This window comes from Phodopus roborovskii, unplaced genomic scaffold (assembly GCF_943737965.1).
Source record: "Phodopus roborovskii unplaced genomic scaffold, PHOROB, whole genome shotgun sequence".
In the NCBI taxonomy this organism is placed as follows: Eukaryota; Metazoa; Chordata; class Mammalia; order Rodentia; family Cricetidae; genus Phodopus; species Phodopus roborovskii.
This window is the reverse complement of record NW_026126470.1, coordinates 29812730-29956009: the sequence shown is the minus strand read 5'-3', so window position 1 is coordinate 29956009 and position 143280 is coordinate 29812730. Positions and strand designations below refer to the sequence as shown.

Genomic DNA, 143280 nt, shown 5'->3' with positions numbered 1-143280 from the left:
CCTCCATGAACACCCTTGACCATGGTTTGGACAAAGAGAACAGTACAGAATCGACTGGTAGCGAGCCTTGGCGCCGTCACATGGGCTCTGGGTTGCAAAATGTGCAGGATGGGTGAGTGGTTATATGTTAAAACATGTTAATTGTGGTGCCCTCCATACTTCTAGCTGTGATGGCTGTTTCTATGGCGTACTGCAGGATTAGTGTGAAGGGACCTGGCTACACAGAGTTCTGTTCACTGAGCATCTCCACCGCCCCAATTCGAACTGTTTCTAACCTGCGTCAATAATACTGCTACTCAAAAACAGACAACAAACAAAAAAATAACTTAAAGAATGTGCAGCTTTCCATACAGCGCTGTTGGGATATTGGTGGTGGGAGGGGAGGAAGAAAAGGCAGATGTCTCCCTTAGAAGTTTTTGCTTATTTGCTTCCAGCCTTCCCAATTTTATTTTACATTGTAGAGAAGCCTACAAGAACCAAGGAGATATGAACACCCACGCACCAAATGTCCAGGTTTAACAACTGCTCACATTTTTCTGCTTGTGTCTATGATTTTTGTTATCCCAGGGCAGGAGAAATGGCTCAGTGAAATGTCTGCCCTGAAAGTATGTTGACCCAAGTTCAATTCCCCAGTACCTCTGCAAAAAGAAGAAACAGACATAGCAGCCCAAGTCTAATAGCAATGTTGGAGAAGCAAAGCAGGGAGGCTTACTGGTCGGCCAGTCAAAGGCAGAGAGAGACCCTGTCCTTGTGGGAGGCACTGCCTCCAAAAGTCATGTAGGGGATGATGGAGGAAGTCGCCAAAGTTTGACCTCTGACCTCCATACCTATGTGTACATATAGGTGCATGAGCATTTGAAAAAATACAAAGTAATTTCTAGATACTGCTGTGGTAATGCCGGGAAAGCATCACCACAAACCACGAGAAAGCTTGTTCCTTCCTGGGCACGAATCACATTGGCCATCTTCAACCAGTGGCCATTGTCTGGTTTCTGGCATTCCCATGCATGTGTATGATGCTCTCTCTTGAGCCCCTCTCCCCTGGTCTTCTTCAGTTTTCCAAAGTCACCCTGTTGGCTAAATCTTGAGTAATAGTTAATCCTAGGCTAATTGTTTTTCCTAAGAAGCCTCTCGAACCTACGTTGTGTGCATCGTATCATACAGCAGGGCGCCATAAAAAGCAAGTTGCAGTGACCTAAAGATTAATGTCTGAGTAGTCTTATCTTACTGGAGAGAGGGTCCAGACCTCTCTGCTCACGTCCCTACATCTTGACTCTCCTCTCCTACATCTCCCAGAATCCTCCTTGTCTCCTAGCCCTGCCTATCTTGCCTTCCTATTTGCCAACAGTGCTTTATTCACTAACCAATAAGAGAAACATATTTACAGAATGACATCTCCCATGAGAGGGTGTCTGTTAAAAGGTCATCTTTCCACCCCATGCTCATCAAGCCATCAAAACGCAGGATCTTGGCTGTGTCGTCTGCCTTCCATCAACCATCTCTGAATACTTGCCATATCTGCAGAAGATACTCAACCCAGCCAACCCTTCCGTTCACAGTTACAAGGTAGCAACCCTTCCCTCACAGTTACAAAGTAGCAACCCTTCCTTCACAGTTACAAAGTAGCAACCCTTCCTTCACAGTTACAAGGTAGCAACCCTTCCTTCACAGTTACAAAGTAGCAACCCTTCCTTCACAGTTACAAAGTAGCAACCCTTCCTTCACAGTTACAAAGTAGCAACCCTTCCTTCACAGTTACAAAGTAGCAGCCCTTCCTTCACAGTTACAAAGTAGCAACCCTTCCCTCACAGTTACAAAGTAGCAGCCCTTCCTTCACAATTACAAAATAGCAACCCTTCCTTCACAGTTACAAAGTAGCAACCCTTCCATTCACAGTTACAAAGTGGCAACCCTTCCTTCACAGTTACAAAGTAGCAACCCTTCCTTCACAGTTACAAAGTAGCAGCCCTTCCTTCACAATTACAAAATAGCAACCCTTCCTTCACAGTTACAAAGTAGCAACCCTTCCATTCACAGTTACAAAGTGGCGGCTGCTCCACTGTTTTCCTGGCTGCTCTGACACAATACCTGATAAGGGAAACTGGCTAGGGGGATTAGGGTTTCTTTTGGCTCAGGGTTCAGAGGTCCATCATGGTGGTGAATGAGGAGCTCTGTCTAGGGTGATAAATGCTGGTCCCTGGCTTGTGATAGTCTTAGGAAAGACTAGGAAACAGAGAGCCAGACCCAAAGTGGGTGGAGCTTTCTCCTGCAAGGCTACCCTAAGCTGTGGTGAGCGGAACTACTCAATTCAGTAATCACAAAAGCATCAGCCAAATTGGTTAATGGAGTAAGTTGGCTGTTGAGGCCTGGGGGTGTAGCTCAGAGATAGAATACTTGCCTGGCAAATCCTGACCACCATATTTGATCTTCAGTAGCTGCCTGCCCCCACTATTGATTGTTGGATTTAAATGACAGCAATGCCATAATGGTGACTGTCCAGCAGCAGCACACTGCCATGGTGTACCTGAGATTTGAAAGAAATGACAGTGGTGGCCAAGATGGCTTAGTGGGTAAAGCTTTGCAGCCGAGCCTGAATGACCTGAGTTCAATCCCCAAGGTCCAGATGACGGAAGGAGAGAATGGGTTCCAGTAAGTTGTTCTCTGGCCTCCACATGTACACACACACACACACCATACACACACACACACACACACACACACCGTACACACACACACACACACACACACCGTACACACACACACACACACCGTACACACACACACACACACACACCGCACACACACACACACACACACACACACACCACACACACACCACACACCATACACAATCACACACACCACACAACACACCATACACACCCCCCACACACACTGTACACACACACACACCGTACACACACACACACACACACACCGTACACACACACACACACACCACACACACACCACACACCATACACAATCACACACACCACACAACACACCATACACACCCCACACACACACTGTACACACACACACACACACCGTACACACACACACACACCACACACACACACACCACACACCATACACAATCACACACACCACACAACACACCATACACCCCCCCACACACACACCACACACACACACTCACACACACCATACACACACACACACACACACACATTACCCCCCCCCACACACACACACTAAAATTACAGGGAGAGTGTTTGAAAAGAGGATCAGAGGTCGAGAGTAATGGGTTTTGGTCTCGCTCATATTTGCATTTTAAGATTTGTAGAGCCACCCAGACAAAAGCACCCAGGTGGCCCCTGTGTTTAAGTTAACCGACCACCTCCCTCTAGCATCACATGCTGGGGTCCCAGGGAAGCACAGACAAACGTTTTACATCAAGATCTGTTCTCGCACCTATGAGGGGCATTGCTGAGTCATAGAGCCTCCTCCTTCTTAGCCATTCCATGGAGTGTCCCAAGGACAGCATGGCTTCAGTTCAAAAGCTAAGTGCCTGTCAGACAAGTACGACAGCCTTTCTTGAGGGGGGGGTCTGAGATGTGTACGGCAGCCTTTCTTGAGGGGGGGTCTGAGATGTGTTGCGCGCTGTCTGTGTAGGCTGGAAGTTCGCTTGTGCTTTCTCCCTACTCCCGTTCCTAGTGTTCCTCTTTTGTGTTCACACTCTTGCCCGTCTCTCCACCGCTCCCGAGACAGCGGCAAGGATAGATTTCCAAATCTCTCTCATCTAACCTCGAGCTGCCATGTAGCACTTCCTTTTCCTGAAGAGAAAGAAAGGAGGAGGGGGAGATGGAGGAGGATGAAGAGGAGGAGGGGGATGGGATGGCTCTGCTTTATCTATGAGTGCCTCCCCACCCCTCCCCACCCCTTCTGTAAACTACATGGTGAGCCTGGCTTCGCTCTGAGTAAGTAGCCCCTGGGACCTGAGGTGAATGGAGCCTGGACAATTTCAGACTCAAAGGAAGAACACATTTTAGGTTTAAAAGAGCCAAGAAGGATGTTTGGGAGCCACAGACGAGAGACGGTGGACAAAGTGGGAACTGCCCTCAGTTTCAGAAGCATTTCGAGCAAGAATATTACGATAGAGGGCAGGTGCATATGGTTCAGCCACACCCGCAGGCCCTTCTGTGGATGCCTTCCTAAATGAAGGGGCTGTGTGGTTGCCTCCCAATGAAGGACTGAGTGCCTGTGAGCCACAAACCAGCCAGCTACTCCCTCCCAAGGCAACTGTGTTCAGCATCGGTTAATCGGCCGTTCTTGACATTCTTGGGCCTCTGTAGGCTTCTCAGCCTCATAACTGAAGTTGTGTGGTGGGAAGAATTACTCCTTGTCTGCATCAGCTGTCCCTTCCCTGGGCGTATTGTGAAACAAGCAAATGGAGGAGAAACTGAATCCAGTTTCCAGGCAGGAAGTTCTGAATGTGGATGCACCCCACGATCAGGCTTGAGGTGGGGTTGGCTTCTCCCATCAGGCGGACGTACTGCCAGGGAATCCTGGCATGTCAGGCTGTCTTTCTTTGAGACTTTGACGTATGATGTGGCTGATGAGAACCAGAGCTGGCGATCAACCCACAGTGAGCTGAGGGTTCATTCTGGGAAATGCACCTCTGGCGTCGTCAGTATTCACTCTTATCTTCTGTATCAACGTTCACATTCCCAGGAGCTTCTCAATTTATTGTTGGCCCAGAGACTGCAAGAGATTCCTCCCTTCTGAGGCTGTTCACCATCACTGTGAGGCCCCCCAGATTATGGTCCTGAGCCCCAAAGCTTAAGCAAGGTCCACTGGGCTGGAGTGGAGTGCCACCTGGCCTTGAGAGTTAATTTGGAAGGAGGGAGGGGGGACTGGAGTGAAGGGGCCACGCACACTCCTGCATGCTTGTGCCAGTACACTCACTTCTAATGTTTACATAGAGGCAAGAGGTCAGTTTTCATTATCCTCCTCCATCTCTCTCCCATTTATTTTTTATGACACTGAACCTACGCTCACACCTCAAGACATGGGTCTTTCACTGAACCTGCTGTTCACCATCTCAGCTAGACTGGCTGGCTAGCAAGCTTCCTGGAGTCCTTTGTCCTTGTCCCCAACCCCTCCGCCAGCATTGGGGTTACAGGAACATGCTACCATGTCCAGCTTTTAGTTGGATTCTGGGGATCTGAACTCAGATCCTCACACTGTAGAGCACTTTCTCACCGAGTCCTTCCCCCAGTACGCATTGCTGTCTTTATATCGGTCATAGCAACTCTACCAAAGCTCTTGCCTTCTTTATATCTGTTATATCAACTCTCCCAATGCTCTTACTTTGTGCCCGAGGACTTTCCAAACACTAGTTCAATCTTTCTAACAATCCTACGGTATGGCTTCCACTGCAATCACTCGTCTATACTTAGTGGCAAATCAACACAGTTGTGTTTTCCAGTGTATGCCCCATCTTTTAGGCCTGTGCACATTTGGGGCTCAGTGGTTAAAGTATTTGCTGTGTGTGAGGACTGGAATTCAGATCCAAAAAACCCACATAAAAGCTGGATGGGCATGGTGAACCATCACAGCTCTCACAAGCCAAAGCAAGCTGCCTAGCCAGCTTGTCAGAACTGGTGCACTCCAGGTTATATGAGAGACCCTGCCTCAAAAAATAAGATGAGGAACAATGCAGGAATACATCCAGCATCAACCTCTCACACATGTGCATGTTTGCCCATGTGCACATTCACAACACACACTCACATTCACACTCATGCACCGCACGCACACGCGCGTGGGCACACACGCACACAAGCAGAATCTCACTTTCCTTTGGAGAGATCTGGAGTGACTCAACATCAGCTCCCTTTAGTATGGCCTCAGGCTGTCACACAGGATCTGAAGCTGATCCTCTAAATGCTGGAATAGGTTTTTCTGGTGCTTCTGACCCTACTGACTCAATCAGGCGCTGGAATTCCTCCCAGTGGTTGCTCCATCCAAACGCCTTTAAGTTAGGTCCTTGGTTTGTGGGTTTTCCTTGGCTTAGGTATAGTCAGTGGTTCTCAGGAGCTTGTATCCTCAAACACAAGTCTAAGCACAGTGCACGCCGATTACACCCAGCCTGGGAAAACATGCATCTTTCTTGACACAAACCAGATTTCTGTGGTGGAAAACTTGTTATGTGGCCAGCACTCTGCATCTATGCTTTGTGTACCACAGACTCAACCAACCGCGTCAAAAATATTCAAAACAGAATTTCATCCATGCCAGGCACATGCTGACTTACCTTGTCACCATCTGCAAACAACCAGTCTGACAACAACTTACACGGCATCTGTATCCTGTTAGGTATCATAAGTTGTCTAGAAATGATTTAAAGTACATTGGAGGGCGTGGGGTGCAAATTATATCATTTTCTGCTACAGAGACCTGAGATTTTTGAGGTTTGGGGGCATTTGCAAGGGGATCCAGAACCTTCTCTAGCCTGAGAGCCACTGGTGTCGGCTGAGTGTCCTGCCTTTGGTGTCGGGCTTAGCTGTCACAGGGGCAGTCTCCCAACCTAGTTTATTTTCACCAAATCCCACAGAACTGAGATGGAGCCAGCTGGGACGAAAGAGGCCAGAAGAACGAGCTGTAGGTCAACAACCGGACTCGTCTGTCTCTTAAGGGCTTGGGGGATCAGAGTGGAACCCATACTCTTGATAATGTAATTCAAATGTGGCATAATGGCTCCTGGGAGAGAGGTGTGAACCTGGCAGCTGCTTATTCCTTTTGCTGCTTGGAACAGACCATCATATGGCGGCCTTGCCCAGAAAATTGCTACACTCCTTTTGGCTGAGCCCTGTCTGAGGGGCTCTGTGTGTCACCACATCCACCAGTCTGAGGCCTCTTCCCAAAGCCACAGAACCCCTAAGCGAGCCAACATTTCCCTTGTAATCATTTCCTACATAAAATCAACAAGGGGGAAATGCCTCTTTAAGCACATGTCGGGATGATTACATCTCTCCTTGACAGGGAATTATCAACGACGGCCCTGGGGTTGCAAAGGCTGGAGCGATCACAAAGCTCTGATTAATGGGGTAAGACAGATTGTTGATATTCCTGGAATTCAATATTCTAACCTCAGACCCGTGTTTATAGCACATGGACTCGCAGCTTCAGAAAAGAAAGGTCTGTTTTGTGTGTTCGGTTATTAGGAGATGGCTCCAGAGCAAGGAAACCGACCGACAGGCTTAGCGGGGTAGCCTAAACCAGGGCATGCATTGTACACATCAATTTAGGATATAAAGGCCCAGCGATGCATGGGAATATTGAATATTCTACCTCCAGTACCTGCCTCTGGGCCTAGATGGGACCCTTCAGAGGTCTCTGTGGTTCACTTTGTAAACCATGGTGGGGCTTCCCTCCCTCCATCAACCACAGAGACTGCAACCTGCCCACCCCGACTGCCACAGCTTATTTCTTTCTTCATTTCACGTGCATACATATGCATACACTATGCATACATTTTCCCCTAAATGAGTCACTAAAACACAGGGTTCTTTATGAAACACGACTCCCCTGAAGAATGATAACATTTCGTTCTGCATTCTTTGGCGGCACCAAGTCCCGTGGTCAGATAGAGGTGACCGATTTCATCTCCATCATTGTGTTACGGCTGCAAAACCACAGTGTATTATAACGTCCTCCTCGCTCTACAGAAAAGCTACATGAAGAATAGGAACAAATAACTCACCCCTACATTGCCCACCAATCCAGGGTTATTAGGATTCCCAGGCCAGTGGGCTCACCACAAAACTACACTCCTTGACAAACAGACTGTGTGGAGACAAGCCTAGTCCCCATGCCAAATGCTCAGTGTCCGCCGCCCAGGTGGAGAGAGGCCAGGTGTAACTTGTTCATGGGAGAGAGCGCAGTCTGGGTAGGGGTTGGGGATATTTTAGAGATAAGGGCAAAAGCATTCTTTAGAGACCGTCCGCCATCACTTCTGATAAAATTGATGGGGTAGCAGTAAATCCAAACTGACACATAGGCTGGAAGCCATCCATGGTGGATGGCGTCCTCAGTGGGGGCTGGCTGTCCTCTTCTTTGGCAGGAAGAGGCCTAACCTAGAATTGGCTGAAGAGCATGCTGGGAACAGAATCACGGGGATGAATGTTCAGTCCTGGCTTCCTGTGGGCCCGCCTCTGTCTTTCGGACAACTTCCTGCCTTATGTCCCTACTAGTGATTCAGATGGTTGGGGGTGGGGGACACTAAGTAGTTCACCCCCCCTCCTGCCCTGGTGAAGCCCTCATCGCCCAGCTCTCCCTCTTTCCTCTAGCAACCCGCTCTAGTCCTGTCTCCTGGGAGGCTCTGTTTCCCTGTAGGAGAATGGATGCAATGGTTCGTGCAGAGAAATCGTCCCTGCTCCAGGGATCCTGAGAGTATAGTCATTCCTTAAAAGTCAGCCGACTCCAGGGACTGTGAGACATGGATGCGAGCTCCTTCCCTGTCACTATGACAAAATATCCCAACAAAAGCGACTCAGAGGGGGGACACATGTGGCCACAGTGCCACAGGGCCACAGTCCATCATTTCAGGGAAGTCAACGCAGGAACTTCACCAGATTGTCATGGTACAGTGGAGAGCAGGGAGAGGACAAATACAGGCGTGTGCACTGTGCACAGGCAGAGGACAAATACGGGTGTGTGCACTGTGCACAGGGAGAGGACAAATACAGGCGTGTGCACTGTGCACAGGGAGAGGACAAATACAGGCGTGTGCACTGTGCACAGGGAGAGGACAAATACGGGCGTGTGCACTGTGCACAGGACCGCCTCTCCACCTACAGGGTCAAGGACCCTGCTAGGGAATGGTGCCGCACACTAGGCTGGGCCATCTCCCATCAATTAATGTAATCAAGACAGCCCCTTACAGACACACCCACAGCTGACCTAGTCCAGATGAGTGCTCGCTGAGAGTCTCTTCCTAAGCAAGTCTATATTGTGTCATGTTGACAATTGAGACGGACCTGGAATAAAACGCAGTATCTGCACAGAACCTACACATGTTCTGCCAAATATGTGAGTCACCTCTAGATTATGTATGATACAATGTAAGCATATGTAAATTGCTCAGGAAATATTAAAACAAGAGAAAAGTCCTTTCCACCTGTGGTTCACTGAATCAACCAGAACAGACACTGTAACTAAAGGGCCAGCATGCTGTCGCCAGAATATAAGGACCGTGGGAGATGCCATTCAGCTTCTGAGTTGACAAATAGGACTTTGCAGCCAAATGATGAACTCAGAAAGGGCTAACCCATAAAGGCGATCCCTGAAGAGAGGAAGGAGTTGGACACCTAGCCCTTTCCAGCCCTGGAGGATTGTGGGACACAGGCAGTCCAGAGGAAGAGGCATTAACAGTGCAGTATGGGCCTCACTGTGCCTCTCTGGGCTGAGATTGGAGCGGGAAAGGTGTGTGCGGAGGGGAAGAGAATCAGAAGGGGCAGAATTCACATTGTGCTCTCTACCAGGGCAATACCACTGTGCTGGCGGCTTCTCGCCCACACGCGGGCCCCGGAGAAACACAGAGGGCAAAGAGTATGCTGTGGCAGAATGCGGCTCTCCACTGAGGCCATCAGCTGAAGCGCAGGGTGGCACCATGGAAGGGGTCACGTGGTCTGCATCAGATGGCGTGCAGAAACACATATGGAAGCCATGGCAGCATCCCGAAGCCGCCCATCCCAGACTGACCAAGTGCCACTAGCCGGTTAACCGTGCTTCGGAGGGGAGCATCCAACACTGTTCTTTGTTCTTGTCCTTGTCTGTGGTTGCCTTCCCCAGTGACTGGAGAAGATCAGCTCCCCCAGCCTCCACCTTGGAGGGGAAAGTGGGCATCGCCATCCAAAGGGTAGCTGCGCCATGTTTAGGGACACATCGTAAAGTGTGATGGGAGGGCTGCCTAAGTAGACAAGACCAATACAGCACAGAAGTCTGTTACAAGAGGCTTTCCTGCCAACCTGGTCCCACAGCCGCGTCAGCCCCCAAATAACACACAGAGACGCCGTATTAGATATAAAGCTGATGGCCTGTTATTATTGGCTAGCTCTGTCTTAAATATTAACCCATTTCTATTAATCTAAGTGTTTCCACGTGGTCTTATCTTACCAGGAAGAGGGTCTGGACCTCTTCTCTCTCAAGTCTCTACATCTTGAATCTCCTCTACTACATCTCCCAGAATCCTCCTTGTCTCCTAATCCCGCCTATCTTTCTTTCCTATTGGCCAACAGTGCTTTATTCATTAGCCAATGAGAGAAGAATATTCACAGAGTGACATCTCCCATCACCTCACACAGGAGAAGACGACGACAATCAAAACCCAAGAGTGCTTGGTGAGGATGCAGAAAATCTAGAGCCCATGTTGATTGGAGTTGTGTCCTGGGTGCTTCCTGTTGCTGTGATAAAACACCGACCAAAATCAGCTTGGAGAGGAGAGAGTTCCTTTGGCTTACACGTCTTCATGGCAGTCAGTCATGGAGGGAGGTCAGGGCAGAGAGACTCAAGCAGGAGCAGAGGCAGGAAACATGGAGCAACTCCTGACTGCCCTGCTCCTCTCCGCTTCTCAGTCTGCTTTCTTACAGAACGCAGGACCCCACCCAGGAGTGACACCACCCACAGTGGGCTTCACCCCACCCCCACCAATCATCAATCAATAAGATGCCCACAGACCAGTCTGATGAGCAATTCCTCAGTTCCCTCACCCCAACTTTGTATCAAGTTGACAAAAACTGACCAGCTCGCCAGGAGAGGACGAGATGACACCAGAGACCTGGAAAATGCGGAGTTCCGCGGATACAGAAAACACTGCGGAGTTCTGCGGATACGGAAAATGCTGCGGAGTTTCCGCTTAAAGATGAAGGCAGAAGCACATGGCCCAGCCATTCTACCTCGGGGTGTTTATCCAAAAGAAATGAAACCAGGAAGCTAAAGGAACGTTAGGGCTCCCGTGCTCATTACAACTGCCGCTTCTGACACAACTGCACGGTTTTCTGAGTCTGAGTTACATCAGTGTTTCTAGAATGTGCTAGAGCTCACAGCTGATCAACTGGAGACCCCATCGAGGTGACTGGCATGACCCCGTAAGATGGAAGGTCCCTGAGGTGACCAGCAGTACCAACAATAACTGCCAGCTGGCCAGCCAGCCACCTCAGCTTTCTGTGGTGAAGTCATGAAATGAACCATGACTCGCCAGCCAGCCTAGGCCCACGTGAGGGATCTTTGGTAGGAGGCCGCAATTTAGAGCTAATGTTCGTAGACTGGCTTCTTTGGGGATAAAACTGCATGGAAAATGGCCAAAGGGATAGTTTCATTTAATAATTCTTTATCCCCAAATACAGACTGTATCAGATTTATCTGTGCACAGTGTGTCTGGGAAGGGGCAGGCGTGCACGTGCACGCACACACACATACACACACGCACACACGCACACACGCACACACACAAGCGCTCACACACAAACACACACGCACGCACGCACACAGAGACGCATGTACACACACGCACACATATATGCACATGCACACACACACTGGCATGCAGAACGCCCAGGATCGCTGTCTGTCTGTCCCCACTCTCAGTCCCAGAAGCTTCCGGTAAACTCAGAGTGGTAGGTGGGGCCCGGCTGTCTGTGGAAATTGTCCTTCACACCCACTGGCCAGCCATCCCACGGGAAGGAGAGCAGCTGCCTGGAGGCTTAATGAGCTGGCTTTCCAGACGGGTTGGAAAAGTTCCCCCACAAACTGCACATCCATCCGTCAGTGAGGCAGGCCCCTGCAGACTCCTGCACTCTTTGGTTTTACAGAACATCGGCAGTAAGCGGACTCTGCAGAAACTTACAGCCGTGGCCCGTCCTGCCTGTTTCCTTACAACTTAATGAGACTAAATCGCTGATACGTTCTGTTTTGAAGCGTGTAACGGTGCACTCTGTTTGGGGCTGGGACAAGACCAGCGGCGGGAGGAAAACCCTTACAGTCTGGGTCTCCCCAGGGCTGATTCCAGTCCTGGCATAGCCTTCCACCTAGGGCCTGTGTGTTCTTTGTTTTCCAGCAACTGTGAGAGTCAATGTGGGGTTAGCCTGGGGCACGGCAACCCCCTCCAAGCCATTCCCAACACATGCCACGCACTGGGAAAGCAGTGTCCAGAGCCTGCGAGAGTTACAGCTCAGGACAAACCACCTACTGAAAGCTCTCCCAGTTGGACAGAATTGTAGGTGTCTAGCTTTTCTTCCACAGGTACCCAGGGAAATTTAGAAACAGGCACGCCCAGCAACTGGAGAAATCGTTCCATGAGCACTGGGCTTGGGGAGGCGTGACATAGGAGACTGGTTTGGGAGCGTCTTTAACATTGTCAAGGGACCGTGGGCAAAGGCATCAAATATGCTGGGCCTCTGGGTGCTGTGGACAGGGGCAGAAGGCTGTGTGCAGCAATCACCTGTTCCACGATGACATACCCTGCTCAGGAAAACTACAGAATGTCTTTGCCCCCAAGGAACTGAAAATTTAGTTAGAAGACATCTAGAGACTGGTGCTGCTCGCCCGCCACAGTGTGATGTTGGGCTAGGATGGAGCTCGGTTGACAGAGTACTTGCCTAGCATGTCCAGTGCTCTGGGTTCTTCCCACAGCACCATGAAGCACCAGGCATGCCCATGCTTGGGATCCCAGCACTGGGAGATGGAGGCAGAAGGATCGGAAGTTCATTGTCATCTTCAGCTACATAAAGGGCTGGAGGTCAGCCTGGGATGCAGAAAACCCTGTCTCAAAAAAAAAAAATAATAATAATAATAAACAAACAACAACAGCAATAAAAAAGCCCTCTGACCTCAGAGTCTCTGCTGTGTAACTTTGAGAAACTTTGTTAACTTCTCTGAGCCTCACTTAGCCCACCTGTGAAGGGAGCATTTGCTTGTGAGCATCTTAAGCTGTTAAGGGAACGGACCTTTCGTAACTAAGTTCTGATTCCTCCTGAGTACTCTGTGTGGCTGTTTAGACCATGGCTGTTACGTTTGGATGTAAAATGCTCCACGGGCTCGTGTGTTTGAAGGGTTGGTTCCTGGCTGGGTGCTTTCTGGGGGCTATGGAATCACTGGGAGATGGGGCTTAGCAGGCAGAAGTCGGTCACTGGGGGAGGGGTGCAGTTAACAGCCCAGTTCTGCTTCCTACTAAACAGCTCTGCTCCAAATAAACAGGTGAGAGCCACTGACAGGCACCTGCCTGGGGCCACCAGGGGGACCCCCATGTTTATCCCCATGTGGGAGGTGACAGCTAAGCTATCTAGAGAAGAGAATGACAACACGGCCTGAGCATCCACAGTCCCCAAGCATTTTAAGCACTGTGCACAGGGAAACCCAACTGCAAAGGCGTGCTAGCTCAGGGTCAGAAAGTGGCCTGGGCAGAGACGGCTCAGAGAGAGTGCTTTGTCTTAGGGAGGGCTTGGCATGGAGACCCCCTTCATTTCAGAAACCACAAGGGTCCTTCCCGCTTTCTTTTGAAGGATTCACATTCTACTTCCTTCTGGTTAGTCAAAAACAAAGTTGATTTTTCGGGATTCGGGTACAAGTCTTGTTGCAACCCAACCACGGTCATCTTTAGGTCAGAGATGGTAACCACCCAGGCAGACTTCTACAAACACTTTAGGGCCCTTTCAGGGTTTCAAGTCCACAGAGGCTTAGCTATGAGTGGAACCCAGATGCCAACTACCCCCATGTTGGCCCCCTGAAGGCAGCCTCAGGGCCTCTGTGTCATGGGACACCTTAGAGTGCAGACAGGGACTGGAAAGGGCCACCCCCCCCCCTGCTTAGCCGGTCAGCTTTGGAAAGACCAGAACCCCCCTCCTTTTATTCCCTTAGTTTTAAAGCCGAGCTGGATGTTCTGCTTCAGATAGAAGCAGCGGCCAGTCTGCGCAGCTTTTTTATTACGCAGGAGCATTTTTCTCCTGACCTAGGTTTAGAGCTACCTCATGCCTCCATGCTCAATGGAGAGTGTAAATCAGATGCAAATGTTCAGGGGTGGATGACTGATGGATGAGGGAACTTTATCACCACCACCCCCCCGTTTTTTTACTGTTTGAAAACTATAGAAAATTTCACGTGAGACGGCCTCCTGCCCTACTCCTTCCGGCCCTCAACAGTCCTTTAAAATGATTACAACAGCAGCCACACTCAACCGACTCGCTCTGTCTCATCTCCAACAACGTGGAGATCTCTGCCTTCCTTTCTTTTGTTTGCTTATCCGTTTGTTTTCTTTGCGGTGCTGGGGATGGAACCCAGGACCTCACGCATGGTAGGCAGATGTTCTGCTACTGAGCTGTGTCTCCAGTCCTATTTGGCTCCCCCCCATGTCAAAAGTGTGTCCCTAATTATGGCCCTTGGGCAGCTGGGGTCCTCCAGGTAACTAGCCTTCTGCCTACCTTGCTAAGATGTTTCATAGTGAGCTCAGAAAACCTGCCACCAGGACCCTTCTCTCTAACCATCGCTCTCACTCTCCGATGCCATTTGTGGTATACCTGGTCGATCTGGTACCCGGCACCAACAACAAATCAGTGTTTGAGCCTGAAGGGCACACACAGGTGACACCAGCAGCCAGAGGCTGCCACTGAGGGCAGGACTGGGCTCAGGATGAAGTCTGTGGAGTTTGGGCTCACAGGTCCTCTTTCCACCCAACAGAGTCATCTAGGTGAGTTCAGGTCCTCTTCCCACCCAACAAAGACTCCCAGGTGAGTTCAGGTCCTCTTCCCACCCAACAGAGACTCCCAGGTGAGTTCAGGTCCTCTTCCCACCCAACAGAGACTCCCAGGTGAGTTCAGGTCCTCTTCCCACCCAACAGAGACTCCCAGGTGAGTTCAGGTCCTCTTTCCACCCAACAGAGACTCCCAGGTGAGTTCAGGTCCTCTTCCCACCCAACAGAGACTCCCAGGTGAGTTCAGGTCCTCTTCCCACCCAACAGGGACTCCCAGGTGAGTTCAGGTCCTCTTCCCACCCAACAGGGACTCCCAGGTGAGTTCAGGTCCTCTTCCCACCCAACAGGGACTCCCAGGTGAGTTCAACCAGGCCATGCAGTCTCTGCGTTCACAGACACAGGTCCACCATAGCAAACTCTGGGCTCTCTGTGGTGGGAACAGAAATGAGAGATCCAAAGAGTCTACTAACAGAGAGTTGGGGTCCTGGGTCAGCAAGGTCGTTCCTCGGGGACTCTATGGGTGACAGTCTTGTGTGAGGCTGAGCAAGCAGAAGAAGCTGCCCTCCCTGACCCATTGTGCTTCCTCTGGAAGAGAAGACTTGGTGTCTGTGGAAAGCAAGCAAAGGAGAAATGTCCCACGGGACCCCATGTGTTTGTTGTCTTGTATGCTGTCTTGAAATGGCTGTGTGTCTGTCCTGGTCTAAGGCCCAGCATGGCCTCTGCACCCCCAGGGTAGCTTGTCTTCCCTCATAAATTTTCAACACCACCAATGGATTTTACCAACTTACTGCCCTTTCTCACGCACCTGCCACTTTTGGCTTCCATAAGGGTCCTCAGTAGTTGAGATGTGTGTGCACCCACTCAAGTGTCTGGTGTAAGGGATACCTGAAGGAGTGTTCCATTCCGCTTGAAGCAAGTACCCTTCTACTTAAGTTTCCATGTGTGCTCTTGCTGACAGAAATCACAGCAAGACAGACAAGTGGGGAAAACAATAAACAAACAAACCATAGAAATTATCCCTGTGCACTGAGGACCAGTGACCAGCACCGAGGATGAATGACCAGCACCGAGGATGAGTGACCATCACCAAGGATGAGTGACCATCACCAAGGATGAGTGACCAGCACTGAGGATGAGTGACCAGCACCGAGGATGAGTGACCAGCACCGAGGATGAGTGACCAGCACTGAGGATGAGTGACCAGCACTGAGGATGAGGACCAGCACCGGATGAGTGACCAGCACCGAGGACCAGCAGGAGCCTGCTCTGTGCATATTTGTTGAGTGTCTTATGCTCCAGGCATTGTGCTGAGTTTGGAAACTAACGGGAGGGGAGGAAAACCACAGTCGTCCCTCTCAAGTTGCTCACAGCCTATCTGGACACCAGACATAGAGAAAAGACAACATCTTGAACTGTTTAGTAACTGGAACAAACCCAGGTGTTGTGGGAGCATCGAGAAAGAACAGCTGGGCGGGCTTCGGTCAGTGTGGTCAAGGAGGCCTTGCCTCTGCAGACGAGCAGCTCTGGCACCGCTTGTGCTCGGCCCAGTGTCCTCCAAGCAAGGGGAGGAAAGAGTGGGGGACACTGAGTTTGGCTAGGCTGCCCCCCAAATACACACTCTGGCTACTACAGAGCTGGCTACACACTGGACCTCACACCTACAAAAGCAAGGTGTCCAGGGCCAGGCCTCACATCTGAAAGACTGCTTTGCTTTCCCGGAGAACAGCTCTGGACAGACCTGCTCTGCTCCTCACTGGGCCCCTGAGTGGGCTTCCACTGCCAGGGATGCTCCCTGATGGGATGAGGTGGGGTGGGGTGGGCGGGGCAGGCTGAGGTTGAGAGAGGAAGAAAAGTCCATGCAGCAGGAAGAACTGCTCTTGCAGAGCAGAGAGAAGAAGCCTAGCAAAGGCAAGGGGACTAGAGACACCAGGTGGGAAGGCAGAGTGTCTGGGAGGCACAGATTCAGCCCTGGTGAGCTGTGAGCTCATGCAGGGGCTGCAGTTTCTCCTCCCTAGGCCTGCGGCTGCCCTGGAGACTCGGGAGATGGAGGTGACTGGTCAGGGGCTCTCCCCACTTCCGCTGCCATTCATAACTCGTTAAAGCCGTGATCAGGTGGAGGCTAAGTGCATGGCCACAGGCAGACAGATGCAGAACTCCAGCTAGGGTCTGGTGGCCAGCCTTCCTTTGCCTGGGCCCCTCCCAACTGTCCTTGATCTACTGCCTAACCACCACGTCAGCACCTGGCCTAAGGGACCCACTCTCTGGAGTTAGGGCTTATTAGTGTCAGAGGCTTGGCCTGGGGACCATCACATTTAATATCCCTCTCCCACAATCCATCCATCATGTGGCGTCAGCTGTACCCCCCCCCCCCGTGTTTCTGATTCCCTTAATAGCCAGGTCTCAGCTGAACACGCCTGCCCCTGTGTCTGCTGGGCTCTGGCACTCAGAAGAACTTGTTGAGATGGTGTTCCTGGCCTCCCGAAGCGACCTTCGAGAAAATATTTTTGTTTTTGTTCTTGTTTCTAAATAAGAGATTTGTTTTCTGATCGTTGGCATTCACGTTGCACGGTTCAAATGTGCTTTAAGTAGGTAAGATCTGCATGCAGTATAAGCCCTGGGCTGGCATGTAGCTCAGTTGGTAGAGTGTTTATCTAGCGTGCCTGAAGCCCTGCTTCCATCCCGAGCACCACATACATGAAGCATGGTGGTGCAGGTCTGGAATCCCAGCGCTTGAGAGGCAAAGCCAAAAGGGTCAGAAGTTCTAGGTTATCCCCGGCTACACAGTAAGCTTGGGCCAGCCTGGGCTACTTGATGCTTTGTCTCAAAAGCAAAAAACAAGTGTTTCTCCCAGACAGGTCCTATCCTGCCTAGAATAGGTGCCTGGGGGGGCACTAAACCTTCATGTCTATGATACTCTGAAGAGTCTTGGCCTTGAAAATGGGTTTTTCTTTAAAGCAGTGGTTCTCAACGTCCCAATGCCGAGACCCTTTGATACAATCCCTCACCATAAGATTACTTTGTTGCTACTTCATAGCAGTCATTTTGCTACTGTTATGCATTGCATCAGAGTAAGTTAGGGACTAGAGCGAAAGCTCCCAGGGTTAAGAGTACTTCTTGTTCTTGCAGGGAACCAGAGTTCAATCCCAAACACCCACATGGAGGCTCACAACAGTCTGAAACTACAGTCACAGGCGATCTGACGCCCTCTTCTGGCACCCACAGGCACAGCATGCACATGGCATACAGACACACCTGCAGGCAAAACACCCATAAGCACAAAATAATGAAATACTTTAAATAAGTCATGAGCCCCAGAGGAAATATCATGGGCAATTGCCCCCATGCCCAGAACCTGGATGAGCAAAATTGGACTCTGGAATGGGATTCAAGAATTGATTTAATTGGCTCTGCTGGGTGAGCAAGAGAAGATGAACATGCAATTTAGGGGAAATAGCTCAGCAAAGAGCAGAGGTAAAGTACCACCCCATACAGGTCCGCAAAGATCCTCTTCAATCCCAAGATGAACCAGAGCTGCCTGAGGGTCTCAGACCTCAGAAGTATTACATGTTTAATCTGTTTCCTGGAGGCAGCTGTCCATCCTCAGGACCCTGCATGGGATGGGACAGTGCACCAACTCTCATGGTTACTGAGGGCCTGGAGGCCACGTGGGAAGACAGTCCTTCCTTGATGAGGTCCATGTTCCAAAGGACAAGTGCTCCTCACACCCTCCTCTGCCCAGCCTCAGAGGGCCTCCTGGGGTGTTTCAGCACAAGCAAACTTGGCCTTTAATACTCCAGATTCCATGTCATGAGAGCATTTTTACTAGGTGTGTGTGGCGGGGTGCTGGGGGTGGGATAAGGGGTTCCATCAGCTTACTACTCTTGAAAAATACCCCGGGGTCCCTGGCTTTAGAGATGCAACTTCTTGTTGATATGTAAGAAGTCACAGAGAGGGACTGTAGAAAGAGATGCATTTCAAAACAAATCATTTGACATGCCCACTCCCACCTCCCCTCCCCCTCCCCCTCCCCCCAAATATTTCAAGAAGGAAGAAATGTCTACATCCTCATAACTCAGGCTAAGGAAGCGGAGTGGATGCACAAGGGGCCATCCAGCTAGAGGGAGTGTCTTCTGCAGAGCACGGGATGCTGTCAGGGTTCCTTTGATGGTTGCCTTTGATCTTCTGGAGGGATAAGGGGAGCCCTTGCTTTCAAAACTGCTGCAGGAACAGACTCCCTGTGTCCGGATGCAAGGCTAGGCGTCTGTAACTAGCAACCCCCCAAAAGACTTTCTGGGAGCCAGAGCCTGAAGTGTCTAGACCAAACCAAAGTCCCTGCAACTCATCCTCGCTGCTACCCACTCACACCCCAGATCCCAAGGCTCTTTAAAAGCACTCTGCCCTCGGACTCTGCTAGAACTCAATTGTTAGGCCGCCAGAATGAAGCCAGTCCTGCCTACAGACCCAGATGTAAATGGAGAAAGTGCAAAGGAGGGGGTGGGGGTGAGTTGGCAAGAGTGTCCAGTCCCCTCCCCTCCCCCCTCTACCTCCAACTCTTCCCCCTCTCCTCTCCCAGCCTTCCTCTTCCCTCCCTCTTCTCTCTCTGCGAGTTTCTGTCTATAACACCTCACCCCCACCCCATCCCGAGACCTCTGCTCCAGTACCGGCGCCCTGCAAGTGTTTCTGTGTCTACCCACAAACACCATGGCGCCGACCTGCTATTTACAATCCGTCAAACGCGTGAAAGCAACTGGCACCCACCGAAGCGGCCAGGGAGTTGTGGTTTTGTGATTAAGTCCCTTTCAGCTATTAGTAATTTATTGTCCTAATCGCTATCGCATGGCTGCTCCTCCGACGTCCTTACAGTTGGACTCCTGTCATCGTATTTCAGTCAGATCTCTTCCTGCTGTCTCCCCCAACTGCCCCATGCCATCGTAAGGAAGGAGTGAAGGTGTGAGAGCAGTGATGCTCAGTAAGGAGATGTCTCATGTGAGGACACGCTCCCCTCAAGGGAGGCCCTGCCTGCCTGTGGCCAGAGCAGGCAGTCTGCATTCTCCACAGTCTCAAATTCACTCTTCAGTACAAGAATAATCTCCCTCCGAAGGCCATCAGGGGTGTGTGTGATGCAGGGTGGGGGGACCTCAGAGGAACACCCAGAATCCAGCCTGTGGGTGAGTTGGAGATGCCCCTTTCGTCAGGGCTCAGGCTTTGACCTCTGGTGCAGAGACTGTCCCCTGAAATGTCCAGCTTAGGGAGCTGATAGCCAGGAGCTATCCCATTGAAGGTGCAGTGTGAACCTGCTGTCTCCCTGATTCCTGGATGGCGTCCCTACCAGCACTTTGGGCTTGGGGGAGCCAAGAACCTATAGGACTCCAGAGTTCTCAGGATCACTCCCCGGGCTCCCCAAAGGAAAACCTGAGCTGCTAGCAGCTGATGCAGGCCCCTGGCTGCAGGTGTGGGACTCTGGGGTGACTCAGTTTCCTCACCTAGTGGACAGTGAACCGTCGCCGCCATCACACACTGTTTCCGATCTTAGGAATTGACCCAAACTTAGACAAAATCACGGAAGAAGGTTAGAGAATTGGGTGCCCTCTGCTCTTCAAGGTGCACTTTATATATAGCTCATCTGCACCGCATCATGCACCAGAGGAGGGGGAGGGACAGGTTGGGTAGCCTTGGGAACCACTGCCTCTGCTTACTTCTTCCTGAAGTGCCCTGGTAAGAATTCAGTATGATGGAGCCGGTGTGGTTATTACGAGAAGTTCTCAACCACCTGGGCTGTCCTATTGTCAAATAACAACATAGCAACACACCGATCAGGTTATAACAACAACGCACCGATCAGGTTATAACAACAACGCACTGATCAGGTTATAAGACCAGGTGCACAGAGAAGTCCCCCTGAGCATCCTGAATTCCTTAGGCATCCCTTTTATCCTGCTCCATCCCTGTTCCCAGTGCCACACATAATGCCCTGTATAATTTCTCTGGGAATTTTGTTTGGCTGTTGGCTTGTTTAGTATCTCCACACCTCCAGACCTCCTCCCCCGCCTTAATGGAGCTCTGTGAGACGTTTGTTCACTGAGGACATTGGGGTGTCCTCAGCCTCCAGATGTAGGGCAGCTTCTGTCTCAGAAACTGGGCCTCTTTGCCCCCTCTAGAGTTGGGGGGAAGAGAGCTTCTGGGACTTTCTCAGCCCTGCTGCAAGAGAAGTCTCCCTCCCCGCCTCCAGCTCCACACACACAGACTTGTCCAGGTCGTGTCAATTAATCCTGTCTGTGTGAATGCATTTGAACCTGATACTGAGTATGCAAAGTGTGCATCGCAATAAGGCAATACTGTGCAAGCTGGCATGGCTGTCCTTTCTGAGAACAGTATTCTCCAGGACAGGTGCAGCTGTGGGAGGGACCAGAACCCACAGCCGTAATTCCACTCCGTGTATCAATTATTCATCCCTTGCTGCACATCGGCTTTGCATGGCCGCCCAAGGGCCAGCCTGGCCCCAGAAATCTTCTTAGGGGGCTTGCTGGTCAAGCTGGGGACTCTGAGGAGGAGACAGAGGAGACCACAGACACCATTGGGCCCTGACCACGGCATATGAGCAGCCATGAGGAGGTTCGAAGCCGCACAGGAGGGGTGAGTGCCCGGCCAGAGGGAGTTGCTTCTACTCCTAGCCTGGGGTCTAGGAGCTTGGGGTGAGGGTCAGACTAGCCCCAGGAGCTAAGCACACTAAGATTCTCTGCAAGCAGGTTATGGTGCAATGGTGACCCTGGCTGTGAGTCACAGGGGAGTGCCCTGATCAGAGGGCAGAAACAAATGCTTTGTACGCCTTCCTGTGCCAAAGAGAGCACTGTGATTCTAGCTTGCTGCTTTTCCTGTGGACGCTGGCCCTGAGCTGCACACTCCTGAAATCCCATCTCCCTGAGACCTGTCCTGCAGGTGGTGGCCATGGCAACATGGTGGTGCAGACTGCCCTTCCTTTCTCTGAGAGTTTTATGATTCCTCCTTGGAACTCATAAACGCTGACCAGATGCGTCCACCATTTGTGGTACACCTGGGCTCCAGAAAGAGGTGTGCCCAGGACTGGGGAGGTGACTTGGTTGGTACAGTGCTTGCTTTGGGAGCACAAGGACCTGAGTCCCATCCCCAGGCACGTTAACATGCAGTTATATCAGCACACCCTTATAGCCCCAAAGAAGGAGGTGGAGACACTGGATTGTGGGGCTCACTGGCTAGCTAGCCTACCCGGTTGGTGCATTCCAGATCAGTGAAAGACCCTGTCTTAAAAATAAGTAAATAGAAGTGGACAGTGTCAGAGGAACGACACCTAAAATTGTCCTATGACCGCCATACACACATACGTGCACAGATGAACATACATGCACACGTGTGCATATGTAATCTCACACGTACATGCAACTGTTCACACATGTACACACACACCTCAAATCTTGTTGGTTTTTTAAGTGTCGTACTTTCCTCCACCTCCACCTGACCTACATGACAGTATTCGAGCAGACAGCAAAAAATCAAAGAGTCTTATGGTGAGCAATCATGGGCTGTCTGCCTGGGCCTGACACTTGTGTATTCTTTGTCTATTCTGCCGTGCTTGTTCTTTCCCTTTCTCTCCTCCGCCGCTTCCGTACCGGGCAGGCACAGACACCTTTCCATTCTGATTTATGCTGCAAAAAAGTTGTGAGCCATCGCACACTTGGCTGCCGTGTTTGGTGAGCACCTACCTGCCCTCTACGGCCATCCCTCTTAAAGATCCACAAGAGCGACTTAATACGGCAGCAGTTATTAACTCTCACCAAAGTTTCCTAGTTTCAAAACCAGGGGTGGGGTGGTGGTGTTGGCTTTTTATGACTTTTAAAGAAACATTTAGCCACACGGAGGTATTCGCGTGTTTAGGTGAGTAGTCATAATTCATATATCATTTGGTATAATACTTTCCCCCTTGATTTTGCATTTCATGCCTTTTTCCCCCAGTAGCGTGTGTGAAGTATGTGTGTGAAGTATGTGTGTGAAGTATGTGTGAAGAAGCCTATGTGAAGTAATGTATTTACTTACTATTCTTGAGATGGAGTCTTATGTATCCCAAGCTGACCTCCAACTTACTGTGCAGTGGGAGATGACTTTGAACTTCTGATCCTTGTGCCCCTGCTTCCCAAGTGCTGGGGTTTCGGGTTTTTGCCACCACCAGTGGTGCTGGGGACAGAGGGGACTTAGGCAGGACAAGCGCCCTGCCAACTGCGCTGTATCCTCAGCCCTAGAGTCCGTCTTCAAAAAGCTGAGCGATTTCCCATTGACTCAACACAACGCCATGCAATTCATCATTGTCCCAGTTTTGGTCAGAGTCTACCATTTCCACCTGTCCTTGTTTGTTTTTTGAGACAGGGTTTCTCTGTGAAGCTTTGGAGGCTGTCCTGGAACTCACTCTGTAGTCCAGGCTGGCCTCGAACCTCAGAGATCCACCTGCCTCTGCCTCCCGAGCGCTGGGATCAAAGGCGTGTGCCGCCTCCGCCCACCTCCTTCCGTCCTTTTATCCTACATAAATCACGCTTCTGCAGCTGTCTCACACTGAGATCCGTGGCTCCCTGCTGTCCTCCTTGGCATATAATGGTTAAGTGATGACATCATAGGAAGGAAGGTGGCTTCTCCGGCCGGGAAGGGTGAATTAGCTCATCGGAAAGTCAAGCTATCATGATACTGAACTAAGGGGCCGAAACAAGATCCCTTCGTTCAGCCAGAGACCAGTGCCTTTCCCAGGTGTGTGTGTGAGGTAGCATCGTGAAGAGGGGAGGAGAAACTGGCCATTGTGGGAGAATGAGGGACAGTTTGCTGCTGTGAGATGTGGGAGGGATCAGAACAGGCCTGAACCGTGCCGAGGACCGTGTGCTACTACAGTGCATGGCAGTGTGGTGTGGCCTGCTAGCTTCTCTCCAGGGCTCAGGGTATCTGAGCACACTGACTGCTATTACCATGCAAAAGGAACTGCTGGATGTGCTGCGCCCCCCCCCCCCCCCCCCCCGCCGTGCTCAAGATATCGCTGGCAGCAGTAAAGACCCAGATGCTTTTAGCATCTTTTGAGTCCAGGCTGGCTTCCAACTCACTGTGTAGCTGAGGGTGACCTTGGGCTTCTGAGCCTCCTACCTCCCCCCACTGAGATGACCGAGCCATGCCCACTTATGTGGCATTGGGGATAGAACACAGTACCTCAGGAATGCTGGACCAGCAAGCACTCCACCAACTGAGGTGAATGTGCAGCTCTGAGGGGGGAGCACTTTTTGAATTCACACTGCTCCCCAGCACGCGAAGCTGCTGCTGCTTTTCTTTATTACTGAAGTAAAACTGGGGCCTGAGGCCTGCTTGCCATTGTCACTGTTTCCTGGGTTGGAACAAGGTCTATATAACCATCCAGTTGGGTTTTGTGTTTTTCTGAGCCAAAGACAGGGGGGACTCACTCCCAGGAGGCAAGTGCTCTTCATTAAGCACCACGTGCTGTTACCTTTCAGACTCTGCCACTCACTACGTGAGTTGGTCACACTAGACACCCAAACTTCAGTCACGTCAGCTGGAGCACCCCCAAGCATGGCAGTATTTGGCCGCCAGAGGGGCCAGGGATGGGTGAGTAGGTTACAGAGGGAGCCACCCAGCAGGTCACCCCCTTGGTACCTGCTGTAGTGAGTTTAACAGTTACTGGCACGGCCAAGAGTCACCCGAGATGGGAGCTTCAGCTGAGAGATTGCCAAAATCAGATCTGCGGAGGGTAGGTCTTTGGGGATTGTTAATTGATGAAGGGCCCGCACTACCGTGGCCAGCACCACTGAGCTGTGTAAGAAAGCTAGTATGCATGAGCCTGAGAAGGATCCAGCAACCAGCACCCTCCACGGTCTCCGCTTCAGGTTCTGCCCTGAGTTCCCTCAACGAAGGAGGGTACCTGGAAGTGTCAGGCAAACCCGTTGCTCTCCTAATTTTATGATGCAATAGAGGAAAACCAGGACAGCAGCCAAGGAGCACAGCTCAGGCAGCGCCTTCCCAGCGAACAGCCTGAGCTTGGCCCATGCTGTGACTGTTCTGCTGTCTGTGAGGCTGGACCCTGACCCCAGCTGCTGCCCCCTCCACGCTCCCCCAGGGGAGATGCACCCGGATGTGCCTACCTGCTGAGCAGAGCCTACTGCCTCGCCACTGACTACTCAGTAGACTGCATGCTGCCCTCTGGGATCACAGAGCATGCTGGACTTGTTATAGCGCTCAGCTCTCATCTCAGAGGCAGCTCCATAGATGTTAAGTGTCAAGACTCTTGGAGCTTGTAAAATAAACCCTGACCAAACAGGGTGCGGAGACTGCAGGAGGCAGATACATGATGTCAATCTTCCATACAGATTGGGCAAGCTGAGTCATTTGGTAACATAGTAACTTTATATGGCTGGAGCGCCAGCTGCAGATACTTAAAGAGGGGGAAACGTTTCTTATATCTGGACAAATGTATCTCTGATCATAAGTTAAATATTTTCTTTAGTGGAAATGTTCCTTTCTCATCATATTTTCTAAAGAAACCCTGGCTTGCTTTCTATTATTTCATCAGGCTTCCTATTTGAAGACCGTGTGTGGGGGTGTGGGTGTATGCCTGCATGTGTGTGTACATGTGTGAGTGCAAGTTCAAGCGTATATGAGTGTGTGTGTGTGTGTGTGTGTGTGTGTGTGTGTGTAAAACTGGACATTAGCCCTCTAGCTACACACATGCTGGGTAAGTGTTCTACCCGTGAGTTATATATTCAGCCCAATTTTTACCTGCTATTTTGAGGTAGGGTTTTATACCATAGTCCTGACTAGCCTTGAATTCATTCTGTAGCCCAGGCTAGCCTTGAGCTTGCCTTTCTCCTGCCTCAGGCTTCTGGAGAGCTGGTGTTCTTAGCCTGGGCTGCCTGACCCTGCTAAGGAGTATATTTTTTAAGCTAAGCGTTCTTTCCTCACATGCCAGTTTGCTTCCTCTGTGGTAGGTAGCAGTGTTTCCCGCCCGGGGCTTCGTGCAGCAGACTTACTAATGCCAAGGTCATGCGGAGGCTGGGGGCGGGGGAAGATAAATATTTTGCCTGCCAGCCCTCTGCTTTTTGTAGCATGTCACACTCCACTGGTGTTTATAGCAGGGCAGACCCTTTTCAGAGGTGATGTTCTGAGACTGATGGTTTTGAGAAAGGGAGTGAGGCTGAGGCTTGTGCTTGGTCTCACCACATTGCCCACCAGCCTCCAACACCTGGGTTCCAAGGCCCCTCTCCGCTTCAGCCCTCCCCAGTAAGTGGGACTCAGCCACCACCTGGGGAAAGTTGTATTATCATATTTTTTCTAGTTGGCTAGGGAACAAGGGCCACACGACTGTCCCATGAACTACTGAACACGGTTGCTCCTGTGTTTACCAACAAAAGATCATGAGAAGCTGTGTTCAACAGGTGACATCGTCTTCTGTGGCTCGGTCATTCTGCTTCTTCTGAAAACCCTGTCTTTGAAATGCCAGCCCCAACACACACAGAGACAGCATGTAATATGCTTAAGCACCGCGTGTTAAAATGAGAAGTACATTAGGTTTTTAATTGTTTAGATAACACGGAATAGATGCTCCCTAACTTTACATTAGTTTCGAAAGTAAATGTTGCAGGGCCTGAGAGTGTAATAATCCAATGGCAAAGCACGGGCTTACATGTAAGAGGCCCTTGGGTCAATCCTGGGCTCTAAAAAATGCATGCATACATATACATACATGGGCATATGTACAAACATTACAAAAGTAAACAATACAGAAAATCTTTGTGTTTCCATCCTAATCCTCTCCTGCCTATCCTAGGGACAGTACTGGTCCAGTTGCATACATAGAGGCCTTTCAAGGAAAGTTTACAGAACGAGACAGATGGCTTCGTGGTAGAATGCTTACCCAGCATGTACGAGGCCCTGAGTTCAAATGCTCGCACCACTAAGACCACAGAGTGAAGCGCTCACAGACACAATCACGTGTGCATTTGAGACCACACTACCTTAAAGTACCTGCCAGTTTTTCAGGGCTGTTTCCTGGAAACAAATTCTTCTTGCCAACTTCCTTTTAATGAAACCTATTTTGTGACTCATTTCCCCCTGGACAGCCTGTCTTGGAGGTCGTACCGTGTGGGTTTATCGATGCCTGCCCTTCTTCCTCTGAGCCGTCCGTCATCCACACCCAGACAGCCCCTCCCCCGCCACATCTGGAATGCCAGCACCTCCCCCTTTCTCTATCACCTGTTCACTCCCAAGACCCATTTTGCCCTTGACCTTGGTCATACCGGACATTTCCTCGCCCGCCTCTTAGATTCTTCTTGGTTACTCTTTCAGCGTCACGTGACCTTTTCCGCCTCTGCTTGCTCCTGCGCGCCTGTCTCTTCTAGCTCTTACATTTTCTGGTCTGCCCTGCACTGTGTCCTCATGCCCAGCATGCAGTAGATGCTTAGTGACGTCAGGGAGTCCCCAAGGAGGCCCACAGTCGCTTGTCTAAGGAAATTGCTACACGATGGACATACAGAGTGAAGGCAGAGCTGTGGTGGGCTGCAAAGGCTGTGGGGGGGGGGGCGTTGTCTGTCAGGGTGCCCCACCTTCACACCAACATGCCCCTTCAGTTCTGGAGACTCAAGGACCCAATGCTTCTGCGTCTGTGGAGTGTCCCCTGCCTGAAATGCAGCTGGGCAACCGGCTTCCCACTGTGCTACTTACTGCTCCTGTTAAAATTAAACCAAGCTCAACGGGGTTTGCTTTGTTAAAATTAACGCAAATATTCCACACCGCTTTGAAACTTGCCTTTGAGCTAAAAACCTGATATAGATATTTAATCTTTAACTGAAATGCAGAGGGACACACGTACAGATCTAGGGGTGGAGGTAAGCCTTGCTAATTGCTCACACAAAACCCACCAGCCAGACCTCACCTGCTCAGAGGCCATGAGCACGATGCAGAGATATTAGCATCATCTAAAATCCCACACAGGGGTAGCTGCTATGCACCCGCTATCTTCCTTTGCTACAATTATTTCCTATGTCAGCTGCGGTTGATTGTAGTAGACTAGCAAATACAAGACAGGGAAACAATGACGGTGATTTTTAAAAGATATTTATTTTTATAGTGTGTGTGTGTGTGTGTGTGTGTGTGTGTGTGTGTGTGCACGCACACACACCTTATGGGGCCAGAAGCCTCAGGTGCCCTGGAGCTGGAGTTAACAGCTGCCTGATTATGAGTTGCCATAGAGTTGCTCGAAACCAAACTCAGGTCCTCCTCAGAGCAGCACGGTCCTAACCATTGAGCTCGCCAGCCTGGCCACACTGTGGCTTTTTGTTTGTTAGTTAGTTTGTTTTTTAACTAGGAAATACAAATCTGAGTTAAAGGACAATAGTGTAGACAGTTTTCTGTATGGTTCTTGTCTCAGGTGTGACCTGGGTGGCTGAGGAATAAGGTTGTCATCTAAAGAGCACTGGCCTGGGGTGAGGGTTTGACGTTTTCACCTGAGGGAGGAAACTCAGCCATCTCTGAATTTTCTGGTGTCCCGGAGCGCTATCACACTGAGTGTCCACGAGGGAAGAAAACCTTTTGTATGAAGAGATACCTCCTTTCAAACGGATTAATATGCCTTGCCTGTATAGTTCTGTTCAAATTATTTGTGATTCGACGGAGGAAGACACATTTCCTTGTAGCCACAGCAGTCATCTGGGAGAATACAAACGAGCGTATGAAAGGCTTGAGTAACTAGCAGGGTACACTCTGGGGCAGGCCACACTGGGTGCTGTCTGTCATCGTGTGTGAAGGACAGGGGCCATGCATGGTTGCAGTTCACTCTGTCTGTGGTGGCGATGGAGGATATGAGAAGAAAAGCCATTTCTAGAACCCTAGAAGCAATTTCTAGAACCTTCCTGTCCACTTTGATAACTTCCCACAACTTCTAGAATGTCCTGCTACCTTGTAACAAATGCATTCTTTCAGTGAACCAAAGTTATTTATCAGTAGGTAGTATGGGACCTAAGGTGAACTGCTTGTCTCCAAGTCAAGGGCAGGTGTGCCTGTGTGGAGGGAACCCTTGAGAGACCGGCAGCCTGAGGAAGGGACCTGGTCCAGCGCCTTAGCGTTGTCGTCCTGTGAGAGCAGAGTAAGCAGAGACTGCACACCCACATCTGGTGAAACACAAGCACTACCTTTGTCTGAGAAGGGCTGGGAGGGAACTTTCCAGAAAGAAGGTTTTCCTTGCTCCTCCCAGTGCACAGAGGTTAACAGCTTGAACTCATGGTGAGAGTTCAAACCCTGCCAGGTGGTAGAACATGGACTCCTCATTCTGTTACATGGAGCCTGATGATCAGAACAACGCTGACCCCACACACTAGCAGTGACTGTTGGGGCCACCCTGGGCATGGTAAAGGGATGGCTGGGTGTCAGTTTCAAGGGTTTGTCTTGATAGTATCATTATTAATCACAATAAGTAAAGTAAATTGGACAACCCAAACTAGTCACCTCCAAGTCTCTGGCCAAAAGGGAAATGGAGAAACACAGTGTTATTGCGGTTAAATAAGGATAAACAAATAGGCCAAACAGATGCTTATTTAGGGAGAAATAACTTGCAACCTAGACAGATGAACACCAGCAAGTTCCACTGGATGCTCCCACCAGCAAGAGAGAAGAGAGCTTTCCCCAGCTCCTCCTCAGACCTCCTTCCACAGGTCACTTCCGCCCCTGGCCCCACCCCCCAATGGGCGTGGTCAGTGCCACAGAAGGAGACAAAGTGAATATCCCACTACAATTCCCCTTTTAGTCTAAAGGAAAGATTTAGGCTTGATACAAAACTATATACAAAACAGTGAATAACAAGTGTGCTCTAAGAAAAGGAAAATCGAGACCAAAACGACAAACCTTACTCCTTACACAGTGTCAAATGTGTGAGGGTATTAACCATCACTTTTGAAGTGCAGCTTCTTAGGACTGAGAGATGGCTCAGCAGTTAAGACCACACACCGCTTTTGCAGAGGGACCTGGATTTGGCCCCCAGGTACCCATCCCTGGCAGGTGACCTTCAACTGCCTGCAACCCCAGCTCCAGGGGGCTCTGGTGGCCTTTTCTGATCTGTGTAGGCCCTACACCCACGCACAAATATCCTGACAAAGACACGATTTTTTTTTTATTTTATTTTTAAAATTCTAAAGTAAAAGCTCTAAAAGAACTAGACAGTTGAGTCCATGTGGAAAAGAAAATCAGATCTTTAAAGGCAAAACAAAATCAATGCCCACCACCTCTCTACTGCATTAGGACAGCAGGAAAAGGACCTTCCAGGTGGCATGATCGTAACTACCATGTCCCAAGACAATTGTTCTTAAAACCAGAGCTCAAATGTCTTAAGGCAATGGAAGAATACAGACAAACAAAGAAATTAGGAAATTAAATGTACACGTTGTGGTGCATGCCTTATCAGTGATGATTCCCCTTTCCAGCCGAACTCTGTTTTCTCCCCAGGGAGTTAAGACATGACTGCATGACAATCCATTTATCTTTAGTGCAGGAACCGAAAGGCTAGAGCCACATATTATTCAAAATGGGGAATTCACGTCACATTATTTCCCACTGGTGAACAATGGACGGGAACTGGGGGATGTCACTACAAGGCGGGCTGGCCATCTGGTAGGAGCTTTTCTGTGACTGTGACCGCAAGACCAAGGCAGTGGATCTCAAGCTGTTTGGCTTCTCCAGGGAGCCAGGGTTCATGCATGGGAGGCAGGCAATAAAGTCCGATTATTCTGTATGTGGCTGCACGAGGCATATGAAAATTATCTCACGTAGAGCAATGCTGCAGCTAAGTATGTTTTAAAATAGCCATCAATCATTCCAGGTAACGAAATCAAACAAACCAACCAATCTCCACGGGATGACTCATTAATCACAAGATGGTGGTGAGATGCTGGCGATTTTTCATTGTTCCATGCGCAATATTTTAAATCTGAGGTGCTGACAGGGTGGTTGGTGTATAGGAAATTATCACACCCAAGAAGGAGAGCCAAACTTCACGGCGTTGGAGCACTCGTGCGTTACCTATTTATCACGGGTCCCTCTGTTTGCCCCGTTGAGATGTTTGTGTCTTACACAGGAGATGTGGTTCCTGTACTGGAAAAATGGCAATGGCATGAGATTTTTAGCGGAGTTAACTGAAACTTTGGGGAACCGCGATGTTCCCGGTGCCCTCGTCGCTCCCGAGGTCAGCATGTTGGTCCTGATGTTCACATCCGTGGCAGGTCTATGATGCTGCGATTTCTTATAACCCCTCCGAGTGGCAGCTTCAGGAGTGAGGTAGGCTCTGCTACTTAGCTCGGTAAAGCCTGTGGAAAAGATTAATTACGTTACAGCAGAAAGGAACTTTCCTCAGGTAGAATGGGACCATCGTCATGAGTGTCAAGCTCAGTAGTTGCCTTCGGGACTTAAAGTTTATTTAAATGAACCTGCTTTTTAAAAATAGTAATAATTAAGTCTCTTCGTCTGTTTTTATTTTTCTATACCTCAGTGAAGACACAAACATCCCATAGTCCTGCTGGACGCAGTGGTCTGGTGAGTTAATAAATCCCACAGGCTTTTCTGGGGCGTAGCTTTGCCTGGAGAGAGGAGCTATGTGAGGAAGAAAATAAAAAGGGCTGGGAGGTCTCTCAGCCAGTAAGGTTCTTGCTGCACAACGTGAGGGCTGAGTTCAGTCCTTAGCACCCATGTAAACACCCAGCACCACAGCACAGAACATGTCCATAGTATCAACCGTAAGTGTGGGCTGCCGTAGAGCCCTGAAGCTCACTGTCCCCCCAAAATCAGCAAGCTCCAAATACATAGTGAGATCCTGTCTGAAAAAAATAAGATGGGGAGTGACCGTGAAAGACATCTAATGTCGCCCTCTGGCCTCTGGAACACAGACATGAACGTATACACACACACATTAGTAACTGCAGCAATAGAGAGCTATGGGGATTGACCAGGCCTATCTGAGGGATGTGGATGTGGATGGGTCACTCTGTTGGAAAGCCATACTGATTTGGCAGTTTGTTATGCTACTACATGTAGATAAATGAAGGTTTTGGCATTTGTTCCAGGTAGATACTGTCTTAATTTTCCAGCTAAAATTATTAAAAGGGTATCATTTTTCTCTTTTGAAAAAAATGATTTTATTTATTTTATTGTTATATGTGTGCAAGAATCTATGAGTGCGTGTGTACACGTGTGTGCAGAGTGCTTGGATCTGGAGTTGCAGACGTCCAACAGGGGTGCTAGGATTTGAACTCTGGTCTCACGATTGAGCATTCAGTGTTCCTAACCACTGAGCTATTTCCTCAGCCTAAGAGCCATCATTAACTCCTGACAGTCATGTCTCTCTTTGGTAAGGGTATCTTGATGTTGGGTGGTTGAAATACACCCTGTTTCTACAAAGGTCAGTTTTGAGCTTTAATTATGCTCCAGACCGGGTATTTGTAGGCCGCTAAACTCTGAGCTGCAATCAGAACTTAGGTGAATGTGATCTTTGAACAAAGAAGCCTACATGGCTAGAACAACCACCAATGGATGGATGTCTTACCGTCACCTCTGTCCCCTAGTTGAACACTCATATGCATGTGCATGAACCTGTACACACATGTACACACACACACACACACACACACACGGAGAGAGCCCACCTGTCAATCATAAGGGTTCTTTCTTTCTCTTATGATTGACAGGTGGGCTCTGGGGTTCTGGCCTGCTTCTATTCACCAAGCAGTGCTGATGCAATCAGTCCACCTCTCTGGGTTCTGCCTGACCTGTAAAGTGGACTCGAGTGCCCAACACCAGGTCAGTGACAGTCCGCCAAACCTGGCCCACAGCTTGTTTAATAATTAAAGTTTTGCTGGGACACCACCATGCATTTTATACTATAAAAGAGACCAGAGACCCAACAACGTTGAAAGTATCTCTGTCGCCCTCTAGGTTAGATGACACCTTTCCTGAGGTTTTTCCAACAATTGTGTGCAGGAATAAAGACTGGGGGCACCAGAGTGAGGTCAGCTCTGAGATGGGAACAGACAGAAAGGCGGGCTGGACAGGCTGGGATGAACAGGCTTTCCCTTCTTCCCAGGCGGTGGCTCTCTGCAGCCCGGGACAATGCTTGGGGGACTCACTACAATGGGCACAGTGGGGATGGACCATGCCTCATAGATTCCATGGCCCAGGCTAGGGTGTAGCTCAGCTGGTAGAGCGCTCACCCAACATGCACAGAGCCCTGAGTTCCATCCTCAGTACAACATAAGCCAGGTGCAGCGTGCACATCTGTAACCCCAGCCCGAGTGCAGGGGTGCACATCTGTAATCCATGCATATTCAAGGTCATCCTCAGCTACCTAGGAAGTTCGAGGCAAGCCTGGGTTACAGGAGACTCTGTTTCAAAAGCAAATAGCAAACAAATGAAAGAAGATGCCAGAGTGAGCCAGCAGCAGGCGTGAGAAGCTGGGATCCCGAGGAATTCCTTGTTACTGTTCCCCACGGGCCCTCAGTGTGGAGGGCAGGGGTGTGGCTGGTGAAGGCAGACAGCACTGGGCTCTCTCTTCGCTCCCAGGGCATCTGCTGCTGGATCCCCACACATGCGGTTGCATGCCCTGCCCTCTGCAGCCTGTGGTTTGCAAGCAGTGGAAGCCACCATTTGAAGCCTCTGCCAAGTTTCCAGAAAGTTCTACCTGGCCCCTTTCACCTCCCCAGCCTGTGCCTCACTCTGTCACCAGGTCCTCTGTCATCACCAGATTCCCTCGGTGTTTTCTGAAGAGTCTCTCCAGCCTTCCCTTTGCTGACCCAGCGACCCTCTTCCGTCCCTGTCACCCTTCACCACCCAGCCTGACATCAGGTGCGATGGGAAACATCTGTAATCCTCACACTCACTCGAGGGGCTGAGACAGGAGGGTGGCAAGTTCCAAGCCCACCTGGGCCACATAGTAAAGAGCTTGTGTGGTGGCTGTTGTTGTTTTGACACAACCTGTAACCCGAGAGTCTCAGTAAAGGGTTGTCTACATCAGGTGGGCATGCCTGTGTCTGTGGAGGACTTTCCCTAATTGCTGTGTGGAGACCCGGCTTGAAAGTGCGCAGTACCCCGGCCCAAGAGTGTAGCAGAAGGCATGCCTGTGCACTTCCCTGATGGGGGATCTCCTTCTGTACAATGTGTCTCCTATTGGTTGATGAATAAAGCCAATAGCCAATAGAGGTGGAAAAATAGGCGGGACTAGGAGATGAGGAGAATTCTGGGAAAGGTAGGCAGAGTGAAACCTCCAGGAATATTTTCAACTATTTATTATTATACATATGTGTTCTGCCTGCATGGATGTCTGTGCACCATATGCATGTCTGGTGCCCACAGAGGTCAGCGATCTCCTGAGACTAAAGTTACAGACAGGTGTGAGCTGCCATGTGGATGCTGAGAACTGAGCTCTTGTCCTCTGGAAGAGCAGCCAGAGCTCTTTACTACTGAGCCATCTCCAGCCCCTCAGTGTGCCTCAAGAATTCTCTCTCTCTCTCTCTCTCTCTCTCTCTCTCACACACACACACACAATCACAAACATACATACATGGTCATACACACACAGTCACATACATACACACTCATGAACACACAAACACACGAGCACACTCACAAACACATGCACGCACACACAGAGTCACACACACCATTTTTTCTGGTTCACATGGAAATTTCTAAGGAAAAAAAAAACCAATGAATCGGGGCTTTGTAAAACCTAGAATAGATGTTCTAGAAATGATGTATTATTTGAAGCTTGTCCACTTGCTGTGGAAAAAAACAGAGGAAAATGTGCAAGATGGTGTGGGAATTCCCGGTGCAGACTGGCCGCTTCCCTTGCTCCCTGGAGCTGTAAGGCAGAGACATCAGGGCATCTCGTGATACAGGACAGAGGTGGCGAGGAGGCCCTCCGCATTGCCCTGCCCACCTCTGTGCTGTCTCTCTTTCCCCTTGCCAAGTCCCTCTGCTCATGACCGCAGTGAACACTCACATTAGGCTATCTGGTGCCAGGGCGTTGGAGACAAGCGTTCTTACTGCTCCTGACAGCATCTGTAAACCAGGCATGCTGATATGCTGGTTGCTAGGTACCAGGTGGGTGATTAAGATGGAATAAGGGAAAGTCATTCCAAGGGAGAAAAAAACCTGCGCTGCTCTTAAACTTGAGGGGGAAGAAAGCCAGAGTTAGGAGGGAAACGGGAGCTGTCAATATTCCCTTCATATTTGAATTTGTGGTTCTTAATTTATGTGTTGAACTCCGGGGGCAGACAGACATATCTTCTTGCACGGCTCTCCGGTTACTCTCCCCCGCGCATCTGCATCCTGGTCTCTGGAAGGTGCCATAAATCAGAGGGTCCTGAGATGCGAGCATGGGGTTGCAGGAACTTGACTGTGCTGGTACTCAGCAGTCCTTGCTGAGCCCTCAGCCTATGTTGGGGACCCCTCAGATAGTGTCCCCCAAAGATAGTGAGGATGAGGAAAAAATAGCATCAAGGCAGGAAACATAATTTACACTACAGTTATACTCTATTGTTGTCAGTATTTTTAGATTTTGTTGAGTTTTTAATTTTTATGTCATGTTTATGTGTATTTTGCACATGTACACATGTGTGTGCGTGCGCGCGCGCACCTGGTGTCCAGAGAGGTCAGAAGAGGTGTTGGGTCCCTCAGAACTGGAGTTATAGGACGGCTGTGAGCTGCCTCTTTGATGCTGGGATTTGAACCCAGGTCTCTGGAAGAGCAGAAAGTGCTCTCCAAGCCCTTGACCCACCGCTATTTTATTTTAAGGCAGACATCAAGTCTACCAGCGTGTGAACATGTATTATTAAAAAAATATGTATTATCACATAAAGTAGAATTGTAGGTCCCAGGAAGGAAAGGCCAGCCTGGTCATACACAGAGTGCCTGACTCAATAATATTGGATGTGAAAGAGAAATTTTTATCATAGCAGTGGTGCCAGGAAGCTATTGTCATCCAGCTTGGAAACTGATTTAATATGCAGTGAGAAATCCGATGAGTTTTGTGTTGTTGTCTTTTGCTCTTTGACTCTTTGGGGGGCCCTCCTCCCAGCTCCCAAGTAAATACACAGAGGCTTATTCTTCCTTATAAATGTCTGGCCTTAGCTTGGCTTGTTTCTAGCTAGCTTTCCTTGTCTACCCGTTGCCTCTGGGCTTTCATCACTCTATTTCTGTATACCTTTCTCTTTACTTTTTTCTCCATGACTGTAGTTGGATGGATGGCCTCCACAGTCCTTCTCTTTTTCTCCTTCTCTTTACCCTCTCTGCCTGCCAGCCCTGCCTAGCCTTTCCCCTGTCTCGTTATTGGCCATTCAGCTCTTGATTAGAGCAGTCAGGTGTTTTAAACAGGCAAAGCAACACAGCTCCACAGAGTTAAACAAATTCAACATAAGAGAATGCAACACACCTTTGCGTCATTAAACAAATGTTCCACGGCACAAGCACATGTAACACATCTTAAAATAATATTCCACAACAGTTCTGTGTGGGGATGCAGGCCTTAATGTTTAAACTTTGGGAGGGGGACATGGTTTGGTGGGTAGAATGCTTGCCTAGCACGCAAAAAGCCCCGGGTTTGAGCCCATATAACATAAAACTATGCATGTGGTGGCACATGTCTGTGATCCTAGCACTTGGGATGTGGAGGCAGATCAGGAGCTCAAGGGCAGCATTGGCTACAAAGCACATTTGAGACTAGCCTGGGCTGTTTGAGATCCTATCTTTAAAACAACAATGGTGAATGAATGAATGAATGAATGAATGAATGAAGTCAGGTTAGCGAAGCTGCTGAAGATAACTCAGTGGGGTTGTCTGGTGACGTCACACTGCTAAAGCCACCACTTCTCCGTCTTTTGGCTAAAATCAAGTTTTAAAACTTCTAGATCCCGGGAGCATCCTATCAGCCCCATTATTCTGCCCCGAGACTTCCGAGTAGGAAATCACAATGCTGACATTTTCCTTGGGTGTTATCTTTGAGTCGGAAAACTAGGAAATGGGATAAGAGCCACATTCCAGGGCCTTCTTGCTCCAGATCCCCACACATGGCTGGCGTGGGCCTCCCTCATGGCTCCTGAGACGTCTGCCCACACAGACAGATGTACCTCTGGTGTGTGGAATATCACGTCCTTGGGTTGTGGGGAGGGGTATGCAATCTATCTACGGGACTCTATTTCAGGGTTTTCTTGGAATGAGTTGAAAATGTGTGCTTCTGCCACGGAATGTTCAGCAGAAGTCTGTGTGGCCACAGTTACGGGATGGTACGTGTTTTGCAGGTGGATATTTGATGGGCTACTCAACTCCCCAGCACACATGCGCCCAGGAAAGGGGACAGACAGCCTTCATCAAACCCCTTCCCTCCAACCCCCTCCCAGGGTAACCTCTTGCCTACCCCATGGAGAACAGGCCACTTGTTCAAGAAACAAAGCAGGTCTCTCTACCAAGCAGCCTCCAAGTCTAGAAATGTTTGTGGCCACTACCAAATTTTACAGTCTTTGATACCGAGTACCTTTTACTTCCTTTTTTGAAGTGACAGCTTTTTGAGAAAGTCTGGATTTCCCAGAAGCCACTACCACTGGGCTGTCTGCTCTGCGCAGCTCACGCTGAAGTCAAAAGCTGCTCAGGTAGGAGCATGGCCCCATGGGAAGGGCTCTGACTTCAGGGAGCCCACATCCATGGGAGCTGAGAGAAAGGTGACCTCTCCCAGCTCATTATGACCACTGCAGAGCTGGTTCCTGCCAGGCCCTCAGAGGTGCCTCTGTGAGCATGCTCAATGGGGCGGGGCCAGCCTTGGAAAGAGACTCCTTTACTTGGGTCCCAACGTTGTAGTTCCGGTGGGTTGTTTGGAAGCACAGGGTCTCTCCATTCAATGCAGGCTGAATTGTACGCCCACACAGGGACCTGTCGCTCTTACCTCCTTCCTTGTTAATGGGACTTCAGCCTGGAACACACTCTTTGCAGATTAAGTTGCATTAGAGGCAGCAAGGTCGCAGCTGGGGTGGGTACCACTGCAATGAGCAAGTGCATGGTGGAGAGATGGGCGAGACAGAGAGTTTGTGCACTGTGAGGAGAGGAGGAACTGGAGGCAAAAAGGCCATGAGGAGCAGCCTGATGTGAGAGCTTTGCACTGCCACCCGAGGCCACGGTCCTATCTGGACCTGTGCTACTACCAAAGGCCATATCTGGGTCCTTGGCCCCTCTGCAGCAGGCTCTGTGTGGATGTCTGTGGCCCTTGTCACCCCCAAAGACCATGTGGTCGGGTCTAGGGTGGTGAGGCCATGTTGATGTCTGAGTACCGTGCTAGGCTGAACCATCCCCTCATCTGCCACCACAGGAGAAGGCCAGTGGTCACAGGAGACATGTCCCAGTGCCTCACCGGATGCAGCCCTGCAGAGAGCTGGCCCTGCCCCTCACTGGAGCAGTGTGGGAGAGCTGGTCCCACCCCTCCCCTGGGCCCCTGGTGGTGTGGCTGTGGGAGAGTTGGCCCCTATGACATGGGTGCAGGAGAGCTTGTCCCCTCTCTCCTGGGCAGTGCTGAGAGCTGGCCCACCCCTTATCTGGACCACTGGTGGTGTGCCTGTGGGAGAGCTGGGTGGCTGACCAACTTAGCGACCAGATCCAGGGCTTTGAGTTGCCCCGCTCCAATAACTACCCCATCTATGAGCTGCTAGAGCACACGAAGGGGCCAGTCACGCAGAACCAAAGCCTGCAGAATCCCCATGCCTCGAGACAGCAGCAGGATTCAAGAGGAGTCTCAGTGAGGGTCCAATATCCGTGATGTAGCAGAAGCCAGAGGCCTTAGAGCAGACCAATGACTCACTGCAATGAGAACTGTAGCTTCCATGGCAAGACTTTATTTTTATTTTCTACTTTCTTTTGTGGAGAGGTTACAAGGGTGGAGGGTGGATATGGAAGGACTTGGAAATGGGTAGGATTCGGAAACATGATGCTAAATTCACAAAGAATCAATACAATTATGATGTGGGGGAGCGCATGAGTCTTACCACAACACGATTGTCTTTGACTTTCTATTGCTGTGGAGAGACACCATGACCGCGGCAACCCTTTTTTGGTTTGTTTTTGTTTTTTGAGACAGGGTTTCTCTGTGTAGCCCTGGCTGTCCTGTAGACCAGACTGGCCCCCAGCTCAGAGATCTGGCTTCCTCTGCCTCCCAAGGGCTGAGATTAAAGGTATGCGCCACCACCTCCCAGATGACCTTGGCAACTCTTATAAAGAAAAACATTTAATTAAGGTGGCAGCTTACAGTTTCAGGGTTAGTCCATTGTCATCATGGCTAGGAGCATGATGGCTAGGAGTATGGCAGTGTGCATGCAGGCATGTTGCTGGAGAGGTAGCTGAGAATTCTACATCACACAGACATACAGGAAGTGAACTGTCTCACTGGCCATGGCTTAAGCATATATGAGACCTCAAAGCCACAATGACACACTTCCTCCAATTAAACCACACCTACTCCAACAAAGCCACACCTCCTAATAGCGCTGCTCCCTTTGGAGGCCATTTTCTTTCAAACCACCACAGTGATTTATCCGCGTTTTCCAATGTTCTTTTCACAATAGAAGGATATGGAATTGATCTAGATGTCTATCAATAGATGACTAATTAATTAAAATGTGGCACATGGTGGGATTTTATTAAACTGTAAAGGAAACATAATAATAAAATTTCCAGGAAAGTGGATGGGATTGGAAATATATTAAATGAGCTAGCCCAGACTCAGAAAAACAAACTCCATATGTGTTCTCCCATACATGGACCCTAGATTCTACCTGTTATATACGTGTGCTATGTGGGAATGGGGGTGGGGCCGGAAGCTAGAAAGGAGAGAATGACGGACTTGCAGTGTGGCATAGAAGGGGGACCCTGGGGGTTGGCTGGTACAAGTGTCATGAAAAGCAAGAAGACTGGGAAGAGAAGCACCTGAGTGGAACATCATCCAAAACAAGTGTTATGAGCGTGCCACCAGGAAGCCTGTTATTTTGTATGCTAAGAGAAAGAGACAGTTATGCAGGGGGAGCATGGGCCCCATCTCACGGAGATAACACTGGAGCAGAGCCCTAATCCATAACCAGAGGGTGGACGATGCAGCTGCTGCCAACGAATGCCAAGGGCTGCAGCAGCTGCCAAAACCAGACAGAGGTGAGGAGGAACCCTGCCTCCCTCTTCAGAGGGAGTGTGGCCCTGCTCACATCTTAATAGTGCAGTTTTCAGCCTCAAGAACTGTGAGACAGTAAGATTCTGGTTTTAAACTAGTTCACTGTCCTGTTACAATGATTCTATGTGAGAAAGTAAGTTTCTGGTTTTAAACTAGTCTTCTGTCCTGTTACAATGATTCTATGTGAGACAGTAAGTTTGTGGTTTTAAACTAGTCTGCCTTCCTGTTACAATGTTTCTATGTGAGACAGTAAGTTTCTGGTTTTAAAGTAGTCCACCGCATGTTACAATGTTTCTAGGGCTGCTAGCTCTTGAGATAGGATTCTGTACTGTGGAAGGATTCTGCACACAGTGGATGATAAACACACATGAGTGTTAAGCTAGGTGCTGTCCAGCCAACAGCAGCTCCCCTTTCCTGGTAGCAAAAAAGAAGGCTTGAGCCTATGAGAAGGTCCCTGCTCATGTAAATGACCCTTCATGGCCAAATAAACAACCGTAATTAAATTCATTAGGACACACACAGACAGAAAAGACAAAAAAGCAGAAGGAGACAGGTTGGGGAGAGAACAGGCTAAGCTGGAGTAGGTGGGGGGGACAATAGAGAAATATATATATATACACACATATATATATATATGCACAAAGATACCATCATGAAACCCATTATTTTTATGTATAATTATTATACATTAATAAAAATGTTAAAAACTGTCAGACATAATTTTGCATGCCTGTAATCCCAGCACTTAAAGGACAGGGTCTTAAGTTCTAGGCTAAATTATAAGGCCCTGCCTCCCCCCAACCAAAAAAAAAAAAATTTAAGTTTTTCTCAAGGCACGGTCAGTTAGAATGAACACCCTCTGACCCATCCCCATGAGCTCTATGTGTGTCAAGATATAATGTCAGCAATGTATTGAAGTCGTTGCTGAATTGAATGGAAGGGGAATTGAACAGATACAGGGGCCTTTTCAAAAGTTTGTTTGCCCAGGAGAAACTTCCTGCAACTCAAATCTGCTAGCAACCATAATGTTTGCAACAGACATAGCTCTTTATTGGTAACGTTTTGTTTTACAAGTTCAAATTTATCACACTTGTGTATTTGGATGAATGTGAACGCCAAGGGGAAGGTCCAGATAGCCCGCCAAGGTGTTCTTTAGCTAAAAGGATCCAGATGTTTGACGTGGGAAGGAGAGAGGAGCTTCTGTACTGAAGTGGAGCCACAGACGGCATCCAGCAGTGGTTTATACTCCTACCCACAAATACGGAAGTCAGACGTGAACCACCTAAAGGTTCAGTAAGAAACGTCTGCCTGTAAAACGGTGAATCGATGTGTCACAAGCTGTTTCCACACAGCTGGCTCTACTCTCCTGCCAAAGCTTTGCTCACAGGGTTTTATATGAATGGATAAAAGTGAGTTCAAACCTTTAAAAGATTAATGCAAGACACACAGCATCCTGAACGTGGGTGTATTTGCCACTAAGTGGCAACCCCCTTGCAGAAATGGTAGTAGAGGTTTTAGTGCACTGTGGGCACGAGCACAGAGTGAGACAGGACCCAAGCCTAGCGCGATGATGATAGTAAAGGTGCAGAGTGTGGCAGCTGTAATTCCAGCACAGAAGAAGCTGAGGCAGGGAAATTACCATAAGTTTGCGGCCAGTCTGGGCTACTGAGAGAGACTGTGATTTAAACAAACAAACAACCAACCATGAAACTAGCCAACAGAATATGACTAGAGAAATGACTATCTGCTCCTGCTGGGCACACCACCCTCAGTTCTGGGGGATCTGACACCGTCTTCTGGTATGTACACAGTGCACTTGTATGTAGGCAAAACACTTGCACACGTAAAAATAAGTAAATCTAAACAGCACAACAATTTTCTAAAAATAGCACATTTTAGTATCTCAGTATTTGTGTTGCTAATACTGCAGGGTTTTTTGTAGTTAGAAAAAATAAGATTTTAGCCAGGTGGAGGTGCTTTGACCAACACTACCTGATCAAATACAGTTGATTCTGCTGAAATAAGAAGTATAGTGTCAGCTGGGCAGTGGTGGTACACACCTTTAATCCCAGCACTGGGGAGATGGAAACAGCTGGATCTCTGTGAGTTTGAGGCCAGCCTGGTCTACTAAGTGAGTTCCAGGACAGCCTCCAAAGCTACGGAGAAGCCCTGTCTCAAAAAAAAGGAAAAGAAAAAAAGAAAAAGAAGAGTTTTAAGTTTACTATTTTAATCATTTAAGGCATATGATTCCCAGTTGCATTAAATACACATCTATGTTGTTATATAACCATTATTATCTGCTGTCAAAACTTTATCATGAAGCTACACCCTGGAAGTTGTGTCCTTCCTGCCTCAGCCTCCCAAGTGCTGGGATTAAAGGCATGCCATACTGTCCCTGTCGATTTTGAACATTTATTTTTATTAGCACATATTAATTGAACATAATAATAATAATACCTCATGGAATTGGCAGCATGGAAGTCTGGCTTATTTCCCTTAACACAGTGTCATCAGAGAGCTCAAACATTCCCAAAAGCAACTCACGGGAAGAAAGGGTTTCTTTACCATGAAGGTGACAGGCCACCATCGAGAGAGAAGTCAAGGGAAGAACCTAGAAGAAGGAATTGAAGCCTAGGATCACTGCTTACTGACTTTTTTTCTCAGCTACCCTTCTCAAACAGCCCATGCCCACCTGCCTGGCGATGGCACTGCCCACTGTGTGCTTGGTTTCTCTACTTCAGTTAGCAAGCAAGAAAATGCCCCATGGGATGTCCACGGGCCAGTCTGACGGAGCTGATTCTTCAGCTGAGGTCTCCTCTTCACTAGTGTGTAAAGCTGACAACCGAGATTAGCGGTCATCACCATGTTCATCCCCCTTGTGAGGTGTATCTGAACTCTAAGATCCCGTCATTTACCCATTGTTGGGCTGAGCTGCCTCCACTTGTAGCTACTAAGAATATTGTCATGAGCACTGGTGTGCAAGTCTGAGCTCTTGCTTTAGATTGCATCTAGGAGTGAACTGGTGGATCCTGTGCCTGGGTTTTGTGGTTTTTATTGTATGTGTGTATTTACTTATAGTAATCTCTACCTGATTTCCACAATGGCTGTGCCATTTGACTTTCCCACCCATGGTGTCAAAGGGTTCTACTTTCCCCACATCCTCCCTTACCCACGCTTGTTTGCTGGGAACGCGTATGTCTCTTTGGTTTTGATAAGGGGTGTGAGGATGAGATTTGGGTTGAGGATTTGAGGCCCCTGAAGCACCTTCACAGCCAACTGCCCTTGAGTTGTGCAGATCGCACTCTGAAAGCCCAGCCTGGCCTTTATCTATGGTGCTGGCGTTGGCATTGGAGCAGCGCCGACTCGACACCATTCTGAGAAGCAAGCAGGGTGATCATTTTCAAACTGGAGGCCAGAGCAGCGGGGGGTGGGGGGGGTGGGGGGGTGAGGGGGGGAATGCCTCTGTGCGGTGGCAGAGGCGGTGGAAACCATCTTCCTCTCCCCAGGACAGCGCCACCTGAGGACCCTCCTCCCTCTGCCCGCTCCACCCTGCTCTCCACCCCATGTCCCTCTCCCCTTCTCCCTCTCTCTACTCCTCTGCCTCCTTCCTTCTCACAAACAGACTACTCCAATAATATATCAGCTCCCTGTTCTCTCTTCAAGCCCCCAAATCCAATATACTGGTAGAAGCCATCTTAGTTCTAAACCTTCTAAATCCATAGATGTTTCTGATCTGCTGAGTTCCTCTCACTTTTAAAAGCAATTGGTGGTCAGGGTTTGTTATGCTGGCACATGCCTGCTTTTTAGTCCCAGCTCTGTGGAGGCAGAGGCAGGTGGATTTCTGTGAGTTCCAGGCACAGCCTGATCTGTACAGAGAGCTCCAGGCCAGCCAGGACTACACAACCAGATCCTGCCAGGGCTCCTGGTGCATTCTGGGAACTCCCTCAGGGACAGAGCCTCACAGCTTGACCTGGGCTCTCTGCTCTATTGAAACCCACAGCTCTGCTCAGGGTGGTGCCCGCCACCTCCAGCAGACTCTGTCCAGATCCAGGGACTGTTAACACTGTCTCATGTGCCTCCCAGGACAGTGGCTGAGCCCCTCCTGGAGAAGGAAGCCGATTGCCTTCTCATAGGAAGGCGACTCTCCTCACTTCCCAGGAGTAGCTCTGGCTCTTCATGGTTTGTATGGGGACACGTATGGCCATACATGTTCATGTACTTTAATGTGTTTTAATTTTTACACACATGGCATCCTGTCTCCGACTCCATTCATTTTATTGGTTTATTTTAAAATAGATTTACTTATTTTATTTTACGTACAAGGGTAGTTTTACTGTATGTATGTCTGTGCAATTGTATACCTGGTTCCCACAGAGCCCAGAAGAGGGCGCTGTATCCCCTGGAACTACAGTTATGGGTGGTGGTGAGCTGCTGTGTGGGTACTAGGAGCAGAGCCTGGATCCTCTGGAAACATCCAGTGGAACTGAGCCATCTCCAGGTCTCTCCAATCATTTTAAAGATTTAGGTTTATTTTTATTTATAGGAACAGGGTCTGCTTGTGTGTAAGCCACATGTGTGCAGATGCCCTCAGAGGCCAGAGAGGGTATCGGGTCCCCGGAACTGGAGTTACAGGACCTTGTGAGCTGCCTGGCCGGGGCCCTGGGGACTGAGTCTGGGTCCTCTGGAAGAGCAGCAAACATTCTCAACTCCCTGAGTCATTTGCCTAGTTCGTTTTAATGGCTGAATATTATTCCATCGGGTGGATATCCCATCGCCATTTATTTTAGTTTGTCAATCATGCCTGTTCTCTCCTAGTTAGAACATAACCACCTGGAGAACACAGCAATCTTTCTGTCTCGGTGTGCTCTCGGGAAATAGTGTCCTCCAAAGCGAAAGTCAGCTATCAGTTACTGAAGGAAAGACTGCTTCTCCCTGACCACGTGAAGCTGTCCCTTCATCCCTGGTGGTCTCTGCTGGAGCGCTGCTCATGGCTAGCTGAAGGGCCACAGCACCTCCAGCTTCCTCTGACTCACTCTTCAGCAGAGACACAAGTCAACTCTTAACCAAGCAACATGCTCCATCCCTACTCTTCCTTAACAGCAGTCCTGGGTTCATTGGGGCACACCGCCTCCATCTCCGGGGCAAGCTCTCCTCTCAGAGCAGTTGGCTACTTATGAAGCTACACAGTATCTCTCCATACGGCTCCCCTGGGAGCATCTGGGCAGTCATTAACAGCTAGACTTCCCGGTGAACAGTTTCAAGGGTTACTAATAGTGTTCACAGACTTGAGCTCGGACAGAGCCATATGCCAGACACACTCTTCATAGTCTTTGCCAGTTTTCTCCAAGTGGTCAAAACTACATCAAGTTGACCATGACTGAACCTATCCTAGTCTCTTCGGTGGGGAGAAATTACTTCAGTATGAGGCTACCAGTCCAAACAGATCAACCGGTTTTAAGCCTGGGAGAGCTTCGAGGGGTAGCCTCTGTCCAGCAGATGTTACCATTGCATCATGCTGATAACACTGAGGATGATCATCTCGGAGTTTGGTGTGGTTTCTTGTACTTCTGAATCTACCCAGCTTCCTGCAGTAATCAAAAACCGGCCACATGTAGGAGCAAAGGGGAGAAACACATGGCTTCCAGATGGCCCCACATCAGGGAGGATGCTCCCACACAAGAGGAAATGGGCACAGAGGCAGGAGATCAAGATATGGAAAAGAGGCTAAAATTAGTTTGTATCTCTCAGCCGACAGCATACGAGGACTTTTCAAATCGGTCGTTTTAATTAATACTGATTATGAAAAGTATGCTCTGGTCTACTAATAAATCCATAACTGAACTGGGTAGCCTGGACACTCACATGTGTAAGATGGATGATAATACAACACAGCTAGGGATTGAGATCAGATACATGTCTAATATGGACTCCAGCCGAGCCCTCAGTGAGACAGCAGTGTGGGACTTTCAAACAGGGCCGGGCACCCACACACTGGAGGGGCGTCCTGACCACGCCTACTCATGTATGAAAACGAAAACATAAGCAATTCTTGTTGGGGCTCCAACTAACCTGAAGCATTACTGTCTCCACTCATTGGGCATAGAGGGTCCTCTCCAAGCATCTCCTGTGCCTCCGCCATCTCCCCTACCTCGACACAGCTCTCGAAGAGTTTGGTTTCTCTTCTCTCATCTGCAACCCTTCACCCCACTCTAACTTGTCCAGAAAAAACACTCCACAAACAGATAAGAAAGGACAAGGTGAAAACCTGGTCACCACCTACTCAAGGACACCATGAGTAGCGTGGGGGAGAGTGAACACACACGTGACTCTATAGAAAGAACTTTCTTCCCAGGGCCACCTGAGAAAGCCAGGGTAGCCCTGGCCAGAGGTGTGAAGCTGAAGGATCAGAGCTGGCTTGATTGATGGATGGATGGATTGATTGATTGATTGATTATGTTCGAATGCTTTCATCTGGACTGCTGGCTTGGGACCAGGTTCTGGAACCACATTGACACATGAGCCCCATACGCTTTACCCCTCGCTGGCCTGCCAAGTCCAAGGGTCTGGCGACATAATCTCTAAAGAGTAAACATAAAGTTGATGGCAGTCTGCATCAACAACATTAAACACAAACACCTCGCAAATCAATTTTTAAACCTTAAAAACAAAAAGAGTGTTCTTAAGTACGTCGGGGACAACCTGCTCAGTGTTACCAAGAAAGCCTTGTCCCTGTAACTCTTGCCCCAGAAGGATGTTTCAGCAGCTTTTCCCCATGTTGGACCACATGCCTTGCGCCCTGGGATTGGGTCCCTGGGCGGTCCCCTCCAGGGAGTGTCTTGACAGAATGTAGCAACTGGTGAAGAGCATTTGATGAACTCCTAGTTCTGTCCCCTCTAAGCCTGTACCTCACAGAGAGCAGACCCAAGCAGGGCCACAAAGCCCTACCCTGCTAACCAGAGGCAACTGTCCCTGGGAGTTTATGGTCTGGCTCTTTTCCGTATCTCATGTGTCGCCTTCCTAGGGGATGCATGGCTCAGCAATCTGGACAAGGGCCAAGAAGCCAAAGCCCGTTGAAGTCTCCACTCTTCCTCTGACACCAGCGACCACCCAGCCCAGCCCAGCCCAGCCCAGCCCAGCCCAGCCCAGCCCAGCCATACGGCCTCTTGCTTGCCTGATGTATGAGGTGGGTAGCAAGCTTTTCCCTCAGAAGAGGGCTCCAAGGGATTAATTACTTAAAATGCATAAATATGTATCATTATAATTCTTTTTCCAGTCTCTACTTAAAGCTGAAATGGCCAAAAGTAAAGAAAATAGCCAGGCAGGTTCTGCCTGAACCCTCCCGTATTTCCGGTCTGGTGGGAGTCTGTCCCCCAGAGCCCTGGGTTTGTTTGACACAGAGCCATGGTTTGGCACACTTGAGAATGAGGAGGCCAAGAACCCAGCTGAACCCTGAACAAAGCTGGATTCTAGGTGTTTCTATCCCTTGCCCTAGCAGAACATAGATATCCCCATCAAGGCCCAGAAGATGTGTGCAGGCAGCCAGGGGTTATAAGTTTACCCTTCAGAGTCTTTAGAGGGTTGACCAGAGGTCAGTAAGCCAAGCTTGGGTTCCGAAGGTGTCTATTTAAAAACAGTGCCTTACGGACATTTTCAGAGAGCAGAGTTTTCTGTGTGTTTCTGCGCTCCTTACACAGTGGCTCCCCCCCGCCCCCACACACACTCCCCCAGGAAAGTCCCTCAAGAGAGGTTTTACTCTGAGGCTAAAGCCATTACCAAGCCTCACTGCACCATCCCTGTGGTCAGCATGATCCATACCTATGTCTATCCTTCTCCCGATTCTACTCAAAACAGACACAAGGTCTCCCTCGCTTTCCAACCCCAAGGTGCATTCACCAGCTTGGCTTCCCTTTTGCGGGTCCCCTCACAGGTGGCTGATGTCCAGAAGGACCCATCGAGTGCAGGTAGGAAGCTGTGTGTGTGTGTGTGTGTGTGTGTGTGTGTGTGTGTGTGTGTGTGTGTCCCGCTTAGCAGTGGGATCCCTCTCCTGCCTACACATGGGAAGCCAGGACATAAACAGAAGGAATAAAGCAGCCCTGCCTCGGGCCAGGTTCGGGCAGGGTAATTCTGTGACATTGTTTAACCCGGTGGTTTTTAAATATTTGTTCAGTGTTTACTTAGATGGAAGACCCAGTTCTCTAAGCAAACAAGAGGAAGGCTCAGCAGGAGGGAAGGGCCCCTGGGCAGGGCAGGTAGCTTCAGCTTCCCCCTAGCCTCCGGACAACACATTTCTGGCAAGAATGTGTACCACCTCTCTGCAAAACAAAAGCCCCACAGCTAATCTCACCCACCTGGCAGCCAAGGCGTCGCTCTGGAGCGGACTGGGCCAGCAAGGGTCCACCTCCTGCCTCCAGGTGTTTTCAGACCCACACTTCTTCCCTGGCCCCTACCGCGCCCCCCCCGTGGGGGGGTGACAAGATCATCCCATCCCTTTTCACTACTGGGTTGAACCCACCCTGACTAAAAGACTCGCGTGGGGAGGGCCGGAATGAATGAGGCCCTATCTTCTGGGGGGGGGGCTCTGTGACTGCCCCTCCCCCTCCCACCGGAGCTCTCTGGAGCTGCACAGCACATCTGATGGAAACCCCACCCCCCCCCCGAAAGTGCAAGAAAGTCATGAAGGACGCTTGTTGCTTTTTGGGTCCATCCTGGCCTCCTCCCCGACCCTAGTTAGCCCTCCAGCCTTTACAGTGCTACTTTTGATACAAAAGCCACCCCCTTCCCACCCCCACAGCTTGCTGAACTCTGTCCCTGGCCTCCTCCATCATTCCCATGGAGGCAGGTTGAGCTGCATAAAAGCGGCTTTGACTGTTGACAGTACACCCTTCCCCTTCCTCTCTGGGGCCAGGACTAGCACTCAAGCACCCCCAGCCAACAGCTGTGGTTTAGAACTGCCCCTCGGAGCACACCCCAAGAGGCAGAAAAAAGGTTAGGACGGAATAGAGAATGTGTCACAGAACCTTCTAGACTCTTAGTGGCACTGGGCTGAGACAAGAATCGAGGTTTCCAGCTCTCACTGCATGAGAACGTGCTGTCTGAGGTGTGTGTGTGTTGGTTGTATGTGTGTTGTGTTTACTCATATGTATATATGGACATCATGTACGACTTTTAAAGAAAACCTTTCTAGAGCAATAAATCAGCACTGTGCTGGATGGGACTCACTAGGAACCGTGTGCAACCCCATTTGTAAAGTTAGGTGACTGTGTTTGCTAACAGCCCCTCTCCTAAGGCAGGGACAGGTCAGTGACAAGCTCTTTTCTCCCATTGTGTTTCTGCAATGGAATTAAACACTTGGGCAGTTGTCCTTGGCTTTGCCACCTGTGGTGGCAGGACCCCTGAATGCCTTGGGCCCCTGACTCACACCTGTTACCCTAGCACTAGATGGGCAAAGACCAATAGATCCCTGAAGCCCCATTAGCCAGCCAGCCTAGCAAAAGAGATGAGCTCCCAGTTCTGAGAGAGACCCTGCCCCAAAGAATAAGATGGAGGAAAACTAAGGTAGACTTCTGGTCTCCACACGAGAACACCCAAGTGAACACACACATACACACATCCATATGTATACAACCATATATATACCACACACACACACAAAGAGAGAGATTTTGCTGTGATGTTTTTATCAGTATCAATGATTATAATGTAGTATGTTGGAAGCTATTATTCTGTGAAGGGCTGCACAAAATACACGAGTATTTGTTCTGTCTCTTAAGCAAACAAAAATATACACAAAATATAATTTTGTTGTTGTTCAGGGTTCTTTGTTTATTGAGACATATTTATTTGTGTGTGTGTGTGAGAGAGAGAGAGAGAGAGAGAGAGAGAGAGAGAGAGAGAGAGAGGGAGAGAGAGAGAGAGGGAGGGGGGAGATGGGAGGAGATTAAAACCACACAGTCTCCTCACAGTCTAAGCAGATACTCTGTATCTCCTAGGCTTCCAATTTCTTTTCATTGGATTTAACATTACTTTGTTAATTTGCTGTGGAAGTTTTAATTGCTTCCTGTGTTTGTCCTAGCCAGTGGAGGTTACTGAGCTGTTACTCTAGATATCTCTAGAAGCTTCCAGGGTTTTCATTCTGTCCTAGGGCTTACATCTCTAAAGCCAGGGGAGTGATACATTCCTGACAGGGAATTTCTAGGTTTTGAATCCCTAGAGAAGGCAGTAAGGTTAACACTGAACTGAGGTTTAAACTTAACTACCAGTTTCCCTTGCTTGTCTGTGATAACCCATGAATAATTTGAGCAGGGTAGACAGATCTGCTGCCTTAGGGACAAAAGACACCACATTTTTCCCCCCATTCAATATTACCTTGTGTTTCATTCAAATCCAGCCTCAGCCCTTTCTGGTCAGTGTTTCAGGTCACCTCTGCACAGCCATCTCAGAACAGTCCATGAAATGCTAGGGATTGTCGTGTGAGAGCACTCAGTCTTTACCCGGACAGAACAGCTTTTCTGTTCAATTCCTAAATAAGCTGACACCTAGTGAGACATTTCAGATAAGCCATGACGCAGAAAATTAATACGCCTTGCTACCTCGAATTATGAAGCTTTGAAGTCTTTTGTCTTTAAAGGGAGCAGTAGAGGCGGTTTCCAGAACTTGACTTACAGGGTTTCCTTTCCAGGCCTGAAAGAGTGGATCACAGTGCCACTCACTGGACATCCGTGGTTTAACAGTTGGGGCCAAAGAGGAAGAAACCGCGTTTGAATATTGTGTTTCACCTTCTTCATTCCATTTATTTCCCCTGTTTTTAATGCCTTTTAAATTAGGGCACATCTGTACCTGATGGAATGTCACCATTTAAATTATTTTTTATTGGTTGGTGAACTCCTCTGATTCTATTGTGTGATGGGGCAACCATTGGTCCAGCCATTTTTTCAGGGAGAGTTATTGAATGTCCACTGGGTATCTGGGGCTTTTTTGTTTTAGCGTGTGTTGGTCATTGCATCTGTTTTTGTTCAGTCAATGCACAACCCAGCCTTTCACTCTTGACTTGGTGTGTGTGAGACATAACTCCATGCGTTTAGAGACCCATCGCTGTGGGCTTTCATTTGGCCTTAAAGCCTGCATCATTTGGCCTGGAGGATGATGTTCACCTGAAAAGGGAAATCCAGGCAGCAGTTAGAGTCGCCGATAGAGATTCCTCAATGATCATTTTCCAGAACACATCCTCAGAGACCTGACATCTAGTCTAGAAGTGAGGCCCACACATCCCAAGGATCCTACCGTGTGCTGGCTTGAACTTCCTCCTTCCTTATGGTCCGATTCATCCCAGGCAGTCAAATGATTAGGCATTTCTGTTAAACATTTAGTGGAAAACATTGTTATTTCAAAGCGCAGAACTCTTGGCTGGGTCCAGTGATGCACATCTGTAATCCCAGAGCTTGGAAGGGAAAGGCAGAAGGTCTAGGATTTGAACTGCCTCCTAAATGCATAGTGAGTTCAAGGACAGCCTGAGTCATTTGAAGCCCTGTCTCAAATCATGGGAAAGTAGACAACTCTTATTTCTTATGAAAAAAAAATGGATTTAAAAACCACTCTGAGTGTTTGTGCATGTGTGCACATATGAGTGAGTATGTGTGAGTGTGTGTGTGAGTGTGTGAGTATGTGAGAGTGTGATGTGTTGTGTGAGTGTGTGCGCGCGTGTGCACACGCATGACTGTGGGAGCCAGAGGACCCTCTTGAGTGTCACTCCTCAGGCAGCATCGATCTTTTTTTTTTTTTTTTTTAATAATGTCTTTATAATTCTTTGGTGACTTCATTCAAAGTGTTTTGATCACATCCCTCTTCCTCCTTCTCATCCTCCTCCTCCAGTTTTTGAGACAGGATCTTTCACTAGCCTGGCAGGCCTTGATGCTGCTAGACTGTAGCGGGCTAGCTTCAAGCACACGGCACTACGCTGACTTTCTACGCATGCTCTAGGGATCTAACACAGGGCACTTGTGCCTGCAAGAAATTACCTACCAAAGCAGCAATGGACACGTTCACTTCTAGCAATGTCACCAATGCAGGGTCATCTGAAACGAGCACATTAAGAATGTGACAGGTGTAGCCGTCAAGAGGTAGCCCAGCAATACAGCCTAACATGACAACTCTGTAAACTAGGGGGGGAGCCTAAGACACCAGGTCCTTGGCACCCTCTTCATGGCTGCGTGGGAACTCAGCCCACTCCAGCACTGAGCCCTGCGCTGCAGGGTTGGCCTGGCTGACCCTTGCCTGGTGCAGTCATGCAATGGGATTCCACATCAGACCACTCCTGGCAGAGAAGCATGAGAAGAAAGGACCACATTCACTCCAGGGCTTCTGCCTTTGGCTAACTTTGTCATCTTGGGCAAGCTTACGCTCACTGAGTCTCTTGTTGCCCAAATTCTTATGCAGAACTGGGACAGAAATAACAAGGAAATAGCACAGGCTGCACAGCCAATACAGTAGTAATTGCCACTCGTCACGGCAGGTTCTTTTGGCTGCTTTTAGGATGCTGTGGTGTTTGCCAGAACGTTCAAAGGCTTTGATGTGACTAACCCCTCCAGCCAATGTGATCTTCACAAACTTGAGTGCAGGTCACAGGCTTGAAAACAGAGTTCTAATGATATCTGGCCTCTGTTGCCTTCTTTGGATCAGGTAAACAAATGGAGTTTAGTGGGGATTGAACCCACAGCTTTGCACATGCAAGGTGACCTTTCTACTGTTGAACTACATACACCCCCAGCCCTGAACTCACAGGATCTTTCTGCTGTCTGCAGGCCTCTTGAAGCTAAGTACTAGAAAATGAACATTTAGGGGATCCAACAACTTACTAATTGCCAAAGAAAGAAGGAAAGGAAGGGAGGGAGGGAGGGAGGGAGGAGAGAGGCAGGGAGGAAGGGAGGGAGGGAGGAGGGAGGGAGGGAGGGAGGAGAGAGGCAGGGAGGAAGGGAGGGAAGGGAAGGAAGAAGAAAGTTGGGATAGCCCAGGGTCAGAGTGTTTACCTAACATACATAAGGCCCTGAATTCAATTCCCAGCTCCAAAGATAAATTTAAAAGTATTGCTGAGCTCGGTATGTGGTGTGCATAAATCCTCACATTTGATTCATTTGATTTGTAAACCAGACATGATGGTACATGACCGTAATCCTGAAATTTAGGAAGTAGAGGCAAGAAAATCAGAAGTTCAAAGTCATCCTCAGCTGTATAACAAATCTGAGGTTCTCCTAGACTGCATGGGAGCATGACACAATGAATGAATGAATGAATGAATGAATGAATGAATGAATGAATGAATGGTGCTTAGGGGGAAGTATGGCTATGCAGTTAGAACTGAAAAAAAAAAAAAGAATGCATTGCCTTCTGGTCAGGTCAGGCGGTGGCTGGATGTGTCACAGTCCTGAGCATCTCTGAGGCTGCAGTGGCCTTGTGCCCAGCCTGACTGACCTCAGATTAGCTGCAGGCTGAGGGTCAGATGAAGAAAACTGAACCCCACCACCACCCGGCATCTCACTCGGCTTGCCCAGCCCCTGATCTAGACCTGCTATAAGGCTCCTGGATGTGGGGCTGTGTGCATGCTCTCAATAAACAGACTACAAAGGGGGAAGTCTGCTGCCAAGCCAAGGCAAATACAACTATGAAAACCTATCCTGGCTTGCCCCAAGGCGTTTCCAAAAGGAAAATAAACATTGTGAATGAACAGCATGCTCTAACTCTGCCTCGGGAGAGCCAGGGAGGATAGGTTGGCTCTGTTTGCAGCTGGGGCAGGCTTCTGGGCTCAGCTCTGATCCTCCTGGGATGCACCCAGGACCCTCAGGTTTAGCCACCAGCCGCTGACTCTGTGAGAACACCCTTCTACACAGGGCAGCGGCAGCCCCTGGCAACTGAACTCCTGGGAAACAGGAAGTCTCTGCTGGCCTTGACAGTGGGACTCTGTGGGCTATAAGAAGCCAGGGTCTGTCTTCAGCGGACACACAGCCCAGGATCATTGATTGTCTCTGTGTCCAGATGGCGGATTGCACTTTACCTCACATAGGAATGGCTGCACTGGGTGGAGTTGACATGGAGGCATACTCCCAGCGCCACACCCCGAAATCCTGACTCCCGGATGTTCATGTTCGTGAGCTCCCAGACAGAACAGCCTTGGGCACACTGAACCCTGGTACTAGGACTGTTCCCAGTCTCTTTTGTTGTTTTTACTAATGTTGTCCTGTGACTCACTCCCTCTTGAGTAACCCCCTCCCATCTCCCCAGGAGCCCAGCCCATAATGCAGAGGGGCTGTTCTGCACTAATGTTACGTGAACAATGTTCTGAGCATCTGGACGGTGCCCAGGGGCAGAATTCTGGTGGTGCCCTACAATCTGCCTTCAAAACCCCTCAACAGGAGTAGGGAGACGGTGTGTGGGCACAGCACCAGTGGGCAAGAAGGAGCTTGCTATGCAGGGAGGGGGGGAGCCTTCTGTGCCTCCTCACGGGTGCTCAGGGAGCCCCTCCACCTCAGCGACACTGGGGAAGACATGCTGGGTCCAAGGCCAAGGGGGGGGAAGAGAGCAACTGCCAGTCACAGGGTCTGAAACAGACGTCCGCAGTCTGCAGGGGTTGAAAAGTTTAGCTACGTAGTATAGACTTGATAAGGTAAGGACTGAGATTTTTTTTTTAGGATTTTGACAATGACAGAGAGAGAGAGAGAGTTCCTGGGACAGATGTGGGCTGAGATGGGCAGGCTGCAGGGCTGGGCTGCGCTGATTCGGGTGTCAGGGAAGAGCTGGCTGAGCAGACCAGTATGGCCCCAATGTCAGCCCTTCCCAGAACCTTGGGGTGTCACCTTGCTTGAATCATTCAGAAGACAGCCAAGTTAAGATGAGGTCACCCAGAAGCGAGGACCATAGTCCCCCAGGACTGATGATGGCCAGGGAATCACAGGAAACTAACGTGGAGGACCTGAGAGAGAACAGAGGGAGGGGAGCAGGGTGTGGTGCTGGGGTGAAGCCTCAGGGGGCCCAGAGGTGTCCGCGTCCACTCCCGACAGCATCCGGGCCAGGAGCTGGTCCTCAGAGTAGAACCAGGTAGGCACGGTGGCCATCACTCCCCAGGCTGTCCTCCCCTGTCCACAGACTTTCTAGATTCACACCACAGGATGTGCAGTCCGTAAAGTTCTCAAGCCCCGCCCAGAGACCAGAGAGTTTTCTGATGATAGAGTGTGGACACGCAGCTCACTGGCAGAGCATTGCCCAGCATGTGTCAGGCCCTGAACTCAAGTGTCAGCATTGAAGAAGAAACGGGCTGGGGAGATGACTCCGCCCGCCCTCAGGTCTCAAGCCTGCTCACCTAAATGCAATCCCCAGAATCTGTGTAAAGCTGAGGACAGACCCAAGTTCTCTGACTGTACAAGGCTGTCCCCTGTAAACCCCAAAGTAAGTGGGGAAGGGTGAACGCAGAGTGGCTGCTTTTACAGAGAGGTGGATTCCCGTGAGCCATGGGTTCACCGGCTCCAAAGCTCATGTGTGTTTTCTTGTCTATGTCCTCATCAGGTTCCTCTTCTCTTCCTCCTCCTTCTCTTCCTCCTCCTCCACTTTCTCCTCCTCCTCCTTCTCTCTCTCTCTCCCTCTCTCTCTGAGAAATCTAAAAACATCCACCTTCTTAGGATTACCCATGCGCCTGCTGTATCTGAGCCATTAATACCACATGTCTCTTCTCCAGCCCCTGGGTGCCTAGGAGCTAGCAGATGTGCATCGGGATGGGGTTGAAGCCCCATCTTGATCCTCATATGATATCATCCTATTTTTCTGTGTTGACACAGGATCTCCCTGTGTGGCTCTGGCTAGCCTGGAATCCAACACGTAGACCAGGCTAGCCTCAAACTCATGGCGCAATTCCTGGATCCAAACAGGTCAAACTCTGAAGTTCCCCGTGGATGGGAGTTCAGGGTAGAGGGACACAAGGATTCGTTGAAGGGATTCAGGGCAAGGCTCCTTGCCTCTGTTCTTCCTGAAGTGGTGGGACCCCAGGTGCTGTGCGAGTTCTAGGAAGAGGTCAGCCCCGATCGTCTGACTCATCATACGTGAACCACATTTATTTCCATGTTGCCTATATCTTCACAACGGCCTTTACACTTGGCCTTCAGAAGTCCCCAGCCTCCAGCAATGAGTGCCTGGCTGCCCCTTCTGGAGCAGCCCCTCCCCATGCTCTTTTATGAGCATTTGCTTATTTGTTCATACCCGGTCTTCTTCCAGAAAGGGTTTCAGACAGATGGCTTTTATTACCGGGCTACAAGAGAACACTGGGACCCTATGGCACACAGTCTCCTCAGCAAACACAAACCGCTGTGAAGCCAACTCGAGAAGGTCTGACGGGATGCGCCCGGCAGTTAAAATGACGGGGTCCAGTTTGACACTGGGCTCCCTAGCTCTCCCTGACTCCAGGGTACACACCCAGCCCTGGCTGTTCTAAAAGCTGGGGGTGTGCCTTCCTGTTTTCTGGGTAACCCCTAAATAGAAGGGGGCAGATTCCTGGTTAAACTGTAGGCCCTTCTGAGAGGACAGTGCACTGAGGTGCCGGAGGGCATGTGCCCTGTGGTCACCTGAGACCCTAACCCTGGCTGGAAAAGCTGAGGGCCCCTTGGCTAATGCTTTACACAAAAACATGGTGAAAGGTATGCAGCTTCCTCGTGTGACGTGAGGCCCAGCAGGGTCTTTCTCTGGCTCTGTCTTTCTCCCTTTTACCTTATTTACTGAGGACTCCTGGAGTGATTGGCCTTTGCCACCGTCAAAGTCATTTCTACATGTCAAGGTGTACATGTACTTGCCTGAGTGTGTGTGTATGTGTGTGCGTGCACATGTGTGCAGTGTGTCCATGTGTGAGCTTATTTGGGGAAAGGGCAGGGCACAAACAAACCCGATTACACACATATTAGGTGACCATGTATATAATTCAGATTCTTCCCCTCCCTGTGGGCAAGGCCCTGCTGATGTCTGAGGGCATCTCTCATGCCTTAGCCTTCCTCCTAATCCGCCTGCTGTCTGGCCTGTGACAACTGAAATATTATGGAAGTATGTGCCCCCCCACACACACACGCAAAGTCCTGCTGGCCCCTCAGACGGGACAGGCACACTCTACAACTGGACAGGGGCAAGGAGAGTCACCAGAATGACTATTGATAGATACACATGGACACCCGGGCTGGTGACCCTGAGCTAGCAATGGGTGGAGGGAAGAACACAGAGCTTGTCCGGAAGGAGCCCTTGGGTGAGGACTAGACAAGATGGCCGACAATGATAGCCGCTCTCGCCTGTGCAGACACTTCATTAAACGCCATCCACGTGAGGGTACCTACTTCCTTATAAGGTGTGAGGCACACCAGAGGTGTGTTAGAGAGGTAGCAATTGAGGGTGGGGTTACCAGGGCAGGTGTGGCAGGCAGGCCAATGTGCACCAGATCTACTGTGGGCTGTGGGGCACATCTGTGGCAGCCTTAGGGCATCAGACCCCCTTGGGAAGAGGTCACTGCTGGAAATTTGCTGTCGTGACCTCGAGTCCTATAATGTGACCCCCGTTCTCCGGTTTTTCCATCGGGCTCTGGGCTGCAGGCCGAGATAGGAGAAGGGTGTGTCCTCTGTGTCTGAGAACACAGTATCTATCCCACAGAACTCCTGCCTCATAAACATGGGCAAGGACACTGTCTAATGAGAGCTCAGTGCATTTTCATTTATGCTTTTACACTTATATCTAATCTATGTGCCACCCTGCGGACCAGTTGTCTCCACCCGTCAAGCCTCAGTCCCCAGGGCCGCACCAAATGAGAGGTCTGTTTGTTTGTTTTGTCGTGGGTCCTTCTCAAGAGGTGAAACCCCAGTTTCTTCCGATTCCCCTGTCCTTCCTGTTCAGTCACACAGAACCACCCCAGCACATACTCCCCACCCTGAAACCCTCAAAGAGCAACAGCCACACAGCAGCTGCCCAGGGACACTTAGCAGTCAGGGAAGCTTGTCTTGGGAACACTCAACTTCTAAGTGAAATAACCCAGGCACAAAAATATTAATAGAGTGTCTGTCTCCACCACAAGGCAATGATGGCTGATAAGTGTGGAATGAGGCTCCTGATACTTAGGTTCACCCTAGAGAGGCTAATGGAAACGACCAGAAGCTCAGTGGGTCTCAGAACAACTTGGCATCCCAGAATCACACCCGGGACGGGCTGGAGTCATTCCTAGCCCAGCCAGGTCTCTGAGGTCTCAAGGCCAGCATCTCCTACCCCACCCCCCAGGGAAAGCTACCTTCTCCCTTTGTCTCTTCAACCCCCGGCATTGCCCGTCAGTCGGCGCAATGTCCCATCGGCCCAGCCAGTCAGTACCATTTCCTACCTACCTGAATCATCCGTCAGCCATTATGGTAAAAATGACCAGGAAAGGAGGGAATTCAACTGGCCCTTTTCGGTATTGGGAAACAAGATTGCTCAATAGAAAAACAAAATGTCCAGAGCCATGTGGGGTCAACTGTCAAGTGACCGACTCAGAGGACGTGTCGCTATGGCCGGCAGTTGGGGTGCAGGAGACCTTTTTACTTATTGGCACGGATCTGGTGACTTTTGGAGACACCAATAGAAGAAACCAGATCAGGGATGTCAGAAAAGGGTGACAGAGTATTAGGAGGGGAGGGGTTTCACCTGCCAGCCGCCGCAGCAACCCATTAGATGGCCATGTGTAGACACCTCAGGCTTTATTGTTCCGGACGCAGATAGGACATTTCCGGTTGGTCTTGAATGTCTACCTCAGCAAGGCCGCCTGGTAGGGTGCACCGGATAGTTAATCTTAACCAAAGGGCATGTGTGCCCACGCAGGCTGTACTCAGAGACCGTAATTGACCAGACAACTGTCTCTGGAACACCCTGGCCTTGAAGCTGCCTGTTATTGAGTGAAGCAGAGCTGGGAGCCTTGTGTCCCTGCTGTATTCCTGTGGTCTACCGAGTCAGTGCCAGCCAGCTGGGTTCCAGAGCGGCAAGGTGGACGGGACTCCGGGCACTCTGAATGTGAGTCTGAGTCCCTGCCGGCCAGGTGTGTTGGGTGGATGAGTAGGAAGGTGGGTGGGTGGCCTGGTGAAAAGGAGAGAAATTCTCCTGGTGAGAGAGTCATTGTGGTCTTTGGGCCTGGGTGTCTCGGGAACCCTAAGACATTGATTGGGATTGAGTACAGACGGCCAAGTTGCCGAGGACCAGCAAGGACAGGAATTAGGCTCCACGGTATCTGGGCAGAGCTCTCTGCTCACTTGCTGGGCTTCAGTTTGGGGCAAGGACTGAGTCAGTGGGATGTTTAGGACCCTGTGTCAGCGTGGGAGCTTTATCTTTACTGTCTCTCCCTCGCAGAGACATCCGGGGATCCACTACCTCTCCAGTGCTGTGACTTCAAGCTCTGGACACCATGCCTGGCTGTTGTAATGTCAGTTCCTGGCATCAAACTCAGGTCCTCAGGATTGCACAGCAAATGATTTACAGACTGAGCCACATCTCTCCAGTCTTTTTGGCCACTACCTCTGTGCCTTTTAATCTAAAACCCTCAACCACCTGGAGCCCATATTCTCAGCAGCTGTCACCCCAAGTCAGGTGGCAGGACTCTGGACAAGATAGAAAGGGAAGCAGGGTTAGCATCCTGAGAGGGGTCTAACTTTGAAGATATTTGGGGCTCTAGCTTTCAATTCCCACGGAGAGGTTAACATTTTTGAAGCTCTAAATCCTTTAGGTGCTAGGTTAGCTATGAAGTTGGAAACCAGAGGATCACCCATGATGGTGGGCCCAAGATCCCCATCAGGGTCTGAGGCTGCATGCGGGCTGGATGTTTCTTCACGCCTCTCTCTGGCTGAGCCCTTATCAGCAAGAATAATGAAGGCTCAGCCTCATGCTCCCTGCATTTGCTGGGGTCCTCCAGATGGGACTTTCATGTTTTCACCGTATTATCTCAGCATCTTTTACACGCTTAGGAGTTCTGCCTCGGGGTGGGTGATGTGCCAGGCTGAGCAGTTTGCCTACAGTACCTCAGGGTGGGAGACAGCGCCAGCCCGTGCCCTTATCTGGGTCCCTGTGGTCCACCAATCTCGGATGCTTCCTGTATTTTACTTCTCTGTGCAATGGGATCAATGCCTCGTGAAGCATCTGCAGAGAAGACTACACACACAGGGAAGGAAAAACAAACGTCTTTGGGAGCCATGAAAACGTCACCACACTAGTGACATTTCTAATCACGGAGACAAACGCAACTCAAGGGAAAGGCGAGTTTATGGCCTGAGGCAGAAAAGTCATTGCAAGGGAAACATGGAGGCGGATGAGCACATCCAGTCAGGAGGCAGACGGGCCGCTCCCAGATCCCTTTCCCCTTTCGTTCAGTCAGTGCTCCCAAGCCCTGGAATAGTGCTCCCCACCTTTACTGGGAGTCTTCCTCCCCCAGCTAATCTCATCTAGAAAATTCCTCGCAGAGACATCCAGAGTTGCGTTTCTAATGTCGATTCTGGTCCTGTCCAGTTGACAATATAACTGTCACAGTTACCAATAAGTATTTCTTGTTTTCCTTTTATTATTATTATTATTATTTGTTTATTGGGGCAGGACGTGCATGTGGAGGTCAGAGGCCAACACCCTGTCGAGGCAGGGTCTTTCTTGTCTCTGATGCTGCTCTGTTGTATACCCTGGCTGGCTGGATCAGGGCTCTGGTCCCTCCTGCCTGCCCCCCTCTGTCTACTCATCACAGCCCTGGCACCGCAAATGCAGGGCACTGAATACAGGTTCTTGTGGGGTTCCAAGCATTGAACTCTGGTCCTTGGACTTTCTCTAAGTTATCTCCTTAGCCCCATGTGTGGTGTACGCGTGTGTGTGTGTGCGCGCGCGCACACACACACACACACACACACACACGCGTGCACGCGCATGCGCATCTGTGCATACACTCGAATGTAGATAAAAATCAATGAAACCGAGTATGTTTGTGGCTCCTGTAGCTCAAATGTATCAAAGTCAAGTTTGCATCAAGGCCACCTTGAGATTCAAAGATTGGTTCTGGGCAGCTCAGGGGTGATTCTTGGAGCTTTTAAGTCAAGCATTCCTTTGTCTGCCTGATCTGAGTATTTCCTCTTCTGGCAGCAAATCCCCACACTGTTTGTAGGACCTGTGGCTGCCAGGACCAGGAGCTTTCAGGGGAAGTAGGGAACTTCCCCCAGGGCATTTGGTGGAGGCTGCAGTCGGACAGAGGCAGCTCTGCCCATGTCGCCTGCTGACTGATTATAAAAGAAAGGAAGACAGACGATGCCAGCTCAGTAGCTTTACTCCCAATGGCCGGGCCATCGTAGGGGTCCCATAGTTTCTCTCTGACAGGAGAGACATGAAAACTATGATTGGGAGTGGCCACTCCTAAGCGCTGGAGACCATGGATAGCTTTGTCCCTAAAAGCTTCCTCCTTGGACTATACTCACAGAGGTATCCAGGTTACACATAAGAAAGAATAAGCAGCTGAAGCCATAATTTTTATACTACAGAACACAAGAGTCCCCTGCTCCTTTCAAATCTCCCAACCAGATGTTCTCGTCCCTTTAATGGGGGCAGTGTCCGGCTCCTGACCTCATTCTCCAGGCAGGGCTGTGAGCCCGATCGATCGATGGGGAGGGGGGGCTGTTCCGAGGGAGGAGTCAGCCACCACCGGCCAAAGGCTCGCTTAGTTGAGAGCATTGCCGGTTGCTGCTGACATCTTGAAATTCTCAATCATTTCTGAACAAGGTAACCTCCAGCATCCAATGTGCCTCAGAGAAAGTGACAGCTTGATCACCGTGTACACGGGAAAGACAAGTCCAAAAGGCCACCTTCTCTCTGGGTCCCGGAGTTCTACAGGGGATCCCACAGTCTGAAACCTCATCAATGACCCAGTTAACTTTAAACTTCTCAACATATAAAAGGCATAGGCAGGGCTGGATGTGGCTTGCTTTGTAGAGTGCTTCTGTAGCATGGATGAGGTCCTGGGTTTGACCCCACCCTGGCCCCCCCAAACTGGGTGGGTGCGGTGGTTTAGAAAGTAGAGCAGGAGGGTCAGAACTTCAAGGACGCCTTTGGCTACAAATCAAATTTAAGGCCAGCCTGAGCTATATGAGACTTTCACAAATTAACTGAAAATGCGGTCTACGGGTCGAGGTAGCATTGGCTGGTAGCATGCTTGCCTGGAACACTCAAAGCCCTGAGTTCAACCTCCTGCACCACATAAGCCAGGCATCCAGGCGTTGCTGTGTCTGTCTGAAATCCCAGCCCTGGGCAGGGGGTAGAGTGGAGAGAGTCAGAAGTTCATCCTTGGCTGCATAGGAAATCTGAGGGCAGCCTGAGCTTTGAGAGCCCCTCACACAAGAAAGAAGAGAGAGAACAAAGGCCCTACTGCTTTAAGTGTTAACCTCACTCAAAACACTAACTTAACTACAACAAGGACCGAGGGCACAAATGATGACATCCAGAGAGCTAAGGCCACAGCCTCCCTTCATCTTCCCACGCCCATTTTCACTAGCCCTGGCCCATTGCCCAAGGCCGTCTGTCCCTCACCCAAGTGTCACAGTCCTCTCCTTGTAGGTCTCCGTACTCAGCCCAGCAATGTGATGGCTTTAAACTTTGGTTCCCCCCCCCCCTTAAATGGTCCCCGTAGGTTGCCTGAGATTCGCACTGGCAGCAGGTCTGGAATCCGCGAGTCCTCAGCACTCCCCCTGAGGAGTAGCGGAGCTGGACTCAGCACGGAAACAACCCCACAGTGTTTTACTTAGCATCGGTCAATCTCTGATTTACATTTTCATCTTGCACCACAAGTGTAACTGTGGCCGTACGTCCCCCAGCCATGTTCAAGTGCATAACTTTCGGAGGCCCACAAAATTCACAGCCCAGCTGTGTGTGTTGTCTTAGGCCTGGAGGCTTCTAACCCAGCTGTGACAGGGTCCTCTGGCTTAGTTTGGGGTTTTCTCTTCCCCCTCCCGCCCTCCCTCCCACCTAGCTGTCTGTCTGTCTTGATCTAGGTCCTAACTAAAGGGGGCCCCTCTGAGCTCTATTGCATTTCCAAGGTAAAGCCTGGGCAGCCTCTGAGTCACTTTATCCACACCTCAAATTTGGATTTCTATGATCTATGAAACCAAGACATGTTGATTTAAGAAAATCTGACAGTAATTCAGACACTGTGGGTGGGAGTGGGCATGGATGGCTTCACTGCTTAAGAGCACCTACTGTTCATTCAGACAATTCCAGTACCCTTACCAGGTGGCTCACACACCAGTTCCATGGAACCTGACCCCATCTGACCTCCATGGGCAACACTCCCTCCCTCCCTCCCTCTCTCTCTCTGTCTCTCTCTCTCATGCGCGCGTGTGCGTGCACACACACACACACACACACACACACGGTGCAGGCACACATCCATACACAGAATAAATTTTTTTTTTAAAGAAAGGATAAAGAAACACAGACAGCTGGGCACTGGTGGCGCACTCCTTTAATCCCAGCACTCAGGAGGCAGAGGCAGGTGGATCTCTGTGAGTTCGAGACCAGCATGGTCTTCAAAGAGAGTTCCAGGACAGGCTCCAAAGCTACAAAGAAACCCTGTCTCCAAAAAAAGAAAGAAAGGAAGGAAGGAAGGAAGGAAGGAAGGAAGGAAGGAAGAAGGAAGGAAGGAAGGAAGACAACCAGACTGAGAAGGACAGGGTTAGGAGGCACCCCAAACAAGGTTTTCCTCTAACCAACACAAGCTTTCTCCCTTAGAAACCGAGTTTTCTTTACTCATGTGGACAGATCTGGGGTTAAGCTACAGTGTATCGTTTCTGTATGACTTGGGGGAAGGCACCTCCCACCGGTGTCCCACAGTAAAGGCTATCATGTCATTTAGTCCTGGCTGTGTAAACACCTGCCTGTGATTCTCACAAATCTCTTGAGGGACTGTCAATGACACAGAAAGTCCTGTCAATTTAAACATTCAACGCCTGCAAGGCTGATGGGAAGTTAAAGTTGATAGAAAGCATGGAGCTGTAACGAGTCTCTAAACACTTTAGGGTGCAGTGAACCCCCCCCAAACACACACGCACACACACATACACGCACGCACGCACACACACAGAGCACCATTGCAAGACCCAACACCTTCAGTTGCTACCCCACCCACATGGCCCGATGAGGCTTTTAGAAGCCTTTGTCTTGGATCCACGTCTCTCTTGAAAATGTTTCCAAAGGGATACACCCACCTATGGGGAAAACAGTAGCCCACAGGGGACTCCAAAGCCAACCCTGGATGGGCCAGTCCTGCCCAGTACACATAACCCCAGCGCAAAGCGCGGGCCTTCCTATGCAAACAGTAGTGTGGAGCAGAGCCTTCCTCAGCAGCTTGGGAGGAAGTCATGCGGTTTCCAAGGAGACGTCCAGTTAATGTTTTTAAGGAATGAATGGCCTTAGAGTGAGAAGTAAGGCCAGGAGAGGCTGCCGGAATGGGAAGGGGAGGGGAGCAGGAGGTGTGGGAGGGGGCTCATTAACACTTCTTAAATTAGAAAATCCTTAAATTAAAAATAGCAACCTAATGATTTCTAAAATTAGCCCTCCTTGCTTTCCATAAATACACACTTAGACCTCCCCAGACTGGTCCACTCACCAAGCCTTGTGGGCTCTGGCAGGCAGCTTCCCTACAGTCCTTAATGGGTAACTTCACCAGGGAGGGTTGGAGCCAGGGAGCCCAGTATAGTCCCCCATCGTAAACTCTGCAGACCCTGGGCCGCCTGGATCAGCTGGGGGCTGACCTGATTGGCTTGAGGGGGTCCGCCCCCTGGGCAAGCAAGGCAGAGCTGAGCCCTAAGCTGGGTACCCAGGTGTGGGCTGTACTCCTGTTATGGAACCTAAGTTCCTGGTCACCTGGGAACCCTGTCCCTGGGCAGGAGTCAGCAATCTTGTCACATCAGTTCTAAATTCCATAGCAGCCTCTGGCCTGCCTTTGGGGTGCCTGAGTAAGTCACCCCCTTAGTGACATAGCCAGCCACGGCTGTTCTCTAAGTCAAAACCGGTACGCACCTTAACACGTGCCAGTCAGTCCAAGCTGTGTGGATAAATAACACTTGTCATTAGTAATTATTGACTAAATAGAAGGAAGGTTCGGGTGCAACAGGAAAACCCGAGGGTAGACAAAAGTCAGAACTTCCTCCATGTGCCTCCAGTGAGCAGGTCCCAGGGGAGCCGTTCAGAATGCGGGCTCTGAAGTGCATAATTCCCTGGGCTCTCCAGGAAGCAGAGAGGACGGCATCTCTCTCTTCCACCTCTGTCCTTCTGCCTTGTCAAGTCCCCCCAGACCTTTCTACTTTTAGGATATGTTCATTATCATACCAACCGCCTATGGAAAAGCGTTTCGGTGACAGAAATTAATGCATCGAGATAATATTTAACCCAGTGCCTTTCTCTCACCCTCCCTCTCCTCCTCGGCTTTATTAGGCCTCCTGCCGGCACCTAAGGACCAGACCCGCCCCTGGGGACCTGGCCGCTGCCCGGCCCGGCGCTGCTAGTGGGGGCCTTTGGCCATGGCCAGCACGGCCGTCCAGCTCCTGGGCTTCCTGCTTAGCTTCCTGGGCATGGTAGGAACGCTCATCACCACTATCCTGCCGCACTGGCGAAGGACGGCCCACGTGGGCACCAACATCCTGACGGCAGTGTCCTACCTGAAGGGGCTGTGGATGGAGTGTGTGTGGCACAGTACCGGCATCTACCAGTGTCAGATCTACCGCTCTCTGCTGGCGCTGCCCCGGGACCTGCAAGCAGCCCGGGCGCTCATGGTCATCTCCTGTCTGCTGTCGGGCATGGCCTCCGCCTGCGCTGTGGTGGGCATGAAATGCACTCGCTGTGCCAAGGGCACGCCCGCCAAGACCACCTTCGCGGTGCTGGGGGGCGCCCTCTTCCTGCTGGCTGGCCTGCTGTGCATGGTGGCTGTGTCCTGGACCACGAACGACGTGGTGCAGAATTTCTACAATCCGCTGCTGCCCAGCGGCATGAAGTTCGAGATCGGCCAAGCCCTGTACTTGGGCTTCATCTCCTCGTCCCTGTCTCTCATCGGGGGCACGCTGCTTTGCTTGTCCTGCCAGGATGAGGCCCCCTACAGACCCTACCAGGCCCAGCACAGGGCTGGGGCCACCACCACAGCCACCGCCCCAGCCTACCACCCACCAGCAGCCTTCAAGGACAATCGTGCCCCCTCGGTGACCTCAGCCTCGCACAGTGGGTACAGGTTGAATGACTACGTGTGAGTTCCTTCCCCAGGCCTCTGCCAGCCCTGCTGGTCCCCAAGGGACCGCTGACACATGCAGGGACCTACATACATGTGGGAAAGTGAGCCCAGAACACAGGGAAGGATGCTTTTCAAAGCAAAGACTTCTAAAATGTGCTGTTTTTGTATTTATTACATGTATTTATGTGGGTGGTTTGATGAGGGCTTAATAAAGAGGGGCTTGGAGGCTTGGCCCATGGGGTTGGTTTGTGAGTCAGGGACGAGCCCCTTGGAAGAGGGTCTGTGAGGTGGACAGCAGGGGGCGCTCCATCTTCAGCATGGAAGAGCTCATCTGAGCCCTAGGGATGTGGAGTCTCCCCGTTGTGCAGACACACACTAAGGATGAAGACCCCTGAGCTTGACGCTGAAGCCCTAGCATTCTCTAGTGCATGATGGGAAAATCTGAGAAAGCTGGTTGCTGACCTCCCAGGAAGTCACAGAAACTCCAAGCAAAAGTTACTATCTTCCTGCACAAAACTGTTCTCACTTTAAAATAATGTATTGGGGTGTGTGTGTGTGTGTGTGTGTGTGTGTGTGTGTGTGTGTGCGCGCGCGCGCGCGTGCGTGCGTGTCTGTCTGCCTGTTTGAGGGAGAGAGAGAGAGAGTCTGTTCTGCCACCTTGAGGGACTTGGGATCAAACTCAGGTCATTGGGCCCAAATGCCTCTACCCACTGAGTGATCTTGGCCAGAAGTCCAGTCAGGAGTGCTTGGCCCCCAGGAACTTAGCTGAATTTGCTAGACTCTTTTCTGAGGCAACCAGTCCTAGTTGCCATGACAACAGGTTCTAGGAGGCTCCTTCAATTAGAGAGAGAGAAGAAAAAAAAAAAAAAAAAAAAAAAAAACTCTGAGAAAGTTGGGTGGGGCTTGAGAGCTGTGAGAGCCCTGGTACCTGTCCTTTCTGGCTTCAGTCACATGACCAGAAAGCTGACCGATGTCTCCATCAACCTCCCTCCTACAGCCTGACCCAGGGATCCTGGTTCTGGGCTCACATCCTTGCTCTGCCTCAGTCTCAGTCCTAGGCTTTGAGTTGAGAATCACTGTTGTAGAGCCTGACAGGTTGATAACCAAAATGACACTCTCTGGTGTCAGTCAAGCTTTGTCCTAACATTGCAGAGTTCTCTGGACCCTTGGGTCCTCGAATGCAATGCTGGGGAGGAAGCAGCTGCTATTTCTTGGCAGGCAGAAGCTCCCGGGAGTAGGCAGAGTTGAGGAATCTCTCTTGTCTCCTGCAGCCAATCACACCTACAAACCCTCTCTGTCCATGGAGCCTCACAGAGATCTCCTGGTATCTTAGAGTTATTATTGCTCTGGTGACACCATGACTAAAAAGCAAACTGGGGAGGAAAGGGTTTATTAATAGGCTCACACTTCCACAGCACAATCCATCACTGGGCAGGACAGGAACTCAAGCAGGGTGGGAACCTGGAGGCAGGAGCTGATGCAGAGGCTGTGGAGGGAGCTGCTTACTGGCTTGCTCATGATGGCTTGCTCAGCCTGCTTTCTTATAGAACCCAGGACCAGTAGCCGGGGGATGGCCCCACCCACCATGGGCTGGGCCCTCCCCCACCAACCACTAATTGAGAAAATGCCTTACAGCTGGGTCTCATGGAGGCGTTTCCTCAGCCGAGGCTCCTTCCTCTCCAATGACTCTTGCTTGTGTCATGAAGACATAAAAGTGTCCAACGCAACTGGCAGCATGTGGTAACTAGTCAGATAAGAGTCGCCTTGAAGGTCCCCAGGGATGGGCCCTCCCTCACAATCAGCAGCTTGTAAAATGAGGAACTCAATAGCATAAGAGCTGTGCATACAACTATGAAATTCTCAAAAATGGAGAGAAATTGAAGGAGAAGGGGAGATATGAGTTTGTCTCTGGCCTTAGATAGAGATGTCATGAGTCTCAGCTGCCTGGTATCTGAGGATGCGTGGCCCAGTTAGTAACAGCGGGCAGATCTCTGAGATTTCAAGGCCAGCTTGGTCTACAAAGTGAATTCCAGGGCAGGGATATATCCTACGTATACTACACAGAGAAATCCTGCCTCAAAAAAAAAAAAAAAAAAAAAAAAAAAGGATGGGGGATAAAAAAAAGATATTTATTTTTTGTTTGCTTGCGATACTCACATAGCCCAGGGTGGCTGGCTTGCCTAGCATGCACGAGGCCCTGTGTCCTGGCCCCAGCAGAGCTTAAACGGCAGCATGCGGTGACATGATACTTGCCTGTAATCCCAGAGTCTGGGAGGAGGCAGGAAGAGCGAACAAGCGGGCCTTGTTGTCTTCCTGGAGAGGAGCTCAGCCTGCAGTTCTCACAGAGGATCCTCTCACTTCCCCGTTCTCATTCACCCCCAGGACAAGCGTCTCTGCCGCCCCCCCCCCCCGGCCTCTTCTGCCACCTTACAATCAGGACCATTTCAGGACTAGGTCTTAACCAAGATGGACTCCGCTGAGGCCTCACGTTTCAGAGTGAAAAGGAAACATGAGTCAGGTTCGGATGTGTTCCAGGAACCCATTGTTACAACCTGGTATGAATTACAGCACTGCCCTTGTGGCTTGAGAAATGCTACATTTGGTTCTCTCTGAACTTGGCTCTGATCCTGGCAGGTCTTAGTCAGCCATGCTTTCTGGGGCCCTTCCTCCTCAGTTCAGGCCACCTGGTGCCCCAGCAAGGAAGAGCCTGGCTATCTTCAGGAGAAGTTAGAGGCCAGCCTTTCTCCCTTAGGGTGGTCCTGCATGTACACAGATGCCTTCCCACCCCGAGTCTCCTCCGCCCACCCCTGAGGAGAGACGGTGGAATCTTCCACCCGTGGATCCTTGGAGAGGACACCCTTTTCTCAGTGGGCCTCAAGGAAGCCATTTCCTATCATGGGCCTGCACCTCTGCTGCACACTCAGCTTCTCTGGACCACAGACCCCAAAGCTCTGGTGGGTTGGGTCTTTCGAATCTAAGATCTCTGAAGTCTCCCTGACCGTCCTAACTTCACGCTGGCTGCAGTGACCATGGTGGAAACTAAAGCAGTCTGGAATTAGTACACCAGGCATTTACTTTAGTGATGAACCAGAGATGGAACCAGGATTATGACCTTAGGACTGGGCACCGGGTCATAGCTTCAGGTCAGGTGTCCCTGGCTGTGGTCGGCATGTTCCACAGACTGAGGAGGGAAAGAGGACACAGCCTGAGTTTGAGTCCCGGAACCCACAAGGTGGAAGGAGAGGGCTCTTGAAAGTTGTCCTCTGTTTCAGAGCTTGTTTACCCGAAGCCCTTACACACACGTGCACACACACGTGTGCGCACGCACGCACACACGCAGGCACACACACACACACACACACAGAGGACTGGCAAACGATCACACGGGAGAGAGGAGAAAACGGGTGTGGTGTGACAGCTGAGTTGAACAGTGTTTCTGAGACCGTGGGGACTGTCTGTAGCTGTCCTGGGGGCTCAGGAAATGGCTCAGCTGGTCCAGTGCCAACCTAGCATACATGAAGTCCTAGGTTCAGCCCCCAGCACCATTAACTGGGTAGGGTGATACACACCCAGCACTCGGGAGGCTGAGGCAGGAGGGCCAAGGGTTCAAGGGTCAGAAGTTTAGTCATCCTTTGGCTATGAGTGGCGTGTGGGTAAGGCCTGGGACACCAGAGAACCTGCCTCAGAAAAGACATCAATAAAAGTCTTAGAGTTCGTGAAGTCTCTCTTCTTACCAGACAGGGGAAGAGGGAAAGAGAGAGGGACAGGACAGAGACAAGGGAAAACATTGTAATCCGAATTAAAAAAAAAAAAAAAAAAAGTCTATTACTGGGCAGCTGTCCAAAGGAAAACATATAACTCTGTCTAGTAAATTATTTTAAAATACTACCAACAGGCTTTGCAGGTGCGTGGAAGGGGGAAGGCTTTAGTATACAGCCCATTTCCTGCCAGAGAAAGGCCTGCAGAGGTCACCCCATAAATCACCCGCCCAGGCTAATCACCTGCCTCTTCCTCAAGCCTCTTCTTGCTCGGCCAGCTTCACACAGGCAGGTAGGCAGCCCAGCGCAGGTCTGCTTAATTCCCCTCTCCTGAAGGCCCTTCTATTTAAACGCTCACCACCTTTCCCAGCGGTGGCAAATGATTGACTGACTGGATTGGTCCCTCTGCCAGGGCAACCTACCAGCTCCTGCCCTGGGCATCGGCTGCTTCCACCTCTGGGGAGGTCTGGGAATTTTTTAGTCATCTCAGGCATTTTTCCAACATAAGGCATTTGCATAGACTTCTCATCTATAGTAAACAGAGAGAAAACAGGAGGGTTTTGGTCTAGTGGCTTCAACAGGTGTCTGAGGAAGTAGGTGCTTACCGTGGCTGCGGGTTCTATGACCTTGCCAATCGTGAGCTGAATGCTGTGAGGGGGCCCTGGGAAGTGACTAGGGAGGGGGAAGGGGAAGCCTAGGGCTGCCCTGGGAGTCCTTGATCCAGTCTGCTCCCCCCCCCCCCGAAAGATACTTACACTATCACACACATTTAGTTTTTGTTTTTGAGACAAGGTCTTGCTATGATATAGCTCAGGCTAGCGCTCGGGTAAATCTTGACATTAATAGGCCTCCACCATCTCACCCAATGATGTCACATGCTTTTCTTTTTATGAAATCAAAGCTGATTAAAACCAGAATGAAAATAGCAATGGATAAAATGTAAAAGGCGACAATATCCGTGTGAAGAAAGGCGCCGCAGTTGGCAGTTGTGGAGAGGGGTTAGTGATGACGTGGCTCATGGCTGGGGAGGAGATTCTGCGTGCTCCGCACTCCCCTTGTGGACCTTGGAGGCAGTGATACAGAAGCCCTTTGCGAGAGCAGTGTTCGAACGCTCCTAACTGCCAAGCCAAGTCCCCAAATCCCCACACATTCCAAGAACTGAAATGTAAACTCAGGTACAGCCTGAGATAAGGACAAAATTAATAATGTTGAAGCAAAAAAGAAGTTAATGCTCAACCTACTGGAAGTGTAAAAACAAGCCTCTCCCTTTTTATTTTTTCTTATCTTAAAGAGGCATACAAACTACAGGCTATCTAAGACGTTACAATTGCAAGGTTACTATGTATCAGAACTGGGGGGGGGGGGCGCAAGGCTGAAGGCAGAATGGTACTGTATCTGCAAATGCTTCACGGACTACAAATCAAGCACTCTAGAGGGAAACATTAACACACACACTCACTCACACACACGAAGAGGAGCAAGGAAGAGGTTGATGATGAATCCAAGATTTATTCTGAAGGGCAAGACAGAAAGTGAAAGGGACCAGTGTGGCTAGAAGAACGGCAGTGAGCAGAGCACAAACTAAAAGTAAAGGCCAGTAAGGTGACTCAATGGGTAAAGAAGCTTGCTGCCAAGTGTAAAGACACAAGTTCAATCCCAGGGGCCCACACGGTAGAAGGAAGAGAACTGACTTCCACAAGTTGTCCTCTGACCCCCACACATAAGCTGTGGCACGTGCATGTCCATTCATATGCACAAATGCATACACAAACTAAAAAAAACAGAAAAAAGAAAAAAAGTAACTAGAAATGTTATATTAAACACACACACACACTGGGGTGGTGCACACCTTTAATCCCAGCACTTGGGAGGCAGGAGCAGGTGTATCTCTGTGAGTTCAAGACCAGCCTGATTTACAGAGTGAGTTTCCCAGGACAGCCAGGGCTACACAGTGAAACCCTGTCTCAGAGAAAGAGAAAGAGAGAGAGAGAGAGAGAGAGAGAGAGAGAAAGAGAGAGAGAGAGAGATCAGGGATTCTGAGGCTGTACCGCTTTCCCCTGACCTACTGAAAGCTCTGTGATTTAAAAAGTTATTTTTAATTGGGTAGATTTACATGTGACCTTAATACTTTATTAAAATCTACATTAGCATTTGTAATAGACTGACCTGTTGGGGGATCTCTCTGTAAGAGAATACGCATGTGTGAAGACAGCCGGCCAGAAGATAGTAACGCACTGAGTTATCCAGAGGAGAAATCAGAGCAAACAAATATTAACAACTTCAGGCCATAGGACCCAGCTGGGACTGGATAAATAAAAGAATCTGGGACACAGAGAGCCCCAGGAGCAAGTGCACAGAATGCCACAGGAGCCACCTTACACACAGCTGAGACTTTGGCTGCACCATCAGGGGAGGTGGAGTGGTGTGCAGCCAGCTGCAGCGGTGCAGCCAGCTGCAGCCACCAACGTTTCCGTCACTGTGCTGGGCAGTTTCATGTCAACCTGACACAAGTTAAGTAAGAGGAGGAACTCTGGATTGAGAAAATGCTGCTTCCATAAGATCGTGTTGTATGCAAGCCTGTAGGGTTTTCTTAATTAGTGATTGACAGGGGAGGACCCAGCCCATGGTGGGCGGTGACATCCCTGGGTTGCTGCTGGTCCTGGGATCTGTAAGGGAGCAGGCTGGGTAAACCATGGGGAAATAAGCCAGCAAGCAGCATCCCTCCGTGGCCTCTGCATCAGCTCCTGTCTCCAGGCTCCTGCCCTGCTTGAGCTCCCGTCGTGACTGCCCTCAATTCACCCTTGGCAGTGGAGCTGGGCCATACACATGGACGGAGGAGAGCTCGCCCCAGGGACAGCCTCTGCAATAAAAGACTGGCAAGTCCACCCCGCTCCAGCTGAAAGCAGAGCCGCCTTGCACAGCCCCAGTGGTTGAGCAGAGAAGATAAAGGGAGGGTAGAGGTGGTCCAGAGCCTCCAGCGGGGGCTGGGACAGTTGCCCAGCAAGGCCTGACTATTACACAGGTCTGCGGCTGGCAGGGCTGTTTCTTCCATTTGTCTACCTGCCAGGAAACAGGAGCCCTGGATAAACCCACAGCGCCGGTCGGTCTTAAAAGACAAAGTAGCTCCGTGGGCCAGAGCCGAGAGCACAGACCCTGTTTTGTGCCTCCTGCCATGGCGGCTCCACGGGTCTGCCTCTTGGGTTTGAAATGGTTTCCTCCATCCAGGGAAGTGCAGTGGTTTGGCTTGCAGGGCTGAGGGCCTCCCTCTCCCCAAGGGTGGTTATCCTGGGGAAGAAAGCGCTTGGGAACTGTCTTGAGTACAGGGCAGAGTGTGGCTGCTGTGTGGGGCTCAGCGGACACAAGCTGAACTGGGGTTTGACCCCGTGGAGGGGAAGGCCTGCCTAAGGCCATGTGCAGGAGTGCCCAGCGGGGAAGCTGAGGCTGGATAGGAAGCAGCTGCAGGGATGCATTAGCCCACAAGGTCTTCCGGTCGGTCACATGTGTTTGCTCTTAGGGAAGAAACTGCCTGTCTTTGAGACTGTTCCAGTGCCCAGCTGTGGTCCAGTGCTCTTTCATTCAGGTGAGGACATCTGGATGGAGGGGAGTCTACTCAACATCTGGGAGGCCAAGTGAGCCTCGGCCTTAGGCTGCAGGCTCTGCTCTGGTCTAGGCTGGTTCTACTCACTGAGCCACATGCCCCCCGCCTGAGTTGCTGGCTAATTTTGCGTGTAAATTCAGGGTTTTTTTTTTTTTTTTTAAGCAATTAAAAGTTAAATCCCTGGAAGCTGGAGAGATAGTTCTGAGGTTGATGGTGCACTCTGCTCTTGCACAGGGCCTAGGGTTTAGTTGCTGGTTTCCCTCAGGATATAGCTCATCACCACCGCACAGGGGATTGATCAGATGTCCCCTTCCCATAGCTCATCACCGCACAGGGGGTCAGATGCCCCTTTCCCGCCTTCCCAGGCACCAGGTACCCATGTGATACACACACACATACTTTCAGGCAAACACTGACACATCCCGTATTCTGAAAACGTTAAATTCCTCAAGTCTGAGCAGCGAGATCCCCAATAGACTTGCATGTGGCTTGAGTTGTGGGAAGTCTGTCTGTCTTTCCTTTCTTCCCTTTCCTTTTTGAGATAGGGTTTCTCTGTGTAACAGTTCTGGCTGTGCTGGAACTCACATGGTAGACCAGGCTGGCCTTGAACTCACAGAAACTGCCTGTTTCTCCCGAGTGCTGGGATTAAAGGCGTGCAGCTTTGATGTGTCTGATTCTTCTGAGTTCCCCTGGAGAATTCAGAGCCCTTGCAAAACAGTTATGAAAGGACTTGGGACACCAAGTAGTCTCACAGCTGACAATTGCTTGGGCGGATGGTTCCCTCAAACAACTCCAGATAAGGTTTTGGTATGTGGGAACTGACTTGCCAAAAGGTACAAACTGTAACAAATTTAAAAAAAAAGTCGTTTTTTTTTCTTTTTTAGTAACTGTCAGTTCACTGGCTGATTCCAGTTTGGCTAAACCAAAATTCATCTCCGTGTGACCCTCACTCTTCCACGGACCCACGCAAAAGAAAAAAGACACGGAGTGAGAAGTCTGTCTTCCATGGTGCGGTGGGGCATCTCCAGCAGCTGGAGGCTCCATTCCCGTCTAGGCAAGAGGGGCCCTGCCGCAGACCTGCTTCCTGCCGCAGACCCACCTCTGTGACCCCCTACCCTCCGGGTCTGTCCTCTGGAGACCCCGCAGTGATGCCCCCATTCTAGGGCGCATAGGGAGGGGCGGGAAGTAGATGGGGGAGGGGCGCTCCCAAGCCTCCCACTTCTGCCCCCAGATGCCTGTTTCCCCAAGGTCAGACAAACGCCTTGACCAGGGGCCAAGTGATCGGGAGTGAATCCCCCTGGAGGTGACTTTGACATCTGAGGACGCCAAGCTGGGAGGAGACACTCAGTCGTCTGAGTACTCAGGGACAGTACTGGGTGATCAGAGCTGAGTTCTCCTCCTTCCAGAGCCCAGGTGGAAGCCCGGGCTCCGCTAGTGAGGACTAGACATTCCAGGCAGGACACAAGGCGGAGGCCACACGGAAGAAAGCGACACCTCACACCTCAACCACCACTCGGGCTGCCGAGGTGGCTCAGTCAGTACAGATGCTGCTGCCAAGCGTGGAGACCCGAGTTCAGTCCTCAGTGCCCACACTGTCAAAAGAGAACCAGCTGCCACATTGCTCTCAACCGTCTACATGTGCAGAGGACACGCTTGCACGCGTGCGCGCACACACACGCACACAGATAGAGAGATAAGGGCAAAAGCAGCAATGGGCATCCACACCTTCCACCCATAATCCCCTTGCGTGTCTGGCCACCAGGGCCTATAGCTGGCGGGTGAGATCACTCTGGCCTTGCCTGCTACAAGGCCAAGCAGGACAGCCTCAAGCCTTCTGAGCAGATTCAGGGGGCAGAGTGACCTCCAGTGGCCACTGGGAGCACTGCATGTTTCCACTGGAATTTCTTAGCTCGGCACCCAGACTGTGAAGTCTCTCAAGAGAAAGGACTCAAGAGCAGATCAAGTTTCCTAATCTCAGAAACTCATCAACAAGGTGTTAGCTGGGCGGTGGTGGCGCACGCCTTTAGTCCCAGCACTGGGGGGAGAGGCAGGCGGATCTCTGTGAGTGGGAGGCCAGCCTGCTCTGCAGAGTGAGTTCCAGGACAGCCGGGCCACACAGAAAATAAACAAATAAACAAAAGGAAAGAGGAGTTAGGGTAGCACATAGTCCCACTGGAAAGGGGCGACTGAACAAGGGCACGCAGGCCGCTAGAGCAAAGTCAGCACTCTGTTTTCTACCGCGAATCAATTTACTCTGCTCTGATATCACTGTCACCGCATTGACGTCTTGGGCCGTGGCTCCTGCACACATGAGTGCCGGGCCCCAGCAAGCATCAAGCAGACTTGGAAGCCTCGTCAGGACCCGGGGTTTGGGCACCTCCTTCCTGGTCCTGAAGTCTGGGCCTCTTCAGGTCGGGAGGCTCCTCCTGGGGCTTTCCAGGCGTCACTGAAACATTAACAGACGGGCGTCAGGTTAGCAAGCAGTGAGGGTGAGCCCCAGAACCGCCACAAGGAACAGATCTATCTACAGCGGGGTTCTCGGCCAAGGTGACTGCATGTCAAGAGACAGCCCATGCCTGTGACAGGGTAAGAGGTGGCATAAGGTTGGGGTTGGACAGGTGGCTCAGCGGTTAGGAGCACTGGCTGTTCTTACAGTACCCAGGTTCAGTTCCCAGCACCCACAGGGCAGCACACAACTGTCTGTAACTCCAGTTCCAGGGGATCTGACATCACACAGACATACAGGTAGGCAAGACATCAACGCACATAGAAATGTCTTAAGAAGTGACATCGGGGATGTCATTAAGCCCCACACACCAGCCGCCACAAAGCGGAGAGAGCCATCCCCCAGGAGTGGCTAGCGTCTAGGGCATGGGTCACTTTACTCCTGGGGAGACAAACAGCCACCAGTACATCCCGAGAATGGTTCCGACAAGACTCTGGCCTTCTCAGAACTGACGTAAAGTCAGGTGTTAGCTTCCAAAAGAAGGCATCATATCTGACATAATCCACCAAAACCCTCTTACCTGGTTCAATCTCTTCAGTGGAGGAGGTGGCGGTGCCGCCGGTGGGCAGTGGATTTGGCGCAGTGTCTGCCTTTAATGGTGTTAAGTTTATTCTCCTTGATTAAAAACAGTAAAAGGGTAGACTTTTTCTTAGTGTCAAAGGAGCCAAAGGAAACACACAGCTTTTCCCACTGAGCAGACCCAGAGGGAAACCCAGGCTGGCACCTCCTGGTGCAGAAGGATACGGGCAGCGGCTGTTTGCAGGAGATGCTGGCATGATTGCATGCTAGCAGACGGCATGGCCAGGGCATCCCCTGGGAGGCCCCAGTCTGCCGGTGCCCCACAGCCAGGCAGCTCAGGAAGATTGGCACACAGCAGCGCTACTCAGCCGAGGAAGAGGGAGTCATTCCATTTGTGTAAAGTGGATGAGCCCGGAGGACACTGAGTGCCAGCACACGGCCTCCCCCAGGGGAGGGATCAGAAGGGTTGCTCTCGTGGATTTTTCTTGGGGGTGGAGATGGGAAACTTGAGGCAGGGTCTTATATGTACTTAAGCTGGTCTGGGATTTATTATGATGCCCCAAACTCAGAGCCCTTCTGTCTGCCTCAGCCTCCCAGGGGCCTGGAGCTGTGTGCCATCACGTCACCTGGGTTGATCCGGTATAGATGGAAACCTAGCCGTACATAAACTAGATGACCCCAGCTCTCAGGAGGACAGGACGGGAAGACTGCAGAAAGTTCCAGGCTAGTTTTGGCTCCATGAGACCCTGTTTCCATTTTAAATAAATAAGTAACTATAGCTCAGTGTTGACAAAGGAATGAGCCTGCAATGCCGTGGACAGCCTCCTGCAAAAGCCCAAGCAGACGGTTGCTGGCTTTGGTGTTATGGGAGGGAGGGCACTGTCAGTCACTGAGGGTGCCCTTGGGGGGGATGCGATAAGGGGACACTGGGTCCTTCCTCCCCATGCTACCATCCCGGCCTCTGTGAGGTTAGCGGCCTCCTTTCCCATACACGCCTACCACCCTGTACCGCACAGGCCCAGATCAAAGAGGCAGGTAACTGTGGACTGCCGCCACGGAACCCCAGAGCCAAACCAGGCTTCCTGCCTGTTCGGCTGATTGTTTCATGCAGTTCAGTCAGTGCGGGGAGTTCGGTGATTCTGCACTCCCTCGATTCCTTACCGGACAGGGGGTGCCTGGTGCCACTGAGCAGACCTGAGTGGAACAGGGCACCTCCTGCCCTTGTAAGCTTATAACGTAAGAGGAAACAAACCCCTGCCAGAGAACACGACTGGGGTCAGGGGTCACAAGGCCAGGACAGAGGACAGACATAGTCAAGTGGGTCTCAGCAAGATTCTAGCTTCATCCCGGGTTTCTCCAGGAAGCAGGCAGGGAGACCTCAGAGGGCAGAGCTCGCTCTGGAAACACGGTGGCAGAGGCAGGGGACAAGGCCCGGGAGACTTAGAGGAAAAGACCCAGGACTGGACGGCAGGCCGCCCAGCACACGTCACAGGTGGGACTCTGGGCAGAGGCCAGGCTTCACCCCTGGCTAGGAAATACAGGTCTGGAAAGGGAGGCGGCAGCTTCAGAATTTGCCCACTGCACAACGACACTTGCTTGTTTTGTCAAGTGCTCTTACCGGGGAGTCGTCTTGCTCCAGGACTGCAGCGTGTTCAGGGTGACCCTCCGGGGTTGGGGGGCTTTGGTGTTCTGACTAGCAGGCTGCAGGGTCTTCTCCTCAGGAGGCCGTGGCAAGGAGCTCTTGCCAGCAGGAGTGGCCGAGGGGCTGTCCCTGGCGGCGGGCGGGGCTGGAGACTGTGTCGTTGGTGAGGGGGTGGCACAGGGACTGCTGGGGTCTTGCGGTCTGCAGGTGGGGGTCCCCTCGGCTGATCGGGGCCCTGGAGAAGACCCCTGCTGTGCCTGGCTCTTGCTTTTCTTTGCTGTGTCAGGAGTTCTTATGTTCAAAACTGGCTTCTCTTTCAACACTGCGCCAAGTTCACCCTTCTCAAAGGTCACAAAGGAGCAATACCCATCCGTGGAGGAGATGGCCAGGAAGGTCCCGTCACTGGACCTGTGTCCCCAACAAGGAAGAAGTCAGTTATTGGCATCTACAAGTCATACTCACACTCCCATGACCAGGCAGCTGGAGCCGATCACAAGCTGTGTTTGAAGGCAGTGGTCAGGACAACGGCAGAACAGACGGCTTCAACAAGCTCTGCAAGCACGTAGTGTCCTTTCCCAACCCCATCTCAGTCTCCGGAACCACCTCGGACCTATGTGCCCTCCTATCAACTTCGCCTGGATAAAAGTGAGGAGGTCTCGACTTTTCCTAACGTGAAGAATAAAGTCAGGTCCAGCGAGGTGGCTCAGGCAGCAAAGGCGCTTGCTCTTCAAGCCCGAGGACCGAGCTCAATTCCTGGGAGCTATGTGAGGTGACAGAAGAGAGCCAACTCTACAAGGGTGCCCTCTGACCTCCACGTGAGCCGTGGCACACACACCCCTACACACTACATACAAAATATATGAAGAAATTTAGAGGGAAGCAAGGGTCCCACAGAGAGAGTAGAGCCCTTGCCTAGTGTGTTTGAGGCCCTGGGTTCGGTACCAAGCATGAACCGGGCTTGTGGGTAGACACACGTGGACGGGGGAGCTGGGGGATCAGGATTTCAAGGTCATCCTCAGGCACAGAGCAGGGCTGAGGCGCTGGGGGGGGGGAGGGGCAAGAAACGAGACTGAGGGGCCTGCCTCGCTATCGTACAGGGAGAGCCCTTGGCGATGGCGTCTTCAGGCACCCGAGGCATCGAGTAAGGACAGTGAGTGACAAGTGGTACTGGCAGGTGAGGTCTCTGACCAACGAGTCCCCAGGGTTCCCCCTCAGCTTCCTGGAACCTGACTGACCTCACAGGGCTGTGTGCATGGCGGCAGAGCTCACTGCTGGGCAGGGAGACGGCTCATCAGGCCAGAGCGTTTCTGTGCATGTGCGAGCCTGATGAGCTGAGTTCAGATCCCTAGAACCCACGTGGAAGGAGAGAACAGCCTCCTGCAAGCAAGCTGTCCTCTGATGTTCACATGCACGTACTCCCCGTCTGGGGAATCGAGGGCCACTACCTCGCTCCCATCCTGTGCCTGTTAGCTACTCACCAGGAGATGTCACTCAGGGTATGGTAATGGATGTTAGACACATAACCAAATGGGAAAGGCTGCTGCGTGTCATACAGCATCACAGAGTCCTCGGAGGCCACGGCAAACACCATACGGTAGGGCAGGCTCACCGGCTCGGGGCTCGGCTCCTCTGATGCCCCGTCTGTAGGGAGAGGACAAGCTGAATGAAGCCACAGAAACCCAGTTCCCAAGGGAGAGAGCCAGCCCTCCCTCCCCCAGCTCTGGGAGGATATCTACCGTGTCAGCGAAAGCTAGTTTACTATAAGCTGCACAGAAGAGCTTAGTTCCTGGGCTGGCAAGATGGACCAATGGGTAATGGCAGGCTTGACAATGTGAGTTCGATCCCCAGGACCCTAACATCCTGTCACAAAAAGCCAAATAACAACAAAAGGCCCAGTGGGGAAATAAAATGAAACTAATTAGTACTAATGTACTCTTTGTTGTTGTTTGAGACAGGGTTTCTCTGTGTAGTTTTGGAGCCTGTCCTGGAACTCACTCTGTAGCCCAGGCTGGCCTCGAACTCGCAAAGATCTATCTGCCTCTGCCTCTGCCTCCTGAGTGCTGGGACTAAAGGCGCGGTCCACCACTGCCCCGATAGTACTAATGTATTCTTAACGTTGCTGTAGATGAGAAATCGTATTCTGGACAATGAAAAGAAAGACACACTTTGCATTACGGGACACTACAAAGGAATATGGGTCTGTCCAAAAGGCTATGATGGGACGGACTCTTGATGTCTTCACAGCAAACGTAAATGATGAAGAGAAGAGACACATCCTGATTTAAACATCCCATTATACGCACACTGAAGCATCATAGGATGCCCCCCAGAAAGACATCATTTTTACATGTAAAATGAACAAAATTAAAAATGTGAGCCCAATCCGCACAGCTTTCTCCACAAGACAGCCACCAAGTCCCCACTCCAGGGAGAAAGCACCCACACCCACACGCTGTGGTTCTGACGGTACCTGTTTCTGCCACTGGCCTCAATTCGAAGTAGACGGGACAGCAGCGGACAGCGAGAGTCGCTTTCCCAGGGCACGGAAGGTGGGCGATTGGCCTGCAAGGTGGACCACAGGTTAGCAACAGGTACTGCTGCTCGGCCAGGGCAAAACTGAGACATGTCTTCAGCTGCGTACCTTTTCAGGTGTTTTCTGGAGAACACATACGTTGTATTTGTTACATTTTCACCAGATTCCACACATCCAGCTGGGGAGCAGGGAGGGGGGGGGGGAGATTCACGGTTACACTGTTTCCCAGCAAAAAATCCCAAGCCTTCCCAGTCTGGCTTGCAAAATATTCTTCCCCTCCCATGGTTAAACTGATGATGCTTCTGTGACAGAGATAAACACAAATGTCCCCGATGACTGGTCTCACCCTGCTCCAGCTCTACCTGCCCTCACCCCCACCCGAGGGCCCCCGGCCTCTGGATGCCCACCCAGGGCAGGAAGGATGCGGACCCAAGAGAGTTGGCGACTGGTGAAACCCTGTGCTTGAGAGCAGAGGCAGAAGCAGCCGATGGGGCCCTGTGGCCAGTTCTGCCTGAGAGCCCCCAAGCCTGTTCCCAGCATTCAGACCTTGGCTGTCTGTCTCTTAAACTCGCCATGGGGTTGTCTGGAGACCTAGCCCACGATGCACCCTGCAGCTTCCTGCAGAACCTGACTGTCACATGGTATAAAACACATACACGTGCCATCTGACAGGGAAGGACATTACTCTCGCTTTTATGCATAGCTATTCCCTGCCCACCTCTCACCACGACCCCGCTATGACAAACCAATGCTGGTCCGTCTCCCTGGGCACAGATAACCATTCATCACACACTCCCGCAGGTGGTCTTTCCAAGGCATTTGTTGTTAAGAAACAGAGACCCACACTTCTGTCCCTGAGTCAGCACACAGGGCACTAAAGCCTCTTCTGGTCATGTCACAATATTTACTAGTAGGAAACTAATGTCCTCTGTTGAGAGCTACTGACTTGGGGGCTTTGGACTTTTTGGTTTTTGGTGGGGAGGGTTGGTTGTTTTTATTTGCTTGATGTTGATGCATCCTGGGCTTCTCTCAAACTCACTATGCAACCAAGGATGACCTTGAGTTCCTGGGTCTCCCACCTCCGCCTTCCAACACCCAAGTGCCACCACACACAGCTTAGAAATTCCTATGCATTTCCTTGCTAAGGAATTGTCTTAGACTGAAGACACAGGGATTGGATGGCGTTAACTGTTACCAGGCTGCATTCAAAATACACTAACATGCTGCGCAGGACCCACATCCTGCCCAGCAGTAATGGCAACTGTTACTGCTTTTCAATCTGAAGAGAATAGCAACATCTAAATGTCACCACTGTACAATTCTGCATTTGCTGTTCCTGGGCATGAGAATCTGTTCTTGGATGCAATCTGTACCCTTCCTTCATTACTCTGTTTATGGTGCGAAGGGTTGATCTCAGAGCCTCACACCTTAGGCAAGCACTTGACCAATGAGTTATATCCAGTTCTTTAGAGTTTTCTTCTTTAGTATTTTGTTTTCTTGCCAATTGAGAGGGCCACTGTATAGGATACATTGTATCAAAAGCACCAGATGCCACTTCATCGTGTGTCCACTGACACGGCCTGGCCCTGCCCTACCTTTACTGTATGGAAGTTATGCATTCAGAGTCAGAGTCAGGCTGGTCCATGCACACCTATAACCCCAGCAATCAGGGAACAGAGATGGGAGAACTGGAAATTCAAGATCATTCTCAGCTACATAACAAGGGCTAACCTGAGCTACACAAAACCAAGACACAGAGCAAAACAAAACAAGTTCTGGGCTCAGTTGGTAGAATGCTTGCTTAATATGCTTGAGGTCCTGGGTTCAAGTCCCAGCACTGTTTAATCAGGTGTTAGTGCATGCCTGTCACCCCAGCACCTGGAAGTAAAGAAAGGAAGGTGGAGTTCTATGACGGGAGACGTCACTCTGTAAATATGTTTCTCTTATTGGTTGATGAATAAAACACTATGGCCGATAGGACAGCAAGACAGGCAGGACTAGGAGATGAGAAGAATTCTGGGAGGTGTAAGCAGGCTGCAGTAGCCATGCAGGACTCCAGAAGAAAAACAGGTCTCCCTTAGATTAATAGAAATGGGTTAGTAGTTAAGACAGAGATAGCCAATAATAAGCCCTATCAATGGCCAACAGTTTCATTTGGGGCTGATGTGGTTGTGGAACCAGGCTGGCCAGAAAGAGTGCTCTTAACAGTTCTAGGCCATCCCCAGATACATAGTGAATTCCAGGTCTGCCTGGGGTGAGTGAAACAAACAGACAAACAGACAAACAAACAAACATTAGGACAGATGGATGAAAATGTGTAAGCACTAAGACTCTTCTAAGTAAAATCCATCTTAGAGAAAATACCGCTCCAAGTCTTTCAGTTCCCTAACTTTTGTGACCCTCAAAACCATCACGTTATCCAAGAGCCAAGGCGACCGTGTCCGAGGTTCCAGTGTGCAGACACTTGCCAGAGCTGGGACGTGTCATAAGTGGGCATACAGACGTCCCTCTGTTGCTACCACACCCCTGTCACCTGTTGTCACACACACCTGGAGTGAGAAGCAAAGATCCATCTGGAGTAAAACTGAGTCTACGGAAGAATGACTTCATGCTGTCATCGTGAAACATCCGGAAACTTCTTGCCTGTGTAGACAGCGCTTGAAGTCATTCCAAAACATCTCATTCTCCATAAGGGCTCACCACTTAGACCTGGCCAGGAATAATTACTCAGGAAGACAGAATTAAATCTTTTATAATACCTGGTCAGCCAATAAGGCAGTCTGAGGGGAAGCCTCATTAGTTGGTTGGTGAACTTAGGGCTCTGCAGGGGTTAGGAGTCCCCCGGCCTCAAATGGGAATGGCAAAATATTTCATGCTGGGCTGGCAAAATGGCTAAGGGGGTAAACGACACTTGTTGCCAGGCCTCTTGACTTGAATTCTGTTCCACACAGTGGCCTGAGAGAATGGACTTGTGACCTTCATAGGCACACTGTGACGCGTCTGCACGCAGGTGAGATGATAATAAAAGGTACTTCCTACCTCTCCTTCAGACCCTGACCCAGACAGCATCTTAGAAATGTTGAAAGCCACACGCTTCTTCTGAGTGCTATAGACCCGCAGCACCCTGGAGAAAGAGAAGTCTGAATACCACCGCAGGAACCAGATTTCACACAGTGACGGCCTGTCTGTGCACGCCACCCAGCCTCAGAAACTGTTATGGACCAGTAGAGTCCACTGAGGAATTCGGAAGGAAGCCCCTAAGTATGCCACAGTGGGAAAACGCGAAGCAGAGTCACGTCCCTTCCGTATCCCTCACTGAATAAAATAATTCTGCTCCTCACACGAGGAAGGTGCAGTTCTAATTCTGAGCCGTGATGTTTGGCCTAATGGCAACACTGTGACTACAGTGAAATTTATTTTGTGTGGACGATCCTGTTTGCAGAGCTTTCTAGAGTAAGGAATGTGAGTAACTCACACCTGCAATTCCTGCACGTGGAAGGTGAGGCAGGAGGATCACCATGAGCTTAAAGCCAGCCTTGGTTATAGAGTAAGACATCGGGAGGCCCAGGCAGGAGGATGGGCAAGGCGTGCGCCCTTCACCCCCTAAAAGGGCGGGGATGGGAACACCGGCGACTGACTCTTGCTCCCGAGTCACTGTTCCCGCTAATCGAACTGTTCTCTCGTTTGCTTCAGTGAGACACAGGGAAGTGCATGGCAACCAGCACAGGGTTGTCTACAATACACAAACCCTAACTCTACACACTGCTCTCATTCAATTTCAGGGCCATATCAAGTTCAACTTTTAAATTAAAAGCAGCTGAGGACTGGGGAATGTAGCTCCATTGTCTGAGTTTTTGCCCAGCATTCATTCCATCCCCAGGACTGCATAATCCAGGGCATGGTGGATCCACCAGAAATCCTAGTACTCTGGAGGTAGAGGCAAGAAGATGTGAAGTTCAAAGACAGCCTAGGCTACATGAAACATTGTCTCAAAAAAACCCAATAATGGAAACATTGTTTCAAAATAACCAATAATGGAAACATTGTCTCAAAAACAATAACGGGCTGGAGAGATTGCCAGTGGTTAAGAGCCCTGGCTGCTCTTGCAGAGGAACTGGGATTCAATTTCCACAACCACATGGTGGCTATCTGTTAACTCCAGTTTCCGAAGACTGACACCTGTCTTCTGACTACAGCAGTAAACTATGATCAGAAGTGAAGTGTGAGGTGTTGGCCTAGCACCAACCAAGATTGTGTGTTCGATCCCCCGCACTGTAAAAAAATGAAATGAACACCTCAATCCACCCACTACCTTTATTAGTTTGTCTCCTTGAAATCAAGTGTGATTCAGTTTGACATTAAAAAGCTCTTTCTAACAGGGCAGAGAGATGGCTCACTGTCTAGGAGCATGTGTTGCTCTTGTAGAGGACCCCAGTTTGTTCCCAGCACCGACAGCTCACACTGTTTGTTAACTCGGTTTCAGGGGAATCCAATGACCTCTTCTGGCCTCCGAGAACACCAGGTACACACATGGTGCGTGGACACAAACGCAGGCACACATACAAGCTCGGCACACACATGGTGCAGGGACACACATGCAGGCACACATACAAGCTCTGCATACACACATGGTACATGAACACACACAGGCACACACACACATGGTACATGGACACACACACAAGCAAACACACAAGCTTGGCACACACATGGCGCAGGGACACACACGCAGGCAAACACACAAGCTCTTTCTACATTAGTTCACCCATCCAATACGATTCACTGACGTCAGCTCTGCGTGAGGCAACTGGTCTAATTAATTGGTCTCTAATTCCTGTCTTGTCGGAATAAGGAAAACAAGAATGAAAGAACCCAAACCGAGCTGTCAATCCCCAGTTACTTACATACCTGTCGCAACTCAGGGTCGCAACATATTGACCCAAAGGGTCCCAGGCAACTCCTTGTACGTAACTTTTATGTTCGTTGAAAATGGAAATCTTCTGTCCTACAAAGACGCACGCAAGAGCATTATCAACACTACAAAGAAGCATGAACTAAGGCTCCTACACTATTGCGGAGTTCCCGCCCAGTGTTCCAAAGTGTGTCAGACTCAAGGGACACAAAGATCACTCCACACCCCGTCCTCCAATCACACACAGCGCTCAGACAGAGTAAGGGAACCTGGCATCCACAGCAAGCTCCAGGCTCTGTGGGTCAGAGACCTGAGGTTAGTTCTCGGGGAGAGAACCCCTCACCCTGTCACGGCTGAGCTCAGCACGGGGCTCGTGGGCACTGCGGAGAACTGGTAATGGGAAGCCAGGAGCCAGGAACAAGATGAGAAGGAGCCACAGTACAGTTAAGAGAACTTTGTAGTGAAGAACAAGCCGCAAGACTGATCGCTGGGAAGCGTTCTGGGTTTCAGAGAGGAAGCTGAAGCCGGGTGTGGTAGAGCGCACCTGTGACCACTTGGGAGGTGAGGGCAGGAGGGAGCCGGGGCCAGGGCTAGCCTTGGTTTACAAAGGGAGACCCTGTCTCAAAAAACTCAAACCAATAAACTGAGGTTGAGGACCTATGACAGAAAGTCACTAGTGAGGTCACAGGCACAGAAGGGCGGAGGGGCTGGCGCTGGAGAGGCTAATGTGGCATTCAATGGGTGAGTCAGAGGTACCGAGCTTTCCTGGGTTAAAGGAAAACAGTTTTCAAGCTGCAACTACGGACGAGCCCCAAACTCACCGCACTCACAGCAGTGCACTACACTCAAGCTGCACGACATTCAGTAATTCAAGTTACCATCCAAAGGCTTTAACCGTGTGAAAGCAGACAAAGAAGCTGGCCCCAGGCCCTGGGTCTGATCCATGGGAGGGGTGGGAGAGACCCTCCTCCAAGGGGGTGGTCAACCCCCATCTCTCACCCCTTCCCCCCCTCACCCACCCCACCGCCACGCAGCTTCCGCAGCCACCACCCGCCCGCACTGCTAATCCAGGGCCCGGGACATGCTGCAGCTTAATTCATACAACAGGCTGGCTTCGAACTCAGAGATCCGCCTGCCTCTGCCCCCCAAGTGCTGGGATTAAAGGTGCGTGCCACCACGTACGGCTTTGAAGGACTTTCTTGGTGGCATCTTGGTGATGGTGGTCCAAGGAGGTTTGGGGATGGCAGCCCAGGGGATGTACACCACCCCACCCCTACCCCCCCCAGGCTGCTTCAGCCTGGTTCTAAGGTGCTGTCCTCCCTTACTCCATCAGAGAGCGTCTCTCATCTTGAAAGCCTTTCCAGGAAGTGGGCTGGGCATTAAGGCAGCTGGGGACTGAGAGGGACACTGAGGGGGCCTGTGTGGACCTCAGTAAGCCAGCGGGAGCATGAGGACGGGCCTGGCGAGTGCACAGGTTTGAGCAACAGGCCCGAGGCCAGGACTGGGAAACTTAAAGGTGGGATGCAACACGGACCCCGGCTGCGGTTTGTCTCCAAGGGCGAAAAGTGGTCAAAGGGGCAGACTCTGATGGTTTAAGAGCACACGGGAGGCATGCCAGACAGAACGACAGGCCAGGGGAACACGCCCCACAGCTCATGTATTTGAATGTTTGGTGGAGCTGTCTGGGAAGGACAGGAGGTGTGGCCTTGTTGGAGAAGGCTTGCCACTGGGGACGGGCTTTGACGTTTTCAAAGCCTGCGCCCTTTCCAGTTAGCTGGCTCTCCCTCTCTGCTTCATGGTTGTGGAATAAGATGTAGGCTCTCCAGTGTGGCTCCTGCCCGCCCGCCCGCCCACCATGATGGACATGGACCAAGTTAAACTTTCTTTTATGAGTCGCCTTGGTCGTGTTGTCTTATCACGGCAACAGAACAGGCCTTGATTTCAGCCTCTATCAAAACTGCTCCCGCTCAGCATCCCTACCCTTACACTTGGTGTGGAGCTCAGTAGGTCACAGCACTTACTGCTGTTTCACGGGACCCAAGTTTGGTGGTCCCTAGTGCCCAACTGGGAGCCTTACAGCAGCCTGTAACTCCAGTTCCAGGGGATCAGGCAACCTAGTCCAGACTCCATGATGCTACAGGCATGTGCACATACACATACGTGTATACATAAGTACATACATATGTATTCTAATTCTAATAAAACAAGTATGTCGCTCACCTTTGCTGACATCCCATATGATAACTGTGTTATCCACAGAGGCGGAGGCCATCAGAGTCCCATCATTTGCCCAGCAAATATCACACACATCTTCTAAGTGGCCCCTAGAGCCCAAAGACAGAAGAGATAATGTTATTACTGCAAAAGAGAGACGCTATCAAAAAGTCCATAGTCCGGGGCCATGCACTGAAATGAGGTGCTAGAAATTCTCAGGGGATCTGTGTGGGCCTAGCTACAAACAGTGTTTCCAAGGTTGTCTGGATCTAAAATAAATCAAAGGGCCTTGCAGGTCCACGTGGATAATCCCAGCACTGGGACCCTGGGCAACAGGACAGAATTCAAGGCTAGCCTGGGCTATACAGCTAGGCTGCCCGGCTTAAAAATGATTCTTTTAAAATGATTCTCTTTTTTTTTTTTTTAAACCAAGGAAAATTTCATAATAGAAAGAAAAATCCATTTCCATCTTTTTTTTTTTTTTTTTTAATCTATTATTATCTTAAGAAGCAGGCAAAAGTTTCAAGTTAGCCACACGAACTGTTTTGTTTTGTTTTCCAAGACAGGGTTTCTCTGTGTAGCCTTGGTCGTCCTAAAACTCACTCTGTAGGAGGACAGGCTGCCCTTGAACTCAGAGATCCTCTGCCTGCCTCTGCCTAACGGTGTGAGCCACCATCGCCACGCAGGTACGTGGACTGAAGTATTTGGAGTGTAAAGCAGAGTCGCTCAGCCGGAACTTCAGCAATCTTGATGCTCTTCCAGAGAGCTCAGCCGGCTCTCAGCACCGACTGCACCACAGTACGCCCTGTACCTCCAGCTCCAAGGGGTCCGCCGCCTCCTCTGACCGCAGGTGCCCGCACACACAATCAGTCCCCACGGCCCCTCCTCCTTACCTCAGGGTTTTCACCACGGTCCAGTTCTCCTTATTCAGCTGGGCCTCGTCCTCATCCTGAAAGGCGACTGGCTCTGGTTCCTTGTTATCATTCATCTTCCACAAGAGAACAACGGCATCTGTGGAACGAATCAGCCAGCATGGACAAGGTCTTCCCATGCCTCCTTCACCTCTCGAGTTTTAGGATGTTTTGTCAGCTTCATGTTACTCAATGGACACTCTAGCCACGAAGATCTTTCACTTCTAAGAATATGCACGACGGTATGGGACTGTAATTCAGCCTTGGGGAGTCTACACCAGGAGGACCAGACATTCAAGGCTAGCCTGGGCTACGTGGTAAGTTTAAAGCTAGCCTGGGCTACATGAGTCCCTATTGTAGAAAAACACAAAGACTTTGAAAAGGGCAAGTAAATTTGCCCTTCACTGAAACAAAACAAAAAATGAAACCAGTTCATGATAGACCCGGTGTAGGATCATCACATATTCGGGCTTCCTGGGCCAGCCTGTGAGTTTAATGCTGCGCCCTCCATCTTCACACTCTGATACACTCCAAAAATGTGAATTAAAGGTTTGAAAGGCACACAGGGAAGGCCAATGACATCCGAAATGGAAGACACAACCAGCTCAGACCTCATTAACTTTCTTTCCTTGACAGAAGCTTGCTATTATTTAAGCCGGGCGTTGGTGGCGCACGCCTTTAATCCCAGCACTCGGGAGGCAGAGGCAGGTGGATCTCTGTGAGTTCAAGGTCAGCCCCCCCAACCCCAAAAAAGAACCTTGGTATTTATCCCAGGTGACCTTCAATTTTCGGTTGCCCTGTTTCAGCCTCCAAGGTGCTGTGGTTGCAGGCCCATGTCACTCCCCAGCTCAAATGTCACTAAGTGTCAGATTGCGGAACAATACTCACCGTCGCCTCCAGATGCTAAGATCTCCCCAGATGGAGAAAAACGCACAACATTGACAGCTTTGGTGTGCCGAGCAAGATTGGAGAGAAATTCCACCACGGCTTTCCCATCTGGCCCCCTCTCCACCTTCCAGATCTGCTGACAGCAAAACATTCACTAGAGAAAGACACTAGCCACCCCCATCCCTCTCATTAGGCAGATATCTGTTTTCTGGAATAAGTGCCATTTTCTTTTTGAAACGTTGCAAACTGAAGGAATTCTTAGCAAAAGTGTAAACCAGCAGTCCCAGGACCTTAAGGCTCCCCTTTCCGTTCTTTCTAGAGCACAGGAACTGGCCTCTCGCCTAGCCCTGCCTGACCTCAGACTCACTATCTCGGAGGATAACCTCCAACTTCGTCCTGTACCTCACATGCAGGAGTGCGTGCCGGCAGCAGAGTTCTCAGCATTCTCAGATGCTGGCAACCCACTTGTAACAAAGTGGAGAACGTTAATCCAGAGAGCCCATCTCTGCAGCATTCCTTGCTTTTACCCCAGGCCTGAGAATTTAGCATTCTGGGCAAAACGACTTGCGGCGCCGGCTTCGGTTCCAAATAAAGAAATGAGTCCTCGGATGAATCCTTGGACTCCACATAGCACAAGCCTGTGTCCTCCCTCCCTCCTGCCCGCTTACCCTGACGGCGGTGTCCACCCCGGCGGACGCCAGCCTGTGGATCTTGCAGGCTGCCGCGTGCTGGAAGTCCAGGCTGTACACTGGCTCCTTGTTGTGCCAGGCGATTTCACACGTGATCACCTTCATCCTCCCGAGTCTCCGCCGGGCACGGGGAGGGCTGGAAACGGGACAGCACGGGCGAACCAGGTAAACGGCCCTGCAGCGCAAGCTGCGAGCGGCGCGGACGTCATCTGCACGCTGCAGGCAGCTAAGCGGCTCGCACAGGCAGCGGCTCCCACTGGTTCACCTCCCCGGAAGAGTCAGGAACCAAACACCCGAGAGGGAGGCGGCGCGGGGACCGGGGCCCGGGCCGGGGCCGGCGGGGAGGGGCGCGGGCTCGGGCCTGCCTGGCGGGAGGCGCGCGGGTCCGGGTCCCGCTTGGCACCGCGGCCTGGGGCGGACCGGCCTCCGCCTGAGCCCGCCCCGCGGCCCCCGGCGAGCATCTGCCGCCCGACCCGGTCCAGAGGCCACGGAGACCCGGGAGCCGCCAGGAACCTACCTGCAGGGACGCCGTCCGCCAGGAGCCGCCCGCGCCCGCGGATTCCCGCGCGCCGGAGACCACGCCCCTCCCCGGAGGGCGGAGACAGCCTCGCCCCTCCCCCGAGTGGGCGGGGCCGTCCCCGGCAAAGGCTCTGGCTGGGCGGGGGTCCTAGCGCGCCCCTCCTCCTCGTGGGCGGAGCTGTCGTGACACCGCGGCTTCCGGTGGGCGGGGCGCCGGACGCCCCTCCCTCCCGTGGGCGGGGCCGTCGAGGCCCCACCCCCCGGCTCCTGCTGGCGCCCCCGGAATTCCGTCCCCGCCTCCGGAGCTCCCTTGCGGCGCTAGCCCCACAGTTCCGCGGTGTTTTTCCGGCGGTGGGCGCCGCCTGCTCAGCTCAGCCGAGCCGGGTGGAAGAAACGCGGGGCTACAGACGCGGCCCCGCCTACCGTGCAGGGTGGCATCACCAACCAGATCCTGACTGTTACCCCTGCAATCGGGGGACTCTAAACTCAAGGTTATCCTCAGCTACACTGAGGGCTCCGGGCCAGCCTGAACGACTTAAAACCATAAACAAAAACAAAGTAAAACACGTATTATAGCATAGATGGGAAACTGGGACTCATCCAATATTTCCAAATAGCATCCACCCACGTACAGAGTATTTGAAAGCTGTCACTCCACACCAAAGATCCCAGAATGGCCTCTGGAGTTTTACAAGTCAGTAAAATAAATAGGAAGTGTTTCCTGCCCTCTCCTAGCGAGTGAGCCTGGCATAGTTGCCATGATATTAATCTCTGCACTCAAGAGGCAAGATGAAGATGAGAAGTTCAACGCCATCCTTCACTACATTGCCAAGTTTGAGACCAGCCTGGACTATATGAATGTGTGTAGAAAATCAAGTTATAAGTCCCATTCCAATTATTTAATGGGTGATTTACCCTCCATGACCCTTCTCAATAATTTCACGTTTTTAAATAGCAAGAATCTTGTCTCCTATGGTCTTGACTCCTTCTAAGACAGCATATGAAAAAAAATACATTTTTATAAAGAATTAAGTTCATAGCTGGAGAGGGGACTCGGCAGGTAATCTTTGTAACATTTTTGACCATTGGTATTTTGCCTGCACTTATGTTTGTGTGAGGGTGTCAGAAGCCCTGGAACCAGTTACCGAAGGAGACAGGTGTGAGCTGCTATGTGGGTACTGGGATTTGAACCCAGGTCTTCTGAAGAGTAGCCAGTGCTGACCCACTGACCCATCCATCTCTCCAGTCCTTGCAGGTCCATCTTCGAAGCACTTGCTGCTTTGACAGAGGTCCAGGGTTCAGTTCTCAACACCCACATGGTGGCTCACAACCACCTGTAATTCCAGTTCCAGGAAATCCACCACCCTCCTCTGACCTCTAAGGGCACCAGAAATATGTATGGTACACACATCATACAAGCAAAACTCATACACAAAAAATTTAGAAATCTAAAAAAAAAATTAAAAATCATAATTAACCTCAGAATAATATTTACATTTTCAGGGGTGTTTGTTTTGTTTTTGGAGATCATCTCTCTCATATTCCCACACACTATCCTCCTGCCTCTACCTCCAGAGTGCTGGGATTACAGGCGTGCGCCACATGTCCTGGCTGGTTTATTTTGGGAATTGAGCCCAGGACCTGGTGCTTGCAACCTGGAGCTGAACTACACCCCAGCCCAAAGTTATACCTTTAACACTAGAAATACAGAATACATTTTACAACGAAGAAAAATGCACAAGACAGAAAGGCCCAGCAGTAAAATCCCAACTATCCATTGTTTTTGGTTTGTTAGGTTTGTGTAGCCCTAGCTGTCCTGGATCTCTCTCTGTAGACCAGGCTGGACTTGAACTCACGGAGATCCGCCTGCCTCTGCCTATTGAGTGCTGGGCCACCACTGCCCGGTATCCAACTATCCATTCTTGATGCTGTATGTGGAAACTTTGTGACATAAAGTTACATCATCTTAATCTAATTATTCAAACCACCGAAATACTTCTCGGTGTCATTTAACCCGAGAATTCGTTTAGCAGCATCAGTAAATCCAAGCCATTTTTATGCAGTTTTTGACACGAGACACATGGCTTCCTGGTTTGCACTTGAGGAATATATTCTTAGAGTTGTCTAAAGGTTCCACTTTGTTATCAGGAACCCAGGACTCTGAAAATCCAAAGCGTTCATCAATTTTTGAGTCTTCCTGGAAAAGTGGTTTCTTAGCTGCCAGTTCTGCAAATATACCTGTGCTCCAAAAATTCTTTGGTGTCAATTTGCCTGAGAATTCATCTAACAGCATCCATAAATCCAAGCCAATTTTTGATCATATTGAATCTCCATCAATGTTGATGGCATGCATAGCTTTTCTTCTCCTGTGGGAACAAAAGCAGAACCCCTTCCCCAACATAATGCATCTTGAACAGGCCTGGAAAGGTCAAGTGTAAACGTCAAAGCACCTGAGACCATGGGGTGGTGGCACAGAGGGGATCTGAAGTCCATCGGAACCACACAGGGACACACGCCACACTTCTGCTCTGCTCAGTCTCCACTTTGCCTCCTTCTGCAGCCTTAGCTGACTAAAGCAGCTTCTGTTTGCGAAAGTCTATTGCTGCGGCCAGCTCCCTCAGTTTGTGTGTTAAACTGCACATCGGACAGGAAGATGCTTCATCTGGTTCCACACACGTGAGGCCATGCATGTCTCTGTCTCCACACACGTGCGAGGTCATGCGCGTCTCTCTCCCCCCCTTTCAGCCTCTTTTGTTAAAGGGTGAAAGCTATGAAGACATCTCAAAGAGCAAGTTTCATAAGCAAATTACTTTAGGAATTTTATGATTCTCATGAAGCCGCCTCATGGCCATAAAAAATACACTTTCAAGGGCAGCCAACCAAATGAAAGATGGTATCTTTCAAGAACCCTGTATACACTCAGACATTCCCAAGGCATGACTGACAGGTGCTATCTTTTAGGCAAGATGAACAGTTTACCCAAAAGCTTTCACTCTGGGCTGGAATGTGGCTCAGTGGCAGAGTACGGGGCCCCAGATTAACCCCTAGAACCCGTGAGAACACCGTCCCAAGAGCAAGAAGCCTGGCCTTACTGAAGGGACTATGTCAGCTGAGGGACTGGTGGGTATGTGTTTAAATATCTGAAGTTAACACAGAGTTTTCCAAAAGCATTTGTGAGGATATGTCACTAGATATAATTAGCACAATAGAAGAGAAAAATCAGCTTGACACCAAAAATAACTATCACCTTTATCAAATAAAAACAAAAACTCCATTTATTTGGCAATTTCCAGAAGATAATATACATAAAGATTCAATGTCATATACAACAGATGTTTAACTAACCACACACACAAGATGAACACGTACTGACTGGATTTTCAGCAACAAAAGTTAAAATAAATAGCAACAATAAAACTTTGGAAAAAAATAACACATTTTAGTTGTGGAAAATATGATTTAATTATATACAGTTACATATGTAATTAAAGGCCATCTCCTCTTTTCAGATTGCACAAAACTTGGGACCAGTAAATGCATACATATTTCACGGCATGTGACACTATGATCCTGGGCCCGTTTGTGATTAACTCCAGGATAAAAAGACTTACATTCATAATAGAGTAGATGTGCAGCGCTGTTCGGGAAAGACTGTGTTCTCAGCTCGCATCGACCTGCAGTAACCCTACAAAGGCTACACAGGAAATTTCACAAAAAGAAATCTCAGATAATTATTGCGCCCACTTCACGCTGAATCCAACAGCCAAAAATGGGCTTCTAAGTAAACATGGTTGTCACTGGCTATTTTTAACACTTTAAGGATCTTTTCTTTGTCCTGGAGAACACTTTTTTACTTGATGACTAGCAATCTCAGCACAAGAAAAGGCCAGGTGAAATGAAGCTAGCTTTGGCTATCCTCCTCCTATGAGCAGGGCCACTGCAGAGACAGGAGCTTGAGAGAGAGAAGCCTAACCTCAGCTAACTTCAGTTCCCTTGTAAGCAGATCTCACTCATCGGGGGCCCCTGCATCATTAAAAACCTTACTTATGCTCATCGGAAAGGAACAACAGTAGCAACATATCCATTTACATTATGGCACAGCCCTCGATTTTGAGAAAAATACATTTTAGGGATCCAGAATAATTGCACAAACCGTAGTAACAACCTGAAAACCTCCTGGTGAGAAATACCAGTCTCTAGGGTAATAAAAAAATACGTGTGGGCTCAGTACAAATATTTACATTCAGAACAGAAGCTGCGGTCGGTCACAGGTTATGTCACGAGTGTCCACACTGCGAGGACACTGGAGTGCATAGACGACAGTAAGGACACGCTCTCTTCAGTCTGCTGCCCCTTACTCAGCCTGACACTGTGGAAGCCCCGCCCCCACCCCGCCCCCACCCGCCACCGCTTAAGTGCCGCTGATCTCGCTCATCTGCTCCACCACTTGCCCCAGAATCTCATCCACTACATCAACGTCATAGTTGACTTGCTGAAGATCCAGGTCAGGCACAATCATAGCAAGCAGCTGCCCTACATTGACTCGAAGAGAACGAAGCTTGAGGCTGCAAATACAAAGAGTAACTGATTAGGTGCATGATGCAATCTAAATGACTTCCCTTACGTACTTAAAAATTAAAAGTGAAACTACAAAAATCTCTGCGGAATGATATAGAATAAAAAGTACAACCACCCTCAAAAATTGGATTTAATTCAATAACCAACCGAGTCATCAGATGTTAGGCTAAATCCAAATATAACGTTTTACAAGCTCGTGACTCTTGAGATAACCTGGACCAGAAACACACACAGGTCAGAGGTTATTTGCAATCCGCTGTCACCTAGGAAGACAGCAGCATGCCATTGAGAGCACTAAGGACTGACACTGAGCCCCGAATTTCACCTTCCCTTGGAAGAAAATAACCCGAACTGCTCCTTCTGTTAGGCTTAACTGTCAAGCTGGCCCAACCTAGGTCATCTAAGAGAAGCTGTAACAGCCCAGGCTGTCTGTGGGTGGCTAAAGTCCACGAGTCAGGACGGAAGCCAGCACCCGCCTTCCGCCGATGCCTGTCTCAACTCCTGCTGACTCCCCTCTAAAGGATCACAACCTGGGAGCATAAGCCAAACAAACCCTTACGCCCCAAGTTGCTTTTGCTCATACAAGAAGCCGACTGAGACAGGGTGCGAATCCACTTATTGCTCAGACTTGTAGCTCTTACAGAGGACCTTTGTTCAGTCCCCAGCATCCACATAAGCAGCTGAGATCCTGTGTTCTGAACACATAGCTCTTACTCCGGTAGGGTAATTACCCACTGTTTTATCAGTTAACAGGCTGTGCTAACAGTGTGTCCTGGGCCACTTTATTTAACAGAGTCCTATGTCATGGTCATGGTGAAACTGACCCCGCTGTCTCTAAAGATTCAGCCCAGTATTTTACCCAGGTAACCAAACCATTTTCTACCCTTAATTTAGGAACTTGAAGCAATGTGCCAGGACCACAATGCCTGTCAGAGACTTCAGAGAATAGTGCACACTGAGAGCATGTTCGAACAGAGGTAACATGTGGGCTCACAACTCCAGGTCTGGAAAAAAAAAAAAAAAAAAACCTTCAGTACCTTTCCCCATCCGTGTAATTGACGGCTTCCTCCACGTTGCTTGAAGTTGAAACATGGGCTCCTGTCTGCTGACTTGTAGATTTCAACTGCTCAATTTCAGTTTTGAGTTCTTCACACTGAGAATGAACATGTGATTTCTCTATTTCCAATAAATTAACCTAACCAAGAAAAAAAGGTAAATTTTATAAGCATAAAATTTTAAAAAGAGTCCAAGTCTAAGCTAAGAAATTCCTGCTGCTGAAGCGCATGAGGTCACAGCCCCCGCCCGCCAGGTTGTCCTTCTTCCTCAGGACACCTAACCCTGAGCCACAACCTTCCACTAAGCCGGTCTCATTTGCCTAGATCCCCTTGCCAGTCCACTGAGGAAACGTCCATCACCAGTTCACACACTGCAAGTGGACCCCTGCAAAGGGACGCTGGTACTGTCCTTTACAAAGGCTGTCACTTCATCCACTTCACATCACCAAAGCCACAACAAAAGAGTCTATGATTAGCTGGCTTAGGTTTATCACTCACCACAAGACAACCTTTCATTCAGAGTGCATGGAGGGCTGGGTGACAGCTCAGTGGTTATGAGCACTGACTGCTCTTGCACGGGATCCCAAACTATCTGCAGCCTCCATTCCAGGGGAACCCACTCCCTCCACGGGTACCAGGCACCCACAAGATACAGACATAATTTCAGGGGAAACACCACACACACGAAGAAATACAACTACAAGAAACTAACTTTACCCTGGACGTGTTGGCGCACACCTTAACAGCAGCATTTAGAAGGCAGAGGCAGATGGATCTCTCTGAATTAAGGCCAGCGTGGCCAAGACATCAAGTTCTAGGACAGCCAGGGCTACACAGTAAGACCCTATCTTAAAAATAAAATACTTTGCAAATCTGAAGTAGGACATTTCTAGGAATCAAAAATGCTTCTGCATGGCCCTTCGTGCTGCAGGAGGCCCACTCCCCAGTGGCTCCGTGGGAACTCACCTCACTCTTATACTGGTCCCTCTCCACAATGCACTTGTCCAGCTGTCTGAACACGTCATCAAGCTGCACGGCCATCTCGTCCACCTCACTCTTGCTCTCGCCGGCAGAGCACTGGCTGCACTCGGCTTTTATGTGCTGCAGAGCGCTGCACTGTTTCTTCAGCCTCTCTATCTCCTCCAAAGCCTGCTGGTACTGAGACCCCGCACGCTCAGGGCTTTCCGATGCGCCGTTCACACTTTCAAGTAAGAACACCGCATCGGTCTGGGTAGACTGGGGGCAGGCTTCCTTCTTCACACACTTGCCGTTCATCTCCAGTATCCTCTGCTGTAAGACTCTTATCTGGTCAGTGTACATGTGACACTGCCTCTTGTAATCATCTCTTTCCTGCGTGACTGCGAGCAGCTCCCTTCTCAGTCCCTGTAACTGGAGGCCGGCGCCCTCTGAGGACCTATCCAAGGGCTCCTGCGCCTTTGCCTCGGCACTTACACAGGAGGCCAGTGCCACCCTGTCACTCGCTGCGCCCACCTCGCTTTCAACGCTCTCCTCCTTCTTAACCATTAACCCCGGGGTTTCAGTCTGCGTGGAGGCAGCAGTGGCTTGGTCACCCAAGCAGGCGCCCAAGCTTGCCGAACCGGCCTTCGCACAGGGTTCGGGACTGCCAAGTTCAACCTGAACACCGCTCGGTTTTTGTTCCGTGTGACCCTGTTCTGTCTTCATTTCAATGTCGTGGTCGACTGCAGGTTTGGGGGTGCTGTTTTCTTCTAAAATGATGACATCTTCATCATCGTCATTTTTGTAAGATGCGTTTTCAAATGGAGCACTGCTTAATCTCTGAGTCTTTGCGTTCAGAAACGAGGAACGAGTGGGCAGCCTCCGTTTCAGGCTGGAAGAGATCGTATTCATAAAATGTAAGGTTGTAAGACACAGGCAGGACAGAACTCAGCCTTTCTTGTTACAACAAAAGCAACTGAATGAAGGAAGGGCCCATCTGGCTCGTTTGGGCACAGTCCATCACGGCAAGGAAAGCACAGCCGCAGGTTATAGTGGCCTGTCCCAACAGGCAGAAGCAGGGCCGGCGACACACCCTCAGACCCCCAGTGAGGTATACCTTCTCAGTTTCAGTCTTCTGACACAGCCCCGCCACGGAGCAAGTGCTCAAACACATCCAACTGCGACAAAGGTACTGCGACAATTCTAACTGTCTTGACATCCAAATACATGCTCCGTTTGACTTCTTTCATTTTGTTTTTCCCTTCGAGACACGGTTTCCCTGTGAATCGGTCTTGGCTGTCCTGGAACTCACTCTGAAGACGAAGCTGCCGCCTCACACTCACAGGGATCCCGAGTGCTAGGATTAAAGGCGTGCACCACCACACCCAACCGACCACGGAGATCTCGTTCGGGCATCAATGTCTACACTGACAAACATCTTTTCACCTGTGGTCTCCAGTCACTATAATAAATACACTGAGCCCCAAACACAGCACCGACCACTCAGAGCCTCCTGAAACTGTGTGTGTGGGGGGAGGGTGGTGACATTTTCATCTGATCATTCCCCAGTGATCAAAGGCCAACAGTATTCTGTGTGGAGAGTCAGGCTCACCCCACATCTTCCCGGAAACGCTGATGTATTCAGAGGGAATGTAGTTCCTTTCTAAAGTCAGGAATGAGCTTGGCAGAGCCAGTAATGGCCTGGGGCCAGGAGGCCAAGGGGCTGTGGATCCTAAGAACCCAACACTTCCCACTGCACAGGGCTATGACCGCTAGGGCTCAGGCCGCTGTGAGCTAAATCTATATGTGTTCCCCTTATGTAATGCTGCTAGACTAACTTCCTGCTGACCTTGCCCCAGTGAACACAGTTCCTGCTGGCCCGCGTTCCCTTTCAGGAAATCCTGTACATGAGATGGTGTACTGAGCTATGGCTTGCTTGTGCAGGACTCCTGGACTCTCAGCCTTCCGATCTTAAGCTTCTCGTCTCTGTCCACCTCCCCTGAGGACCTCATCATGAAAGCAGACCTGATGGCCAAGTCAATTTCATATAAAATGATCCCCAAATTAGAAATGGTTTTGAGGCTGGGGAGACAGCTTAGGCGGTAAGAGTACTTGTCTAAGAATGAGGACCCATTGGCAGGCGGTCGGTGGAGGCAGGGGCATCTCAGTGAGTCTGTGCTCAGCCTGGTCTACAGAGTGAGTTCCAGGACAGCCAGGACTGTTACACAGAGAAACCCTGTCTCCAAAACCAAAACCAAACCCAAACCTAAACCCAAACCAAACAAAAGAGGGAGGGAGGAAGGAGGGAAGGGGGAAAGGAGAGAAGGAGATGAGGGCCTGAGCTCACATCCCCAGTATCCACGGGGAAAGCTGAGCAGGCCCTGCAACCCAGCAGCGGAGGGCGGAGACACACCGGAACGGATCTAGTATCACCCTGACACTGTGATGGTTAATTTAACATCCTGACAGGCTCTCTATCACCTAGGAAGCAGCCTGCAGAACTCCAGTCAGGTTCAATGAGTGGGAAGAGTTACCTACCTGGCAGAGATGGGCTGTCCCCTGGGCTTGTGGATTAAGGGAGAATGCTCATGAGCACTGCCATTCATTCACTGCCCTCAGGGGCTGAACCACAATAAACCTCCCCCACCAGCATACAATACACACAGAGGCTGGAGGCCAGCAGTGGGGGAGTCAGAGTCCCCTGGGATTAGGGATGCAGGTGGTTGAGAGCTAGGAGTCCTAACTGGATGAGCAGCTAGTCTCTTCCTCGATGAGCCACCTCTCTAGCCCCCTTCGGTGGCTTTCTTCGCGGTGTTTTGTGACAAGGTCAGGGTAAATAACTGAGACAGACACTTAAAAAAAGGCAGTGATTTTATACTGTATACTGTTAACAGGCCCCCCATACCTCAGCACAAGTGACACCATGCAACTCAGCACATCAACCTCAACATCTGCCAAAACAGGAACAAAAGGCCTAATCCATCAAAGACTGGGTCCACAGCTCTAGGGTCCACGAAAGCCCCCAAATGTACTAACCCTGCTTTTCACAGTCTTTCTGTAGCTGTGCTTCTTGCTAACCAGGGTGTGGTTTTGTGTCTTGTGTTCCCACAATTAAACTACAGCCCTAGGTCCCCATGTTCCTCGCTTTGAGATGGGCTATAGGATGTCCAGAACTCTCTGTAGCTCCAAGCAGACCTTGCACCAATAAACTTAAGACACCCAAGGAGCCGGGACTATAGGCTTCTGCCAACCCAGCAAGAGGTAGAGATCTGATCAAAGCACATAATACATTACTCACACCCATGGGCATGAAAACCTTGTTTTTACCCCCAAACAAGGGTCTTCTTAAATAGGTTGGCCTCGAACTCTCCACAGGCAAACACGAACTTCCCGAGTGCTAGGATTACCAGTACGTGCTATCACAACCGTCAGTTAACAGTCTTTAGCTAACTTAAATAAATATGTGGTTGAAGAAGGTAGGGACAGTGTGAACTGTCACCTCGTAGACTCGCATCACTGCTGTAAGCCAGTCCACTAACCTGTTGCTCTCAGGTTCAGACGGAGGCGAAGCAATGTGGTTACTTAGAAGCCTTGCTGTGAAAGCACCCCCGGCCTCGGGAAGATGTGGTCTTGGAACACCCTCCTTCACAGGGGAAAAGCTCCGACTGGGAACACTTGCTGCATACAGTAACTCAGGGTTGATCTGTTGGTGGGAAAAAGCATCTTGAAGGAACTATTTCACTCCAATAGTTACCAAACACAAGACACAATCTGTTTTCCTTTTACCCCAGAAGATACTGAGAATTATCCTACGCATCTAGAGTTCTTTTTTCCAAAGATTTAATATATACATAGTGTTCTGCCTGTATGTACGCCTTCGTGCCAGAAGAGGGCACCAGATCTCATTCCAGCGGGTTGTGAGCCGCCATGGGAAGTGAACTCAGGACCTCTGGAAGAGCAGGCAGTCAGTGCTCTCACTTTTGAGCTCTCTCTCCAGCGCTCCATGTGGGTTTCTTTTGCTAACTAGAAATGGATGAACGGGTCAGTGAACTAACCCAGCCTTTTACACAGGTAACATGGTTTGTACATGCATGTTGTACATGCATGGGTGTGTGTGCATGAGTGCACATGTGTACTCGAGCTTGTGAGCAGAGGTCCATGCTGGCTGTCTTCCTCAGGTGCTCTCTGCTCCATGGTTTGACATGGGATGTTCTGACATGTTAGGTCTCAGTGAACCTAACACGCGCGACTGAGAAGATTAACCCTGCAATGTCTGAGGAACCGGGATGAAAGTAAAATGGTGGTGAGGGCAGCACGTTCAAACCGCAAGTGCCCCCACTGTTTGCCCCCCCAGTCCTGGCCCCCAAATCCGCACTAAAAGCGCCGCAATGCAATCACAAGTGAACACACACCCCCACCCCCAGCAGAAAAACCTTCCTGCCAAGAAATAGTTACATTCAGCCAAAATATCCCACCCACCCCACTCCCAGCTCAAAGTGCCTGGCCTCCCCCACCCCCAGGCTCTCTAATGACAAGATTCTTTTAATCCAATCCCAGCTGCCCATATACAAATGGGTGGAGCCATCCACTGGAGCAAAGCCAATCTCCTGGGAGCCACACCTTAAAGAAAGCTGACCCAGGGGACTAGAAAGATGGACCCCAGGCTTAAGAGCATTGGCTGCTCTTGCAGAGGATGCCGGTTCAATTCCCAGCACCCACACTGCAGCTCACAAATGTAAAACACCAGTTCCAGGGGGTCCAACACCCTCAAATGAACATACATGCAGACATAACACCTACGCACATTAAAAAGTAAAAAGAAATCAAAAAGAAAGAAAACTGACCCTCCCCCACCAGTGCCACCCACCACGGACACGCCCTTCTCCTTCAAAGGGGATGCTGGGTAGGCTGGCCTTGCCCTGACAGTACGGCCTCTCCTCACAGCCCCCCAGCCCTTACAATATCCCCCCCTTCCCTCGTGTCCCCTGAACTCTAGGGGAACAGCTATGATACCCGTGACCCATTTATGAGTGTGTGCCCCGCAGACATTTTTTCTCTTCATTTCTGCAATTGCGTATTTCTGACAAGATTCGTAAAAGGCTGCCTTACCTCAACAATACCCCGCTAAATATTAATATTAATCGGACAGTCTGAAGAAGTTGTTGGGCTAGGAAGACTTGGGGAAAAGAGCCACGAATGGGTAACAAAAAAAGAGTGTGAATTCAACAAGTTCCTTTCAATTGGTCATAAAAGAGCAAAACTGTAGAATTCAGCATAGGCTAAAGCAAGCACGTCTAAAACTGAAGACAGATATAAAATAGAAGGGCTCATTACCCGAGGGATCATTTCCGGCTGTCTGATCCTGTATTTCTCCTTGCTGCTTGAAAAGAAAGATGAGAAGTGAACGTCTTGATATTCACCTATTATTATTTCACAATCCCATTTTTAAATGATGTATCCATTACACTACCAAGTTACTCAAATATCTATAATTAACTTAGCTTCTTCAATTTCATTATGGTCACTGGTGAGCATTTAGGCTATGAAGGTACCTACCTCCCCCTCCGCGTGCACTCTCTCTCCTTTAATTAAAACAAACAAACAAAACTCTTAGCGACACCTAGTGTCCACCTGAAGCACAGATCATAAACAAGGTGTCAAAGGCTCTTAAATGCTTTCATTACTTCCAAAGCCGCTCTAAAATTGAATAAATGCCAGCAGACAGAGGTTGGGGTTGTGCTGACTCAGTCAGTGCCTGCTGAGCAAACCTGAGAAACCAAGTTCCAGTGCTCAAGAATCCAAGTAAAAGGTGGGCATGACAACACATCTAACCCAGTCTGCAGAGGAAGAACCTGGAGGGGATCTGGCATCCACTGGCTGGACACTCAAGCTCAATAACGAGTTCACTTAGTTAGAAGCCCTGCCTGGGGAGGTGGTGCATTCCTCCAATCCCAATACTTGGGTGGTGGAGGTAGGAGGATTTCTGTTGAGTTTGAGGATAGCCTGGTCTACATAGAAAGTTCTATGTAGCCAGTCAGGGCTACAAAGTAACACCTTGTCTCTAAACAAAAAGCAAAAAAGGAGAGCAAAGGAGGAAGACATCTGCCATTGGCCTTGGTCAGCCCCATGACCTGTTTATCCCTTGTCACACTACTTAGGCCGTACAAACAATTATACTCATGTGCACTCTTCCCACACTGAAGAGGCCAATCATTGGCATGACCTCCTCAGACCCTAAGAGAGACACATGGGTCACCTGGAAAGAGAAACTAGATGGTATCTACAGGACAAACTGGGGGTAGGGAGGTGGTGGGAAGGGGAAGGGGGGGAATGAGAGCAGGGGGGAACTAGATGACCCAGGCAGGGAGGAATACAGTAGAAGAGCAACAGAAAAGATACCTTAACAGAGAAAGCCACTATGGGCTTAGGGACAAACCTGAGAATCCAACAGGAGAACCCCAACTAAGACTTCTAGCAACAGCAGAGAGGATGCCCCAACTGACCTACCCCGTAATCAGATTGATGAATGAATGCCCCAACTACCATCATAGAGCCCTCACCCAGTAGTAATTGATGCAACCAGATGCAGAGACCCACAACCAAGAACCAGACAGAGCTCCGGGAATCCAGGAGAGGAGAGGGAGGAGGAGGGAGGTCACTATCATGATGGAGAAATCTACCAAGACAATTGAACCAAGCTCGTGGAAACTCATGACCTCTAGACAGACACTATGGAGCCTCCTAAGAACTGAACTGGGCCCTCCATATGTGGGAGACAGCTGTGAAGCTTGGACCATGACACAAACCATGAGCTGGCTTGTTGGAGCCCACTCCTTACGGTGGGGGCTGTGCTCAGCCTGAATGCACGGGAGAGGGGCCTGGCCCTGCCCAGCCTATTGTAATAGACTATGTTGACTCCTCGTGGGAGCCCTTACCCGTGAGGAGGAGCAAACTAGGGATGGTAGGAGGGATGGCAGGGAACTGTGGAGTTTTTAAAAATTAAAAAAAAAAAAAGAAACTAAAACTCCCTGGCTCATATCATGTCCGCCTTCTCTGGCCAAGTCAGAAGCAACTCTCCTTGAAGCTAACACAGGCCTGTGCCTTTTCAGGCAGACCTCACTAGTCTTAGGAATAGATGTTCTGCCTGCATGGACCACATGTGTGACCACATGTGTGCACTGCCCACCCAAGGAGGCCACAAGAGGATGTGGCGTCCTCTAAGGCTGGAGTGTCGGGTGGCTATGAGCTCCCGCATGGGTTCTAGGAGTCACATCTGGGTACTCTCACAAACAGCTTTTTAATCTCTGAGCCATCTCTCTGGGCCCAGGCTCATCACCTTCTCACTGTTAATATCCACGCCAGCTTTTCTAGTAACAGGGGTGTTTCTGCACAGCTCATCCAATATAGCTCAAAAGACCAAATTCCTCTTACGCAAAATAAGTGCAGGCCAGAGCAATCAATGCAGGCCAGAGCAATCAATGCAGGCCAGAGCAATCAATGCAGGCCAGGGCAATCAATGCAGGCCAGGGAACAAGAGGGGGAGCACCCCTGTGCCACTGCACCCCCAATCACACCTGTGCAGGCTCAAGCGGCAACACTTTGCATGCATTATTGCTCATGATTTGGGGAGTCACTCACACAACACTCACGTCTTTTTGTAGGTTTTTTCATAAGTGGGATGTACCAAATCCTCATCTTCAGGTTCTTCTGGAACTTCACAATTTCTAGACAAAAAAAAAAAAAAAGGATCACACAGAGTAACACATCACCGGTCCAACAGTACTCTCTGCCTTCCCAGAAAGGGCACCGGCAACCACATGTATGGTACCTGAACTGTGGGTCGGGATTGTTGTAGCAATACCATTTTTCTGGGAGTTGATCTATGCCATCAGGTAGTTTTCGCCACTTTAGACAAGCATCACACTGAACCCATGTTTGATCAGGGCGCTTCCTTTAACAAAACAAGAACAAAAGGTTAAAATGGAATTATGGACTCTAGAGTTTCATTTATTTTGTACATTGATTCCACATGAAATATCTGCTCATTTTCAACCTGAAAACTGCCTGATAAAACCGCATTTCATGTATAATTAAGTTTCTAAACGTTGACAACTTTCAAGAAGTTACGGAAAATGTCTTTAACCCTAGGCCTTGGAAGGCAGGGTGCCTGTACGATCTAGGTCACCCAGGGATATAGTGAGGTCCTGCCTTGAGAGAGAAGAGGGGAGGGGGGAGGGGAGGGAGGGCAGAAAGAGGAGAGGAGTGGGGGAGGGGTGGTCCTAGCATACACTTTCAATCCCAGCATTTGATGGGCAGCAGAGGAAGGCAGATCTGTCTACACACAAAGGTCCAGGACAGCCAGGGCTACACAGAGAAAGCCTGTCTTGAAAGGCAAGGAGGAAAGTGGGGGAGGAAGGGGAGAGGGGCGGTCTGTCTTAGGAGGAGGTAACTCACTGGGCACGGGCACTTGCTTCTGTCTAGAGGATCCAGGTACAAGTCTCAGCACATACTTGTAACTTATGGTGATATTTATTTATGATCTAACAAATAAAGCTCGCCTGAAGATGGGAGTGCAAAGGCAGCCACAGAAGCTGGGCGGTGGGTGGTGCACGACTCTAACCCGGCACTAGAGAGGGTGTAAGGAGGGTGAGGACGGACGGAGCGTGGCGCTCTCAGTCTGCAGTCACACTGAAGGCAGGGTCGCCCCAGCCTTGGTAGACAGCTCTCCGGTGGACGGATGCTTTGCTTTTCTGGTCTTCAGCTTGAACCCTGATATCTGTCTCTGGGTTCTTATTCTTCATGCTACAGTAACTCACAACCATCTGTGACTTCACAGCCAGATGGACACCAGACTCTCCTCACATGTAAGCAAAACATCCATATACTTAGATAAAATAATTAAAAGAAATTCTGAAGACTCATTTTATATAAGATTTTCTCTTTGTTTGAGACAGGGTTTTAACTCTAGAACTGACTTCAAACTGTGTAATCCAGGGTGGCCTCGACCTCAGCCTCCTGAGAACTGAAATTAAAGGCGTGTGACACCACACCATGCCTTCAAAGTCTTCACCCTCTGCTCTCTGCCCTGAGAGCTGGAGCAGACATCTGACTCCCAAATAACCTTTTCCTGTGTGTGTGCATACATGTGCTTGTGCGTGCACATGTGCTTGTGTGCATACATGTGCCTGTGTGCACATGTGCTTGTGGAGGCGGAGGCTAGATGTCTTTGTTTACCACCACCACCCACACTATTTTTTGAGGCAGTTCCCTTGCTGCCATGTAGGCAAGGACTACAGGTGTCCCCATGCCAGCTGCCTTGCTTGCTACCTCCCTCTCCCTCTCTCTGTTTGTCTGTCTCTCTCTCTGTCTGTCTCTCTCTCTCCCCCCCTCTGTCTCTCCTGTCTGTCTCTCTCTCTATCTCTGTCTGTCTCTCTCTCTGTCCTGTTTGTCTCTCTCTCTCTATCTCTCTGTCTCTCTCTCTATCTCTCCCTCTCTCCTGTCTGTCTCTCTGTTTCTCTGTCTCTCTCTCCCTCTCTTTCTGTCTGTCTCTCTTTCTGTCTCTCTCTGTCTCTCCTGTCCATCTGTCTCCCTCTCTGTCTCTCTATCTGTCTCTGTCTGTCTCTCTCTCTGTCTCTCTCCCTCTCCTTCTCTCTCTCTCCCCTTACCAGTAACTTTTCACTGCAGTTTCAGTCCCAGATCCTCCAACACCCTCTTCTACCAGGCACACAGGCATGCACACAGGCAAAACACCCAACGGAATCAGCAGCAGAACTCGCTACCGGAGTGTGTGGTTTCCCTGTGTGCTGTGAGCCCCGAGCGTGTGGAAGTCACCGTCAAAAGGACCGCGCGCCCATACTTACTGTATGTCCTCCACGGGCAGACTGAGGGGACACTCTGCATTCTTTTTCACTTTCATTTCATTCCAGTAATCATTCAGCTTTTCTCCTAATGCTAGTATTGTAAGCCTTAAAAAACAAAACAAAACAACAGCAACATTAACTAAAGAAAAAAAAAATCAAAACATTAATTCCAGATCAGTTTTATCAGTTTTTAAAATGTAAGCAGGCAAGGCTGATGGCTCAGCAGTCTGCTCTTCCAGAAGTTCTGGGTTCAAGTCTCAGCACCCAATGGCCGCTGACAACTGCCTGTACCTCCAGTTTCAAGGGATCCGACACTATCACACAGATACACATACAGGCAAAACACAGGTAAACATGAGATAAAAATAAATAAATAATTAAAAGCCAGGGCTCCCCATGTAGATGCTCGAAAAATAAATAAATATAAAACAAAACAAACAACCTGGAATCTCTCAGGATATAGCCCCTTTGGTTTTCATAGTAGTTGCCACGATCGTAAACCGTCAACAGTAACAGGCTCACATAACCTTCCTTTCACAATGTGCCTGGATTTATTATCAAGGCTGTGTATTATCATATTAGCTTCCAAAGAGTTTGTGAGACTGATAACACATCTCCCTTAAATGTTTGACTTTAATAATTAATATTTCCTGTGAAAAATAGTCTTGCTACTCTCTTAATGTTTCTTTTTAATTTGCTGGACATATACAGTCTTTTTCGGAAACAGATCCTCATTCTTAAACTTTTATTACATTACTTACGCCTGTGTGTGTGTGTCTGTCTGTCTTTGTCATGATGCCCTGTAGAGGTCAGACAACTTGGAGGAGTTGGTCCTCTCCAGCTACCATGTGGATCCCAGAAACCAAACTCAGTCACCAGTCGGAATGGCTTCATTCTTTAAGCTGCTTAAGCGGATAGTCATTCCCTTGTCTTAGTCTCTTAAACACTAGGGTTCGGGTGTCTGTCACTTGACAACTTACACTGGTGCTTATTCCTGCACCTCAGTCTCACCATGCATTTATGCACTATCAATCTCAAACAAACTGCTGTTTGCTGTGTCTACTGTCAGTGTGTGTCTTCTGGCTCCAAACCAAGTCCAAGACAGTACTCTGTTCTTACTTTACTCTCAAGCATGTTTATGCCTTCCCTGTTACTGAAGCCTTAACTAAAACTTCTTATCTGAAGGCAAGTGCTCCCAGAGAAGCCTCACCTGTGCCCAGCAGGGATGAGAATATGGACTACAGCTCAAGAGGACTCAGAAGGAAACAAAACTGGGTGCTTTTTGCCCTTGTCCTAAGAATATGCCTGAGGATAAATTGAAAAGATTCAGACTAATTTTGTTGGCAGGGGAGATTTCATGACAGCTTAATATTGACCATTTTGTTTGTTTGTTTGTTTTGTTGTTGTTTTTAAATAGGTGCTGTGCTCTGTGCCTCTCTGGCTGCCTTAGAACTCACTCTGTAGACCAGGCTGGCCTGGAACTCAGAGATCTGCCTGCTTCTGCCTCCCCAGTTCTGGGGCTGTAGATGGGTGCTACCATGCTCAGCTTAGTGGTTATTCTTACACAGATACTACCCAGTTAAACTTCCAACCTGCAAAAAGAAAAGGCCCAGGAATTGTCTGTTCCTAAAAAGAAGCAACAAAGGGAAACTTATGCAAGTGAATTCCAAGGAGGGGCCAGGCCCCTGCCAGGCCGGAAGCAGAGGCAATGGGAATAAAGGAGCTGTGGACACTTCTTCCTCGGTTAAGGAGAGCTGCCAAGAAGCTGCACTGCAGGGAAGTCCCTGTATGCAAGCCAGAGGACACTGTGTGCAGTTGTCAGAGTGAAGGCCAGGGTGTTAGAGGTGTCACTCAGGGGCGTCTGCCACAGAGAGCAGACAGGGCGCGGAACCAGCCCAAGACACAGAAGTGTGTTGCAGCCAACAAAGCCTCTAATTCCAGTAGAGGCAAGAGCATCTCTTAAGTTTGAGGGCAGCCTGGTCTACATTAGCAAGCTGCAGGACAACAGGGACTACAGAGACAAGCCTCAAAGACAAGCAAAAAACTAAACAGCTAAAAGAGAAAAGCTATCTAAGCCTGTGACATCAGACAGAAAGCGATAGGATTTGGAATTTGCCATGTTGGATTTTGATCTTGTTTTGGTCCAGTATTTATTTCTCCTCTGTGCCCTCACTCCTTGCTTTTGGGATGACAATGCTTATCCTGTGGAAGAACACAGTTTGCTTTTTCTCATTTTCCAGGAGTTTTTTTTTTTTAAGTTTGAAATTTTGAAGTCGGATTGAATGAATGAATTTTGAATTATAGCTATGACCCTACCTGGGCCAGGGAGTTGACTGTGGTGGGTTGAACGAGAATGGCCCTCATAGGCGCCTGTGCTGGAACACTTGGTCTCCAAGAGAGTGGGACTATTTGGGGAGGGTGGGAAAACATGGCCTTGGAGGAGTCGCTGGCGGGTGAGCTTTGAGCGTTTAAAAACTCACACCATTCCAGTTAGCGTTCTTCTCTGCCGTGCGCCGTGTGCAAGGGCTAAGTCTGTCACTGCCACCACGCTCCCACTCTGGTCATGGATTTCACCTCTCAACTGTAGGCCCCAAACAAATACTTTCTTTTACGCTGCCTTGGTCATAGTGTCTTATCACAGCAATTAAAAAAATAACTAAAACCAGGAAGAAGCTGTACAGGGCTGCAGAGGGTTCCATGGGTGAGAGCTGACCGCTCTTGCAGATGGCCTGGGTTCAGTTCGCAGCACTGACATCATATGGCTCACAACCTCCTATCACTTCCGCTCCAGGGTCCAACCCCCTCTTTTGGACTCTGAGGACATCTGCATGCACACGTGCACGGACCCACTTAGACACATAAAGACATACACACTTAGAAAATAAAGGGAGAGAACTGAAAACTCTGAGCGGCTCGCGCAGACGATGGACTGCTCTTCCATTTCAATCTGTCGTCTATCCCACCATGAGCAGAATATAAATGCTGGTTTTCTGGGTGTGATACGTTACCCTGAGAACCCATCACAGAAAATAGAGCAAACCCTGCTGCCTAGCACTGGGGCGTCCACTTGGAGGAGGGGGAGGGCTGCCAGAAGTTCAAGGCAGCTCAGACTGCAGAGCTAGTTCAGGGCCAGAATACACAGGTCTACCCACCTCAAATACGCCCTCTGGCTAAAGGGAAGGAGAGGCGAAGATTCTAGCATCTAGCTCACTAACACACTTCCTCAGACTGCGAGTAAATAAATGGGCAACATACCTGTACTCATTAGTGTAGTCAAAATCTTGCTTATTATGAGTTGGCTTAAGGAAATTACATTCTATAATTCCAACCACTCCAACACCCATGTTGTTTGCCTGAAATATAATGAGACAGCATTTCAGACGTAACGTATGAGGCTCATTGTACCCTTCAACAAAGATTTACATCGTAGATGATTTCCTTACACTTTATATGACTCCCTGGGGATTTCCTGGTAAGGGCTTAGTGTTTCTAATCAGTTAACTCTCTTCCGAGCAGGTGTCTATTTCGATGAGAACTATGTGCACGCTGCCACCAGGGGAAGGCATGCATCGAGTGTAACAAGCACAGCCACTGGCGACCGCTGTCTGAGCAGCCCTGCTGCACTGCTAACCAGCAGCTCCTCAGCCTGCGCTCTCTACACCTAAGCACAGCAGGCACAAAGACATCATGAACGTCGCTCGTAGTTCATGGCCCCTTCTCACGCCTGGTATAAACAGCCGGCTAAACGAACCCACACTAGTAAGCTGTGGAGGCCATTGTAACATTCTCCAAGCAACTTTAATAATTTGAAAAGAAAATGAAAACCAAAATACTTGGAGAAAAAAAGAGAGAAAGAAAATACATATACCTTAAGCCCCTCTAAGAGTTCCTTGTTTAAATCAAACAACAAACCTTTAACGGGATCATTTATGCTCATACTCACCATCCAACAGAACCGGAAAGTACAGCTACTCTGGTGTATACAGAACAAAGTACAGATACTCTAATGTATGCAGAACAAAGCGCTTGGTGGGGTATGACTAACAACCTAAACTAGCTATTACAACAATGAAAGTAACCGAAAGGGGCAGTAATTCCAGGGCCAGGAAAATGGTCAGGGGACAGGCCCCTGCTACCAAGCCTCACCTGCAGCATCAGGTGGGAAGAAGGCAGCTCTAACCTATCAGTTACTATTTGTCAGGTTGGTTCCATAAGCACTTATAAAAATAGCCAAGTTAAGACAACAAACACCAATCAAATTCATTCTAGTAAAAAAAAATAATAATAATCATGTGACCCACATCCAAACACAGCTAGAGACTTGAATCCACGGAAGGTGTCATGCTAACACAGTTTGAGACCAGCCCTCTTGTAGGACAGGGCACTGGGAAGCAGGTGACAAGTGAATGTAGCCAGATGCTAGGTTAACACTGCTCTTAAGAGGCTGACACCAGCCGGGGGTGGTGCACACCTTCAATCCCAGCATGGGAAGGAAGCAAGCCAGCGGATTTCTGTGAGTTCAAGGCCAGCCTGGCCTACACAATGAATTCCAGATAGCCAGGGATGCATAGAGGGACCCTGTCTCAAAGAAACAAACACTCCTTCCCACCTCCAAAAAACTGACACCTAAAAAGCCATGAGCAAAAACTGTATTATTCTTTTGCTAAAAAGATTTTCTTTTCAAATATAAGCCTTACCTTTAACTGACATCCCACTTTTTCATAAGCCTTGATGAGTCTATTTTTGTGATACATCATTATTCCATAGTGCTCTTTATTTCTGCAGTTGAATCCAAAAGTGATTCTCACTGTTCTAGTCTTAAAATATTAAGGAAAATTCTGAGTACAACAGCTCATTCCCTTCCAATGACTCTTTCTGTATTTCTAATAGATCCCACTCACTGTGGGGGCTGGGTAGAGGGGTTTCCTCCACAGCACGCAGGTTCTGCGTATCTCCATGGCCGCTTACAACCATCTCAGTCCTAGGGGATCTCACACCCTACCTGCAAAACATTCATACACCAGGCAAAATAAAAATATACAAATCTATTAAAAATAAGTAAGTCCCAAAGTACACGCAGAAAGCAAACCTGGAGATCAAAATTCCTGTGGGGAGGGAGGGCGAGATGGATCTTCGGATAAGGGTGCTGGCCGGCCATGAATTAAGCTTGACAAACTGACTTTAATCCCTGGGACTCACATGGTAAAAAGAGAACAGACTCCTGCAAGTTGTCCACTCACGTACATGCAAATGAATGTAATTTTTTAAAATATTACAGGAATAAAGACAGTAAGGACAAATAATATTGAATATGCCTCGCTATGTTTACATGGAATTACTTGTAAAGGATACTAAAAATTTAGGTCGGTACACATCCCGTTCAATGTAGGCGAGACTCTTGGAGACTAGCTGTGTCTTCACTTTTTGACCTCGTAGAATGATCTGCATTCTTGGCTTTAGGTAAAGAATACTGCAGTAAGCCTGCAAAGAAACAGCAAAGTCTGTCCTTCCTAAAGAAGCATTCACCCATTTATTCACTGTTACTCAGGTATGAGTTTAAAAAAGAAAGCGCTCCCTTTGGTAACTAACAACTTACTTCCTCAATAAAGCAACTGAGACTACAGAGTTGGGATGCAGTCACTTGCCGTGTACGAGGCCCTGGGTTCAAGCTCAGGTACCAAGCAATGACAACAACACAGAGTTACACTAGTTATTTGATTTTAAAGGAAAGTTTTTTGAGCTATGGTCTCAAAATAGCACACGCTACTAGAACTCAGCACAGCTAAAGGGGGCTTAGAAGGCCTCCTCCCCTGCACCCGCCTCTCTGAGGGTTCCTACAGGTGTGCACCACACACCTGGGAACTCCAACTCAGCACAATGGGGGGGGGAGGGTCTCCAGTCTGAGGCTGCAGAGCGAGACAGGGTTTCTCTGTGATACCCTGTAGACCAGGGCTTGAACTCCCAGAAATCTGCCTGCTTCTGCCTCCCAAGTGCTGGGACTAAAGTCATCAATACACCACTACTGCCTCACCAAACAATAGTTTTCTTAAAAAGTTTAACACAATAACAAAGATGTGGGTAAATGAGAAAAGCCATGCAAAGGTACCAAAAAGGACATTTTGTGACCCTGCCCATTTATTATTGATATTATAATTTAAAAAGACAAACTAAAACGGTTTATTAGGCAAAAAGTAACAAGCAAAAATCTCAAATTAAAGTAAGAGAATGTTGTAAACTTGGCAGAGTTTTGTCCTCTGGAAACCTGAACGCCAGCGTATTACTATGCCGTTGAAAACTACACTGCAGCCCCTCCTCCACCTCCACGCGCTCCCAACTATTTGAGCACGCCCCCTCAAGGCAGTTTCATGCCTTTCTTTTGGGGGGGGGAGAGGGAGATTTTTGAAATGCGATCTCACTCTGCAGACCAGGCTAGCCTCAAGCTAAGAGCAACCCTCTTTCCTACTTCCAGAGCGATGAAGAGATGGATGTCAGCCACCATGCCCAGCTTGTCTTCATGAACATGGGGCACATGCCTGTGACCCCAGCAATCACAAAGCTGAACCAGGAAGACCGATAGGTAAGGCCAGTCTAGGCTACCCAGGAAGAGCTTACCTAGGTAACTTTAGGTAATGGAACAACCACCTCTTGCACTAAGGCATGCTCTTCTCCCTAGCACTGAGAACCTCTGAAGGAAACGTATTAGTAATTCAGAGGACAGACCACAGGCTCAGCACAAAGTCAAGCCTGAACATTTGTTACTTTTCCCTGGCCCCTGGCTTCAAGGGCATGGCATGATGTCTTTTCTAAAGCCACTCATGGTCTCTGTCAGCGCTACACTGCTGACTGCCTGGGACCCATTTCATTCACACTTAAGCATGACTTCAACAGCAGCGACTCCTCCCAGTAACAGAATAGAATAAGAAATAGTATACGCTTGCTATCATGATTACTCAGACCTCAGAAAATACACATTATCAAACTTGTAAATGTTAGATCCTTGGTTTGGGATACGTAATGACTTTAGTACAAAAATCATAAAGTTAGTATCTCATTCAAATTAGAAACAGTGACCACATTACCAACATCACAGTACTGCAATCTGTTTACACACAATGTGATGCTCATACTGTGTTCATATACGGGACTGAGAATCACCCTGGAGACAAACGTCTGGGAGTCCTGTAAGGGATTTTCTAGAAGAGGTTCACTGATGTGGAAAGATGCAGTGAGATAGTCCTTCTGTGGCACTGACCACGCCCGTTGGGGGGTGGAGCCATGGGCGGAAGTGACCTGTGGAAGGAGGTCTGAGGAAGAGCCTGAAAAAGCTCTCTTGCAGGCGGGACTCGGACAGGAGAGCATCCGCTGGAATTTCCTGGTGTTCATCTGTCTAGGTTGTAAGTTATTTCTCCCCGAATAAACATCTATTCAGCCTATTTGTTTATCCTTTGATATTGTTTAACCGCAATATCAAAGAGCCACCTTCAATCAACATGGGTAGCACCATCCCCGGATTGGGTCTCACACTACATTAAAAAGGAGGAAGCTGGCTCAGGAAAACCATTCCTTACTGTGTACTTGGACACAGTGTGACCAGTGCTGCCTGACCCTTCTACCACAACTTCCTCAGAACTATAAGCTAAAATAAAACATCCTTCTTAAAGTTGGGTATTGTCACAGTGAGAGAAGGAATTAATACATTTAATCTTAAAAATATAACCCATTTCTGAAGTCAAATCTCAAGAGATACCACAAAATGTTATAATTGCATATTGTCTCATCAATATGCTTTAGAAGACAAATCAAGGTATATCAAGTGCGTATCCTACAACATTGTTTTAAGACACTGAATTTGGTGTTCTGTGACTTCAATTAATCAATATGGTAAATATAAAATGTACGGATTCGCCAACTCAAATGAACCAAGTGTAGTGTAGAAAAGCAAAAGCTCTGTAAGAACTGACGTCGTCAGAATTAAAACAAGGCTCCCTCTCTGCTCTCTCTGAGACCGTGTCTCATGTAACCCAGGCTATGGAGGCAAGGATAACCTTGAACTCCTGACCCTTTGGCCTCCACCTCCCCTGTTCTAGGATTATAGGCATGTACCATCATGTCCAGTTTGTGGAGTCTTAGGGGCCAAACCCAGGGTCTTGTGCATGCCAGGCAAGCACTTACCAAGTAAGCTATGTACCAACCCACCTATTAAAACAAGGCTATCACAGCACATAAAACAACAGTACCCAAATGAGCAGTTCAGTGTGCCGGCTCATGTGTAACACACACCCGGTAGAGGGGCCAGAGTGGGCGCGAGCCCGCCAGCCCCGAGCACACACCCGTAAGGAGTAGTCACTCTCGGGGGCGATCTGGTCTGTCCGTTCTTGCTTCTTGTACCCTTTCTTTCCCGCAGTCTCATCTAAGTCCTCGGGGATTCTGATGTCATACTTATCCTTTTCAAAGTCAAATTCGGTTGCGTTTTTGTAACTGCAAGAAAAGAATTAAAAAGAAGCACATTTCAACTTCAGATCAAGAAAAATAAGCAAATACTAATTGGTAAGAAGAAAATGAACAAACAAGCAAGTAAACAGCATGTCTGGGGTCAGGGAAACCACAGCCCCCGGGAGCAGCTGGACAGGACAGAACATGGCATGGCACCTCGGGACAAAGCCTAACAATACAGAACCTGTACTCCTGCGCATCCCCAGAGACATCCACATCTGTTTACAGCAGTATCTCTAACGTGCCAGGCTACAAAAACAACACTCATGCTTCTGTACAGGTGAGGTGGCGAACGCCTGGGCCTGAGCTAACGATGGCGTGTCAGTGTGAAAACAACACACCACGGAACTAGAAATGCAAAGAGGGGCAAACCCTGGTGGGTCCACCTAGAGTTACCTCTATGTTACTTTCTGAAAGGACATGACCAAGCAAAGGTCAAGGTCAGAGGTTGCCTGGACCGGAGCAGCCCAGCGAAGAAAACGCCATGTGTGGCCACAGCACAGAGCCAAGTGCCCGGCAGTTTACGGCACCGATGACAGTGCCCTGGCACTATTAACAGATTTAGAGCAAACTGTAAGGGACTCGAGAGCCAGACTGCACGTGAATTACCAATTCAGGAAAACAGAGAGCGTCACTGAAAGTAAGGAAACGGACTAAGAAGGGGGACAGAAAGCTGAATGCAAGCAAAGGAGATTCAGTCACCAGAAAAACAAATTCTAAAATGCTTTAGGTTCATTTCTATGATTCAATGTATCACAGATGTCTTACAATTATTTATTAATAGTTGAAGCTCTTAATTGTAAAGGATTGTATCCAAAGACAAGGAAGCACTAATTTTAATTCTTAAAATTATTTTACTTATTTTGTGTGTGCGTGTGTGTCAGAGAGAGAGAGAGAGAGAGAGAGAGAGCGCACTTGTGTAGACATTTAAGAACAACTTTAGGGAGCCTGGCTGCAAGCTGACCTTTACCCATCGAGCAGCTATATCTCACAAACTCAAGAACTATACATTTTTAGCAAGGCAAAATTTTCATCTATATTACTTACTGGATTGTTAGCTCATGCAATCTAAATTTCACAAGCTATTCTTCCTAGCTAGTATTTCATCTTTATTTTCTTTCTCTTTTTTAAGGTAGTTTTTTGTTTTCGAGCCTAGGAATGGAATAATAGAGACATAGTACTATTGGAAACTGAATGAAAGGACTAGAAAATTTTTAGAGCAATTTGAAAGTAACTCTTTGAAGCCAAAGTAGGCTTAATAAAATAACCTTAGAAAACATAAATTACGGGGCTGGAGATGGATGGCTTAGATGTTAAAAACATCGGCTGCTCTTCCAGAGTCGAACTCTTCCTGAGTTCAACTCCCAGCAACCACATGGTGGCTCACAACCATCTCTAATGAGATATGATGCCCTCTTCCGGCCTGCAGGCATACATGCAGGCCAGAACACTGTATACATAATAAATAAGTAAGTCTAAAAAATGAAAAAGAAGAAAAGAAACCACAAATCAGTAAGTATACAGCACATGCTTTCCCATTCACTTCTAGTCTGTGTTACAAGGCTAACACAATGCAGGGGCTCTGTCACGGACTTAACTTCCCATGGTCAACTACCAACAGAGGTCTACATTTACCTTCTAAGATTCCAAATGATGATCCTTGTCCCCTTCTTACCCATAATAGCATCAAGTTCTGCCAGTAATTTCTGTTCCGTAGAAAACAGGGAATGTTCCAGAATTGCTGCTAGGCTTGCTTTTGATTCTGCTAAATTAATCATCTGACGTATGTCCTTAGTTAAAGATTGAGATCAACAAATTGTATACAAGTATAACGCAGAAGACAACTTTAACAAACTCAAGAGAAACCAATCCCTAAATTATTTATAGCTCCTGAAGAATAGCCGTGTGGTTCAAATGAGCACAAGGAATGATGAAGAGTAAGAATGCCACGGGGCTCAGGGGCAGCACCTATACCCAGCGAAACGGGGCTAAGGACGGAGGATGCCCTCAAGGCAACTCGCCTCAACTCTGAAAGGGCAGGGAAACAGCAAGTCATTATGTCTAACTAAGTGGGTTATGTCACTGAATTCCTAAAATCATGTTGCTTTTCACTATTAGGGAAACTTTCAAGCCAGGCCAACACAGCCTTTCTTATTAACCCACAACAAGCTTGAAATAAGGAACTATACATAAGGCAGGCAGGGTGGCTCACGCCTGAAATCCCTGCTGTGTAAGACGCTGAGGCCCCATCTAAGGAAAGGGAGAGCTGTGGAGCAGAGTAAGCTTGTCACTCCGTGGTCCTACAGATCAAACTCAGGTTCTCACACGTGACAGATCAGTACTCTACTACTAAGTGCCATCTGCAGCCCTGGAAAACAACTCTACACCCTTAATCCCAGCACTCAGGAAGCAGAGGGAGGGGCAGGCAATTGCTGTGTTTTTTTTCAAGCCCAGCCAGGGCTACCAAGTGAGAACTTGTTTCAAACCCACCCACCCACCCACCCAGCGTTTGGTTGGACGGGATGGAAAATCAGTAGTTTGGAGGCAGGCCTGGCTAACATGGAAGGACCGTGGTTTGCTAAAACCAAAGACAGGGCAAGACAAGAATTAAGGGAGACAGGAAGGAGTGTTCCAGACTTTTTTAAAGTTTCTCTGCAGCATTCATTCCCAAACCGAGAGGATATGGTGTTTGTTGAATGTGACGATAGGGACAACAACGTGCTCCGCCTTTATGACTTCCAGGTAGGTCTGAGACAAGAACCCCACACTCATGGTTTCTCCGTTTTTGGTAAAAACTATTGCATCTTTGCCCAGTCTCATAGAACCAGACTTGAAGCCATTCCCGTACAATCCAACCGGGACATGACCATTCATGGTGACTTTGTCACTGAAGCCAAAGCTAAAAAGAAAAGGAAGACAAACAATAAAAACTCATTCTTTCATTTTTAAAACTTCAGTAAGTATAAAGCCCTTTTAAAACGGAATGAGTAATACCCAGTAAAAGCCTGGATTCAGACCCCACCCACCTGGGAGTAAAGTCTAGAGCAGGTGGCTTTGATCTATTGATATTCACACCTCTGTCATCACCTGGGAAGGCATGGCCAAATGTCTGTCTTACAACACTAAACAGGCCCACAAACCTTCACGTCTCAGGCCACAGATTGCTTCCTCTAGATATTTTCTCTTGCGGCATGATTAATGATGGGGTCAATTTGAGTTGGTGGCAGCATAAGGGACATTTAGAGGCTTCTGCTTCTGGCCCCTCCCTCTCTCCCCGCTGTTCACTTGAGTGCTCAGTGCAGACACTGCACTGCGGCCTGAGATGCATGAGTTATTCTACACCTCTGCACTCTCCAAGTCTCTCATGTAAATTCTACTAAAAACACAAGGTAAGCCTACTTTATACCGCGGTAAAAACAGCTACAACTCTAAAGGAATGCAGGAATTTCAGGTGAGGCAGACTCGGCCAAGGGGGAGGAGCATGGCGGGATTGCCTAATAATATAGCTGTAGAAAATAATGAAAGCCCTCATCACACTGTGGAAATGCATTTTGTGTTCTGAAACAAAAATGAAGGTCACATGTAAGTTATCATTTTCTGAGGTATAATGTCTCTTACACACCTTAGCATTTTGTGTAACTTATCTGTGGTCATTCCGTTCCCATTGTCAGTGAAAGTCAAGCATATGCGGTCACTGATCACTGTCTTATCAATCCAGATCTGTTTAGCATTCACATCAGGATCATAAGCATTATCTGGAAGACAAAGGGTTTTGGGAAATTCTGAGTCTGCAATTTAAAGAAGCCGTTCATTAGAACAATGCTGTAACAAGCAACAGAAGATACTATTCCTTTCAGAGTTCTAGTGTAGAACATTCCTAGGGTTTGAAAACACAAAGCTAAACTGCCATTGGCTGTACCAGAACTGGTTCTCTCCCAGCCCTTCACATCACACAGGGGATAAAGACTGGCACCCACTACACTACACTCAAGCCCGAAACACCACTACTAACAAAGATGGTTAAAACCAGCCTGTCTGTCTACCTATCGCAAGGGAACTGAGAACTGAGTGTCAGAGGGCACCGGAGTGGACACAAGAGCTAAGTCACAGTTCAGAATGAGAAGGCAGAGTCCCCTTCTCTAAGCCACACACAGAGGGAAGACTCGCTCCTACAAGATGCATGTGTGATCGTGTGATGTTTCTCCATCACTGTGCACACTTCCCTTTCACCCTTTAACATGTTTACATACTCCTTTCTCAGAACGGCACAATAAAGGACTGTTAAAAGATATGTACCTTATCAGTAATAAAATCAATGTGTAACTTATCCAAGATCCAAGATCCAAGCCCCTAACTGAAATATACTTCCAAGTATTTACTAGAAATAATGGCTTTCTGGATTTGGGGACTGACCCTTTTCCTCATACTGGGCTGCCTTATCCAACATTAATACAAGGGGAAGTGCCTAGTCTTATTGCAACTTGATATACCACGTCTGGTTGAAATCCATGGGAGGCCTGCCCTTTTCTGAAAAGGAAAGGAGTGGAGGGGGGGGGGGCTGGGAAGAGAGACGGGAGGGAAATTTTCTGTCAGGATGCAAAAAAAAAAAAAAAAAAACATTAAAAAAAAAAAAGAACAATGGCTTTTAAACTATCCTTCTATAAATAAGCTTACAATTAATCTTTCCCACCACTCCAGGAAAGATAAAAAAGAACCCTTGCAAGGTGTTGCAGCACATCCACTGCAGAGCTGGGAGAAGAAAAAGATGCTTGTTGGCTGACTGTATAAAAAGCTTAGTACTCTAGCAAAGGAGCGATGCTGGGAAGGGTGCTTGCTCTGCTATCCCAGCTCTAGAGACGCCGAGGGCCAAGACTTACTGTGAGTTCCAGGCCAGCCTCGGCTAGAGGGAGACCAGTCCTTAATAAACAAAAACTCAAAGGTCCCGCTTCCCATATCTCAGGTAGGGCCTTCCTTTGATAATGATCCCATTGTAAAATACACAAAGAAAGTCCAAAGAATAACATTTCCCCCTTTAAAACATAAGCCTGGAAGAGAAAAAAAAAAAAAAAAAAAAAAAAAAAAGAAAAAAGAAAAAGTATTCTTGCTCATGTAATTTCCTAAGAAGAAAATCATGACCTCATGACACAAATCTGAAAGCAACTTATATATTGTCTCATGTTCATTAGATAATTAAGGTATTTTATATTCCTGGACCTCATCATCCCTTAGAGGAAACAATATATTTAACATATTAATTCTAACACCTGAAAGAGGAATCCACTGTGAAGCATAATTCCTATTTTTTACTTTCATAACCAGTAAAAATATTTGCAACATAAGTGCTTTGTAAATTTAGCAATTAAGAACTTAAAGGTATGAAAACACTTAGGTAGTATGGGGAAGGTAAGGAGTAATCAACCCACTTGATATGAACTTAAACAACAGTTAAGTCAGCTTTTACACTAATGTTATTCAGGATGTATTTTTAAAAGATAGGTGCATATTACTTTTCAGAAGTTATTAAATTATAATTATAATTACAATTAACAGATAGCACATAAAATGTCAATTTACATACCTATTAATTCAGCAACTGCACTGAATGGCCAAGTATGACTAGTAGAATTTGTATGTAAAAACTTCGGGCAAAGCTGAAACAAATCAACAATTCATATAATTTAATGCAGCCCTTAATTATGAGCACAAGATCCAATATACGTTTTCTCTGTGTTAAACAAACGCTGAGACCAAATTAAAAAATTACCTAATTGCTTGCTCCAAGATAAAACCTAGAGAGCAGCTTCCCGGATGATGAGGCTGGGAACAACTCAACAGCTTACACAGCAAGACCTGTTTAAAACCCTTGATTCCGTATGTCCCCAATGGCACAGCTTTCCTGATTCCCTTGTAAGACCTGTTTTTAAATGGCCCAGCCAAGACCCTAAAGCCTGACAAACATCATTGCCTTCATCTCCCTACCTTGAGACAAGATTTTGCCAAGAGGGTGCTTGCCCACTAGTGTACTGAGCAGGTCTGATACTTTCGGAAGCTTGCTGGAGACCTCTCAAGAGACTGAGCATCTGACACTCTTGAGTTGGTTGCTTTATCCATTCCAAGTTTATTGCAGATGAACACTAGCCTGGTGTGTATCCATGACTTTTTCAAATAACAAACCACTGCAATTTCCAAAGTTTTGAAGTATGACTTTACTCTCAATAATAGATATGAAGGAAAGACCAATCAACCCTATGATACAGGAAATTTAAACCTTGGGCAATTTAGACACATAGATGCACACATGTAATCAATTAGTTTAAGCACTTTTTATAAAGGCAGGGTCAGGACTGGAGAGATGGCTCAGCAGTTTAGAGCATTCACTAATCTTCCAAAGGACATGAGTTCAATTCCCAGCACCCACATGGTAGCTCACAACTGTCTGCTGCCATCGTACCCATATAGATAAAAATAGAATCTTTAGTGGCATACCCCTTTAATTCCTGCCCTTGAGAGGCAGAGGCAGGGGGAATCTCTGTGAGTTTGAGGCCAGCTTGGTCTACAGAGAGAGTTCCAGGGCAGCCAGAGCTACACAGAGAAACTCTGGGGATGGAGGGCAGGGTCCTGTACCCTAGGATAGCCTTGACTCACTTTAAACTTCTAATCCTCTTGCCTCCACGCCCCCAACACAAGAGGCTGGGGATGCAGCTCAATCGGCAGAATGCCTGCCCAACAGGGACAAAGACCTGGTTAGCCCCAGCACCCCGTAAAACTGGGCACGGTAACCGAGAACCCGAGAACCTATAACTCCACCACCTGGGAACCACCACAGCAGAAATTCAAGTTGGGAGACCAGCACGGGCTGTTGGTCTCAAGAAAAAAAATGACAAATAAAAACCTAGGCAACTCCCCCACAGAAACTGGCAGGGCAAGCTGTGGACTCCAAGGACAACCAAAACCAGGCAGAGTCACACCAGCAAGCCAGCAAGCAGCCTACAAACAAACCCTATGCATAAGGTGCCAAGATCATTCATTAGCAAAAGGCTTTTCCAAAAACAAAGCTGGGGAAACCAAACCCCTGTATTAACACACATATGATTTATGTCAAAATGAATCAAAACCTAACATAACAGATAAAGCTGTTAGACTTTAGAAGAAAGCAAGAGAAAAGCTTCATGACATTAGATTTGGAAATTATTTCTTGAATATAACAAAACTGTATGTAAACTAAACTATGTCAAACCCATGTTCCAGTGTGGTACTATTTGATAAACTGCTTACAATAGCAGAACAAGGAAGACGCGCCAAGACCGCTGGGTACGTCGGGCTACGGATACAGTGAAGCTAGGAACGGAGCCACCGCCTTCAGCCCCAGCTGCTTTGGATAGCAGCCCTTGGCCCTTTGGTTGCATGGGAACTGGGGGTCTACGTGTACATTCCAACATGACAAAGATGTCAGTCCACAGAGGAGGGCAATGCATGGCTATTAAGAGGGACAGGGGTGTCCTAAGGGAACCTGGCTCTCAACTTGCAGCACCCCAACCTCTGCACACCACTGATGTCAACTGGCCTCTGCAGCCCATTCCTAGGAAATCTCACAACACAAGGCAGTGAAAACCAACCCTGGGGACACACCCTAGCAGCACAGGACTTGCCCAACAGCCACAGGCATCCTGGGCTTTATCCACCCCCACCCCACACCCCGAGTCCAATTCACAGAATTCAGCTAAGATCAAACCAGAATTTAGCCCTCAGAATGCACATTGGTCAGATCCTAACGATCAGTAGCTCCAACCTGAAGCAAGTCAATGCTCCATTTCTGGCTCCGGAAGGCATCTGCAGGAACACATGCATACACACATTAAAAACAAAAACAAAGCTGGAGGAAAGCTAGGTGTGATGGTGCACACCTTTAATCCCAGCACTTGGGAGGCAGAGATCTCTGGGAGTATAGAGCAAGTGTAGGCCTGGTGAGGATACCGGGCTATATATTGAGAGCTTGTTTCAAATAGAGAAAGAGAATGAAGATGTCAGGGATGTGAAGAAACTGGCACTTCTGTGTTCTGTTTTATCAAAGTGGTCAGCAGCAGCAAAAGACTGCCTGAAGTCTAGCCTGAAGACCCTAGTTCACTCAATTCCTGGGACCACACAGTCGAGGAGAGCCGACTCCTGAAAGCTGTGCTCTAACCCCCACACAAACACCACGGCACATGTGTGCAAACCCCCAATAAGTAAATAAACAACGGAAAACAAGAAAATTGTCAGGACCAAAATAAAATCAAACCAGGGAAGCCACAGAAGGAAGATCCTTGAAAATATTGGCCAGATAACAGAAATCATCACTAGAGACAGCTAAAACCACAGCCTCGTACTAGACAAGAGTATTTTCTGCCTGTCACCTGTCCAGAGACTCACTCATTACCCCTGAGCTGACAGGATCCACGCTCCTGGTCCTTGCAGCCAAAGGCAGCTGTTGACTTTTTAGCATGCCTGTCTTCTGTGGCCTCCCTACGTTCTTAACAGTTAGCACACTCTGCTTGCAACTCCCTGATAACCATTCTACACCATTTAGGCTGACACTGGCTGGGAATGTAAAATGCACAGCTTCCAGGGAACACAGTATGGTGGTTCCTCAAAAACTTAAGACACAATCCTGTAGGGTAAGTCGCCACTCAGAATGGAACTCTGGGTACAAAGGAACCAAGTGCCTTCTCCAAAGTTACACACCCAATTACCTAAATCAGGAGTGAGGTCATGAGGGCAGGCCCAGCCTGTGCTGTCAGTCACTAAGGGACTGAGTCCAAGCCACTACCCAGGCAAGGGCTCCCAACTGATAAATGCTAGGTGTGTCTGAACACAGCTGGAAAGACTCTATGTCCTTCAGAAAGTGTGAATGATCTAGTGATCAGTATATACAGAGAGAAAAAACAAACAAAATATACATCAACGACTAGCCAGGGAAAAGAGAAAGCTGTATAGAAAATGCAACCACAGGACAGTGGCAGGCATAAGGCATATCTGAAAAAAGGAGCAAACCAACTCCAACAGGGCCTCTCTGGTGGGGAGGAGCCAGTGTGTCAGCCTGTGTCAGCTGGGTACACAGGACCTCTCTGGTGGGGAGAACTCAAAAAACAGTAACCAATGGTCTGAGCATTTTACTTAGAACTAGAGAAAAATGGAAAAAATTATTTTTTTTCTCTGCCCTCCACATTTGGTTCTCAGACCTGAATCATTCTAAAATGTCTATCAAGAGCACAGAGTATCCATATGGGACGACCCTGGGTCACTGCCTGCCTGATCTTTGACCCCCATCACCGCCCCGCTGGAGGAGAGACCTCCTAGAGAGCTTGGACCACCCAGAGCAACAGACATCTAACTCCTGACCCACCTACACCCTAGGAAAGAGCAGCAGAGAGAGAAAGAGAGAGAGAGAGAGAGGCTCCACCTGCACCCACTGGAAGAAGCGATGGGAAGACGGCAATACAAGAAAACACCTAACAATAGAAACACAAGCATGACACCACCAGAATCCAGGGACTGTACACCAACTGGACCTGAACACACCAAAGCAGATGAAGCAGCAGAGAACGACTTAAAAAGTAACTTCATAAAAACAATAGAGGCTCTCAAAGACGATATGAGAAAAATTCCTTATTAAACGGAAGAAAAAAACAAACAAAAAATGAACAAATCTCTCAAAGAAAGTAAGGAAAGACAAGAAAAAACAATCAAACAGATGAAGGAAACAACTCAAGCAGTTCAAGACCTGAAAACTGAAATAGAGACGATAAAGGAAACACAAACTGAGAGAATGCTGGAAATAGAAAAACTGGGCAAACGATCAGGAACTACAGATGCCAGCATAACCAACAGAATAGAGGAGATGGAAGAGAGAATCTCAGGAGCTGAAGATAAACTAGAGGAAACAGATTCATCAACCAAAGAAAATCTTAAATCCAACAAATCCTTAATACAAAATATCCAGGAAATGTGGGGCACCATGAAAAGGCCAAACCTACGAATAATAGGCATAGAGGAAGGTGAGGAAGCCCAGCTCAAAGGTGCCGAAAACATATTCAACAAAATCATTAAGGAAAACTTTCCCAATCTGAAGAAAGACATGCCCATGAAAGTACAAGAAACATTCCGAACCCCAAATAGACTGGACCAAAGAAAAAAGACCCCTCGACATATAATAATCAAAACACCTAGCATACAGAATAAAGAAAGAATATTAAGAGCAGCGAAGGAAAAAGGACAGGTAACATATAAAGGCAGACCTATCAAAATTACACCTGGCTTCTCCATGGAAACCCTCAAGGCCAGAAGGACCTGGATAGATGTTCTACAAGTACTAAGAGTCCACGGATGCCAGCTCAGGCTACTATACCCAGCAAAACTCTCAATCATTATAGATGGAGAAAACAAGATATTCAATGACAAAGGCAGATTTTCACAATACGTATCTACAAATCCAGCCCTACAGAAAGTTCTGCAAGTAAAACTCCAACCCAAGGAAGTTAACTATGCTCACAAAGACAAAGGCAATAGATAATTCCACTTCACCAGAACCTAAAGGCAAATATATGCACAATACCACCATCAACAACAAATCTAAAACAAACAAGCATTAACAATCAATGGTCCTTACTTTCCTTACATGGCATCTTCCAATAAAACTATAGAAACTAGCATTTATTTCACATGTCACAGTATTCTTTTTCAAACATTCTGAGCTCTCACTTTTAGATCACAGATCATACAAAAACAGGTGCCAGACTAGATTTGGTTCATAAGCTATACTGTACCAACTAGTCATGAACCAAAAGCAGACAGGCAGGAAAAAAAATGTGAGGTTCCAAGAGCTGGTGCCAAATTAGCACTGTAACCACCGCCACACCCAGAGTCAGTCAGTAATTCTGGACTTTGCCACAGTGCTGGGGATGAACCCAGGATCTCAAGAACACTATTTGGCATCAATGCCAACTTTAAGGAATTTGGTTTGCTTGTTTCCTCCTTTCAATCTTTATTTTCTGAGACAAGTTTCACCACGTTACCCTGACTGGCCTGGACTACATCTATGGAGATCGAGCTAGTCTGAACCTCAGAGTTCTCGGAGCTTGCCTCTACTCTACCCTTGAGTGCTGGACTCCAGGCACAGGCCAAGCCTCCTTGTTTGTTATTCTATGTACACTGGGGACAAAAATCTAGTCTTGCCCTTGCCAGGCCAAGTGCTCTACCATTAAGCTATTACACCCTACACTCCCGTCCTCTGTCCCCTTATATCTGGAGGGGGTGCCGCTGAATTGTCCAGGCGGCCTTGCACCTGTGACCCTGCTGCCTCAGCCTCTTGCGCAACTACAACTATAGAAACAAAACACACTACAGGCCTGGTACCAATTCAACCGCGCTGTGTGGTGTGTGTGCCTGAGTGGACATGAACATGGAGGCCAGAGGCTGACAGGCACGCTCACCTTATTCCCGAGGGTCTTCCACTGAGCCTGGAACTCAGTCTGTCCAGACTGACTGGCCAGAGCGCTCTAGGTAGCTCCCCCTGCTGAGATTACAGACACTTCACTGGGGGAGGGGGGAGACCTCATCTCTACTCCCCCCCTGCTGAGATTACAGACACTTCACTGGGGGGGGGGAACCTCATCTTCACTCCCCCCCCACTGAGATTACAGACACTTCACTGGGGGAGGGGGGAGACCTCATCTCAGTGCTCCCGATGCACACTCACTGAACCAGTCAAACGTCTAATTCACCCTTTCCACCTGATCATGACTGGAGTATGCTTTGGGTTGCAGTGTATCGTTCTTATTTAGGAAAAAGGTCAAGAAACATGGTTCAAGCTGGTCCTCTTGCCTCGTCCTTCTTAGTGCTGGGCTTACATGTAGCTGGAATTTTCTTTGGGCTACCAACCAAATAAAGCCACAGAGACTCTTCAATTATGAACGCCAAGCCTTATCTTAGGCTCCTCCCACTAGCTCTTTTAACTTAACTGGGTTCTATTCATCTACATGTTCTCGGGGCTTTTAACCTCTCTTCCCTTCTGTATGTCCGACTTTCCTGCTTCCTCCCTGTCTGGCTGACTGGCCCTGGCATCTCCCCTCGCCACCTTTTCTTTTTCCCTTAAGTCTAAATTCCTCCTCCTACTTAGTCTCCCTGCTCAAAGTTCTACCCATACCTCCTCCCTTGCTACTGGCCATTCAACTTTATAATAGACCAATCAGGTGCCTTAGGCGGGCAAGGTAAAAGAGCAACATATCTTTACACAGTTAAACAAATATTCCACAACAGTTATGGGTGTGCAACTATGCCCAGTCATCTGCACGTCACTCTGAAAAGAAATAGCATTTGTATTTATTGTATTATTTTGGTAGGGGGTAGCTCCAAGGGCCTAGCACACCCTAAGTGTGTGTCATTACACTAGCGTACATCTCAAACACTGAAACATCACTTCTACTGAGGCTAACTGGTATGAATGGAAGCTCCCTGAAGCTTCATCTGCCGTCAAGATCCTGCATGTGTGTGGCTAACTACACACTATCATTGAGGAATGTAATGTAAGATAGCTGAAATTCTCTGGAGCTACCTAGTGCTTTCCTCTCGGGTGCTAAGGACTGAGCCTGGGCCTTACCCATGGTAGGGAGGTACAATCCATGACCTGCAGCCCGAGGCCACTTTCCTCCCTATTTTGATTAAGTTGTGCAGGCTGGCCTGAAGTCTCTCTGTAGCCCAGGCGGGGCCACATTTGTGCTCCTGTCTCGGCCTCCAGAGTAGAGGAGATCACAATCTGCACCCGGCCTGCCTTGTCAGTCCCCGGTATCTGACCTAGCATCTTCAGTAGGGAAACGCTGTCCTGTGAGGCACAGCAGAACTCTCCCTGCTCTGCCACCGGACACTACCGTCAATTATTTGGCAAATGTCCTCATTCATAACTTTATTTCGTAAGACTGAGGATACAGCGACTGAATACTTGCCCGGCAGACAAGAAGTGCCTTGCTGGATAACCCCTAACACATACTCATCCATCACCACCACCTCATTGCCCAGGGCAATCTATATCCCGCTCCGGGACCCTGGCCACCCATAATTGACACAGAATAATTTCTTCCTTTTTTTAAGCTTTATTTATTTAATCAATGAGTGCTCCACTGCATGTACACCTTTCTGCCAGAAGAGGGCATCAGATCCCACTAGAGGTGGTTGTGAGCCCCCAAGTGGCTGCTGGCAGTGGAACCCAGGACCTCGGCCAGTGCTCTTAAAGGCTGATCCACCTCTCCAGCCCTGAGACAGAATAACTCCTATTACTTCCCTGGGAATAAGAACTCTTTTGGCTCTAGAGTGGTGAGTGTAACTCTATCCAAATTCACCCAGTTGGGGAGCAGAACTAAGAAGGCTTACAACCAGTGGAAAGAAAGAAGAAAACTCTCTCTCTCTCTTTTTTTAAACTACTAAAGACCATTTCATTAAACAACTAAGTAATTAAAGGTCCTTGACCTGGAAATGTAATCATAAACCAGCACGATTTCTCTCTCAAAGAAAGGGGATTAAGCAAGAATGGCCAAATTATGGGCTCTAGAGAAATGAGTCTGGTAAGAGCACCCACTGCCCTTACAGGGGGTCCAGCGTTCAGTTCCCAGCACCATCAGTAAGTGAAGGGATCTGAGGCCCTCCTCATCTCCAGGCACACAGGTGGGTACCGTACCCATACACATGCACATAAAATAAATAAATGGGGGGGGGGGAGGGCAATCTGTATACAAAGCGACAACAAAAATGTGATGGATGCCCAACTTCACAAACGGGCAGGGGCAGCAAAACCAGGTTAACATTTCACGCACACTAGGGACGATCCCATCCCGTAGGAAGAACACGGCCAAATGAATGGACGGGGCGCAGGTGCGTCCTTCAAGTGCCGGCGAGCCACTCTGCAAATCGTTACCGCTCAGCGATGAGATACATAATAGCACGGAGCGCCTATCAACCCCTCTGCACCCTCTAGGAGTCAGGGCTTCCCCGCGTCCCCCAAACAGCGCTAGCATCTGCCTCCGCCACCCCACCCCACCCCACCGCACCGCACCGCACCCGAGCGCCGGGGTTACAGACACACCCCACCCCGCGCGCAAGCCCAGCAGCCACCCTGCTGCAGACGTGCACCTCCTGGGCTGAGGAAGTACTCTCGCCCGCCCGCGGCCTCGGCGCCCGCAGAGAATTAAAAACTTTGCAGGAATCCTCAGGTGAGGAAGCCACGCCCACCCGCAATGTTTTGGACCCGAAAGCCGAAGTCGTTCTGCGTGCGACCACTGCCAACGGCTCCGGGCCGGGGCCGGGCCGGGCGGTGTGTCTGCGTCGGGCACGGCCGCAGGCACACAAGCGCAGGGAGGCCCGGGCCAGCCCGGCGGGAGGACGCCAGGCCCTGGGCCTCGGTGTGTCCGTGCCGGCCAGGCCCGGGGCAGACGCACGCCGGCGGGGACCGCGTCCGCCCGCGCCGCAGCCGCCGATCCGCTCCGATCCCCGGGGCCGGGCCGGGCCGGGCGGCTGAGGGCGCGGCTGCGGCGACAGCTGGCGGCGGCCGCGGAGCCCCAGGCGGGCCGGGGCGGCGGGCAGGGCTGTCCCGCCCGGCGCGCACGCATCGCCCGCATCGGCCGCCCAGCCGCTCCCGCGAGCCGAGCGGAGCCGAGCGGAGCGGAGCCGAGCGGAGCGGAGCGCACAGACATGGCGTCCGCGCCGCGACCCCCGCCGCCGCCCAGGGCCACCCCGCCCGCCCTCCGGGGACCCGGCCCGCTCCTCCCCTCGCGGCCGCTCACCGCGCTGAGGCGGATCCCGCTGGGTGACTGCGCCGCCATCTTGAGAGAGCTACAAAGCCAGGGCCGGCCTCGGCCGCGACCCGACTGGGGGCTAGGAGTCCGCGGAGGCGCGGCCACGCCCACTTCCGGGGCGGGGCGAGCGCGGAGGCGCCGCCCACTCGCTTCCGCCTCGGGCGAAGCCCAGCCGGGCGTGGAGGCGGGCTTGCCCGGCGGCTGGGGCTGACGCGCTGCGCAGGGCGCATGCGCACGGCGGGCACGAACTCGCGCCTGGTGCCTGGACCTTGAGGCTGGAGATTGGCGCGAAGGACCGTGCGTGTGTGTGTGTGTGTGTGCGTATGTGCAGAAGGTAAAGTCGGATGAGGATTGCACTGCACAAGTGTGTGTGCGTGTGTGTGTGTGTTTGTGTGTCTGTGTGCAGAAGGTAAAGTCGGATGAGGATCGCACTGCACAAGCGTATGTCTGTGTGTGTGTGTGTGTGTGTGTGTGTGTGTGTGTGTAGCCTGGTATTGCCCTGAGTCGCATGTAGAAATGAATCAAGCGAGGGTTGCCAAATCAAGCAAAAACAGGGTTGAGAGGTTTGCGAGGGTATCAGCTGCGACCTCGTGAAAGTTACACATTTTTAATAGGTTTTCTGTGACGGGGTAATAGGTTTCTCAGCTGACGCGGTAAGACAGATCAAGCAACAGAACAGGTTTATTTGAGCAAAGCAACTCCCAGGTGAGTCCTCCAGCCCCATTAAGCAGGGACCGAGTGTGTAGGATAAAAGGTCCAGCCAAAGAAACACCCTGGCTCTGAAACCAGAAACAAAAAAACACACACTGCCTCTGGCCAATTGAATACAAAAAAACAACCAATCCCTGAGCAGGAAAACCAACCAACCCCTGAGCAGGAAAACCAACCAATCGCTGGCCTTTTCCAAGCTCAGGGATTGAAATCCGACCAATTCCCATCCTGATGATCTCCACCCCTGCACCTGCTCAGATTGCTGCTGCCCTTTCCCACCCTGGCGGAGGCAGCCATCCTCCTGGGTTCTTCCCTCCCAATGGATCTCCTACGAGGTTTCGGTGAGACCTTCTTCAGCTTGAGTGGAGCGGAGCAGAGCGTCACAGTTTCGCCTGGGAAATCTTCCCCTAGCGGTGCGGAGCTATAACAAGTTCGCTGGGGAAGCCTCGCCTGTTAGAGCAGGCGAAGCCCTTCCCTGCTGTGCTTACAGTGACAGGGTGGTTCACCTTGGCTCCCTGCTGCCAGGATCGCCTTCCATGCCTACAACACAGCCGAACACAGCAGGGAGCTTATATACTCTGTAGGCAGGGCTGATGCATGATGTGTCCTCTACAAGCTGGGTTTGTGTCCAAGTATGGTCTAAAGCTGACCGCTTTAGGCAGGCTCTTGGGCAGCTGGCAACTTCAGGGGAAGGGCTGCCTCAGCTGCCAAGAATGTGGAGCTGGGCTCTGCGGCAGCTTGTCTTTGTTGGAGATTCTCCGAGAGGGCAGGGTTTGGAGGGAGAGGGATGGGGTTTTCCGGATCAAGCAGGAGTGAGCTGGGGATTCCAGTTGAACAATTTTACTTGTAAAAGTTCAAGTACTACAGAAGCATAAAGTTTACCCAGATAAAGCGCCTGCCTGAGACCCGAAGAGGCCATCAGAGGCCCTGGGACTGGAATTACATGTGACTTGCCAGCTGCCGTGTGGGGGTTGGGAATTAAACCGGTCCTCTGGAAAAGCAGCCAGTGCTCTTAACCGCTGAGCCATCTCTCTCCATTCAGGGATTCTATTCATTTTAAGAATGTGATAATCCTTCACCTAGTGAAGAACTGGTTGGCTCACAACTATCACTCCAGTCATGGGAGAGCCAATGCACTTTTCTTACCTTGTGAGATACCAGACACTCACAGGTTCTAAATGTCTACAAGCAGGCAAACATTCATACACATAAATAAAAGAAGTGCGTGTTTTTAAACTACAAAAATAAAAGACTAACGTAAGACAGGATATCACGGGCAGAGAAAGACCAAACACCTTCCTCCTGCTGAGCTTCATACAACAGAACATCAGGGAGGCCTTTATCTTAGTGCTGTGGATAGACACCATGACCACAGCAGCTCTTATAAAGGAAAGCATTTAATTGGGGCTGGCTTACAGTTTCAGAGGGTCAGTCCTTTGTCATCAGGGTGGGGGGCACAGGGGCACGCAGGCAGACGTGGTGCGGCAGAAGTAGCCCAGAGTTCTACATCAGAATTGTCAGGTAGCAGGAGGACTGAGACATTTGGACCTGGTTTGACCATCTGAGGCATGCAATCCCTCTCTCCGTGACACACTTCTTCCAGCGAGACGACGCCTCCTTATAGCGCCACTCCCTAATGGCCCATGGGGGCCACTTTCATTCAATAGTTCACTCCTATTCTCGGGCATGCTCTCCTTTCTTAATAAACTGCAGCTCAGAACCTTCTCACGTTTTCTTTCCAGCTTCGCCCCTTCTGCCTGTCATGCACCTCTATCGATGGATATGCCTATTGGTACCCTGGCATTATACTGACCTCGGCCCCTGACAACGGGCAGGGTCTGAACACTGGCCTTCAGGCAGATACTTAGACAGCTCAAATGGCCCTGTGTTGCACGGCTGCATCATGTGTCAAGTGGCTGCATAAGGACCCTGTGCCCATGCGCAAGCATTCCCTTTTAAGCGAGCGCCTCCCGCCTGTCCCCGCCCCTCGCCTTCCTCCTTCCAGCTCTGCTCCTGGTTGGCCAACGCCTACCCCTCCCTTTGCTCCCTTTCCGAAATAAACTCCACGTGGGTTTCGTTGAGTTCTGTGGTTCGTGTTTCATCTGCCTTCGGCTTTGGCAAACAACAACAGTGCCTGCTTCTTTCGGGCAACTCAGAAAAGCCACTGGGCCGGGAAGATGGCTCAGTGGGTAAAGGCGCTTGCCGCCAAACCTGAGGACTCCGGTTGTAGCCTGGGCCCCACAGGGTGGAAGGAAAGGGCTGATTGAGGTGGTTCGGGCGAGAGTAGCCCCCTTAGTTTCATGTTTGGATGCTTGGTGTCCAGTTGGTGGAACTGTTTGGGAAGGATTAGGAGCTGTGGCCTTCTCGGAGGAGGTGTGTCACTGGGTGGGGGCAGGTGGGCTTAAGGGTTCAAAGTTCATACTCCTTTTCACTTAGCTCCATTTATTTGCCTCATGCTGGAGACCTGCCTGCCTGGTTGCTGTCATGCTCCCTGACAGGGTGGTCAGGAATCTGTGGGGCCTCTGCAGACACCGTGGCCAGCAGAGTGTCAATCAACCTGACGCAGGAAGGAAGTCCCCATCAGCTGGACGCAGCAGCTAGTATTGCTTCAAACGGAAGAGTCCGACACCAGGCAGTTTATCTCAGACCTTTAAGCATAGCGCAGTTTGGAGGAAAATGTTCCCCATTATAATGGACTCAATCCCACGTATTTAATGAATCTTTAGGCATGACTGCATCAAAACTCTTTGTAAGGAACGTGTGACCTTGCTATGAGCACTTTCCCACCAGCCTGGTCCCAGAGCTGGGTCAGTCCCAAAATAACACAGAGACTCTATTAGTTATTAGTTAGTTGGCCAATGGCTAGAGCTTCTTATCGGCTAGCTCTGTCTTAATTATTAACCCATTTCTATCAATCTAATTGTTTCCATGTGGTCTTATCTTACCGGAGAGAGGGCCCAGACCTCTTTTCTCATGGCCTACATCTTTACTCCTCTTTACTACCTCTCCCAGAATCCTCCTTGTCTCCTAGTCCCGCCTATCTTGCCTTCTTATTTGCTAGCAGTACTTTTATTCATTAACCAATAAGAGAAACATATTTATGGAATGGCATTTCCATCATCTCCTCTTTTCTGTCTAAATAAATAAAAAAAGGTTTTTAACTTTAGCATAGTAAAATATATAACAAAACAGTTATCAAATAAGAACTATAGTTAACAATATTTAGTCCATTAACATTTAGCAAGATTTCAAGAAAATATTCCATCATCTATCCTATCTTTGTGAGTCCTAAAGTCCTATATGTAACTTATCTTTAATCCTAACTAAGAACAACTATAACCATAACTATCTTTAACTCCATCAAAGACCACAGAAGGATAATATATAAACTCTAGAAATGACAGAGATATCTCGAGCTACCTGGACAGTCACCCAAAGTTCTTTTGTAAACGGGAGCATCCATCTTCGGCCCATAGGCCACAGTGTGTCTGGCAGACTTCTCAGCAAAGCAGGAAACTTCAATCTGCCCCACCTGTGTTGGCAGTTTGTCCATGGCAGTTTGTCCTACATAACCTCTTCCATAAAGATCGTTCTATTGACTGAGAAACAATACCAAGAGTCTACAATGCGAGTTCCAGGACAGCCAGGGCTGTGACACAAAGAAACCCTGTCTCGAAAAACAAACAAACAGCAAAAGTCCCTGCTGTCTGTCACAGACTACTCTCTTCCTTTCTCACCCTGTCTGTCTGTCTGTCTGTCTCTGTCTCTCTCTGGTCCCCACTCTGAATGGACTCTCACTAACTGCCCCCAATAAATCCCTTGCTTGACATTCTTGTGTGGTTGTCAGAAGCTGTCTTTGTGGGGCTACAATTAGAAGGAGCTGAGCAGCTCATACCTGAGTGTGTGTTGGGGGGGGTGGATGAGGGAAAGGTTAGCTATAGACGATAAAGAAAAGACAGAGACACAGAATAAAATCGGCAGGGCAGATTCAGTTAACACTGAAATGCCACGAGTTTATTTTTCACCACTCTTATATACCTTAACCCAAAATGGGGAACACAATGTCATGTATACGGAACAAATGGACTTTTCTTCCTCACTTATTCTAGGGGTTCAGGAACCACACCTTAGCTTCAACTTCTTGTTCCCTAGCCTTGAGGATCAGTAGTCACACCTAAGATAGCCAAACACCATACTGTAGCCACACCTTTGACCTTTAGGTCTTATGACTTGCTGGGGGAAGTTTTGAACTCTGTTCTTGAGCCAAGATGGAATGCAGCCCTATCTTTATGGGCCCCCGACATGTGGTGTTGCTTCTACAGCCATCCTTGTCCCAGAGCCACCAAGTTACTCTGCCACATAAACCCTGACAAGGACATTCATAGATCCTGGAACTATGAACTAGGTCTTTGTTCCCATTTTGGCAGGTATTGGGACCTATGTGCTGGGCCGTTAGGTGCCTCTAACATGTCATCAGCTATGCTAAGTGTGAGTGTTGTAGCTCTGAAGGAAAAGCCATCCCCAACAGATGTGTCACAGCTCTGCTTCAGGGAAAGATTTCCCTAGTGCAAATGATGTTACAGCTCTGACGGGAAAGGTATCCTGGCAGTTCGGAGCCAATAAATACCACAAAACCACACCACACAACAGACCTCACACAAGAGATGTATTGGGGGTGGGTGGTAGGAGGGTGTCTGCCTGCTTAGGATGGTTAAGAGAGACCTCATCCTTTGACCTGTATAAGTGACAAGTGGCCTATGTCTAAACCCTTGGAAAAGGGATTCACCCCCAAGTTATGTCAATATCCAAATGCCAGCTCTTTGTTCTCGGAAAAGCAGGTAACTGCCTGACTGAGTACACCAGGCCCAGGAGATGGAGCTACACAAATCCCCCAACCCCTCCCAAGACAAACAACTTGCCAACCTGAGACCAGTGTCCCTTGCTCAGACTTTGCTCAACTACATGGTTATTGCTTAACTTTGTAGTTTTTGCCTTTATAAACCCCCTACAATCGAGGCTTAGGACCTTCCCCCAAAGTTATTGTGCCAGCTTGCTGGACGAGCTCCCTGCGGAGGCTTATATTCAATTAACAAAAAACTGTGCATTTGCATCAGTGAGTCGGCTCCTTGTTCTGAAGGGACCAGACCCTCACCCAGCCCCAAGCTCTGGCAGCCATGACAGGCTGCAGAAAAGACCCAGCAAGATGTAGGTCTCTGACTCGGCAACATGAGCCCCTGACCTTGCCTGACCTTGCTCCAGTCCTTGTGTCGAGGAACCAATCAGAAGTTAGCTCTGGAAAGCGGAGTGTAGCAACCGCCCTGAGATGGCCTTCAGGCATAGCAGCCATTCCCGTAGCAGCCCGCCAACTGGTCAATCAACATGGGACAGATTGCCCAAACCTGGAGGAACGCCAACTCTGAGACTGTTGCTATGGAGTTAGTGAACTCGTTAATTAATTAAAGACTCTTTGCATCGGAGTGGGTCTCTTGGTGATTTGGGGGTTCAGAGTTTGGGCACAACAGGTGGTCTTTTGGGGGACCTCATGGACTGAGCATAACAAGAGCAAGCTTAGGGATTGGTGGGATTCTGTGGTCAGACTCTGGCAAACTCAGGGATGGGATTGGAGGGATTCTGTTTCTTGGCCCTGGTCTCGGTGTTAGGAATACCGATGCAGGAATATGGCACGTGGCAACCTCGGCAGGTCCCACGGCAGGTGAGAGATGGTAGTGTGTGATGGACAGCAGGCAGATGGGAAACAGACCCGCAGTGTGACTTAGGTGGAAAGTTTTATTGAGGGGGAGGTAAGAAGTTAAGGGAAGGAGAGAGAGAAAAGGTGAAGAGGCGGCACAGAGACGGGGGGAGGGGGGGGAGACAGACAGAGCTGCCTCCTCAGAGAGAGGGCAGAAGAAGACAGAGTGGGTGGAGGTTTCCTCTTAAGGGGCCAAGGTAGCCTGCCAAGCCCAGAGGAGAGGCAAGTTCCCAAGGGGCGGGGCCAGCTGCCTTCCTTAGTTATTAAAACGGTGAGAGGTATGAGACAGGGTCAGAGTTTATGACAGATTAAGCACGGGAGTTATAAACAAAGAGAGACACTCCGGAAAAGTGTCTTTTCAATGGAGAGTCACATTTTATTTAGGCATCCAGTGGTCGCCCGGACCCCAGGGAGGGCTTCTCTGTCTACTTCTAGCTGTCCTGTAGTGGGCTGTGCTTCTGGCTCACTCTGTAGGCCAGGCTCACAGAGATCTATCTGCCTCTGCCTCCCAAGTGTTGGGATTAAAGGTGGCCGGCGGCGGCACTACAGCCGGCTAAGGATCCCGTGGTTTTCTAAGTTATACTGTCTAAAGAGCATAATCCGCAACAAGTTTGAAAAGATTAATCAAAGCTAAAATGTAAGGAAAATCATCTGCCCTTGTTTACTTCCTTTTCTCACTGAGAATTTCCTTTGTGAAGGCAACTGTAACTGTTGCTACTTGTAGTGTGTAGCTACTGTGAGTGTGTGGCTTTAGCTAGTGTCGACAGTCCATAGGCTGAAACTCAAGACTACAAACATTCTGCTCCCAAGCGGGAGAGCAGACACTGAATGAAAGAACGGACGTGAAAAAGGAAAGGGCATGATTGCTCTCTGGTATGGTGTTTGGTGGAGGAGAAGGTTTATTATAGACAAGAGGGACTCTGCATCTGGCAGAGTGCAGAGTGAACATCCAGAGCACGTGGGGAGAGGGGGGAACCAGGTGCAGCAGCCAGGGGACCCCAAAGACACAGCAGCTCAACCCTCTGGGCTGGAGAAATTTGGGGGGGGGGAGGGCGGAAGGGCCAGTAGGACCCTGTAGGGGCTGAGGGGTGTTGGGAAAACCTGGAACCAGGTTCGCTTTGAACTGTTAAGTAGGCATCTCAGCCATTTGCCCTTGGGTCTGTGATTTTAACAGTCTTCACTGGCAGTTTGAGTCGTCTTTAGGGAAACACACGTTATCTCTGCAGGCGACTGTCTTTACCAGTGGTGTTGAAATATCTTGACACTCCTCAGGGAAGGCAACGGAATCCCGGGTCTAACGGTCCCTTCTGGTTCCCTTTCATTTCCTTCCTCGCCTTGGAAGCCCTCCTCGGTGCTGTGACCCCAGGACGGGCTGGTTTCCAGGAAGTCGCGGCTGGGTGGGGTAGTTAAGGAACCATTACTCACAGGCTTTCCCTGCTGCTTTCCTGTTCCGCTTTCTAAAAGGCAGGGCTGGCAGGCAGGGCTGAGTCTGAGCAATTTCGGTTTCGATTCCTGGCTCTGCCTCTGGACCTCAGCTCCGCTGCCTTGGGAATGAATGTTGACAGGGCAAGAAGAAACGAAACCGTGCATGTGCGGCGCTAGGTACCCTGCCCGGTCCCTGTAGGAGGGACCGATTCATGCCTGTGCACACGGCCTTCACTCACCCCGAAGTTCTTTGTGCCCTGAACTCTGCCCTGTTAGGACACCCAGTTGTCTCTGGTGCCTGTTTCCCTTGGCAGTCACCACCTCTTGCCCCGTGTAGAGTCAGCTTCTCTCTTTCTGGGAGGAATGGAGCCAGCTCAGCTGACTTCAAGGTGGGCACAGAAACTCATTCACCGAGGAGAAAGAAATTATCAAACGGAGGCACAGACAGACTGGAGATGTAGCTCGAGAACGTGCTTAGACCTGGGTTCGAGCACGCGCAATGCATAAGCAGGACAGCGTTGCATGCAATCCCAGCATGTAAGAGGTACAGGCAGGAAGATGGCTGCAAAGTCAGCCTCAGCTACAGAGACGGTTTGAGGCCACTCTGGGAGAGATGAGACCCTGATTCAAGAAACAAAGACAAAACAAAAACAAGACACTGAGGCGTACGTAGGGTGTCAGCCAGACTGAAGCCATGTGGGTGGAAGGTGCTGTGGAATAATCCTTTGGTACGCTGTGAAGACTCCTTGTTCTCACAGGTTAAAGAGCCAGCTGGTGCCTTAGCTAGGCAGAGAGAGGTTAGGTGACAGAGCCAGACTGAGGGGACAAAGGGACAGGGAGCAGGACGAGTAGCAAATGAGGTGACAAGCCATGTAGCATCACATACAGCAATAGAAATGCTTACGTTGCAAGACTCAGTGACAAGCCGGAGCTATCGGCTGAACATTCGTAACTAAACTAATACTAAGTCTCTGTGTCATTTACTGGGGAGCCGGCGGTCCTCTATAGGAAGCTGAGTCAAACTCAGATAAGCAGCGTGCGCATGCCACCATCCATGTCTTTGAAAGTGAAGATGCAGACTCAGCCACCTTTCTTCTTGGGTACGCCGGATAAACGGACTCGGTGAGATCCCCGTTAATAAATGCAGACTGTTCTATTCGGTATTTGCAGAAATCACTAAGTTGCTTTAGAGGCCTGCTGGGCCTCGGGCCCTCCCTCCGTATGTCTAGAAATGAGTTCGGGCTAGACTATAGGGTTGCTGGTGGTTGCTAAAAACCAGCATTCCCCAGGGACTCGTGAAGTGGGCTTCTTATCCTCCAAAGGAGTCCCTCCCCCAAACACTCACTCACCTTATAAACCCCTATGCCTCCCTGTGCTGCCCAGATGCTGGCCCACTCTCCTGAGCGCTGCAGCTGGTGAGGGGCGGGGACAGCTCTGCCACCTGAGGGGTCCCATCCCCCTCTCCCCACCATGCCACCTTCCTCAGCCTGCTTTCTTCTAGAACCCAGGGCCACCAGCCCCGGGATGGCCCCACCCACAGCGGCCTGGCCCTCCCCTCTCGGTCACTAATCCAGAAAATGCTGGATCTTATGGAGGCGAGGTCCCCTCCTCTCAGATGACTTTAGCTTGTGTCATCAGCCCAGTGAGAAATTTGAAAACTCCACGCAGACATCCGTGGAAGCTGATGAGACAAAGGTATTGAATTCTGTCTTTTCCATTTTCTTATATTTATTGTGTGTAAACGGGTGTCTGTGTATATACCTACATGTGTGCACACACGTGTGGATAATCCCGCCTTTGCACACAAGTGATGTCTGAGGGCAGCTTTTGGGAGGAGGCTTCCAGGTGACAGGGTGTAAACTCAAATCACCGTGCTTGGCAGCAAGTAACTAAATCAGCTGAGCTGTCTCACTGACCACAGGTTTTTCTTTCTTTCTTCTTTGTGTATATGAGTATTTTGTCTGCATGTGTATCTGTGCGTCATATGTGTACAGTGCCCAAGGAGACCAGAGAATGGCGTCAGGTCCCTTGGAACTGGAGTTACGACCATTTGTAAGCTGCCACGTGTGTGCTGGGAATTGAACCTGGGACCTCTGTGAGAGCAGGGTCTTAGCTAGGGTTCTTAATGCTGTGAAGAGGCACCATGACCGTGGCCGAGTCTTCAATGTAATTTAATTTAATTGGGTTGGCTTGCTCACAGTTTCAGAGGTTCAGTCCATTGTCATCATGGCTGACAGCATGTGGCATGTGGTGCGGGAGTAGCTCAGAGCCCTACATCTTACAGACAACAGGAAGTCAACTGACTGTCACACCAAGTGGCGCTTAAGAAAAGGACCTCAAAGCCCTCCCACAGTGACACACTTCCTCCAGCAAGGCCACACAAGGCCACACCTCCTAACAGCGCCATGGCCTTTGGGGGCCATTTTTTTTTTTCACACCGCCACATTCTACTCCCCGGCCCCCAAAACGACTGTAGCCACACCATATGTAAAATGCGGTCAGTGCAATTTCAAAAGTCCCCACAGTCTAAGCGGTGTGTAAAAGTCCAAAGTTCATCCAATCTCTTACCTGTAATCCCCCTGTAAAAATCAAGTTCAGAAATCAGATCACACGCTTCCAATACATAATGGCCCAAGACATACGTTACCGTTCCAAAACACAGGGAAGGAGGAAGTATAACAAGGAAATACTGGACTAGAGCAAGACTGAAAACCAGCCACGACAACCCTCTGCATCTCCATGTCTGATGTCAAAACGCTCTTCAGTTCTCCAATTCTGTTCTCTCTCTCGGGCTGGTTCCACTCAGATAGCAGCTCTCCTCGGCAGGTACCCCACGACTCTGGCATCTCCAACATCTTGGGGTCTCCAAGGCAACCCAGGCTCCAACTCCACAGTTTCACACAACGGCCTCTCTCGGCCTCCATTCAGGGACACCCCGACACATGCCTGGCCTCGGCAGCTTTCTTTAGCATGGAGATAGACTCCACAACCCATTTCTTCTGTCCTTCACCTCAGAACCTCGCGGCCGCGGCCTAATCTTTTCTTTAGCTCCTTTTCTTTTTCTCTGGGCGGGGTCTCGCCACTCCCTGTAGAGTTCTTAATCTCTTCAAGGAGCTAACCAGTTAAGAGGGATGGAGCTTCCTTGTGTCTCCTTCTTCTCCAATATTTTTCCTTAGTCGGGTTTCTCCTTTTCAGTACGTGTATCTTCATTGGAGTTAGCCCCGGTAACCACACGACAGGGTCTATACTAGGCTGTTTTGAGGTTTCCTCTGCCAACCGAATTAACCTAAAACTCTTCACTTTAACCTCAGGCAGAGTCTTTTTTATTTTTTTGTCCTTCAGACAAGGGCAGCCACATTCTTCACAAAAGTATCACAAGAATGATCTCTAGGCAGCATACTAAAATCTTCCTCTGAAAGCTCTTGAGGCAGCCCCTTCCCCATAGGCCAGTCATTCTTAGGATGACTGTCTCCCATGCCCCTGCTAGTGAAGCATTCCCCTGCTCTCCAAACCCAACGAACCAAAGCCCAGTTTCCCCCAGACTGTCACAGCAATCCCCCAGTCCCTGGTACCAACTTCCCTCTTGGCTAGGGCCTCTACTGCTGTGAGGAGATGCTGTGACCATGGCGACTCCTACAAAGGAAACCGGTTACCTGATGTGGCAGCTTACAGTTCAGAGGTTTCGTCTGTTAGCATCATGGTGGGGAGCGTGGCGGCTTGCAGACAGACGTGGTGCAGTCTACACACCGATGAGCAGGCAACAGGAAGTGGACTGAGGCCCTGGGCGGTGCCTTGAGCATATATGAGCCCTCAAAGCCCGCCCCCACAGTGGCACACTTCCTCCAATGAGGCCACGCCTACTCCAACAAGGCCACGCCCCTAGCCGTGCCCCTCCCTTTGGGGGCCGTTTTCTTTCAAGCCACCACAAGCAGCCAGGGTTCTTAACTGCAGAGCTATTTCTACCACCCTTCCCAGTTTTCTCTTCAAACAGCTTTTCACGCTTAGTTTTCTGCCTCAGCCTCACAAGGGCTGGGGCTGTAAGGGTTTGTCTGTCTTGCCCGTTTTCCTTTGAGTGGAGGTGTTACTGTAGCCAAAGCTGGCCCAGGCTGGCAACGATCCTCCTGCTGCAGACTCTCGTGTGCTGGCATTGCAGGCACGAACCACCGTAGCCGTTTTTTGTTGTATGTTTTGACTGTGATAGGTGAGCTGGGACGATTTCCTCATACTTCAAATGGTTTGCACCTCCCAGTGTGAGCAGATGTGAGTCACAGAACTTACACTGTGACTTCAGTGATCCAAATCTACAAATGCTTTTGCTTTAAGCATACCCCCTTGACCACAATTCCCACGCAATTTCCAACAGGTAGTTGTTTTAAAGTATACTTTTCAGCCCTTATTTAGGCAGGCCGGGTCCTGTGAGCCCCTGTGCTGCATTGAGACCAAGGACATAAACTGCTTTTCTATTGCACAAGGAATAAAACGCTAAGAGAGGGCTGTGATGGCTCGGTGGGTAAACGTGCTTGCTGCCATACCTCACATCCAGAGTTCAGTCCTAAGAGCCTACATGATAAAAGCGAACTGACTTCCACAAGTGACCTCTACCCTCCCCACCCAGCCCCACACTTAATTAGATTTAAAACAAATAATAATATTAAAGCCCCACTTCCAAAACAGGACAGAGACAGAGAAGGGTAGTTCTATCCAATCCGGGATTCCCAGCGTACAGTAGGC

The 143280-nt window shown here is 49.5% G+C and overlaps 3 protein-coding genes across 3 annotated transcripts; 1 reads left to right on the top strand and 2 right to left on the bottom strand.

The window, feature by feature from the left end:
• The first annotated feature begins 65488 nt into the window (after positions 1–65488).
• Positions 65489–66444, top strand: Cldn14 (claudin 14). The gene has a single exon (XM_051191670.1). The coding sequence runs from the start codon at positions 65513–65515 to the stop codon at positions 66230–66232; it is 720 nt and encodes a 239-aa protein (XP_051047627.1). The 5' UTR covers positions 65489–65512; the 3' UTR covers positions 66233–66444.
• A 9421-nt stretch (positions 66445–75865) lies between these two features.
• On the bottom strand, positions 75866–90513 carry Chaf1b (chromatin assembly factor 1 subunit B). The gene is made up of 13 exons (XM_051191920.1): positions 90363–90513; positions 89695–89827; positions 88789–88906; positions 87902–88005; positions 85678–85774; positions 83809–83893; positions 83319–83412; positions 80878–80947; positions 80707–80798; positions 79715–79877; positions 78213–78644; positions 76596–76690; positions 75866–76015 (listed from the first exon to the last, which is right to left on the bottom strand). Exons 1-13 carry the CDS (start codon positions 90486–90488, stop codon positions 75903–75905), a joined length of 1722 nt encoding a protein of 573 aa, XP_051047877.1. The 5' UTR covers positions 90489–90513; the 3' UTR covers positions 75866–75902.
• Positions 90514–95312: 4799 nt separating this feature from the next.
• On the bottom strand, positions 95313–130739 carry Morc3 (MORC family CW-type zinc finger 3). The gene is made up of 17 exons (XM_051191919.1): positions 130653–130739; positions 121424–121496; positions 119468–119600; positions 118531–118744; positions 117481–117629; positions 115683–115830; positions 112705–112833; positions 112050–112169; positions 110608–110705; positions 107353–107457; positions 105321–105443; positions 105142–105216; positions 102827–102869; positions 101032–101195; positions 97502–98384; positions 96518–96675; positions 95313–95467 (listed from the first exon to the last, which is right to left on the bottom strand). The coding sequence occupies exons 1-17, from the start codon at positions 130689–130691 to the stop codon at positions 95314–95316; spliced, it is 2808 nt and encodes a 935-aa protein (XP_051047876.1). The 5' UTR covers positions 130692–130739; the 3' UTR covers position 95313.
• Between the last annotated feature and the right edge of the window lie 12541 nt (positions 130740–143280).

Coding starts and splice junctions, on each gene's coding strand:
- Cldn14 (XM_051191670.1), top strand. CDS start 65,513: ATGGCCAGCACGGCCGTCCAGCTCCTGGGCTTCCTGCTTAGCTTCCTG.
- Chaf1b (XM_051191920.1), bottom strand. CDS start 90,488: ATGAAGGTGATCACGTGTGAAATCGCCTGGCACAACAAGGAGCCAGTG. Junction 85,775..87,901: donor CATATGGGATGTCAGCAAAG/GTGAGCGACATA, acceptor GCGTCTTTGTAG/GACAGAAGATTTCCATTTTC. Junction 83,894..85,677: donor GCGACCCTGAGTTGCGACAG/GTATGTAAGTAA, acceptor CTCTTTCTCCAG/GGTGCTGCGGGTCTATAGCA.
- Morc3 (XM_051191919.1), bottom strand. CDS start 130,691: ATGGCGGCGCAGTCACCCAGCGGGATCCGCCTCAGCGCG. Junction 115,831..117,480: donor ATCATTTGGAATCTTAGAAG/GTAAATGTAGAC, acceptor CTTTTCTTGCAG/TTACAAAAACGCAACCGAAT. Junction 102,870..105,141: donor GAAAAAACCTACAAAAAGAC/GTGAGTGTTGTG, acceptor CTTTTCAAGCAG/CAAGGAGAAATACAGGATCA.